Below are 144,179 nucleotides of genomic sequence, written 5' to 3' on the forward strand. Positions count from 1 at the left end.
TTTCCGACAATTTCATACATAGAAAGCTTTTTTTCAAAGCGCTCCTACCCCTGAGGAAGAACCCCGTGGTTCATTTCTCATTAAGGAAAGAGAAAACTTACTCTCTATAACATACTCAGAAGAGAAAAAGGATCTTTTATTCCCAATTTAATGGTTTAATTTTTACTGGCGTCTCCAGCTCAAGCCCTTCCTTTGTCGGCCTTTCTTGTGGAGGAATCCACAACACTGAGGATAAACCTTGAAGCCAAAAGCGTGATATAACAGATCTTTTCCTCTTCTGAATTTAACAGGGTGGGTGAGGATAATTGAGATCATAGTATTCTATTATGATATATACTTTCTGAAACTTTCTTTCTATTCATTAGATAATAATACTAATAAATAATATTTTTTCATGTTGATTTTGCATTATCCACATGTTTTATTTTCATTCTCAAATACCCTTGCTCACTTGACATTTTTATTTCGATGTTTAGAAACATTTCATAGTTCTAGACTTTTATTTTATGTTTTAAAAACTTTATTGGAATTATATTAAATTGGGACAGCAAACATTATTGAATTTTGAGGAGGAAACTGATAAGTGATGATAGTTTCTTATGAAAGAGACTAAAGTGATGATTCTAATGTGATTCATATCTTGCAAGTTTGGGGAAAAATATTAGCCCAAAAATGCTGTTAGTCTCGAAATATTAATTTTGCATTGTTTCACTTTTCATTCGAAAACCCCCAAGATATTATTCTGTCATATCTAATCTGTTACTAACTAACAAAGATCTGATGTAAACACCACACACGGCATCCTTGTAGAGCCTTTTAAATTGCACACATTTTTTGCTGCAGTTCATTTAAACGTTTTTCAGTGTCTCACAAGGCAAGTTAAAAATGACATCAAAAGCTCCAAATCTTGAAATTAAATAACATGGTCAATTTTTGCCGCACGGAAGTCCACTTTGACCACTCACGAATTCATTTAAATGATTTTTTTTTTTTTGGTGTGTGTGTGTGTGTGTGTGTGTGTGACATGTGTACGTACGAACGTAATAAAGATTCTTTCTTCCAAAATGGTTGTTAGATGAATTGAAAGAGAATTTTTTTCATGACGTCTGTACGTACGTATTCATGTATGCATAACTTAGAAACTATTAGTCGTAGAACGTTGAAATTTTGTATATAGGATTATTATAACATCTAGACGTGCACCTCCTTTTTTTATTGCAATCAATAATACCAAACGTACACACACACACACAGAGTCGTAGCTAGGGTTTTCAGCGCCCAGGGACAACTGAAGATTTCGCGCCCCCTTCTGCTTGCAAGGATGGAAAACATTTAATTCTAAAATGTCGTAACATCAGTTTGGCGCCCCTTTGATTCTGAACCCGGTGACAGATGCCCCCTTGCCCCTCTTTAGCTACGCCCCTGCACCCACACATATATAATGAAAGTAGAAAGATAACATGAACTATATATATATTCTCGCCTCCCTGACCTGGCTTTTATTTTCGCAATCGTTGGTCGTAGTCATACATTCCCAATTACAGAAGTGCTTTAACTCATGAAAATATTCATGATTTGCAATGTCAAATTAAAAAAAAAAAAATTCTGAGCAGATAAAGAAATCTATCTTTTAATGCTGTCTCCCTATTCATATACTTATATTTGGGAAAATTTTATACTCGTTATGACAAAAAAAAAAAAAAAAAAAAAAAAAAAAAGATGTTTGACTTCCATACGACAAAAATTGATCGGCATATTTTATTTAAAAATTTGCAGTTTTTGATGTAATTTTCAGCTTGCTTTGAGGGTCTGGTGAATTAATTAGAATAACTCGAGGAAGCAAGTTTAAACACGGTGCAACAAAAATGCAGAAGTATGTTAAATGACAAAAATATTCATATTTTGTCAATGTCAAATTTTAAAAAGAATTAATTTTGGACAAATTATGAAATTAAATTTTAATGTTGTCTTCTGGTTCCTATATTTATATCTGCCAAAGTTTATACTCATTATGAAAAAATAAAAATACAAGAAGTTTGAGTTCCGTAGGACAAAGATTGGCCGAGAAATTTAATTTCAAAATTTGCAATCTTTGATGCCATTTGTAACTTGCCTTCGGGTATCGCTTAATTAAGTTAGAATAATTCGAGGAAATAAGTTTAAATGAAGTGCAGCAAAAATAAGCATAATTTAAACAGTCGTAGAAGGAAGTCGTGGTATCCATATCAAATATTCACTTTTCATAATGACCATAAAACTTTCCCAAATACAATACAGAAACTGGGAGACTGCATTAAAGATTAGATTTTGTTATTTGTCCGTTATTCGTTGTTTTGGTCGCTGCTTCCCCCCATTTCTTTCATCAGAACCGCTAATGACGAAAATGTGAATTTTCCCCGATTACCCCCTTTCCAAAAACTCTTTGTTGAGACAAGGAATGCTATATGATAAATGTCAAATTGCTTTTTACACTTAACAATATGATCGATAAACACATTTGCACATGTATAGGTTAAGTACGAATTAATAAAGAACGTAAAAGAAATTTAGAAATTTAGAAAAGGTAGGAAAATTTTTATGTTACTTTATTAGAGATAATAGTGAAGCACTAAATATTTCAATCGGTGTTATTTCATAATATTATGAGTATAGCTTCATTCATTTAAGAAATGGCCCACCAGCGTTCGAGCGGTAAAATCGCTGAACACTGGCATTTCCGACCTGAGTTCGATCTCAGGCGAAAGGGCTGGCTTCATGGGCGTTTTCGTGGTTTTTTCCACGTACCTGCTTACAAGCCAGCTTACCACGAACCATACGAGCCGGCTTTCCTTAGAAAGTCCTCTACGAAGGCATTTTTCCTTTTAGGCATATAGTGCCAGTGTGTTTTGTCATAATCAACTAAACCAAATCATTTAAGAAATATATCAGTTGATCACTGCTCAGTGTACATTTGCTGTTTGCTTACAAAACACTTTGTAAAGACATTTCCATTATTTTGCTAATAATTCTGGAAGGCTCATAAAATCCGAAATTATTTTACACTAGCTAACAGAGAACTTAAGACTTAAGTCTGCTTAATGCAACAAAAATTTGCTTAACTTGCTTTCATGTCTCTGGGAAACTTAAGTATATGCAGAAATAAATATTAAAATCTATCACGCATATTTGTAAGGATGTAAAGCATACGGTTTTGGTTCACGATAATGATAAATATGCATCATGTTACGACAGTTTTAAAAGATTACAAATAACTATACATATGCTAGACTTCTAACAAAATTTCTGTTACAATATGAATACGCATTTATTATTATATGAGCCGATAAATTCAGTATTCGTTATTTTTAGATTCTAGGTATACGACAAATTTTTTTTTTTTTTTTTTTAATTTTCGTCTTGTTTTTAAAAATTAATTCACTTCCTTTTCTTCAATTTATTATAAAGGAATAGGAGTTTAAAGTTTGATTTATATATAATATAATATAAATTCATCATTCATTAATAATATTATGTATAACAGAAAAATTATTATTAATGTTTCAAAATTTAATTTTTTAAATGATTTGTCTTACATTTGTTGTTTATTTGTTGAATGCGTAACTAAATATTTCAATTGTACACAATAAAGATTATACAGAAAACAATTCAACTAGCATAACAGCTAATTGCGAAAGAAAAATTAGAGTCTTATTGCTCTTAATTCTTAGTACAAGCAGCCATTTTTAAATTGACGTTAAAATAAATTAATTCTATTATCTATTAGAAAATAATTATACTCTGTCATTTATTGACGACTTCTAAGAGGTCACTTTCTGAAAGAGACCCGTATTTCTTGAGAACGTAAACATACTTTGATAATTGAACATCGCTTTTTTAAGATGGCAGAGCAAATGCACAGAGCTCCCAAATCATTCTAAAAGCATAGACGGTCACGTTTAAAAAGGCTGACTACTTCTAATAAAGCATGTATATTAATGTTCATTATACATTTGTCACAATTTTACTTTCTTTCAAAACAGCGATACTATGGTTCAATTGCTTTAGAAATATGTGAAACTAATAAAATGGGCCCTATCTTTTAAAAATCTAATTATATTCAGATACACACCTTTTGAACATGTTTGAAATCCATTATTATAATCAGAATACTTTGTCTACAGAAAATATTGAATCAATATTAGAAATCAAAAGCTAAGATTAAAGTAGTAAGAATCATATCGTCTAACCCATTTTAATTGAAGTAAACAGGTGCTTGCTTTACCGTAAAGTGAACACATGTTTTTCAAACAGCGAATGAAACGAAAAAAGAGCCCAGCAGCGCTCGAGCGGTAAAGCCGCTGAACACTAATAGTTCGGTCCAGGGTTCAATTTCCGGTTAACGGCTGGCTGCACGGGCGTTTTCGTGGTTTTCCGCATGTGTAATTTGCATATGAGCCAGTTTCCTTTAAAAAGTCCTCGACGAAGGCATCCCTCTCCGTAGGCAATAGCCCTAGTATGCTTTGCCGTAACCAAATAAACCCAAACCGAAAACAAAAGGGAATTGGTGGTGGAAGGCAGCGACGAAACATCGTTTTAGAAGAATGGGCTACATAACCAAATTTTTATCCATACTGTGGTAAACAGTACATTATATGCTGATCAAAAGCCTAAATTTAGCTAATGCTCGGCTTAGTTCTTAAATTGCAATTTCAGCTACAGCCCCCAAACAAGACGATGTCTGGTATTTTATTTCATTACTTAGTTATTCATCATTAATTTAAAAATTAATTAAATTTTCTTTGTCTTTAAATTTTTATTTGTCTTTAAATTTTTATTTGTTTTTAAATTTTTATTTGTCTTTAAATTTTTATTGAATAATAATAATAATAATTTAATATTCTAGTTGCTAATTATTTTATTATTGTAATAGTTATTTTATTTATTTATTTATTCATCTTTACTGATGGCCTTCCATAGAGCTCCAACACTTCTAATTTTAAAAAATAAGTCCTGACTGCAACCAAAGATTGCGGTTTTTATTTTCGCCTTACTTGGCTTTTATTTTATTATATATATATATATATGTACTTTACATTTAATTATAGCCCACCAGCGGCCGAGCGGTAAAGTCGCTGAACACTGGTAGTTCGGTCCGAGGTTCGAATCCCGCGAACGGGCTGGCTGCATGGGTGTTTTCGTGGTTTTCCCCATGTGTAACGTGTATACGAGCCAGTTTCCCTCAGAAAGTCCTCCACGAAGGCATCCCTCCCTTTAGGCAGATAGCCCTAGTGTGCTTTGCCATAATTAAAATACACCACACATTTAATTATAAGGACATATATATATATGTACTTTACATTTAATTATAATTTATTTAATATATATATATACATATTTACGTTTGGTAGTATTACCGATTGCAATAAAAAGGAATGTGCACATTTAGATGTTATAACGGTCCCATATACAAAATTTCAACGTTCTACAACTAATCGTTTTTGAGTTATGCGAAATGCATACATAGGTACTTACACATCACGAAAAAATCCCTTTCAGGTATCAACTTAGAGTAAATGGGATTACATTTAACAATCCGTTTTTGGAGGGGAAAAAAAAAAAAGAGTCCTTCATTGTGTTCGTACGTACAGACGTCGCCCAAAAAAATAATTCACATGGATTCCGTAATAGTCAAAAATGGATATTTCCGTTGAAATATGATACCCAAAAGTTTCCTGGATTACAATACTTACTTCCTTTTTATTTCGTACAAGGAAGTAAAGAACCTATATTAACCTACATATTCTTATATAAACAATACCTCAGTACAGTATATAAATATTTCAAATCAATAAAATTTCACCATGATACGCTCAAGAAAAAAAAAATCAATAATCATCTAAATTTCCAAATTACAAACATAATATGCACTATAAATCTTAATGTAAAAAGAAATACAAAATAACGCTTCACGCTATCAAAATTGCTCATCTTTTTAAATATCAACTAAATAATATTTGAACTAAAACACATAATGTAAACAAGAGTTTTCCCGATGCCCAAAAGAATTCAAAATTATCAATGAAAAATACGAGCGCATTGTGACGCAACTGTATCATTCGTATTCGAACAGCAACCGCATCATTCGTATTCGCACGATAACTGCATCATTCGTACTCGAATAAACCGCATCGTACGACAGATGCGAGTAACGAAAAGATGCGAGTAACGAAATGGATTTGTGAGTACCGAATCGGTACTTCGAGTCAACCGATGTACCCGTTACTCAGTAACGAATACATGCGGTTTGCTCCAGCTCTATTGCTTACCCGTTTCAATATGGCGTCAGAGCCACTCAGAGATGAGTTTTTGCTTAGAAATATAACTGTATACAGCAATAAAATAATTAGCATTGTTCATGCCATCTTCAGATTTCTCAAACCGTACATATTGGTATACATTTAAAATTCTCATTAAAGTGAAAAACTGTATATTTATAAAGCAATGATCCAACCAGTATATCCATATGCTTCACCTATTTATAACACCGTAATTAATAAGAACCTAAATAAATTACAGTTTCTACGAAATCAAAGTTTCTGCCTTGCAAAATTCTCCTTAATTATTATAAATATTGGCTATATCATGTGTAATAAAAAGCTCTATAAATATCCCAATATTAAATATACCAAAAACTAACTTCAGCAATATAACAACTTCTAAAATAAAGCAGTTGACTGTGAAAGAGTATTCAATAAAATACTCTTACGAAATTTTGGAGGAAAGTTACAACTTGTGTCATACAGCAATTATTTATTGAAGTTTAATTAAATTACCTTTGCAGCGACTTCTACTTGTTACATTATTTTTCGTAAACATTTCTATGACAGATAGCTGAGTGGTCAGCGCGCTGCTTTCGTGGCGGAGGAATGGAAAGGTGGCGAGTTCGATCCTCACCCGTAGACGGTACATAATTCAGTTAGCTTTTCTCATTTTGAAACGTGTTTCTTATATTTAATCGTGAATCATTATATTCTTATTTTACCTATTATTATTGTTTTCATTTCTTGTTTTATTCATTATTATTATTATTGTTTTTAATTTAGTTTAAAAATGTGCAGTGCAAATAGTTAGAATCCTTATGTAGTAATATATCTGCATCTCTTTATCATATATCATCTATAAATTCTCTCTTTATTTTTACTTTATTGCATATTTTATCATGCACAAAATTTCTCATAAACTGTCCAAAGTTTGAACCTCATTCTAAATTAAAAAATAAATAAAAAGAAAAACAAAAGACCAAGGGAGAGCGAGTTAAAAAAATATGAAGTTGGTTTTATTATATGGTGGATCGTGATAAAGAGAATTAAATTATTTAATTCTCTTTATATACTGTATTCCAAACCAATTTTATAAATCCTAATTTTCATACGATATAGAATCTGCAAGTCTGCCAAACTGGTCGATACTCATGCCTGAAGGAATTAAAAAACAAGTAATATACCCCCCTCAAAAAAAAAAAAAAAAATTAAGTCAATTTCTACTTAGGTCCACAAAGAAAAGTTTAAAAATACAAAAATAAATAAATAAATAAATAAATAAAAATACAAACAGAATTTTTTTAATTAAAAATTAAAAAAAAAAAAATAATATGTGAAAAAGCTGTATTAACATCAAGTGTCATTCAGTACAAGTTTAAAAAATTGTATTTGAACTTGAGTGGATGAATAAAAAGCATTTTATGTACTGAAAATTTGAACAAGATGTAGGGAGAGTGTGAGCTAATAGTAGGAATTTAATAATTCCGGATATTCCTTTCGCAAACAAGGCAGTAAAAAAAAAAAAAAAAAAAAAAAAAAATCTCTTTGAACAGGTCGCTCTAAAGAAATCTTTCGGACTCATTCTTGCCATTTTTTGCGGTTTTGCCTCTGCTTAATAATAGTAAAGTTTCAGCTATAAAAAAAAAAAATCATCTGATTCGGACAACTTGCCGCAAACATACAGAAGAACAGCGAAGTAATAAGATACGGCTCTGTTGACGTTATATTACAGCGTCACGTGATTTTTGCGCAAAATAATTCTATTGGTTAAACGCACTCTTCGCAAGCGTACTCGTTTGGACGCTTTTACGCTGGTAACGTAAAAGCGCGTTAGTCAGCTACGTTTCGAGCGTACTCGTGTGAACGGGCCTTAACCCTTTTCTTGCGTCAACTCCTTTTAAAAGAACGGTTTTCTTCATCGATTGCCTTTTACGTTTCTTTATAATATACAACATGCAGCGCCGGCTCAAGATTATCCGGCGCCCGCCTGCAAAATAGCTGAAGTCGCCCCCCCTTTTTTTTTCTAAATTTTAGTATAGGAGAAGGAAGTTTTGAAGAAAGCATTTGTTGAAATTGAGAATAATTTATTTTTTTGCATTTCAAATATTTACAAATTTTTCTATAATTTCTTCATCTAGGTCTTGACAGATTTCATTTTCAATGGCAATCAAAGCTAAATTTATGAGTCTTTCCTGCGATATACTTGAACGTAAATATGTCTTGATCAATTTTAATTTGGAGAATGATCTTTCGCTACTAGCAACGCTAACAGGAATGCTAAGTAGTATTCTCAGTACGATCTTCAAGTTCGGGAAGCACAAATTATTTGACACAATTACGTTCAAAATATCGAATGGGTCATTCATACCGGCTATAAAAATATCTTTCGAAGCTACTATTTCGTCATAGAGTTCTTCTGCGTTAATATCTTTATTGTCACCACACTGTAACAATTTTTCTAATTTATCACATTTTATTTTCAAATTCGCGTTATCGATTTCTGATAAATTACCCAGGAAACTAAGATTATCGCAGTGATTTTTCATTGCATCAAATCTTTCGTTTAATGATGTCCAAACAGTATCCAAAATTCTAAAAAAGACATTTGCCCTAAACTTCTCTTCTGGAGATTGAGGGGATTCGTCAGCATGTTCTTAATCGAAGTAACTTTTTCCTTCTTCGGACTCAAAATCAGTCCAACAGTTTTAAATTGTGGCTCGCCATCCACTTCTTCACTAAGTTCTTTGGCTTTCTCAATACTTTTGTAATTGATATCACTTCTATATTCTTCAATAAATGTTTTTAAGTTACTTATTGCCTTTAAGGCTAGTGTAACACTCAAACCCTTTTCTTGCAATTGTTTGCTGACAGGATTGATTCTGTTAAGCAAATCGTGCCAAACTATCAAGGAACAAATAAATTTATAATCCTTGATTTTGGTACAGACTTCGTGCTTCATGTTGCACTTCGTTTGAAAAGCATTCATCTTCGGATATTTCAAAGAGAGCATCATAGATTTCTCCTAGTTGATATCTTAAAGGTCCAATAGCTTCAATTTTGCTTTCCCATAGAGTGTTTGAGAGGGGTTTTAAGGTTAAACATGAAATGCTTTTTAAAAGAACTGCCCATCGCTTAGGAGAAGAAGAAAATAAATTGTATAATTCTTGAATTGTCGAAAAAAAAAACTAACTGTATCTGCATTCACTTTTGCTCCATCGTTAATCATTAAATTTAAGCTATGAGCGGCACAAGGAACATAAAACGCACGAGGATTTATTTTTAAGATGTTATTTTGAAGACCCTTTTTCTTCCCTTTCATATTTGCGCAGTTGTCATACCCCTGGCCTCTCATATCATCAAGGGAATGTTCCACATTTTCAACATATCCATTATTGTCTCACATAGCCCGTTACCTGTAGAATCATCAACTTTAATAAAGCCTAAAAATGTTCCTTGATTTCTCCCACTCTATCACCGCAGAGGACAAAACATATGATGGCACTCATCTGTACAGTTTTGCTAATATCGGGAGTACAATCTAAAATTACAGAATAATACTTGGCTTTTCGAAGAGATAGTAAGATTTTCTCTCTTATACTACTGCCAATAATTTGCAGCATTTCATTTTGACTATCTTTGCTTAGATAATGAACTTTGCTGTTGCTACCTTTAGGTCGTAATACTCTTTCTATGTGAAATTCCATAACAGGGTCGAATTTTGCAAACAATTCCACTAATTTTAAGAAATTTCCGTTGTCTTTTTGGTACAGCACATCAGATGAGCCTTGAAAGGCTAAATTCTGGCTGCCAAGAAATTTTGTGATCTAAATCAGTCTCCCTAAGACATTTGACCTTTTTTTTTTTTTTTTTTTTTCATTTCCATACATTTTATGTGTTTGGGAATCAATTGTTGTTTTATTTTTCAAACTTTTCTCAAGCTCTTTCCATTTTAAGAAATTTTTCATATCTGCTCTACTAATATCATGCCTATGCAAGGCTTTAGATACATTTAGCCAATCATTATAGCCTTTTACGAGGCTACTACTGTCAACCGATGCAAACATCTTGCAACAGAAGCAAAAAAACAGAATTTGTACTTATAGAATATAATAGCCATGTACGGGAAACTAATTCTCCGTTTTCCATTTTTCTGTTATAATATGTATCACTAAATTTACGTCCATTATTACTTTTCGGATACATTAAACCTTTCCTTTGAATAGGCCCCCATTTCAGACAAAGTCATTCTCACTTTGTCGCTAAGAGTTGGCCACTTTGTAGGATCATTAAAATCAATATAAAGAAAGGAATTTTCATTTATGCCAATCTCTTCCATCGAATTACCTGGATAATCTCTTTCTAATTTATTTAATTCCATGCTTGGATCATCTTTCCCTTCCTTTGGAGTTTCATCAGTCCTTTCAATAACTTCATCCAATGCAGCTAATGTTCTTTGGCTGGATGATGTCTGTTCTTTTATAATTGATTCTGATGCTGATTCAGTGTGAGCATCATTTACGCCCGAAGAAGTCTTCATCTTCTTTATGAAATGAGACATTGCGTCTGCCTGGTCCTGAAGAGCAGCATCTTTCTCAGCTTTGCGTTTACGATTCTGTGCACCGGATGATTTCTTCTTTGTTTCCATGTTATCAAAATTTCACACTGAAATTTAAAAATTCAATTCTAAATTTTAAATATTTAATATTTCTTTTAAAAATAAGCCATAACATCTGCTAAATATAGAATAAAGATGAAAAGTTAAAAAAAAATGATTCTAATGAAAAAATAAACTTTATGATAACTTCGAGCGGTTGGGAAGTATTAGCATCTTTCTAACAAACGATAAGGAAAAGTTTGACCTTGTGGGATGGGTCAAACTTAATGCTTGCCAAGGACTCTGTGTACAATGACCACCAAACCTCTCTCTCCGAAAACACTAGCTAAGTCTTATCTCAACCCAGTGTTTTTCAACTTTTCAATATACGCGGCCCAATTTTCAGCCATAATTTTCATCGCGCCCTCCCCCATATTATAAAGTGTATGCAATTATAATGTATTTTGAGTATTTTTGGCGCTAAATCTTAATTACTGATTACTTACTACTTAATTAAACTACGACCTTAATTTTAAACTTAAAAATTACCAAGAATACGTAAATTTATTCATATTTGGCAACGTCTATCCTCAGCATTCACAAAACAAGAATCTGTTGCACTTTTATTGCTGTTCTGTCCACCATCCCAGATATACTCGCAGTTTCGCGAGAAGTTCCGAATTGTTCCCGAGAAGTTCCGAATTGTTCCCGAGAAGTTCCGAACATTCTGGAGTATCTGCTTGAATGTCTGTATGTCTACATATCGCTGCGTGGCTAGATGGCGCTGCATGTCGCAAGGATTACCGTTTTCAGAGCCAAGATGCCGTCTCAAGCATGCACAGATGTCACAAAATGTTTCTCTATAGGAAGAAGGAGGAAATTCGATAGCGCCAGTTTTAATTCCAGCCAGTCTCATTCGAGTCTATCCTTCTGTCGCTATCTATTCTACCGTGAATGTTTATGTTATATGTTTTCGTGTTAATTGCAATTCACCGTATTAAAAATTCACGGCGGCAGATTTATGCAGAATTATGGATAGATTTTTAAGCGAGCATTAGACGATAGTCAAGCATCAACAAGTACACAGACGAACGTGGTTCCGAAAATAAAATCAAGAAAATATTCTCAAGAATACTTAAATTTTGGATTTACCAGTACTAAAGTAAATGACGAACAAAAACCATTATGTATCATTTGCTCAAAAATATTGGCAGCAGACAGCATGAAACCTAATAAACTTCAAAGACATTTGGAAACACTTCATAGTGAGTACGTCAACAAACCCAGAGAATTTTTCAAATTAAAATTAAAATCATATGAAAAGCAAAAAACATTTTTTAAAAAAAACTTTGAATGAAAAAGCATTAATCGCTTCTTACAAAGTTTCATATACACTGGTGTGCAAAAATTAAGGACGAGACGGTTTTTTCAATATAACTTTGTACAAAAGCTTTCCAAATCAACACATTTAATACCGTAAGATCCCCAATACGTAAGGACGTAAGTAATGTAAGCAACACTTACTAAAAGAGAAATCAGAGGGATAAAAAGAAGCTTTATTGAAAAAGTAGCATGGAGCGCAATGCGACTGAAGGCCGAAACATCCCTGTGATGGGTGTCCAGGAAGAAACATCCGGTCTTTAATAGATGATATGATCTCCCCTGACTGCTAGGCAGGTTTCTCAACGTCTGCCCATGCTGAGAATGAGGGTGTCAATGAGTTGTTGAGGCATTGCTGCCCATTCGTCTTGCAGCGCCAATCGAAGCTCCGGAATCGTTACTGGTGGTAAGGTACAAGCTGCCAAGCGTCTGCCTAGAAAATCCCATACATGCTCGATGGGATTGAGATCCGGAGATCGTGCCGGCCAATCCATACGTTCAATATCCTCACTCTCTAAGAGCTGTTCGGCAGCTACTGTGCGATGACATGGTGCATTGTCGTCCATGAAAAGGAACTGCGGACCCATAGCGCCTCTAAAAAGACGTACATATGGAAGAAGAATCTCGTTACAATAATGGGTCCCGTTGACTGAACCTGCGTCGAAGATGTGAAGGTCTGTACGACTACCAAGCATGATGCTTCCCCAAACGAGAATACCGCCACCTCCATACCTGTCCCTTTCAATGATGTTCGAGGGATGATTGCGGCTTCCCCGCTCTCTCCAGATGAGTATGCGGTAAGAATCGCTACTCAGACTGAATCTGCTCTCATCTGTAAAGAGTACTCGTCCCCATTCATTGTCTCTCTAATTCCGGTATTCCCGGCACCACAGAGAACGCCTTCTCCGATGGGCAGGCGTTAGAGGTACACACCGTACAGGGCGTCGTGCAAGCAGACCACCACCGTGCAGTCTTCTGGCCACGATAAAACGCGATATCGGTCGTCCAGTCGCCTGTGTCGTGTGTCTAGCGATTTCTCCCGCTGTCTGCCGCCTGTTTCTTCTGGCCTGTAAGGCAATATACCGGTCATCTGCGGGTGTGGTTCCTCGTGGACGGCCACTACTAAACCCCCGGATAGCTGTTCCTGTAGTTTGAAATTGTCTCCAAAGTCGTGAAACGATGCTGTGAGCAATTCCGAACTCTGCAGCCACACTTGTCACACTGCAGCCTTCCTCCAACTTCCCAATGATTCGACCTCGGGTAAAAGCATCCAGATGTCGTCTAACAGATTGATTATTCGCCATTTCTCGCCGAGGCAGCAACTCGGTGTGATTTTAACTGCTATACGGCGTGCAATCTCTTTGCCAGAAATACTGATCTTACACCGACAACATGCTTTATACTACTCAGACACTCCCCCATTACGTCTACCTGCATATCTGCGCATGTGCTACCGTACATCACCTTACTTAATCTCCTGACTGGTCTTTCTGTCCGCTCTGCCTCTTCGTTCAGCTGATATGCTAATTTTTCGACTTCGTCCTTAATTTTTGCACGCCAGTGTAAAATAGCCAGATGTAAAAAGCCTCACACCATTGGTGAAAAGCATATTTTTCCAGCAGCAATTGAGATTATAGAAACTATGTTTGGAGATAATTTTGCAAACCAATTGCAGTCCATACCTCTTTCAAATGATACTGTTGCCCGTTGAATTACTGATATAGCTGAAGATGTACAGTGTCAGCTTTTCTCGAAGTTGCGTGACAAATTATTTTCAATACATTTTGATGAGGCAACAGATAGTAATAAAGACGCTCATTTCATTGCCTATGTTCGATTTTGTGATGATATGCCAATAGTAGAAGAACTACTTTTCTGCAAACCAATAGAACTCAAAGCAACAGCACACGCATTATTTGCTACCTTAAATAATTTTATGAACGAAGCAAATATAGAATGGAAAAATAGCGTCGGAAGATGCACGGATGGTGCTCGTTCAATGTCAGGAAGATTCCAAAGTATACAAGTCTTTGTAAAGCAAAAGTCGCCAGAGCAACTGGACACATTGCATGATCCACAGGGAAGCTCTAGCTTCCAAAAAAAATTAGTCCTGGTCTGAATATTATGTTAACTACCGTTGTAACCGTAATAAATTATATAAAAAATGAGACCCCTGAAATCAAGAATCTTTTCCGTACTTTGTAAAGACATGGGCGGAGCACATTCAGCGTTACTATTTTATTGTGAGGCAAGATGGTTATCACGTGGGAAATTTTAGCAACGTGTTTATGAATTAAGAGATGAAATCGCTATTTGCCTACAAGAGGAAAACAGACCGGAAGCCGAGAATTTTCGCGATGGTTTATTTGTGATGAAATTCAGCTACTTGGTCGACATATTCGAGAAATTAAATAACTTGAATCTTTAACTTCAAGGAGCAAATGCACATATATTGGATGCGAATGATAAAGTTAATGCTTTTTGTAGAAAATTGGAATTGTGGATCAGAAATGTAAAGCAAAAAAACCTAACAATGTGTAAAAATGTGGATGATTGTATTAAAACTTACAAGGCCGAAGAACAACATGTAAAAGTGATTTTTGTAACCATTGAAAATCATTTAGCCATGCTGACAAAGAATTTAAAAATTACTTTCTTGCTGACGACAAACTGATAAAGTTACGAGTGGGTTAGAGATTCATTTCAAAATACTCTCGAAGGGCTCTCGATTGCCGAGGAAGAAACCTTCATAGACTTCACGACAAGTGGAAAAACCAAAAGACAATTTAGTAATAAATCACTCTTTGAATTTTGGGCAGGAGTGAATGATGATTCTAAACTCTGCACTAAAAACAAGGGTATTTCGCATTTTATTACCATTTTCAACATCCTACCTTTGTGAAACTGGATTTTCTGCGGTGGCTTCATTGAAGACAAAATATAGATCTCAGCTAAATATAGAAAAAGAACTGAGAGTGTCTATTTCTAATATTAAACCTTCCCTCGAAAAACTTTGCTCTGCAAGGCAGGCCCAAGGAAGTCACTAAGAATTATTAAAATTGTTTTTAATTTAATAAGTTTCGATTTACTAATTTTTTTAAATTTAGGAATTATGCAAACATTTATGATACGAAGGCATGCTAAGAAGGCGGGAGAAATACCTTATAATGTTTACAAAACAAGTACTCGATTACGTACAGTTATAAGATATGTCTCCTATTTTCCTACGGTGCCTTCGTGGTGTAGTGGATCTGCACGCTGGGCCGGTATTGCAGAGGACCGTGGCTAATTGGCGGTTGCCAATTTTTCATCTCTCCGGCTTTTTCCAATTAAACTAATGTCTCTACACAGTCTTGTGGCTATCGAATTATAGCTCTAATACCAGACAATAATAGAATTAACAGGAATATGTTTAAAATGCTTTTCGGTGTTACATTAAAATCTTCATTTGAAAACCGAACAATGCATAGTCTTCCTATATTTATATTGTTTGATAGTCTGGGAAATTTAAATTACCTTTTATTCTTAAGGAAAATTTCAAACAGATAACCTTGAGGTCAATTTCGACAAATGAGTGGCTGTAATTATCACGTATCTTTACAGCAGATTATAGAGTCGGAAAGAAAACAAAAATTAGTTAGTTTGCTTAAAATGCAGTCTTCTGAGAAAGGCTTATCAGGACTTGTGTTTCTTTTCATGTGTTTCGCAAACATAGTGAGTCCTGACTGGACTGGGAGGTTGACTACAACCTATGTATTTACGAAGTGTAGAACAGAAGACAAGATGAGAAGGGTTAAATTTCCTTTATTAACTACTGAACACAGGTGCTCCCACGCTTTGGGATACAGAGAAGAATAGTAAAAATATAAACTATGAACTGAAATAAAAATAAGAGCTGACTCTGAATAACTCACAGAGATAGTAGATTCAGCTTAAGATCTAGTAACTATGATAACATATTAATACGATTTAGGTATTTCACTTAATGTCCATTTGTGTATTTATTATTAAAAAGCATCTTAGGATCTCGGATTGAATATTGAAAAATCTTTAAGGGAATAAAGAAAAGAAATAGCCCCTTTTTCTTCAATATCATTGCACAGAAAAACATAATTATAAAGCAATATTTTATTATATTAGAATTAACGTGTTGATATTAATTTTGTTAAGAAATACTATATACGTTTTCTAATATTTAAGCAGTATAAATCAGTCTGCTTAATTTAAGCAATATAGATTAATCGGAGAGCCTAAGATACATTTTCTTCTTTTTATTACGAAATGAAAATCATCTTGTGTTGAGCTAATTATACGTGTTATATTTTCATTGATATTAATTGTATAAATTTTATAAATATTTTTCTGTGCATATGTTTCCGTTTAATTTTTCAAATTTTATTGCCATATAAATGTTCAGATACGTTTCAGTTTATTTAATTCTGCTTCGCTAAATTTATAATATCGCTCAAATCTTATTTTATCTTCTGTTTGATAAATCGGTAGAAAAGTATTTAAATATTACGATATAATATAGCAAGTTATTAATCCTAAAATTCAAAATATTAAGTTGTAAAAATTAATTTCACTTGACTTTTGTGTTTGAAATAAAAAGTGACATAAATATGTGTCGATCGCCTTCGCTTGTGGCGTCACAAATCGATGGAGTAGGCCTGTAGATATCTAGTTGTCCTTGGGTGTAGCCCCAGAAGCCAACTTAGTATTAAAAATCTAATAAAGATTCTCAACGTTTTTATGAAAATAACTGAATATAAAACTTCAATTCTTTACTTCGAGCATCTCAGCCAACGTGCCTAGGGTAAGCTTCTCAAGCGGCTTTTTATATGATTTTGTCTTTCTGTACAAAAGCGTGCGCGAACACACCAAGATGCTTAATTGGGGAGTCTAGTCATTAAATAAATTGTATAAATGTTGAGAATTTGGACATAGACTATAAACACCGGCAACCTCCCCCCCCCCCCCGAAATAGAAAATAAACTCTTTATACCAGTGTCCAGATAGCGAAATATCCAGCTATCTGTCCAAAACCGAAATTACCGATATTACAACAGCACCCACATTCATTACAATAACAATAGTTTACTAGTTTATAAAATAATATGATCGTTGATGAAAAATATAACAACCTGGCAACTAGGTACCTCATCGCCTCCGTGCCGTACACTTAGTACACCAGTTAGTGTGTTCCTGTCTGCCTTGAATATCGCTGATTACTTGGACGATGAATATCTATCATAGTGTTTAAGGCGTCTTAGGTTAAGTTTCGCTTTTTATCTTGCTTACATTCTTCTGCATGCTTGGACAACTGAAAACTATACATCAGCGTAAGTTTTTAATAACCATGGAATTTAATACTGTGCTATAACTACTATTTCTTTAACTATAGGTAGATTAAAAATCAATAACCAGGATGAGTAAGAAGGAAACGAAAGGCACATATATTTAAATATGATTGTAGGCAAATGGTAATAAGAATATTACAAAACTTATGTAGTAATTCTTGACTACTTTGTAAAGTTTTTTTGGGGGGGAGGGAAAAAAACACACTGGTCCGCGAAATTTTTTCGTAAATTTTACCGGTCAGCGGACCAAAAAAGGTTGAGAAGCACTGCTCTATAGACTTTTGCGTTTTCGTCCATGCAAATCTTGCCCTCCTCTCCAACTCCTGTGAAGAAAATGAAAAGTTGGTGCCTATGTTCATTCTTACATATGGCAAAATGGCAAATTTTCCCTGATAGAAAGGGCTAATCCGTTCCCCCCTTCCCACCCTCACAGAAATTTTCAAGGAAAAAAAGCCGTATTTCACTGTATGCATTTTAAATAAAAGTATAATAAAAACGATAAAATAAGAATAAATAGAAATTATATTAAGTAAAATAAAATAAGAACGTACTTCATCAAATGGACTTTTCTTTTGCAATGGTAGTAAGGTTGTTGTGCATCGAAAATTTTCTTCGCCAGCCACTCACTGACTCAGTAACGAATGTGCAGATGATACATAACACGTGGCTTTTTCTAGACACATGGAAAATGACCGTTATCTGGTACTAGATGCGCAGAAGGGTCATTGTGAGTAATGAACAACGTCTGCGTATGTAGTCGGTGTAAGTATGGTATTACCTAGGTTTAAACTTGCTCACAGCGTGAATTCCCAACTCGAACTTCTTCGTATGATACTATCCCTGACGATTGACGGATGGGTAACAAGGCATTGATGGATGAGCTGGAGAGGAAAGGTGGGGAGGGGCAACACCTCCTAACGAAATCACCCGATATGCGGTCAGGTCGTAAATTTAGAACCCCTTTTTTCACGGGGGGGGTATGAAAAGGAGAGGATAATCTTGCTCGTGGTCTTGAGAAAATGTGGGGGGTCGTTTAAACATCTAACTTCTCTACATTCAGTTTTTATACAGAGGAAAATACAAATTGAATTCTTCGAATGAATGCAATTTTGTACAATGAAAATGTATTATTGAACTATAAACTGTAAGGCAAATAAAATCTTTTTTTAAAGTAGGAGTAGAAAGACAGATATTTGTTACATCAATGAATTTGTAGTAAATATTGAGTTTTTCATTTCGAATGCTGTGTTCCATGTATGCGAAGTAGCTGAGTATGTGAGAAAATAGTCTTAACCCAAATGGCTTTCAACCTTTTCACGTCTAAGGACTGTTTTTCAATTATATTGTGGTCGCTGCTTTTTGGTTAATTTTCTAATGACATATAAACATTAAATTGTTTTTAATTTGAGACTTATGAATAAAATAACGCAAACTAGACTGCAGAAAATTCTTTAGAATGAAGTTAATACTGAAAAATACATTTATCCTTTATCCAATTTTATTCTACCATAAATCTTTTAAAAAGTGTGGAATTAGCAGTGCACTCGGTGGAAATAAGGATGACATTGTGTTTTAGGAAAGTGGCGACAACCTAAGTGAAAATAACTATGATTTTAGCAACAGTGACGACGAATTTCTGAGATTCTAAGAAACGCTGATGTATTTGCTAATTTTTTAATGCAACAGTTCCGTTTTCCTTGTATAAAGTGTTATCATTAAAATAGGTATTTTAATCCTTTTCTGTCTAAGTATTTTTCCCAAGTTTTAACCTGATAAATCACTGCGCGTCTTACAGGCCAGGAAATTGAGGTATAGTATAAATCGCCCTTCATTTCGTATGAGTGCCGACGATTTCGATGAAAAAGGGTACCTTTTTAAAACGCACTTCTTAACGAAGTAAAGCCGTTTTATGTACAGCATTATGTCTAAAATACCGTCAAATTAAACAGTAAGTTTGACTTTAATGCTTTTGTATGCATATCTTGAATTGATTAATAAATGTAAATTTTTAATTTAAAAAAATGTATAATATTTTATTTAGTTACATGCTAATTATCTGTGTTATTGCTTCGTTTTTGGTATAGATCCCCCCTCCCAGAAAAAAGCGTTTTGCTCCTCGATCGCGAAAATTTTTCGATTTTCCATTACTTAACCAGTGGAATCTCTTACATTTTCTCCCAGTAAAATTACAGCTCTGCGACAACTGAGTGAAATATTTGCAGCTATCTACACATAAATTGAATATTTACTTAAAAATAAAATATTTCCTAATTTTTATATCCCTTTTCTAGTTTTTATGAAATTTCAAAATTTAACGATATCAGTTAATGAAATACTTGCAAGTAATATAATGGTTCTGCGAAATATATTCTTGATTCCAAACCCTTACTGCTAGGCATCAGCCCATCGCTCTTACAATACACTATTAATCCAAAAGGGCAATTTGCTCAGATTATACTCTGTGGTTTAAACCTATAAACGGCGAATCACTTTTCAAATTGTTGCCACCAAATATTATCGCCCTGTATTATATTTAAAGAAATTAAATAATGAAGAGTCTGCATGAATGTATGTATGTTTCTCGCTTACAATAAAACGACTGTACCTAGAGCCATCAAAATTTGAATAACGTAATCTTCCACAGAATATCGCCGTGTGGGAGCCCAAATTTGAAATTTGGAATTTGTTTTATTATCGATTTCATATTTTATAACACTTCAACGAATTTTTGATTAATAAACTCAACGATTTCAAAGCGAGCAATGGCGACACTGTACGAAAAATAAAACATTTTTATCTCTAGCGCGCGATATATATTTCTGCTATACTGATACTGAATGAGACCTAAAAACACTTTTCTTTTAAAATATATCTCCTCTTATGATCCCTGACACAGCCTTTTACTTTCCCCTTCCATCATTAACGTCAATCTCTTGCTGTTGGCCACATTTGCAATGCCACCCTCCTGACACCTTCTGTTAGGAGGTGTTGGGATGGGGCGCGAACTCCCATGGTCCCTGTCCTGTGTAAGCATTCAAGGAACATTTTCTTCTTCCCCGATAAGTGCATATTCTTTCGCATTAAAAAAAAAGAAAAAAAGAAAAAGAAAAAAACCTCTGTGTCGTTCGCTGGTTGGCGCCCGCCTGCAAAGAAGGCCTTGCGGGCCCGCTTCCGCCGGCCCTGACAACATGCAACATAATTATAAAACAAATAAAATGCACATAAATAACTTAGGCTAAGCATATGAAAAGAATGGTTTATTAGATTTATGTTTTATTATTATTATTTTTTTTTTGTATTATTATATTTAGAAATATAAATAAGCTTCCAAAAGAAAAATCACAAATTCTAATTGCAGAAAAGTCAGATTTTAATTAATTGGATGATTGCGCTTGACGTACTAATGAAATTTTATTTAAATATTTGTCATATAACTTAACTTAATTCTTATATCACCTCGTTCAAAAATATTCAACGTGTTTCTTGTTTTCTGCAGTCAATTATTGACTTGATTAAAGCTACTGCCACTTGGTAAGAAGTGAGAAAAGTCAATAATGTTTTTTCGGTAAAACTTTTAGTTCGAGATATTATTTATTATTTAGGATAACTTTTAAATTCCAAAACTTAGAGTAGCTAGATATTTTGAATAAGATTTGGCCCTGAACATTCTCCTTTAATACAATCAACTGTGTACCATAATGTCAAGATCAGATATCTCGCAATTCAGTTATTCTGGATTTTGTTGTGATTCATTAATTTTGTTTTCTTAGTATTTTTTAGTAGTGTCTCCTTTTATTCCCGCTTTAATTTTTTTTATATTGCCCTTGTTGCACAAAAAGTTACTATATTCGAAAAATACTATTGATTTCCCCTTATATTTCTTTTATATGATTTCATCTGTACTATATGAGATAATTTTATATCAGTAAACAATAAATTGACAGTTTTATTAATAATTGTTTTTCTAATCAATGCGAGCTTCATTATGCCGCTTCAGATGAGATGGAACATTTGGCTGTTGACTCCAAATCAAGATTTATAGCAGTGTTTCTCAATCTTTTTGGCTGTATGGTCTATGATACCGCTTTTACCACTGCCAGACAATCATCTCCTCCCTCCTTTCCACAACTCGAAAAATAAATACGCATGAACTTAAATTTAGATCGTTTTTGAATGTGTTTCATACATTAAACAAGAAAAAGGTATAGAAAGTATTGATAAATACCAAAACTTGAATAAAAGACGTTTTTATATTCATCAGCACAAACTAAATAGGTAAATAAAAGACTAAGCGCATTCATCCTCTCAAACTATGAAATTATCCCTAAGAGAGAAATTCTCTCTTCTTCCCCCCCCGGTGGAGAGCCCCTGCTTTATTATCTATTATCGACTCCCAGGGGATCAATACCGATCCCGTTGGGAACTCCTGTTAGAGGCAATCAGAGAATGTTCTAAACGCGCTTTCTTCCTCGGATTCAATTCACGGTGGCGTCGCAAATGTAGTCAAGAGTGGGAGACTGATATATGATGGGCAAATGTGTAATAACAATTTTACGGAATTAAGGAAGCGGAAGCCGTTTACTTTCCGCTAATTAAGGAAGCGGAATTACGGAAGCGGAAGGTAAACGGCTCACTAGCGAAAGAATAGCTGACACGAATATCAAATATGATACCACTTCACACTTTATCTTTGAAAGAAAATTACAGGTTAGGGTATTAGTATATACCAAAGCCACAAGGACAATATGTCTAAGATGAAGGATGCCTCCGAGGAAGATTTTCTAAAAGAAAGTGGCTCGTATTCACGTTATGCATAGGAAAAACCACGAAAATCAACCTTGCAGCCAACGCATTCGGCTAGCATTGAACCCTAACTAGGTCGAAATACCATAGTCTTAACCACTCGAGCTGGTGAGGTAAGAAGACTTAACCATCTGGGAAAGAAAGATTTGTTACACTTACCACCAACTGATCTTAAAATTATTGACCATGTGCTCCCAGAGGGGTCAAATAACAAGGTTCGTCCTGAATATATGAAATAGATTGTGTTAAACTCCCTATGACACGAACTACTGGGAAAATTTACAACCTCCAATAATCGCAGAGGCAACTTTTTGACTGGAGTTTCTCAGAGGAAAATTTTATAAGAATTATTATTTTTAACTCGAATAACGTGTATATCAAATTCATAAATTTTTTCCTTGAAAATTTTTTAAAATTCTTTTTGCCAGTACTCAGCTTTAAGTACTTCAATGATGCTTCATTCCTAGTTACTTTGCCCATTTTTGGTCAATTTACCATAAAGCGCAATTCATAATATTGGAAGCCTGTTACGGAGTTTTCCCCCTTTCATACTTCTAAGTTTTTCAATACAATGGAGTCAATAAGGCAAACATTATGTCATGTAAATGATATTTTATTAGAAGTATTTCGTGTAATAACATTATAGTTCAAAATTTTCTTTTCGAAGTTATTTAAACAAAAAAGTTTTTTTTCATGGCTTTATACGTTTTTATTCTCATTGTTTAAGAGTAGTATGTGTTATATAAAATATAAACTTATGCATTTTATATAAAATTTTGTTTTCTATGAATGAAACTGAAAAAAATATGTAATAATAACCATGACCGACAAGCCAACGACAGTGCTAGACAGAGGCCAAGTGTTTGATTTTAAAGAAAGTCATAATATAAGGAGGACTATTTTATGCCTATGAATTTTATAATATTAAAACGTAAAATTTAAAAGAAAATACACAAACTATTTATCTACGAATGGATTTGATGGCCCTTTAGAAAGCGAAGACTCAGGGCACGGGCTTTGATTGCCTATGTGGAGGTCAGGTCCTATTCCCTTACTATAACTCCAGTACATTTCAGGAACATCCCCGTTACACATAATTAGTGAAATACATAATTAGTAATTCACACATAATTAGGGAATTAGTAAACTTAAAATGTAGTTTTATGCATTTAATCATGATAGACTAAAAATACCTAAGTCTGTATACTGCTTTTTAAGGTCCTGGCTGAACTCAAACATGCTATATTATCGACAAATTTAAACAGATATAAAAACCAGTGTGAGAATCTTCGCCATTTCATCGGATCGGATCTTGACATGCAACGAGAAGATGTGAGGTAAGAAATATTAAGCAGCTTGAGCTGTTATAAATGATCGTGAATTTATATTCTTTTGCACTTTACAGCACTGACTGAATTTAACGAAGTAAGTTTTCGTGCTTTATCTTTCAGTAAACTGCGAATTTATTAGAAAGCGTGATAAAAATATTAACATAGCATTGAAATATATATTTAAAATTATTAAAACAAATTATTCTTGGTTTTAACTATAGTACGAAACTACGGTTTTAACTATAGTATAGTAAAAGTTTCCGAACTATAACCTAAAACTCTCATACATTTATTTCTTCAATAATACACTTGAGTTGGTCAGTTATTTTGCTTGAGGCCCGGTATCGCAGTGGCTAACGCGTCGCGCGGCAGCACTACAGGTTCGGGGCTCGACCCCCAGGCTGGGCAAGATCGACTCCCCACGAGTGGGTCGATAAGTGGTCGATGAGTACTAAATGCGCTTAGGACTAAACACTGGAGGTCCTGCGAAAAGCTGACCAGGGTATGTGCTCATATACCTCAGGGCCTACGGTCTAGAAAGCAGATAAGCAGATATCAGGGCACTGCAGGCCAAGGCTCTCTGAGGGCTGTTTGTGCCGCCGAGTTTAGTCGAATTTTCAGTTTTTTACCTATCTTGCTTAATACAATAACTATCAAACTGCAACAAAAGTTAAGGAGAAATATCTTTTTTGCAATTTATACTGTAAAAAAACATGTCCGGAGTGCTGACTATGATATCACACATGATTCTTTGCCATACATTTTCGCAAATTTTCAGATTCGAATACGTTTCCGGCAAAGAAAAATATCTCTTTGTGAATCACGAAGCATTGACTATTCCTTCTTCCCATTTCTTACTCATTGTGTTTGGTGTTCCGTCATGCACGTAAGAAAGCTTTCAGACGGCAGATTAGCTATCACAATTGCCATTGCCATTTGCATCATTCCACGTCTGTGGAACAGGCCCTAATCCGTAGTCATGGAAGGTAAAACTGAGCATGCACTGAGGATGCGTGTTTATGGAACTTTTACTCGGCGAAATCGTGACGGAATATCAGTTCGTGTTTGCTTCCCGCTGTGATTAATCTGTTCTTATACCAGGTTAGTCTAAAATTGAACAATTAGAATATTTGGAACAAAATTCCTTATATCAGAGTTTCTGTTGAGTAAAAAGGTGTGCAGAGAAGTTCGTTCGTTACTTAGCTATTACGTAAGTTGTGACGGAATGTTTTAGTATGACTATGGTGTTAATTAGCTGCCTGCAAATAGCATTGGCATTTTTGACATGAGGTAACCAATTAAGTTTATTGTCAAATATTATTCAAAAAGACTGTAGCGTTGAAACGACTTTTAGTTTATACTTTTTATCTTTATGCCTACGTTATGTTTTAGGGGACAATAGCGACAACTGTAAAAACTTTTGTTTTGGATAGTGAGGTCCTTAGTTTATGTCTGTTAATCCAAGCAAGTGTTTGCTAATTGAGCCAAGCTAATCTCAGCTTTTCCTTCAATTTCTTAGTGGTATCTTCTATTAATCAGGCTCATTATACTGTCAGCAAACGCTTGGATTCTTTCCTCTCTGGCATCAGGCAGCAATGGCAGCATAAAGTCTGCTATAAGGTTTCACAAGATCCTGCGGACAACTTTTAGCCATAGTTCCAAGGACTATTCCACACATTATCGTACACTGGACTTGTCTGTTACACAGATCTATAGTCTGTGATTCTATAGCTAAGTCTTGGTCACGATGCAAGAGTAGACACACGTGGGATCTGGCCACCACATTGAGCTAAGGACTTCTGTACCTGTGTAGAAATAATAGCAATTTAAAGACCTTTATTTTTATTCTATTATTTTATTTTATTTTTACTCTACTTGTTTCTTTGATCTCTATTTTATGAATAGAGATCAAAGAAACAAGAATCTTTTATTCGAATACCGAGCTGTAACTGAATGGGTGAGATCATAGGAAAGTGGTAACTCATCTCTCACTGAATTTACGGTGGACAAAAGATTTGGTTAGGAGAAACGCACTTTTAAAGAGTCATCGTAAAAACATATCTTCTAAGGCAAATATTCTTTCAGTACTTTCTATAATTCTTTTCCATTATCTGAAATCGTAAATACATATCTTTCTAAGGCAAATTTTCTTCCAGTCCTTTCCATAATTCTTTTCCATTAGGTTAAAGCGTAAAGACATATCCTCTAAGGCAAATACTGTTCCAGTACTTTCCATAATTTTCTTCTGTTATCTCAAAGCGTAATAACTATTTAAGTTATCGTGGACAGTGGCGTAGCTAGGGTGGGGCAAGGGGGGACATCTGTCCCCGGGCGCAGCATTCAGGGGGCGCCAAATTGATGTTATTAAATTTTAGAATGAAATGTTTTCCGTTCTTGGAACAGAGAAAGGGGCGCAACGTCTTCAGTTGTACCCGGGCGCTGAAAACCCTAGCTACGCCTCTGATCGTGGAGCTTTGCAAATGAGGTACTTTGAGGTGCTCATAGACTTCAGACGCAGCTGTCGGATATAGCTGGTCTCGTGCTAATTAATTTGCATTGAAATTCTTCAGTATTAATTATAGTATACATTCCATTCAGTCTACTCTATATTTTGTGATATTATTGAGAATTTTACAACAGAAATGGTACATATAGAATAAACAGTACATGATTGCTACAGAATGAGAATTGTGTGATACATAATTATATAATTCCTACTGCACCTAGTATTTAGAATCGTTGAATGGGAAGTATTGATTTAAATTAATGCAGAAAAAGTAACAGTTTTGGTTTATCATTAAAATCGTTAGATATTTTTAAGAGTTGACATTCGTGAAACTACTTCTACTAATTCGTGAAACTGGATTCCTTAAAATCATCATATTTTTTTTTAATAATAGCTGTATTAGGCTAACAGTGTAAGCGGCCAGCCCTAATTTAAAAAAATGTTCAAAGAAAATTTTAGAATAACTGCTAATGCAATTAAACATTTGTCGGTTAACATCAAAGGAAACATCAATCCATAAAATTGTTAATTCTGTTTTATTACGATAAGTTTAATTTCTGCCAAGTGCAATTTTATAGGGATGCTGTAAAATCAGTGTTGATGATGACTTGCGATTTATGCGCCAACTGGAAGCCATGGCCAGTGCACAAGAACGCTGTTTGGAGTGTGTACAAGGAGTTCTTTAAGCAGGTAAAGAAAATAGTACCAGTCTGACAGTCATTATAAGATTAAATCTTAATATAGTTAATTATTATTAACAAGACACAGTTCATTAAAATGATTCTACATTTAATAATAATTTCAAATAGATTTTAAGTTCTACATTAGCGTGCAGAAATTAACGATCGGGTTTTAATTTTCAGTTTTAATCGAGAACAGCATAAGAAAATCAAAAAAATTAAATAGCCCTGCCTCGCATAGTGAGGGAACATCCAGCAAAATGAATATGCTCACAAATTGAAAAATGTGCCTCATTAAGGACCATACCCACTTTTCGTCTGTTTTGCCTTGCATTTACACCTCATGTAAATGCAAATTCAAAAAATTGTTTATGCATAGACAAAGATAATGAGCAAGTTATTATATTCTATATTATTGTATTACTACTGAAAAACTACAAACTCATTTAAACGCTAAAATTTATGTAAGTCGGATATGGGAGTAAGCCCAGGTCACAAACCAGCACATTCGACGTACCAGTACTTATTCTTTAACGAAATGCCTCTTCGTCATATCCGAATTTGTGGTCAGTTGCACCTTGGTATGGACAAACACGGGGCAAGATTGCTTTACTGCAGTAGACATTGATTAAATTACCAGTCGTTATTAGACGCATCCGTTCAATACAATAAAATTCAAGAATTCATAGAAATTTCAAGAGAGTTTTGAACATCTATTTTTATTGTTTATCCACTATCTTCGTTAAGATAAGTTAGATTTAGTTAAACTTCCCTCACTAATCAAATCCACTTCTCATCTATTCAATTCACTTTTTCACTTGAGACATCCTACTCCCTTCCGTTCCTTAACATCTTCTTAATCACCTGTAGTGTATCTAAAATCATTCCAACTGAGTACCATTAGCTTGCCTTCCATCACACTTCAAATCCTGTCATTTTACTAGATCGATAAATTCTTCATTTTATTCTTTCGTATTCCGTTCACTCAAAGTTTACCGTCCTAGCAATAGTTGCAAATGATAGTGATTTCACAACTTGGAATCATTGAAAAAGAGGTTAAACAATTTTGATTTAAATACAATAAAAAAAAATTCTTCCAAGCGATTAAGGAAATTTATAATATTTCAACGAATATACCTATTTTGACCGCTCTCGAATACATTTAAACGATTTTTTGGGTGATAGCTGTACATACGGCAGAATAAAGGGCTCTTTTTTTTCCAAAATCGATTATAAAATGGATTTAAAATGAATTCAGAAGGGATTTTTTTCGTTCTACTTAAAGATAAACATCAGTTTAAAAGAATTATGCAACGACTTTCTTCCTACGGTCTAGATCAGCGGTTCTCAACCTTTTGACCAACGCGTACCATCTAAACAAAAAATTGAAAACCTTTCGTACCACCACTACAAAGTACTACTACCACCACCACTCTTGAACAAAGTTTAGATCGCATAAATTTACGAGTGTTAGAGAAAATCTCAATCAGGAGGTTGGGATTTTCATTTTTGAATTTAATAGTTAAAAATATTTTGCTTCGTTGCGTACCACCAGTGGTACGCGTACCATCGGTCGAGAACCCCTGGCCTAGACCTATTTCAAGTATAAGTTTTCATATTGCATAAATTTAATGAACTTTTGCATCCTGCATCCTGTGAATATATACAAAATGACTTCACTTGTAAACTTTATAAACTGTAATAACCTTATATAACTGTAATAACCTTATATAACTGTAATAACCCCATGGACGCATCTTTAGTATTATTATTACGGTTCATTATAACATTGTGTTCCTAGTACTTATCATATTTATCTCATTTAAGTTTATCTGTATCTAATTCTGCTTATCCGTTACTTTTGTTACACCAAAACAGATGATGTATTGCGATTTATGTAGTCTAATCTCATTATATCCTAAATCGTAATTATTAATAAATACTGGATGCGAGGCGGACGGTGGGATCACACAATGTACGATAATAGATCCAACCTAGATCCTTTGGAAAGCTTCAGTTGCTCATTTTTTCACTTTCTTTGTAAATTCCTATAAAGCTTGTAATTGTGTTTCCTTCTTCCTTTTTTTAAATATTTAGCAAGGGGATGGCATTACCAGTTGATCCATGGTACATCGCTGGTGTTCCCCATACTTTTACCTCTACCTATATACATATCTCGCATAACTCAAAAACGATTAGACGTAGAGCGTTGAAATTTCGTATATGGGACTGCTATAACATGCACCTCCCTTTTTTTGTTGCAGTTGGCTGCGCCAGTCATATATATCCAGCTTAGTGAACTCTGTTTTTCTACTTTCACGTGTTGGTAAATTATGCACTTTTGCTTTAAAAATGATTAAATTATGTTGTTCTCATGTTCCGGTTAAAATTTTCAATCCTTTAGTTAATCTGCATGGAATAATTGTAGAATTGTTAACTATTTAAAAGTGTAAATGGCGTTAAGTCTAACGTAGCAGCTGCATATGTACACTTGAACTCTTAGTAGTACAAAGAATTAAATCAGTTGGTCCACCAACTTCAGTGTTTTGTAGCACAGTGGGACAGAAAGTTAATTTTAAACTTTTGTGCATCGAAAATGTTGTCTTTCTGTTTGTTGACCGCAATGCTTGTTTTTTCGCAGAAGCTCTAAATTTAATTGCAAAAATTGTTTTTTTAAACTCTTTTTAACTGTATTTAGTGTCTTAGGGTTTTTTTTTTTTTTTTTTTTAGTGTTTTGCAATTTTAGATATTTTGAGTTTTTATGTATTTTTGCCTTGAAGAAAAAAAGTGAGAAATGAATTGATTGAATGAGAACTATATGTCTGATGAAATTCAATGGATGTCCACATCAGCGTTTTTTTCTATCGAATTAGTAACTCCACATATTTTACATTAATTTAAGTTATCTGTTATTTTTCCGCCTACTTGTGGCGTTCCGACAGATACTTTAACTTCTATTCATGAGATGGCGCCACGTGTCAAAATCCAGTTCTTAATCGGAGCAGTAAAGCGACTGGGACTTCTCGTCAGAACGCGACGATAGCATGAACCGTGTTCCAAGCTTGCTTTCTGCAATGTAATTTTTAATTGTAATTTTAGTACTTAATATATTCTTTTGTTACAGCAGATTGTCTACTCTTATTTTCTTTGATTATATCATGCATTCAGTACACGACCACCAAAAGTGGTGACCTTTTGCCTGAGCACGCTGCTGACAGTGGATTTTCAACGACCGTAAGCCACGTGCATCCGAGGCATTCTAAACAACTGACTAAAAATAACAACGAATATGGACATTAAAAGCATGCTACAACGTACCCCTTCAATTATTTCTAGAAGTATTGATATATATTTCTTGTGTTTTTTTCCAAGTCGTGCATATCATCGCAAGGAGCTTCAGCAAATCATCAATGTGATCTGTTCCGTTCCGCTAACTTCGCCAGTCGTGCAATAAATTCTTCGATCATTCAACTTTGTGACAAACGTGCTACAATAGTGATTTTCGCTAAATGTGCTACATCAGTGATTTTTCTGCAACGTGCTACGGCAAAATTCTTCCCTCTGTGTTCGAAAGTAGTGAATTTCTTTCCCATGTGCTACAGAAGTGTTTTCTTTCGATAATGTGCCTTAGCAGTGAAAAGTGGTGATTTTGTGTGTGCGCAATACAAAGTGAACGCATCATTTTTCTCAAATTGGGGTTTCTTTTCTTATGCATTTCGATCAAATATTATTTGTGTGTGTAATCGCTGACCCTGTATTATTTGTGTGTATATTGTTACGTAAATTTTATGCGCAATACAAAGTGAACGCATCATTTTTCTCAAATTGGGGTTTCTTTTCTTATGCATTTCCATCAAATATTATTTGTGTGTGTAATTGCTGACCCTGTATTATTTGTGTGTATATTGTTACGTAAATTTTATCTGCATGGTTAAAATATTTATTGTTCTCATGATAAAATATCAATAGTGTGTCCTCATGCTACGATATTTGTGCTATTAAGTGTTTATTAATTAAAGCGAAAATTATCTATCAGTATGCCCGACGATATTCAACCCGAGCCACAAATCACACCGCCTTTCTGGAAAATAATCCTTCATTGTGGTTCGCTCAGATCGAAGCACAATTTTCTATCGCTCGCATTAGTGAGGATTCTACAAAATTCAACCATGTAGTTGCAGCAATTGAGTCTGATATTCTGAATTCAGTGCATGACTTAATTCTCAAACCACCTGATTGTGATAAATACTCGATATTGAAACAGCGGCTGATTGAAATCTATTCAGAAAGTGAATCTTCAAAAATATGTACTTTACTACAAGGACTTGAACTTAAGAGATCAGCGACCTTCATACTTGCTGTCAAAAATGCGTGATCTGGCAGGAAGCCATTTTAGACTTGTTGAAGTCACTATGACTTTTGCGTCTTCCTAATAACATACAAATAATTCTTGCTGCTTCTAACGAAGATCTAACCCGTTTAGCAGCAATGGCTGACAAAATTAATGAACTTGTTACTCTAGCTTATGTCAGTGCTGCTAATGCTGCACCTTCCAGTTCACCCCTTGAACAACAAGTGGCTGAATTGACCAAAAAAGTATCTGAAGTCTCTACCAGTCTTCATGCTTCACGGAGATACAATCGATCAAATCAGGGCCAACGTAATAATTTTTGTGCCCGAAGCAGGAGTCGATCTCGTCGCAATACTCGAACGCAGTACAAGAGCCTACAAGTGGCATATGTTTTTATCATGAATTTTGGTGCCGAAGCTTGCAAGTGTGCCCCTCCATGCACTTTTGAACAAGCAGGAAACTAAATAGGTGGTCTGCTGGCCTACAGAATGTCCGCCACATCGACAGAATAGTACTGGCTGATCTTTCAACTCAGTTATGTTTTTTAGTAAATACTGGAGCTGACATATCAGTGCTCCCGAGAACTAAAACAAATGCTCACCAACTTAATATACTTGTACTGTATGCAGCCAATGGTACCCAAATTGCAACTTACGGCACCAAACTATTGACACTTGATTTAAACTTGTGCCGGACTTTCAACTGGCCTTTTATTATTGCGGATGTAACTCAAGCATTATTGGTGTTGATTTCTTGACAAATTTTCACCTTCTAATGGATGTCAAGAATAATTGCTTAATTGATGCTACAATGCAGCTGACATCACAGGGCCAAGCTTCTCACATATCAAACATACCTACCAACATAACTGTTGTATCTGTTCATTGGTTATTAGCAAAATTCCCTGACATTTTAAACCCATCTAAACCAGGGCAGCATATTCATCAGCCAGAAGTGTATCATCACATTGAAACACATGGCCCACCTGTACTTTCCAAGCCTTGTCGTCTTTCTCCAGAGATGCTAAAGGCTGCTCGCAAAGAATTTGAATTTATGCTAGCACAGGGAACCATTCGCCCATCTAAAAGTCCCTGGGCCAGTCCACTTCACATGGTGAAAAAGTCTTAATTGTGATTGGTGGCCTTGTGGAGATTATCGTCCACTTAATGCCGTCACAGTCCCTGACAGATATCCAGTCCCACATACCCAAGGCTGTACCCATCTCTTTCATGGAACAAACATATTTTCTACCCTCGATCTTGCCAGAGCATATCAGATCCCAGTGTATGCTGAAGATGTGCCCAAGACTGCAGTGACTACACCATTTGGTCTCTTTAAGTACTTATATATGCCACTTGGCCTTCGCAATGCTGGCCAAACATTTCAGCGTTTCATAAACCAAGTACTGTCTGGCCTTGATTTCTCCATCCCATATTTTGATGATATCCTTGTTGCATCTACAGATGCGGAAGAACATTTTCAATTTTCACTCGCCTTAAAGATCATGGATTAAAACTAAATCCATCCAAATGTGTACTTGGTCAAACCTCAGTTTCATTTCAGTTCATACAGGGCCATAGGAGCAGTGCTTCAAGCCCATACCACTAAAGGACTTTCTTCCCCAATGGCATTCTTCTCCAGAAAACTTACTTCTGCAGAAAGGAAATACAGCACATATGACAGGGAACTACTTGCTGTGTACTGTACTGTTAAATACTTCCGGCACAACTTGGAAGGACACGACTTCATCATTTTCATCGATCACCTTCGCTTCTAGAAAAACTCTGACTCGTGCTCTCCTCGTCAGCTTCGACACCTGGATTTCATCGCCCAGTTTAGTACAGATATCAGATATGTCTGGTACTGATAATTGTGTTGCTGATGCCTTGTCTCGGGTAAACAATATCAACCTCACTACCCCAGATTTTTCTGAAATCGCAAAAGCTCAATTGCATGAGGAGGAACTCAAGAACCTAATCTCAAATCCACAAACCTCCCTTCAGTTACAACTGCTGCACATTGATCCAACGCTTAAAATTTTCTGTGACATAGAGAACAATAGAATACGTCCCTATATTCCTGTCAATTTTAGACGTGAAGTGTTTAATGCCACTTTGGCACATCCTGGAATCCGTGCCACCAAAAAGCTCATCGCAGACAGATTTGTCTGGCCAGCAATGAATCGAGACATCACAGAATGGACTCGTTCATGTATTAGGTGTCAACGGTGTAAAGTATCCCGTCACACTCACAGTCCCATTCAACAATTTAACCTTCCAGCAAGATGCTTTGATCATGTGCACTTAGACTTGGTTGGCCCATTGCCTCCTTCAAATGGTTACACTTACCTCCTCACTTGTATTGATCGGTGCACAAGATGGCCTGAAGCCATTTCTATTGAAAATATATCCGCTGAAACTGTAGCTCGAGCATTCATCCCCCAGTGGCTTTCAAGATTTGGCATGCCTACCACCATCACTACTGACCAAGGTCGACAATTTCAATGTCACTTGTTCGCATCCTTCTTGGCTTCATTCCTCTCTTGGCATTCGCCATATTCGCACAACACCATACCATCCATGGAAATGGGATGGTGGAACGCTTTCACCGATCTCTTAAACAAGGTCTGAAGTGTCACAGTAGCACACACTGGACAGAAGCTTTACCCCTAGTCTTGCTCGGTCTTCGCACAGCATTCAAAGAAGACATTGGTAGTACTTGTGCTGGGGTTTTCTTCCGGAGAGGATCCGTTGGCGGGGAAGCGTATTTATTCGCCAAGCTCGTCAACGGCTAATCGGCCATGAGTTTAGTGGTGTACAGTTAAGTTACAAGATATTTAAAAAGGTGAACCATAATATAATAGCCCAAAAATATTATTATATATATTAAACAAACATATTGCAAGATAATTAAACAGGTGATCCGTGATGTTTAAAGCATATAAATTAGGTTATATTATTATATATATTAAACATATTGCAAGAAAATTAAACAGGTGATCCGTGATGTTTAAAGCATAAATTAGGTTATATTATTATATATATTAAACAAACATATTGCAAGAAAATTAAACAGGTGATCCGTGATATTTAAAGCATATAAATTAAAAAACGTATTAAATGCATCTAAATTTGTGTTAGTCGCAGAAAAATATCAAAAGGTTAAATATGATATTTAAAGCATAAAAATTATGAAGAAACATATTAAACACATATAAATTAGAGTTAGCTGGCAAAAAATAATATCAAACAGTTAAACATGATTTTTAAAGGATAAAAATTGGACTTAACAGGAATAGACATAATATTAATGAGTTAAACATGATAAAGCATATATATAGCAGTATGTCATATATCTTTTGTTAAATTTGTATAGCCCTGAAAAGGGCCCCCCCTTTTTTTTTTCCCAAAAAACTGTTGTAAATGAAATTGTCGGAGATTTTATGTCACTGGAAAGCAATCCTTGATGGCAGCCAGAATTTCTATGAATGGATCCTTATTGTGACTTATTTCACGCCAAAATAAATACTTGAGAAGGTGATCTGCTAGGTTTTCCTTATGAAGACCACTTTTCTGCAGTTTAACTTTCAGAGGTCTCCAGTTGGATTCTATAGACTGAGTATGTGCGCCAGTTGCTGGATTAATAAAATGGGTGGAATGATTTACGGTCTGGTGCACATAATACCCATTGTTGGCTAAAGATGCGTAGGCCCACCATTCATCAGTAATGATTGTGGTTCCCTTAGCCACGTGCTTTGTTATTAGCGGTATCAGGGTCGCCGCAGATCTATTGTTTTCTGGACATATTTCTAGCCGAAAATCTTTCGTTTCTCTTTGAAACATTCCAATTATCCATGTTCCTTCAACGACCCTTCCAACGTTGTACTGTCTTTTGCCTATTTTCGTTTCGTCGATTTCAACCATGTAGCCGACACCGCCAATTTTCGATGAATGCATTGCACGTAGCATTCTGTCAGAAATCATTTGGCTCATTTTGGATACCCGGCTCTTGGCTGAATTTGGCGAGTTTTTGGCCGCCATCTTAGATTTCAGAAATGCGCCGAAAAGCTCATTTCGAAATCCAAGATGGCGGCCAAATATTGTTTTCCGTATCCGAGGGAAGTGGACAGGGAAAACAATTCTGAACTGCCAAAAGGAAAAATTGAACTTACCCTTGTTCATGTTAACATCATGATGCCTGACATTCCCTATTTGTTCAATGTTGTATAACATAGTTAATGTTATATTACTAAGCATGATATGATAACTTACTAATTTTATTTCATTCTAAAGTAATAGAACAAGAAATTTTAATTAACACGTACTTTAACGAGTGAAATGTTTTGCATGAAACGCTATAGGGCAAAGAAGTACTTATGCTCAAACTGTAAACAATCGATTTAAAAGAAAGCTTACTACGTAAAAATTTAACTTGGATGTAATTTTGGCATTCAAATTAATAATGGATTTATATGCCATTTTCTTTACATTTCATAATTCTTTTTTACACATGTATGCAGGTAAGTGTATGATAGTTAAACATGATATATATGGATGAGAAATGTAAAATTAGAACATTTATTAAGCTATTTGTAATGTATGCAAGGGTGTTTGTGCTCCTGGATTTTGAATTTCGATACCTGGAAATTACGGCGATCGTTGTTCAAAAGGAAGTAGGAATAATAGTGAATTATTTATTTTGATCTGGGTAATTTTGTTTGCTTTGAAAGCAGAAAAGGCAAGGTCAGTGTATGTGGTGAAAACATTTCCGTTCTTTCTCCAAAGGATCTGGGTAATTTTGTTTGCTTTGAAAGCAGAAAACACAAGGTCAGTGTGTGTGGTGAAAACTTTTCCTTTCTTTTTTCCAAAGGCAGTGATAATGCGCGAAAAGGGGGAAAAAACTTCTTTTTTGTTCTTTCCTTACTGCAAGTTACGACTCATTCCCCCGGTTCTCGGACATTCTCTTCTGGATTCTTTTCAGCAAGTAGGCGCGGTAGAAAAAAAAGGGAGAGACTTCGTTCGACCAGATGTGCGATTACGTAACTCTGGGTTCAAAGGTCTTATCTCTCCTGGTGTGGCGCCAATAAGTAGAGAAGAGGGATTTTTCGCCGTATTAGCTATTTGTCATTGATCGCTTCTCAACTTTTTTTTTTCTCCGCTGTGTAACATTTTCGTTTCATTTATTGATGCATGTGTAAATTTTTCGTTTCGTTTATTGAAATATTTTTTTATTTATGTACGCAAGAAGTGATATTATACAACTAGAAGAAGGTATCCGGAATGCATTTAGGTGGAATTGGATTGAACGGAGAGATGGTAATGGGGATACCATCGGCACATGGCGCAAGAAAATAAATATTGCTGGACAAGCATATTGTATTTTTTGTAACTCACTGCTGAAGTATGGTGGGGAAGGATTCAAGGCTTTCACAAATCATTCTAAAATTGTGACGCACATAAAATATTCAAAGTACATTAGACATTCAATGACTTTAAGTAATTATGCTAATTAAAAAAATACTGATGACTTACTGGAGACTGATGCTCGGCCATTGGATATAGTGACAAGAAAAGCACGCCAAAAGGTATTAATAACTTCGTTTATTGCCGAGAATTCTCTTTCTTTCAATGTAGTTCCCAATTTAATTGAACTTTGCAAACAGTTGAGCCGCGATCAGATGGCAGTAAACTCGTTGGAAATGTCCAGGACTACTGCATGTTATAAGATGAAATATGGGCTTGCAAAAACTATTAACCCAGCAGAAGGCGCGCACCCAACACTGACGTTGGAGATCGCGCAGGGTGACAGCATCACCCCAAGCAGTTTCATTAGGAAAATGTGTTATATATTTTATAGAAATCATTTTATTATAAGCAATAATTGCAATATTTCATTTAGAAACTATACTTCTGTACTTAAAAAACTTATTTCAATATTTAAGAAAAAAAATCCATTCAAAATAAGTATATACCTAATCAGGAGTCAGAAGCTAACGTACACTTTTGGCAAACATAGGAAGAATGAATTTTACATGAAAAATTATCACATATTTTGCAAGAAATTGTAGTTTTATTGTCTTTGGATCTTGGACACATAGCACGTCGGCCTTTGTCGAGTTTTGTTTTCTTTGATGGGCGTTCTTCTGATACACTAGAAGTCGCATTATCGATGCTTTCACGAACCACTTTAGGAAACATTGACATATTTTTTGTAATCTCTATATAAGGTGCTGTATAAGAGATATAGCCAAATTTTGTAGGAATTTTCTACTATTTCCATATTGTAAGGGAGGGGTCTTTGTTGGAAATAAAGCAACTCGGGTATTTATTGCAGTGACGTTCAACACGGTAAAAGACGACCATCGGCCATCTGTTGGTTTTTCGAGATGTTGAATATAACAATAACATTTCAACTTTATCTACACCACCTTTTGTTGTATTATGAAAGTAAATTATTTCTGGTTTCTTCGTATCATCACTTTTATCAATGGCATCATCGCAATGCATTGTAGATAACAAAACTAAACATTTGATTTTTTAGGCACGTACGATACTATTGTCGCGTTCTTTTAGAACCCAAATATAGATAAATAACCATTCCTAGTTTTTGTTTGGACGAACTTGGTGGGAATTTCAGCCTTGTTTCTGTTCAGGGTTCCTACAATAGTTAACTTCTTTGACAAAAGTTCTTTTGCTAGAGGATAACTCGTATACCAATTATCCATTGTTACATTTCTGCCCAAATAAAGGGGTGCACAGGCATTTTGTAATTTCAAATGAAGAATTTTCAAATCTAAAGGGACCTTCCGACTGTTGTCTTGTGTATATCTCCCATGTTATAGCTGCAGAAAGTTCTTGTATCTACTAAGGCAAATATTTTGATTCCATACTTCGATGGGTTGCTGGGTATATATTGACAAAAGGAACACCGCCCTCGAAATTTCTCTTAATATTTCTTCTCTTATTTACCAATAAGGTACATCTTTTGGCAATTTTCATTGAAATCGGTAAAAAATTCTCTCGCAGCCGCCAGTTTGTCCAAGTTTTTCCGAGCTTCACGATTGGTCACATTGTCTAACCGTAGACACCTGAGAAGAAATTTAAATCTTTTATATGACATTGTGTTCCGTAAAATTGCAATGCCTGTTTCAATTTTCGGTAGCCCACAAATCTTGCGTATTTTTATGTGACGATTTATGCAAGCCTTACAGATGTAAAAGCCCAAAAAGTGCTCTAATTTCCACATCATTTGTCGTAATATTTTTCCAATATAAATATTTGTACACTCTACAATGGATTGTATGATTTTAGCATTGAAAAACAATTCTCAACTTTCTAGAAGCTCCTTTATATTGCGTGCAGTTTCTTTTAATCCTGCTAAATGAGTTATTATAATTTGAGAAGACCTTTTTCACTTTTTGATTTGGTTTTCCATTCTGCCAAACTCTTATTTTTGCTAATAAAATTACTTTTTACTAAATCAGGATTTCCGTCGTCTTCATCATTCTGCTCAAATTCTCTTTCGCTGTTGTGAGAACTGGATATTTCTTTATCTGATTCATTTTTACTATCTTGTTCAACTTCTCCTTCAGAAGACTCAACTTCATCTAATATAGTTCTCAAACGTTCCATCTCTTTCATGTTCACTAAATTTACGTTTGTAAACCATTATCTATCAAATAATCCAACAGAACCACAACGGCAACACTCGAGAGCACGAAGTGAAGCACTAAAGTGAAGCACTAATTTGAAACATAAGCTGTGAATGGTTAAAATTTCGTCTTACCTCTGTCATAGTATTTCATGACATTTTGGATCTGCAGCTGTGAAAGAAAGTTTATTTTAATGAAGGAATAACAAAATATATAAAGAATAGCTCTCACGTCAAAATAAAAGTTGAGAATAACTGAAATACACATTTACCTGTTTCTGTAAAAGATGTGCAACATTTTCATCCTTTTGTTTTCTGGGCTCTGTTTTTTGGTAGAATTCTAAAAGGAAATAAAAAATAACAATTTCATGTAGTGAAAAACAAAAAAGTATTAAATCAAAATTTGTGGACCATCTGAACATTTACACAAATTATAGTAAACAATTTACTGGTATGCTTTTCTTATCATTTATTCTAGTTTTAGAACTTGGTCTGTGTTCCCTTTGAAAAATAAGCACATAGATTATAATGGTACGTAATTTAATATTTAAAGGCAATTTTTGTATGTATATATATGTAAATAAATAAATTATGTCAAAAATAAAGTTATACTTGTTGGTTTTACCCCATTTATCATCATCTTCCTGAATCATCTTGTGGGGCAGATTTCTTTGGAGGCCATGAGGTCCTCAATTGCTTCGCTTTCTGATGTTGGTTCGTCCAACATTTTAAGTTCAAGGCCGACTTTTCCGTGGCCTGGATACACAGCTTTAATGTCCTGTAGAAACTGAGCAAGTCTTCCTCCATCATAAGTAAAGGGCTTCAAGCGGAACCGCCTGTAATAATGTACAGCCATGTACTGCGTGCAAATATCATCTGTTCTCTTGCTCTTTATAGACCTCTTACAAAGTTTGTTTTCACCCTCAAGATCATCGATAGTATTTTTTTTATCATCGGGATCTACGAATACGCCTGTAAATAAAGGATTAATGAATGTTAAGGATGAAAAAAAAAATGTCACTCATTAAAAAAAAGACATATATTTACCTTTCTTGTGATTGGTAGTTTTATGTGTTGCTGCCGGAAATAAATTTTCTATCCTTTTATATTGTGGAGCAGAGTCAGTGTATATGAAGGTGGTTTCTGGGTGAACATGACGTTTAATGTAAGGCCACAAATGCCTTTTGCTTTTTCCTTTAACCTTGAAAAATAATCCTTCTATATCTTCTTGACAGTAGATGCCTAAAACTACGATGGTCATATTTTTGGTTACCCTGCCGCGGTTGTACTTGCGGCGGGTCCAGAATGTTTCATCAATTAATATAGATTTTCCTTGACCACCTAACATTCTGCTATGATGAGAGGCAAAAATTTCGCATACCTCATGACAATATGATAAAAAGTCAACAATAGTCCTCATTTGCAATTACTGGTAATTTTTGCTTTTCTCTCCATAGCTTTAGCTGCTGATTTATGTAGCTGAAACTGTGATCTAGAACAAAGTACACAGTTATGACTAAAGCTTCTCTTATTGCCTTCGAAAAAAGTGTTTTCAATGGGGTTAATCATGCCAGAGCAGTTGTTGTGATTTCTCAGGCTGCAGACCCAACGCCATCCCAGCTTCGATTCCTTTCTCTTGTTGCTTCTCATCGGTGCCTGGCACTTGGGGCAAGGTGGTGCCTCATCCTCTCTGGGAAGAAGTCCAGCATTGGTGGCAAACTCGAGTGCAGCTGCCTCTGTATTAATTAAATGCATGTCAGTAATTAAACAAAAATATTTCAGTGTTACATGCAAAGAAGCCATATCCAAAAAAGTCAGTACAGTGACAGAAATAGTTTAATGAAATTTATTGTTAGAAATTTCAGAAACTAGGCAATTATGCAAGAGTCAAACTATCAGAAATAAAAAAGTTTAATAAAGATGAAAAGTAATAATAAATTTAATTAAACAATATTAGTTCATTATAGGAAGACAGAGAAGTGAAAAGTTAAAACTAGAAAGTACTGTTACAAAAATAAGGAAAATAAAAATAATAGTAATGATATGTATCTATGAAAAGAAAGTATTAAAACAAATTCCAAGTGAAAAATAATATTAAAAAATGTAATGGATGAAAATAGATTAAAAGTAAACTTTGCTTTGGCAAAGTCCAAACCACGTTTTCACGTAAGTACCAAAGTACTGATTTTTTCAGTACCTGACAGACAGACAGCTGCACGGGCTTAACCGCGGCAAAACATGATCGCGAAAAATCTTCTTCTTTAAATTTATTTAAAATATTTTCGAAAAAAAAATATTTTACTTTACAAATAAATGTTTTTCGGTACATATGTTTTTTAAAACAATTTTAAACAGAGATGTAGAAGAATAATAGGTATTGTTATTTTTGTGTGCAGATATGCGTGCGTGATGAACTAAAAAATGATTTTGAAGATTTCGTACCATATTTATCCTCTCAAAAATATGCAACTTGCTCAACTTTTCGATTTTATTATATTAAATAAGGCCTATCGAGTTTTTTTTTAAACCACTGACAATGAAAGCTGTTATGTTCCATTTTTGCGTTTTTATCCCAAAGCGCGTTAGCCCAGAAGGGCTATTAATTTCGTTTTTGCATTTTGCATTGAACTGTTTCTACCGAATATTATCGCTGTGTGTTATATTTAAAGATATTTAATAATGAAGAATCAGCATAAATATATGTATGTTTAACATACATAACATTTATGCAGATACTGTGATAAAACAACAATAGCTACAGCTATGAAATTTTGAATATGTATGTCACCACCCGAATATGGGCATCTGAAAGCTCAAATTTGTAATTTGTTTTATTAACTATTTAACATTTCGTAAAACATTTATGTGTTTTTGATTAAGAAATTCGGACGATTTTTAAGCGAGCGATGGCAACACTGTTCGGCGCAAGACTGTCTATCGGAAATTCTAAAGATATGCTCTTCTTTTAAATGTTTTGTCATATTGCTGCTTAAAAAAGAATATATAATTATTATGCGAAGACCGTATCGTATACTAGGATTTTAATGCAAAATCTTTTTTTTCTTTTCTTTTTAATAAATACCTTGTCATTTTGCAGTAAAATAAAAAAATAGTAATCAATCATCTAGGATAACCATATATAACTATATTTGCTAAAATATCGTTGATTATTCTAATTAAATTTTTAAGTAATTATCTTTATTTTTATGATATTCATATCATTTAATGTTGCTTCTTCCCTCTAAATTTATTTATCATTAGTAAATAATATTTCCAAATTTCAGTAAATTTTCTCTGGCATAATCACCCTCAGGGGGCTCACTTTTGTGAGTACGGGTGTGGCAATCCCGAGGTACCCTAGCCCTTCAGGGGATCATCTTCTTGGTGAGACGGGTGTCACGATCCTGGAGCCCCAGTGATCTATCCTCTTTTCCGTCTCCTCTCCTATTGGCTGGAACTTTTTCCCTTCCCTTCTCCCTTGTGGTTTCTCTCTACGGAGTTTGGGGCTCGTCACGAGAGGCTGGAACAGACCTTCTTTCTAGTTTTCGAGTGGCGAGAAAACTGCCCACGTGTTTGCCGTGTGTGGAGACCCGTGTCGCTGGAAAGGAGGGTCCTGGTAGTTGAGGGGCGAGGTACTGTCCCCAACACACTGCTTTGGCCTCTGCTTCAGCTAAACGGGAGGCACCTTAGTCATCCTCACGGGTGTCAATCGGCTGGTCACAAGTCCTTGTGTCAGTGGCTTCGGGTCAAGCTCTCGGGAGTACCTGCTTTCGGGAAAGCCGACTGTAGGGCTTCAGTTTCGTATAGGTCCGGCTAGCCCTAACACAGGAATCTGTGTTCCCTTGTTGGGCTCCGTGGTGGGCGGGGCCGTCGGACCCGAATCTTTATTCTTTCACTATGGCTTCTTCTCATATCTAGTTAATTAAAGATTTCGACGTCACTCCAGTCACTCAATCTAGTTCTGAAACGTCTACAGCTAAACCAGTCACTCAACCTAGTTCTGAAATGTCTACTGCTAAACCAGTCACTCAACCTAGTTCTGAAACATCTACTGCTAAACCAGTCATTCAACCTATTTCTGAAACGCCTACTGCTAAACCACTCACTCCACCTAGTTCTGAAAAGTCTACTGCAAAGAAATTACGTACAGTTAGAAATGAAAAAAATCATAACAATAGTCTCTGTTTCCTAGTCATCTCTAGTGCTTCTGGCGAAATGCATAAGATGTCTCCTTTCGTAATAAACAAATACATCCAGTCCTGTATTGGTGAGCCGAGAATTATAAAGCGTCTCCGCTCCGGAGACTTGCTTATTGATACAAACTCAGCCACCCAGTCTGCTTCTTTACTTCAGATAACTAAACTTGGGCAAGCGAATGTCACTGTAACACCACATAAGTCACTCAACTATTGTCGGGATGTGATCTCAGAATTCGACCTTCTGTATGTTTCTGAAGAAGAGATCGCTTCTGAGCTCTCCGAACAAAATGTCTGCGGTGTAAGGCAGATCAAGATGCGTAAAGAAGGTAAGTTGATAGACACGAAACACGTGATCCTTACCTTCAACACGCCTGATCTGCCTAAGAATATTAAGGCCGGATATCTAAATATTCCTGTAAGACCTTATATTCCAAACCCAATGCGATGTTTCCAATGCCAGCGTGTCGGCCATTCTAAGACGTCTTGTCGTGGCAACCTCACATGCGCCCGATGCTCACAGATTGGCCACGATTCTGAAAATTGTACCGCTGCGCCTCTGTATAAATTGCAACGGTGAGCACCCAGTATTTTCACGCCTCTGCCCAAAATGGAAATTGGAAAAAGAAGTGCAGACTGCAAAGGTTACGAGGAACATCTCATATGCCGAAGCAAGAAGATTAGTTCAGAGCACACAGCTTCGACCAAATACATCATATGCCAGTGCTGTTAAATCATCTCGTACAGTCGCCACCCAAACATCAATAGGCACACAGACCCTGCCAAATAAAACCCAACCGTCTACATCCAACAAGAAAAAAGAAAATGCAACCCATATAGTACCAAAAGAAAGAAACAGTTATTCAAAGTAAGCCGAAAACTAGTACACATAAAATATCCAATAAAAATAGAAGTCACAGCAATAGCTCTTTTGATGAGATGATTTCTGAATCTGCGGATTCAGACTTAATGGAAGTAGAAGAGGGTCTAGAAGTTCTCAGGCATCTACTTCCACGAAAAACAAAAGAACAGCACAGAAAAAAAAAAACCATTCATAATGGCCACCCTCATGTCATGGAACTGTCGCGGTTTCCACCGAAATTTGCTCGACATCAAAGCCATAATTAATGCTTATCATCCTGTATGCTTCGCAATACAGGAAACAAATCTAAAACCAGAACAACAGGCAAAACTTCCGAGGTTTTCTTTCGTCAGGAAAGATAACATTGAGGGTGAGTGTGCCAGTGGAGGTGTAGGTCTCCTCTCCTCACTGGATTATCCCTCAAATGTACTACCTTTGACGACATCCCTCCAAATTGTCGCTACTCAAATAAATTTTGATATTGTTGTTTCATTTGTTTCTTTGTATTTGCCTCCAAATGAGCACATTGAAATAATCTAATAGAGCAGCTGCCTGAGCCTTTTATCATAATAGGAGATTTTAACGGCCATAGTCCACTCTGGGGAAGTAAAGATACAAATTGCCGAGGAAGACAAATTGAGCAGATGATCGAAGATCATAGCCTTTGTCTCCTGAATAATGGGCAGGATACGTAAATCCATGAGCCTTCAAGGACATTCCACGCTCTCGATCTTGCCATCTGTTCATCATCTCTGTTGCCATTTTGCACTTTTAGTGTCAGAAATTACCTGTACAACAGCGATCATTATCCTATTTTTGTGTCTCTTGCACGAAGAGGAGCAAACCCCATGTCGAGATCCCCTCGATTCATACTGGACAGGGCAGACTGGGAACTCTTCTCTTCCATTGCAGAGCTCACAGATGAAATGGTAGAAGATGCGCATATCGATGACGCTGTTGAAGCTGTTACTAATACTATTATTCAGGCAGCTATGCTTTCGATTCCTAGAACATCAGGAAAAACACTAAAATATTAGAAACCGTGGTGGAATCGCGACTGTCATGAAGCACTGAAAAAACAGAAAAAAGCATGGGGTATTTTTCGTAGATATCCTACCCTGCGAAACCTCATAGCTTTTAAAAGAGCCAAAGCAAATGCACGAAAAGTAAGAAGGCAGAGCCAGAGAGATTCCTGGATTTCATATGTGTCCTCAATAACATCCTCTACGCCTAGTAAGCGGGTTTGGAAAAGAGTTCGAAAAGCATGCGGAATGTATAAAGACCACTCACTTTCCTTTCTGGAAAAAATGGCCGAATGATTATCTCCATAGAAGAAATTGCAAATACAATTGGTGAGACATTTACTGCCATTTCTTCCAGCCGAAATTATTCACCTGCATTTCTTTCTATCAAGCAATGCTCTGAGAAAAATCCCATCGCTTTCAACTCTTCCAACTTTGAGCCGTACAATAGAGACTTTACTATGGTTGAATTAAAGAGAGCTTTGTTGCAGACACATAGGTCTTGTCCGGGTCTGGATGGCGTGTATTATGAAATGCTAAAGCATCTGTCCTATAAGTCACTGAGTGCCCTTCTCACACTTTACAATAGAGTGTAGAAGGAGCGTACATTTCCCAGTGCATGGAGGAGAGCTGTTGTCATTCCTATTGCGAAGCCAGGGAAAGTCTCGAGGAATCCCTCGAACTATCGGCCAATTGCCCTTACCAGCTGTGTTTGCAAACTGTTTGAAAAGATGGTAAACAGCCGCCTAGTCTACTTCTTGGAAAAGAATAATATTATATCGCCTTATCAAAGTGGTTTTCGAAAGGGGAGAACAACCGTAGATAATATGCTCCTCTTAGAGACATCCATTTGAAAAGCTTTTGTAAGAAGAAATCACCTTGTCTCAATTTTCTTCGATATAGAAAAAGCCTATGATAAGGCATGGAGATACGGTATACTTCGGGATCTTCACGAGAGTGGCTTGTGCGGCAACCTACTAATTTTTATTCAGAATTTCTTGAATACTAGAACATTTCAAGTAAGGATTGGCTCTGTTTTGTCTGATGTTTTTGAACAAGAAGAGGGTGTGCCTCAAGGCTGTGTTTCAGCCTAAAAATAAATTCTGTATTAAAACAACTTCCTCCCACCATTTCAGCTTCTTTATATGTTGATGATCTACAAATTAGATGTAGAGGTGTGGATATGAGACATGTAGAGAGACAGCTCCACATCGCTTTGAACAGGATCCAGGAATGGGCAAAAAGACAAGGATTTACATTTTCGAAACAGAAGACTGTGTGCGTGCATTTTTGTAAAAAGGAAGGTCTCCATCCTGAGCCGGAATTATACCTCAATGGGTCTGTAATTCCAGTTGCACCTGAAGTAAAATTTTTAGGGGTGATGTTCGACCGAAAATTGACTTTCCTTCCTCATGTCTTAAACTTGAGAAAAAAGTGTACCAAAGTTCTAAATATCTTAAAAGTCCTGGCGAACACCTCCTGGGGTGCAGAGCGTTGCTCCATGCTTCGCATTTACAGAGCTCTAATTCGCTCTAAACTGGACTACGGCTCAGTTGTTTATGGATCTGCCCGGTCTTCAGTGTTGTTAAAACTAGATCCTGTTCATCATCAGGCTCTGCGGATTTGTTCTGGAGCCTTCAGGACATCACCTGTGCAGAGCCTTTATGTTGACTGTCACGAGCCATCACTCCGTTTGAGGCGTGAGGAGTTAACTCTTTTACAGTATTTTAATATATTCTCTCAACCTGACCATCCTTACAAACTGTGTTTATCTGATGATAGCTGTGACCATTTATTTGAAGCACGTCCATCCTGTGTGCCTTATTTTCCTATAAGAGTTCGTTTGCTCATTGAAGAATTCTCTTTATCTGATATGTCCCCACAAGCAGTACAGAACTTTGAGATCCCACCTTGGGAAAATGCACAAATCCAGCTTCTTGACATTTTCCACAATTACAGAAAAACAACCACAAATGGCATCATATACAGACAAATTTTTGCTGAGGACAGGCATAATTACAGCAGTTATCTTCCCGTATATACAGATGGAACAAAGTCAACTTGTCACGCTGGGATGTCCTGTATAATTGGTGACCACTTGCTAGGGAAGACGTTTACACGACGCCTCCTCGGTCTTAACCACTGAACTGACTGCTATCTATTATGCGCTTTTGTACATCTCAACGCTTTACTATAAATATTTCATTATATATACAGACTCCTACAGTGCACTAAAAGCTTTAGAATCCATTTCAAGCCCCGACAATCCTGTGATAGTGGATGTATTGAAGCTAAATATTAAATTAAGAAGTCGTGGATATGGAATTCTGTACTGCTGGGCCCCTGGACATGCAGGAATAAAGAGCGATGAGCTGGCAGACATCACAGCAAAATCTGCTGTTGAAACGTCTGGCCGCCTCATCCCTTTTAGAGATATCTGTTGTGTCATCAAAGGGAAGATCAGATATAAATGGCAACAATTTTGGGACATTGAGATACATAACAAGTTGAGAAGGGTGAAGGCTAAAATAGAGCATTGGCACACTACTTGCAATCGTAAGGAACAAGTTCTTTTAACTCGCCTTAGAATTGGTCACACTAGAGTAACACATAACTACCTTTTGAAAGCTGAAAACGAGCCTGTTTGTGCAAACTGTGATGTTTGTCTCTCAGTATATCACATTTTAATTGAATGTCCATATTTTAATAGTCTTCGTGAGAAGTATTTTAATAGCTGCGACCTGCCTCTCGACCGTTTAATCGGAAGAGAGGTCAATACCAATTTGTTTGACTACCTGAAAGAAACACGTTTCTATTATTTAATTTGATTTTGTCTTGAGATTTTCTGTTAGAATTTTAATGAATCAGATATTTTAAGATTATATATCTATATTGCATATTTCATTATCAGAATCACAATCAACATTTTCATCCCACCATTTCACTATCTTTTTACTTGCCTCCATTTTAAAAGTGTGCTGTTGCTTTAGATTTTTTCTTTTATACTTTATATGCGAAATACGAATCCTGCGGTTGGCGCATATGGCCTATAGAGCTTTGCGCCATAAATCTACCATCACCACTCTGGCATAATTCTGAAATTAATTCTAGCAGTATCATGACGTCACGAAATTTAATGCACATATTTTTTCCTTGTGTATGCTGCGAAATAAATATAAAATACCTCAATTTAGTAAAAAAATATCATTAAATAGATTCCTGTTTAGCTGCAGAATGTCTTCAAAAAAAGCCTTATTTTATTCCAGATTGGGCAGATTCAAATTTCAATCTTCAGTGGGGAAAACAGCTCCTATTATAATTATATTTGCGTTTTCAAATGTTAAGGTGCCTTTTAAAAATACACCTCACACAAATAAGATTTACCTAAAATCTAATCTAACTTTTAGCATTGCGTTGTGATTTATAAGAACCGAATTAGCCTAATGTTGAACTGGGGATGATCATGAGTAATAATTAAATAAAACGTACAGTTGTTATCCAATGTATATATCTTAAATTAAGTTTCTTAAGCGGAAAAGTAAACAAAATTATCAAACAAAGTGTACCAAGAATAATTAAGAATAAATGTCCTCTGGGATTTATTGAATAATTAAGTGAATTTGCTACACAGTACAAGTAATACCATAATTAATTTACCTCTTAGCACAGCCAACGTGCATTACGCGGATAGACCGGAATTTTCTCGAAACATACCTGGAAAACCTGGAAAAGTTAGGGAATTTCATTTGTAATTAAAGACCACATGAAGGGCAGACGCTTGCACAATGATTTCTCTGTCTTAACATCTCAACTAACTGCGATATATTATAGCCTTTTATACATCTCAAGACTCTGCTACAAAAAGTTTATAATTTATACAGATTCATATAGTGCTCTTAAATCATTAGAAGCTTTTCCTAATACTCAAAATCCAGTAATAGTGGATATTCTCAAAATACATATAAACTTAATAAATCGTGGATATGAAATCCTGTACTGCTGGGTTCCCGGGCATGTGGGAATAAAAGGGAATGAGCTGGCAGATATCGCAGCAAAATTTGCGTTGAACTGTCCAGTCGTCTCATCCCTTTTGCAGAAAAGATCCGAAAAAAATGGCAGCAACTTTGGGATGTTCAGCTTCAAAATAAATGTAAAACCTAGAATTGAGCACTGGGAATTAACCAAAAATCGTAAGGAGGAAGTTCTTTTGACTCGCCTCAGAATTGGTCACACTAGAGTGACACATAGCTACCTTTTAAAAGCTGAAAATGAACCTGTTTGTTTTAACTGTAATGTTTGTTTATCTGTTCGTCATATTTTAATTGAGTGTCCATGTTTTAATAGGCTTCGGCAGAAATATTTTAATAGCTGTGACTTGCCTCCCGACCGTTTAATCGGAAGAGAGGTCAATTGTGGTTTGTTTTATTATTTGAAAGAGACTGGCTTTTATTACCAAATGTAATTTGTTTTGAAGACTGTGTCTTGAATTTTAATATGTGCTTTTAATTTGTTTTTATATGACTTCATGCTCTGGATTTGGTACATTTGTCTACTTGTTTATTTATTGAATTTTAAGTCATGAATTGTAATCATCCCATCTCGTGTTTGGCGCGCTATAACCATCTTTGGTTTTTGCGCCATAAATTCTCACTCACTCACTCAGGGAATTTCATTCTCCTCTTTGAGTGGCAACCCTGCTAGTTACTTCTCTGATTTATAATTTTTGATTTGTGATTGCAAAAAGAGGAACCTTTCCTTTAAGGGTGGGTCGCCTTTTTATTTACTTACGCCCCGATCAAGTAGGAGACACTGAATTTACATACATTAATAATTTATCATTTATTTAATTATCCATTTTAATTCTAAAAATAAAAATGAAAAGCAAAAGGGAAAAACATAAAAAAATAATAATTAATTTTCTTATTATATTTAATTATCTGTTTTAAATGTAATAGAATTCGTCTATTTAAATTAATAATTTATCATTTATTTAATTATCCGTTTTAATTCGCATTTAAATTATTATTTATTTACCTACGCTCCGATCAAGTAGGAGACAAACTTCTCAACTTCTAACCACGAAGTAAAATGGTCACGTGACCTACATCTGTATCTGTATCATAAGCCTGGAAAACTAGTTTTTGGCCCTAAGAAGGGCCTTTACTAGTATATAGTTATTATACCCTTTAAAGGGAAGCCTGTGAAGTTCGTCATCCGTAATCGTCGGAAGATGCGTTCCTTACGCTAGTGACGAGATGATCTGTTTTTGTTGATAATTTGTCGTATGCTGAATTATATAGGCATTATTGATGGTAATATTCCGAAGGAACCAAAATATATACATCCACCATTTGGATGATTTTCTGGCAACTGTATAACATTTACGTCTCTGATTTGCCAAATCTACTCCTCCCATGTGCGTATTATATACTGCGAATGAACGTGGACAAAGAACTTCAATTTTGTCTTTTTCTTCTGTTCACATGACACAGTTAATTTTTTGTATGAGTTGATAGCATAAAAATTTGCTTTTTTCTACCGAAGACGTGCACCACAAATTCTGAAATTTTTCATTTTGAAAAGTCTGACTTTCATTTGGGATTTTCAATTTTAATGTGTTAATTTCAGGTGGCAACTGCTTTCTGTTCGACATAATAGTTCCCCAAGAATAAAATTTGTATTTCAATAAATCAACCATCAGATGAACGCTGGTAAAAAATCAGTCAAAATAGAGTTCATGTCCCTTGCTTGTTAAGGGTTTTATCAAATGTGTAACAACATCGTATCCCAATCCTTTGCCTGACCTCACAATTTTATCTCATTTTCCAGCATACAATTCAAAATTTACAGTGTAACCCAAATGAGATGTGCATAACATCCCAATTTTAAGCCCGCGCTTATCTGGTTTTAAGGCATATACTGCACAATTCCTAAACGCCCTTTGAATTTTACCATAGCTTCATCAACCAAAAGATGTTTATACTGCCTAAAACAATCTGAAAACCGCCCTTTTATCTTAGAAATAACAGGTTCTAATTTTTGCAAAAATTAAAAGTTTTCATCATTTCCCTTTACCTCTTTCTCTCTATCAGAGATATGAAAATAATGTTTAATTTTTAAAAACCTATCTCTGCACATTAATTTCTTTATCACTTCGTTGCCAAGTATAGGATTCTGAGACCAACAATAATTTATTCTAGGCAAACGCATAATGCTCATTATGAAAAAAACAATTATAAAAGCCCAAATCTCATTTACGGAGAGTATAGGCTGCCAGCTTTTATCTTCAATACCACGTTTTTTTTTGCACAAAACTCTTTCGCAGTATTCATCAGGCAGAAGTAATTTTAAATAATCTAAAGCAGTTGGCAAATCATGAGACGGTACAGGTGACGAAGAGAAATGTTCAAATTTTATGTCCTCGTTATTTATGTCATTTCTCCAGTCTGATTCGGAGGTATCATGTGAAGAGTCCAAATTTTCATCGTGTTCTAAATTATAATTGCATTAGATTTCATCCTCTCTGTTATCTATCAACATATGTTTTGAATGCCCATCATCTTCATTATTTATCAATATATGTTCTGAATGTCCATCATCTTCATCAGATTCAGCGTTATCAGATTCGTCTGTTTCTTCAAATAATATTGCATTTATTTCTTCTTGCATTAATATCTTACGTCTTCTGATCATTTTGAGATGAAACTACAGAATACGAGCAAGACGTTTTCACAACGTGAGAAAGGAGTAAAACGAGCGATCTAGACTCGAGTCACCTACCCTGGGAGCGTTGAAGCTAAACAAAGAGGAGCCAACCTGCATTCAAATAAAAGAGCTACTTCAGTCACTTCTAAAGAAATGATTGACATGTCATTTAACAGTTCGCGAAACCAATGAAGCATATACTCCGGGATGGGGGAAAGCATCAAGTAGAAGACGAATGAGGCGGTCGGGCGACCTGCCGATGTCTGAATGGCCGGGCGTTTCAGGTGTCTTCGATGCGAAAGAGTTAAAGAGAGCAACCTAAAACTAACAGATCTGGAAAAAAGGTTAAATTTAACCCAAAGTACTTGTAACGTACCGATGGTACTTGGGGGGGGAGTACTGTGGCCTTCCGACAGATTCCCTCAGGGGGCTCACTTTTGTGAGTACGGGTGTGGCAATCCCGAGGTACCCTAGCCCTTCAGGGGATCATCTTCTTGGTGAGACGGGTGTCACGATCCTGGAGCCCCAGTGATCTATCCTCTTTTCCGTCTCCTCTCCTCTTGGCTGGATCTTTTTCCCTTCCCTTCTCCCTTGTGGTTTCTCTCTACGGAGTTTGGGGCTCGTCACGAGAGACTGGAACAGCCCTTGTCTCTAGTCTTCGAGTGGCGAGAAAACTGCCCACGTGTTTGCCGTGCGTGGAGACCCGTGTCGCTGGAAAGGAGGGTCCTGGTAGTTGAGGGGCGAGGTACTGTCCCCAACACACTGCTTTGGCCTCTGCTTCAGCTAAACGGGAGGCACCTTAGTTGTCCTCACGGGTGTCAATCGGCTGGTCACTAGTCCTTGTGTCAGTGGCTTGGGGTCAAGCTCTCGGGAGTTCCTGCTTTCGGGAAAGCCGACTGTGGGGCTTCAGTTTGCGTATAGGTCCGGCTAGCCCTAACACAGGAATCTGTGTTCCCTTGTTGGGCTCCGTGGTGGGCGGGGCCGTCGGACCCGAATCTTTTCTTATTTCAATATGGCTAATTCCCAAATTTTTCTGATCAAAGACTTCGAAGTCACTCCAGTCTCTCAACCTAGTTCTGAAACGTCTACTACTAAACCAGTCACTCAACCTAGCTCTGAACCACCTACTAATAAACCAATCATTCAACCTAGTTCTGAAAAGTCTACTACTAAACCAGTCACTCAACCTAGTTCTGAAAATTCTGCAAAAAAATTACGGACAGATGCAAATAAAAAAAATCATCACAATAGTCCCCGTTTCCTAGTCATCTCTAGTCCTTCTGGCGAAATGCATAAGATGTCTCCTTTCGTAATAAATAAATACATCCAGTCTTGTATTGGTGAGCCGAGAAACATAAAGCGTCTCCGCTCCGGAGACTTGCTTATTGATACAAACTCAGCCACCCAGTCTGCTTCTTTACTTCAGATTACTAAACTTGGGCAAGCGAATGTCACTGTAACAGCACATAAGACACTGAATTATTGTCGTGGCGTAATATCGGAATTCGACCTTCTGTACGTTCCTGAAGAAGAGATCGCTTCCGAGCTATCCGACCAAAATGTCTGCGGTGCTAGGCGGATCAAGATGCGTAAGGAAGGTAAGTTGATCGATACGAAACACGTGATCCTTACCTTCAACACGCCTGATCTGCCTAAGAATATTAAGGCCGGATATTTAAATTGTCCTGTAAGACCTTATATTCCCAACCCTATGCGATGCTTCCAATGCCAGCGTTTCGGCCATTCTAAGACGTCTTGCCGTGGCAGCCTCACATGCGCCCGATGCTCACAGATTGGCCACGATTCGGAAAATTGTACCGCTGCGCCTTCGTGTATAAATTGCAAGGGTCAGCACCCAGCATTTTCACGCCTCTGCCCAAAATGGAAATCCGAAAAAGAAGTACAGACTCTTAAAGTTACCAGGAACATCTCGTATGCTGAAGCCAGAAAACTAGTTCAAAGCACACAGCTCCAATCAAACAAATCTTATGCCAGTGCAGTTAAAACAACACGTAGCATTGCCACCCAAACATCAATAGGCACGCAGACTAAACCAAATAAAATCCAACCAACCACATCCACCAAGAAAACGGAAAATGCAACTCATTTAATACAAAAAAAAGAAACAGTCATTCAAAGTAAACCTAAAATTGAAAGTCACAAAATAATTAATAAAAATAGAAGTCCCAGCAATAGCTCTTTTGACGAAATGATTTCTGAATCTGCGGATTCAGACACTATGGAAGTAGAGGAGGGTCTAGAATTTCCCAGGCATCTACTTCCACGAAAAACCAAACAAGAGCACAGAAAGAACAAAAACCAGACATAATGGCCACCCTCGTCTCATGGAACTGTCGCGGTTTCCACCGAAATTTGCTCGACATCAAAGCCATAATTAATGCTTATCATCCTGTATGCTTCGCAGTACAGGAAACAAATCTAAAACCAGAACAACAGGCAAAACTTCGGAGGTTTTCCTTCGTCAGGAAAGATAACCTTGCAGGTGAGCGTGCCAGTGGAGGTGTAGGTCTCCTCACCTCACTGGATTATCCCTCAAATGTGCTTTCTTTGACGACATCCCTCCAAGTTGTCGCTACTCAAACAAATTTTGATTTTGTTGTTACAGTCGTTTCTCTGTATTTGCCTCCAAATGAGCATATTGATCAGCAAGATTTAAATGGTCTTTTAGAGCAGCTGCCTGAGCCTTTCATCATAATAGGAGATTTTAACGGCCATAGTCCGCTCTGGGGTAGTAAGGATACTAATTGCCGAGGAAGACAAATTGAGCAGATGATCGAAGATCATAGCCTTTGTCTCCTCAATAATGGGCAAGATACTTACTTCCATGAGCCTTCAAAAACATTCCATGCTCTCGACCTTGCCATCTGTTCACCATCTCTGTTGCCTTTTTGCACTTTTAATGTGGGTAAAGATCTTTACAACAGTGATCATTATCCCATTCTTGTGTCTCTTGCACGAAGAGGAGCAAACCCCATGTCGAGATCCCCTCGATTCATACTGGACAGGGCAGACTGGGAACTCTTCTCTTCCATTGCAGAGCTCACAGATGAAATGGTAGAAGATGCGCATATCGATGACGCTGTTGAAGCTGTTACTAATACTATTATTCAGGCAGCTATGCTTTCGATTCCTAGAACATCAGGAAAACTACTAAAATATTCAAAACCATGGTGGAATCGCGACTGTCATGAAGCACTGAAAAAACAGAAAAAAGCATGGGGTATTTTTCGTAGATATCCTACTCTGCGAAACCTCATAGCCTTTAAAAGAGCCAAAGCAAATGCACGAAAAGTAAGAAGGCAGAGCCAGAGGGATTCCTGGATTTCATATGTGTCGTCAATAACATCCTCCACGCCTAGCAAGCGGGTTTGGGAAAGAGTTCAAAAAGCATGCGGCATATATAAAGACCACTCACTTTCCTTTTTGGAAAAAGATGGCCGAGTGATTAGCTCCATAGAAGAAATTGCGAATACTATTGGTGAGACATTTGCTTCCGTTTCTTCCAGCAGAAACTATACACCTGCATTTCTTTCTATGAAGCAGCACTCTGAAATAAATCCCATCGCATTCAACTCTTCCAAATCTGAGCCTTACAATAGAGACTTTACTATGCTTGAATTAAGGAGTGCTTTATTGCAGACACATAGGTCTTCTCCGGGTCTTGATGGAGTGAATTATGAAATGCTAAAGCATCTGTCCTGTAAGTCACTGAATGCCCTTCTCACACTTTACAATAGAGTGTGGAAGGAGCGTACATTTCCCAGTGCATGGAGGAGAGCTGTTGTCATTCCTATTCCTAAGCCAGGGAAAGATCCAAGGAATCCCTCCAACTATCGGCCAATTGCCCTTACGAGTTGCCTCTGCAAACTGTTTGAAAAGATGGTAAACAGCCGCCTAGTCTACTTCTTGGAAAAGAATGATATTATATCGCCTTATCAGAGTGGTTTTCGAAAGGGAAGAACAACTGTAGATAACATGCTCCTCTTAGAGACATCTATTCGAAAAGCATTTGTAAGAAGAAGCCACCTTGTCTCGATATTCTTCGACATTGAAAAAGCTTATGATAAGGCATGGAGATACGGTATACTCCGGGATCTTCACGAGAGTGGATTGCGCGGCAACCTACCAATTTTCATTCAAAATTTCTTGAACACTAGAACTTTTCAAGTAAGAATTGGCTCTGTTTTTTCGGATGTTTTTGAACAGGAAGAGGGTGTGCCTCAAGGCTGTGTGCTCAGTGTAACCCTGTTTAGTTTAAAAATAAATTCTGTACTAAAAGAACTTCCTCCCACCATCTTGGGATCTCTATATGTTGATGATCTGCAGATTAGCTGTCGAGGAGCAGACATGAGATATGTAGAGAGGCAACTGCAGATGGCTCTGATTAAGATCCAAGAATGGTCAGACAAACAGGGATTTACATTTTCGAAACAGAAAACTGTCTGCGTGCACTTTTGTAGGAAGCGAGGTCTCCATCCTGAACCTGAGTTATACTTGAATGGTACAATTATTCCAGTTGCGCCTGAAGTAAAATTTTTAGGAGTGACGTTCGACCGAAAATTGACTTTCCTTTCTCATGTTTTAAACCTGAGAAAGAAGTGTCTAAAAACACTAAATATTTTAAAAGTGTTGGCGAACACCTCCTGGGGTGCAGAGCGTTGCTCCATGCTTCGCATTTACAGAGCGCTTATCCGCTCTAAACTGGACTATGGCTCAGTTGTTTATGGATCCGCTCGGTCATCTGTTTTGTTAAAACTGGATCCTGTTCACCATCAAGGTCTGCGGATTTGTTCAGGAGCTTTCAGGACTTCTCCTGTGCAGAGCCTATATGTTGACTGTAACGAACCATCACTTTATCTGAGGCGTGAGCAATTGTCCCTTTTGCAATATTTTAATACTCTATCTCAACCTGAACATCCCAATAAGCTGTGCTTACTTGATAATGAGTGTAACACATTATTTGAAACACGTCCATCCTGTGTTCCTACTTTCCCTTTAAGAGTTCGCCCTGTCATTGAGGAACTCTCCCTCTCTGATATGCACCCCCAAGCAGTACAGAATTTTGAAATTCCACCTTGGGAAAATTCACGGATCCAGCTTCTTGATGTTTTTAAACATCACGTAAAGGCGAGCACTAACGAGATCGTTTACAGACAAATTTTCGCTGAGCACAGGCACAAATATAGCAGTTATTATCCGATATACACAGATGGATCAAAGTCAAATGATCATGTGGGGATGGCTTTTGTATTTGAAAATTACATAGAGGGCAGATGCCTGCACCATGCTTTCTCTGTCCTAACATCTGAACTAACTGCAATATATTATGCTCTTTTGTACATCTCAAAGCTCTGCCACAAAAAGTTCATAGTTTACACAGACTCGTATAGTGCTCTTAAATCCTTGGAAGCTTTTCCCAACGCTCAGAATCCTGTGGTAGTGGATGTTCTCAAAATTCATAGAAATTTAATGATACGAGGATATGAAATCCTGTACTGCTGGGTTCCCGGGCATACGGGAATAAAGGGAAACGAGCTTGCAGACATCGCGGCAAAATCTGCTGTCGAACTGTCCAGTCGCCTTATCCCTTTTAGAGACATCTGCTGTGTCATCAAGGGAAAGATACGAAAAAAATGGCAGCAAATTTGGGATGTTCAGCATCACAACAAGTTGAGAAACATCAAACCTAGAATTGAGCATTGGGATTTTGCTGGAAATCGTAAAGAGGACGTTCTTTTGACTCGACTCAGAATTGGTCATACAAGAGTTACACATAGCTATCTTCTTAAAGCTGAAAATGAGCCTGTTTGTTTTAATTGTAATGTTTGTTTATCTGTTCGTCATATTTTAATTGAGTGTCCATGTTTTAATAGTCTTCGCCAGAAATATTTTAATAGCTGTGACTTACCTCTCGACCGTTTAATCGGAAGAGAGGTCAATTCTAATTTATTTTATTATTTAAAAGAGATTGGCTTTTATTACCAAATGTAATTTGTTTTGAAGACTGTGTCTTGAATGTTAATATGTGATTTTAACTTGTTTTTATATGACTTCATCCTCTGGATTTGGTACATTTATCTACTTGTTTTTATTTATTGAATTTTAATGTCATCAATTGTAATCATCTCTCTCATCTTTTGTTTGGCGCGTCATAATCATCTCTGGTTTTTGCGCCATAATCACTCACTCACTCACTCACTCACCCCTTCCGACAGATACTTTAACTTCTATTCATGAGATGGCGCCACGTGTCAAATCCAGTTCTTAATCGGAGCAGTAAAGCAACGTCATTACTCACTCGGACTTCTCGTCAGACAACTGTACGTGACGATAGCATGAACTGTGTTCCAAGCTCTGCGTTGATCTCTGCAGCATAATTTTTAATTGTAATTTTAGTACTTTTTTCGGTCGCTGGCCAAAAATCGAAAGAAAAACGTATGGTAAGCCAAGATAAAGTTTTCTGAAATTTTAAAAACAATATAAGTATTACAATTTAAATATGTTAATGAGGTGAATAAAATAGCGATTTCATTTTCTAAAGTTCCTTGTATTGAGGTTCGAAGTGAGATGTACTGATTCTAAGGAACGAGGCTAAATGCTCATCTGTTAGTCTACTTCTGAAATAATTCTTTCCAAGATTTTATAGTTGAAAACACTTGTTCATATATATAAGATGAAGCAAACACAGCACTGATTTTCTGGGCATGAGATATTAAATTTGGGAAACTTACTTTCGATAATGATTTTTCCCTTGCATATTGACTGTAGTTCAGTGACCGTATTTTAATGTGCCATTTTTTTTTTTTTTGCGAGTCCATTCATCCGATTTGAAACTTGGAAATGAATTAACAAATCGAACTTTCAATTGGTCCTATCGACTTGAATACAGCGAGCCTGAGTAAACGGGAAGTATCTTTCGTAAATATAAAAACCATTATAAGCGCATTTCTAAACAATAATTTTAACTGGGATGGCTGTATTGGCGTTTACGATGTTTTCCCCACGTGTAACGTGCATAAGAGTCAGTTTTGCTTAGAAAGTCCTCCATGAGGCACCCTTACCCTTAGGCAAATAACCGTCAAATGCTTTGCTATAATCAAACAAACCAGACCAAACAATAGATATATAAATAAGTAGCTTAAAAAACTGCTATATTTTATGTATACTTATCAAATAGTATTTAAATATATATAATGATTAAAAGAAAGGAAAAGTCGGAACGTAACTGATTGTATATAATGTAATCCCTATGAAGGCCTTAACAATTCTTTCTCACTTAAAGTCGTAACCCAAAAAGAGAACAAGTAAAATTAAACTTCAGATACGTATACAATACTGAATCTAATACAAAATATAAAAATAAATTATATATGTATGAAACCTAACTAATTATTTATATTGATATTACGTAAATGGTTGTAGGAAAAAATGTCACCCGGGAAAAAGGGAAAGGGAAACGGAAAGAATCTCCCCGGAAAATAAGAAACCAAAAAAAAAAATGTCACCCTTCATTTGCAATGGGAAATATAAGGCATGTTTAGAAAGATTGCCAAACTGAGTGATAAAAGTTTTATCTCGAGTTTTATCTCAACAACCGTAACTTCGGATTACCGGAAACGTGCGAGTAGAAGCAAGAAGATTTGCTAGCTGCTGCTTTCTTCGTTAAGGTTAAAAATAGAGGGGTGTTTAGCGGGGAAAGCTTTCGCGGTGGAAGCCAGCGGGGAAGGCGGTTGTCCAGCTTCGGTCATTGTCAAGTCTTTAGTAATTGCTCTCTTCTCCCACCGCATGTAGTTATAGCCTTAAGCTGTGGTTTAGTGAAACAGTTATTGACGCACAACAGAAAACTAATTCATCCTTAGCTTTGGTATAAGAAACAGTTGTACGAGTAGATGCACTTTCAAGTCATGGTTTGCGATAAGAATAGTACTAAATTTTTTAGCTAATTAATTTTCGCATAATTTTTTTTCTCATTTCATTTTAATTAAAAGTAACGTATCTGCACAGGAAACAATTGTTTAATTTTGCACTTAAGTTCGAAAACAAGAATACCACAGTTATTAAAATTAGGAAGTTTATTTCAAAATTATTAGTCCCTGAGAGACTATTGGTTTCATTTTGCGTCGAATCACTCTGAATGTCCGTTTCACTTTTCAAACTGTTGCCATCAAATATTGTGATAAAACAACGGTACCTAGAGCTATCGAGTTTCGAATGACGTAATCCTACTGCGAATATGGCAACTGGAAGGCTAAATTTGAAATTTGGAATTTGTTTTATTATCGGTTTTATATTTTCTAAAACGTTAACGAATTTTTGATTAACAAACTGAAGAATTTCAAAGCGAGCCATGGCAACGTTGTACAGAAAAAAATTTTTTATTTCCAGCCCGTGAGACTGTGAATCGGAAATTCTAAAAATGTGCTCTATTTAAAATTATTTTGCGATACTGCTTTTGAACTGAATTTTATGGTTTAAGTGCGAAGAACATAATATTTAATAAATAAAGGTAACACACAAAATGTTAAAAAAAGGCTCCTATGGACGTAATTTAAAATCTGAAACCTTTCAGATTTTTTATTTTACTAAAATTTTAAAATCTAATTAAAATGGATCCTATAACCATGTGATCTGGATTTAAACATTTAATACGCAATGAACCCTCTTAGGGCGACCTCTTCCAAAATAATTTCCCAGAGTAGAAATTAACACTTGTACCGAGCATTATCTCTTTAAGACGACCACTTCCACCAAAGACCAAAATAATTAGAAACGTGGATTAGAGAGGATTTAATGCATTTTACAATGCACTAATGCGTAATCTACTCAGAGCCGGACTATCTAGTAGCCCATAAACGATTGGCGACCATCTCCTTAAGACGATCACTTCCAAAAGTGACAGGTATTTCTATAGGTATAAACAAACACTTGCACTGAATATCATCTTTCTAGGGTGGTGATCTTCACAGAATACCAAAAATCAACTAGAAACATGGATGGATTAGGATTATTCAATTATGGCAAAGCGCACGAGGGCTATCTACCTAAAGGGAGGGATGCCTTCGTGGAAAACTTTCTAAGGAAAACTGGCTCGTATACATATAATACATGGAAAAAACCACGAAAGTGCCCATGCAGCCAGCCCGTTCGCGGGATTGGAACCTCAGACCGAACTATCAGTGTTCAGCGTCTTTACCGTTCAGCCGCTGATAGGCTGAAATATGATGGATATCTTAAAAAGGATTTTAACTCATAGTAGTTATATTAATTACAATTACATGTAAAGCTTATGGAAACTTAAAACACGAAAACACCCATGTTGCCAGCCCGTTCGCGGGCTTCGAACCTCGGACCGAACTACCAGTGTTCAGCGATTTTAGCGCTCGGCCGCTGGTAGACCTCGGCCTGGGTTCGATTCCAGGGGAATACATAGTTCTAATTGTCCGTCCCTTCCTAGGAGGCAAAAGTGGTCATACCTATTAGCTGCCTGCATAATAAAGTGACTACTTCTGGCCTTAATAGTGGCCAAGTTGAAGTCGGCTGAGAGCCCAACATTCATATTTAAAAAAAACTTAACAAAAAAATCTGAAAGGTTTCAGGTTTTAAATTACGTCCAAAGGGGCGTTTTTTTAACGTTTTATGTGTTATCTTTATTTATTAAATATCATGTTCTTTGCATTTAAACCATAAAATTCAGTTCAATAGCAATGTCGCAAAATAATTTTAAAATGAGCCTATCTTTAGAAATTCCGATACACAGCTCCGCGCGCTGGAGATAATTTTTTTTTTTTTCTTTCTTATAGTTTTGCGATTCCTTGCTTTTAAATCGTTGAGTTTGTTAATCAAAAATTCGTTAAAGTTTTACAAAACATGAAGTAGATAATAAAACAAATTTCAAATTTGGGCTTCCAGATGCCCATATTGGCAGGAGGATTACGTCATTCAAAATTCGATGGCTCTATGTACCCTTGTTTTATCACAAGGCGAGAAATATACATACATTTATGCAGATTTTTCATTATTTAATTTCTTCAAATATAATGCAGGACATTTGGTGGCAATAGTTTAAAAAGTGATTCGCCGTTTATAGTGATTCAACGCAAAATCGCAAAACGAAAAGAATAGTTCTCTAAGAACAAAGTCTCTTTGGATTTAAAAAAAAGCTAATGATAAACCGTTAAAGTGATAAAAAAGTTTATACTATAAAATATCGGTCTTTTTATAAATTAACTGATGATAAATCGTTAGTATTTAGAAAATTATATTTCATATAACGCATAGATTAATAATAAAGAAATGCATAATATAGTATTATTGCTAGATTCGTTAAACTGTAGTAAAAAATAACAGACTATACTACGCCAATAGCTCTGTTTAAATTTTTACAGCTTGTCAAATTATTAAGCTATTTAGTCCTGCAAACAAGCAGCTTTCGCGTGCTGTCTTTACTGACAATTTGTCATTTATCAACACTTTACTGTGAACAAACTGTTAGCTTCCAGTTAGGGATAGACGAAATTTTGTTTCAAGGACGGCAATCATTGGTATTTAACAGAAGAGAAACATTTGCTCCCCGTGAATTCTTGCCTTCCGGGTGACGTGGGTCGGTTTCCTAGAAGCAAAAGCGGGGGAGAACATACGATTTTCCCGCAGGCAAGTTGGAAAAACCTGCTATCGACATGACCTTGCTCGGCTGCAGCCAGCTCAACGTCTTACCCTTAAAACCTCCTTCAAGAGAACCCGCTATAACTCTGCCTGTTAAATTAGAATTTGGCAGGTTTCCCCAACTCCAATCGGCGACAATATTTGGCAAGATTTTAGAGTTTCTTTTTTTCCGTTCCTTATTTTCCGAGTGACATTTTTTCCATTCCTTATTTTCCGGGCACATTCTTTTCGTTTCTTCTTTTTTCCGGGTGACATTTTTTCCGCACACCTACGTAAATATACGTATGGTAATGAACATTGTATAATAAAAATATTTTTCTTTGATATTTTATACATTGTTCTATATTTGGTTCCATTTATATATACTTATACATAGATATATATAATTTAAGGATTATAGTAGTAGTTAATAGTGCTACATATAAAACCCAAAAGTGCATCAATAATGTATTTTTCAGTATTATTTAACTTCATTTTGAAGAATTTTCTGCAGTCTAGTTTGCGTTATTTTATAAGTCTCAAATAAAAACAATTATTGTTTATATGTCATTAGAAAATTAACCAAAAAGCAGCGACCACAATGTAATTGAAAAACAGTCCTTAGACGTGAAAAGGTTGAAAGCCATTCGGTTATGACTATTATCTCGCATACTCAGCTACTTCGCATACATGGAACATAGCATTCGAAATCAAAAACTCAATATTTACTACAAATTCATTGATGTAACAAATATCTGTCTTTCTACTCCTACTTTAAAAAAAGATTTTATTTACCTTACAGTTTATAGTTCAATAATACATTTTCATTGTACAAAATTGCATTCATTCCAAGAATTCAATTTGTATTTTCCTCTGTATAAAACTGAATGTAGAGAAGTTAGATGTTTAAACAACCCCCACATTTTCTCAAGATCCCGAGCAAGATTGTCCCCTCCTTGTTAGTTCTCCCCCTGAAAAAAGGGATTGTAAATTTACGACCTGACCGCATATGGGGTGATTTCGTTTGTAGAACTGATTTCTTAGTTTAAATTTTGAATGGTTATTGGAAAAGAGCTAATCAGATTGTAGAGTTAATACGATGACACAATGCGGATTTGTTTCCAGGTATCACACATTTTATATTCCAGAAAGGAGACGTAGCCAAATTAAAATTAGGAATTAAATTAAAGTTAGTAGCTTTCTTTCACATATATCTTGCATACATACATATAAACTGCTCGGTTATTCAATAGGAACGCCATGAAGGATGCATCCAAAGAGCATGAAACCTGCATCATGGGTATACCGCGATAGAATATGCAAATCGCCGATTTCAGGGCACACGCACATCATGGGTGACTGCAGTGCTCCTTACAATCCGTATATAAAAAGAGAAAAAATTGGCGTTTTGAATAATGAATTGTTCTCTCGCGAGATTTTTTGCGTGTCAAGCTTCAGCATGTCTCGTAGAAAAACACGAGCATCATTTGAGCATATTTCAAATATGTTCAACGGAGACAGACAGAAACTTTGCATACAGAGATTATGGATCTTCCTTTGAGGAAACTGTTAATCGAGTCGCACATAGCCAAGCAAGAGTCATGTGAATATGGAATCGGTGGATGTGGGAGCAGACAGACAAAAGCAACTGCAACCGCTTCACGGGAAGACAGTAACACGACAAGTGGTGTCTGCACGAACACAATTCGATGTCTTTTACAGTAGAATGGACTGTCCGCTAGACATCCCTTGCTTCACTTCATTTAACTTCTTCGGTAAACTAGCGTTCAGTTGTTATGGGCATCTGGATATGGCCGCATTTAACTTTAAACCACTGAGTTTGCAATAGTGCACTAAATGGGGGAGACAGACATCCCAAAACACAATGTCACTCGAATGGCATGACACTGTGTTTTCGGACGAACCATGCTTCTGGCAGCAATGGTCAGATTGGAGATACCGTTAGAGCCATCATACTGGTCCTGAACTCGCTGTTATGATGTGGCATGTACTGGATGCTACTCCCGCTCCTTCCTAGAACACATTATCGGTACACTTACTACCAATCGTTATATCTCTGAAGTTCTGCAGCTTCTTCTCCTTCCTTACCTTCAGAGCTTGTATGCGACCACATTTCAACTGAACAATGCGCTACCACAAGTTTCTCGCAAAGTTCAAGCTTTCTTCTTAGCCCACTATATGGAATTGTTACTGTAGCCTGCTCGTTCTCCAGATCTATCAGCCATCGAGAATGCCTGGTCAATGACTGGTTAGGCAATCTGCACACGTGAGTACGCTAGAAGAATTTTGCCAACATGTGGAAACAGCATGTGAGAATAACACATCCAAAGCCTTTTTCAGTGCCGTGGTATATTGCAGCAGTCATTGGCAAACATGGAGGCAACACTCATTATTGACATTATTGTAATTTTTTAAATACATTTGGCCTGATATCTCTCGTTCCTTCTTCGTGTTGCATTTTGGGTGGCTAGCAGTGTATTATGGAGTATCACCTGATACCTGAAGTGATCAAAAATAACGCATTTCTTCAATTCCAAGGAACTGATATTATCCCATATCAGTAGTGTTAAAAATCTTATAACATCTTGGATTCTGTTCTTGTTTTCCGATTCTGTAATTATTTTGAAGTAATGAGTTTTTACAAATAACTAATTTAAATAGGAACACTTTTGTTTCCAACAAATAGTTGAATAAAACAAAAACGTTTGCTGGTTGCATTTTGGGCGTTTTATTTCATTTATTTAGAAATGGAAACATTCTTTTGGCGGTCTTGAAACTAAGGTGTGCTTGATATAATCAATGGCGCTTCAGAATCTAAGGAATATTATATTTGCTATGTTTTCTGTCTTTGAATTTACATGTACAAAGAGAAAAAAAAAAAAAAAAAAAAAAAAAAAAAAAATTAAGGTTATTTATCATCTTTGATCATTGTAGTTACAGATCTGCAAAAGTCAACTGTTAAGGGCTGAAAATCAATCCCATTGTAATTCAGATTTTCTTAAATTTTATTCTCTTTGATATGTTAATAATTAGTTTTTTTTTTTTTTTTTTTTTTTCTGAAAGTATTTTTTTTTCTTTAGGGAGACTTAGAAATGGAATTTGATATTGAATCTCCTCCGCACATGATGAGAATGAACGCTGAAGAAATTCCCAAATACCAAGTGCGTCTTTAGCTATCTAATGAAGCACGTACTTTTATATTTATGATTTTACACGAATTAATGTAGACGTAGCAGAATTAATCCAAAGATTTTCCGCTTTTGTGATCGATTCCTATTTTATTGCTTTGCTCTTAATTCGTCTTATTTCTGATTCAAGCAAAATGTGTTTAGATTCTCCACGAAAGAGTGGTAAGTTATTACAGTCTCAGGGGTTTCAGATTACTTCTGCATCGCAACAAAAACGAATAGAGTAACATAGCATTAAAAATTTTTGAAGTTCTCGTCATTTGCGATTCAGTACCTGAAAATTCAGCATGTTCTTGTAACGCCATTTAATTCATGTTCTCTTCATTGTTTCAGCTAATTGGTCTAAATATTAGTAACCTTTGTAATGCTTTGAGCAAATTCCTTTAAGCCTCAAGCAATTAAATGCAAATTGCATTCCACTTTCGAACGTTAACCCATACCCGTTTTCAATGAGTGAGTTGATACTGAACGTGTGGATTAACTCATATTATCCCATATCACTAAAGGATGGGATAATATGAGTTGCCGGTACACTTGATGAGCATGCTTTCCCTATAAGGAATGATAAGGACTATGTGATTAGAACCAAGATATTTTAATCCGCTCTTCCTCCAAGATTTAAAGAATTTTAAACAACCTCTTATCACTGAAAAATTAGAAAAAATGTGGATTGGACTGGATTACAGGATGGACAGCAGAATTTATATTTTTTGAAAAACTTATTAATTTCAAGCCCACTCAACTGGGCGAGAAGAATAAAAATATCAATTGGCTTTTTAAACAATTGGCAGATTATTATTGACAGTAATGTGTTCTCATAATTGTTCTGATTATAGACTAATTCACCGATTTTCATAAAAGTAAATTTTCAGTTGTGAAATTATTTCACAGCTTGTTTATTATACAAGTCAGTTGCCATATTAGCCTACACACACACACACACACACACACAAACACCAAAAAAAAAAAAATGTCTTCACTTCCTCTGAAATACCTCTATCTTCTTCAGCATTAAAAATTACTTAATATTATTTCTCATATTCCTTCATTTCCGAATATATAATTCTTTTCTGCTAATAGAAATGTAGGTTTTGTTAGAATACTTAATTACGTTTGACGTAGTATACATTGAACGTATCAAGTTCATCTATAGGAGACAATCTTACAAACCCACTTCATTTGTGTAAAATATTTCCAAAAGCAAAATCGTTTTAAATCGTGTTTGCGCAAACACTGAGCAACTCATTCGTTCACATTTCTAGTTACTAAATGAATTTTAATCCAAAATTTTCTGAGCGGCAGCTTATGATATAATTTCTTTTCTTCATCAGTTTTATAGTGCATATAGTAATCATTACTGCTTCATCTTTTGAATAACTAATGTGTTGGTTGAATTTTTAATAAACCTGTTGAAAACTATTATTTCTGCAATATACTATAAAAGCTTTTTAGTCAGAAAATATTACTTAAAACAACATATGTGATTTTGACGCTCAAAAAGAATGCAAAACATCCTTGTGATTCTTTTCAATTTCATTTATATGGTCATCCGAATCTAATTTTAATGAGGTTAGCTACAGTATCCCCCACTCCTAACCAAGTATAGTTGACATACGTTTATTATACAAAAGTAGAGGTTTCGGGGATTATCATGAGATGCTGCGACATTGATGTACATATATGTTTTGCTTCCATTACACTTTAGATTTAACAAATAAGAATGTTCCTAAGGTTTTATAAGAGTTCACATAGATAGAATAAGTACTAAAATGTGAAAAGAAACAAATTGCCATGTGAAATTTCATTTCTCAGTTCATATTTTTGCCGTTTTCTGAAAATGTATCTCAATTAAAGCATCAGATATAACAGCAAATTGTTTTTATTTTTAATACGAACAGTATTCTAATCCGGCTTTGTAGAAAAGACGTAGAGTCCACTTGTTTATCTTCGAAGTGACAACTGCATGTGTAGTAAGTTCTCGTAGGAACTACACAGGAGAAAGGTTAAAAATACCCCTTACTCTTCGGAATTTACAATGCTTTAATGTGATGCTAACACACTACGCCTCCCTTGAGCGGCAACTGAAATAACCAGAAACTAAACTGAAATTGGAAGACGTTTTAACAAGTAGTAGAAATCCTGTTACAGGGCTTAGAAAACTCCTGTTACTTAAAACCGCATCGAAAGTAGTGGCAGCAAAGTAAATGCTGTTATGCCACGTAAACCAGCAATAACTCTGGGAGCAGAAGCTCACTCAACAGAGGTGACGGTAATAGCCTAACTCCATCTAACTTTCCTTCTAAAACTCAGTATTTAAACTCATTCTTCAAAAGGTAGAAATTGCATTCCTTCACGCACGCTACCAAATTTAAATATTCTGGATTTGACAATTAGGGGAATGGAGGCTTATAGGAAAGAACGTAAAATTAAATTAACTTGGTTATTTAAAATAAATATGTATCCCTACAAAGATAATATGAAATATATATATATAAGAAATATTACACTGATCATGCATATGTATGTACATATTCGATTCCATTTTTTATAGCACCTTGAAAGTGTAAAAAATAGGGACAAATAAAATGCTTATGTTTTCTTTTATTTTATTACTCGTATTTATTTGTATTATGTTAAAATCACAGCTATGATAATCACAAAATTCACCATCAAAATATTTTTTCAAAATTATTCTCAGTTAAGGCATTTAAAGTGTTTTCGTAATTAGCATATCTAAGAAAGATGTAAAACGATAATGTGATTACTTTGCTAGATTTGCTGCTCGATAATTCTTTCACTTGTGGTTTTAAATTTCTTCATCATTATCAGAAATTTAATCAATTGAAATTAGAGAATTCCAGTGTCTTAGTAATTGACACCACAGTCTTAGTAATTGACAGACATGTCTTAGTAATTGATCTCCCCACAGGCGAGATCCTGTTATTTCAAAGAACGCGATTCATTTCCTTGGAAATGCAGCTAACGCATGCAATAAGAATTTCTAATAGCATTTCATATATGTACGATAGTGTGCAAATTAATTGGGATAAAGTAATGTTTTTTGTAAATTACATACAGTGTACTTGATATGCAATGATAATAGCTTCTAAAATGCGCTCAGGCATTTACTTTACTAGTCTTGTGCATATAGATTTTACTTCCGTATCATGAAATCATACTTTTATAGCATTCCTAGACCTGCACTATTTTGCCGCACAATCTATTTTCCTGAGATATTCCTTAAGAATGTGGTACACGTTTTCGAATGGTTCCAAGTTTGGTGAATTTACAGGCCAATCAAGCACAATAATTTTAATTTCCAACATGAACTTTCTGACAGTTCAGAATTGTGGCATGGAGACAAGTCATGTGTTCTCGAAACCCATGCAAAGGTTTTCGAGAATGGTACGATCCTATATTCTAACATATCTACGTATCCTTGATGAATTAATCATTCCATCAATAGGAATATATTTTCAGTGCCATTTTCAGTGAAAAATTTCCAAAACATTTGTTTTTAAGGTATTTTATGGTTGGATATGTCAGGCCTTATTGATTCATTTTTGCTTTGTCTAACAAAGTTAGATGTTTTAACCATGACCAAATAAATGAGTCTTCTTCGTAAAATAACCATTTTCCAGTCATTTTTTATGGTCCAAGATTTGTATTATTCGGCTCACCATAATCGTTTTTGCTTCATATGACGTGTCAAAAGTTGTTTCTTAATTGGCTTTCATGACTTCTGACTAGCAACGAGAGATGTCTACGACAAACACTTGAAGATCGGCTATCAATACAAATAGATAACAGATTTCTTTGATAATTGTTATTGAATTAACAATGCTACTTCGGAGAAGGATTTGATCAAAATTTGTTGCTTTCCTTTTCCTTCCACACTTTCTCTTCCTTTCTGGAGAAAATGATCCAGTTTTATTCTGTCGCTTCAGAATTCCAGAAACGCTCGATTTTTCAGCATCAAACGTGGAAGCAATATTTCTTGTAGGCATGGATGTATGACTGTTAAATGCGATAATATTTGCTTTATTTGTAGGCAATATATCCACCTTTAGTACACTAAAATGAAAGAATGCAAACATATTTAAAAAATAATCGAAAGCAGACATCCAGACGACATAATAAAAAGTTAAAACTGCTTTGAGGCACCTACTGGTGCCAGTTGGCTACCAACTTAAAATTCTGTTTAAAAAAATCGCTTTTTCACGATTAATTTACACTCTACAGTAATATTTTTCGTTTGCTTACTAACGTGAAAATAAAGCTCATATAGCAGCTCACTATTGTGCTTTTCCTTAATTTTTGCTGGAAGTTAGGTCTGGTGTTTAAATCTATTCCGCTTATTTTTTATTTAACTCATTTCTCTCTACAGTCATTTCTCCCTACAGTCAAATTTCTCAGGGACTATGGTGCATGCAAGTGAAATTAATAATATAAAATTTTTCGCCAGAGGAGTCAAGTGAAATGATTTTTTATAGTAACTACAGCTGGCAAGTCCTGGTTTAGCTTACGTTAATGAGCAAATTTAAACTAGTATTGATGCTGAAGGATTAAATAAAATAGATACCGAACTCCAAAGAGTAATTAGAGCCCACCAGCGGCCGAGCGGTAGAGTAGCTGAACACTGGTAGTTCGGTCCGAGGTTCGAATCCCGCAAACAGTCTGGCTGCATAGGCGTTTTCGTGGTTTTTCCCATGTGTAACGTGTATATGAGCCAGTTTCCCTTAGGAAGTCCTCCATGAAAGCATCGCCTAAGGGAAGGGATGCCCTAGTGTGCTTTGCCGTAACCTCAATAAACCAAACCAAACCAAATTGTAATTAAATTAAGTTTTATTTCAAAAACTGTAATATAACTTTCTGGAAAGACAGCCGTAAATGTTTGAAATCCTTTTGCGTTATTTTTGAAGTAAATATATTTCAGTTGCAATTATGCTTTCTAAAATTGAAAAATGTAGTAGTGTGATTGCACTAGAATTGAAAACATTTGTACGAGAAAGCATTCGTATTTGCTTATGGAAGTGCACACTTCGGGAAAGAATCTTTGCAAGAATTAGCTCGTATTACGTTAGACAGGAGGGAAAATCACTAATGCAGCCGATACGTTTGCTGAGATTTAAACCCTTTTCGATAAAACAGTTTCGGCGGTCTTACTGCTCGAAAACTGTCGGTTAGTTGTAGTTAACAGAATTGTTAACAATTGGATTGTGCACTTTGTGTTTTGCGTTTATTTATATTCAACAATAAAATCTCGATGTTTTTTCTATTAATTAAAGAAACTTTATTTTTATTAAAATCACTAAAATCTATTGCGAATTTCGAAGATCATTTACAGTTTATATTTGTATTAACTTCAAGCCTATTGTAACTTCATTAAAATCACTAAAACTTAGAATTTCGAACATCATTTACAGTTTATATTTGTGTTAACTTCAAGCCTATTTTAACCTCGTTAAAATCACTAAAATCATTATGAAATAATTATTAAAATCACTAAAATTTAATGAGAATTTTGAAGATCATTTACAGTTTATATTTGTGCTAACTTCAAGCCTATTTTAAAATCACTAAAATCATTATTAAATCATTATTAAAATCACTAAAATTTATTGAGAATTTCGAAAATCATTTACAGTTTATATTTGTGCTAACTATTTAAACCTTGTTAGCATAAGAAAACCAGCATCAGAGCTGCATAAAACTTGTTAAAACCTTTGGCATTTTCAATTTCCCTCAGGGGGCTCACTTTTGTGAGTACGGGTGTGGCAATCCCGAGGTACCCTAGCCCTTCAGGGGATCATCTTCTTGGTGAGACGGGTGTCACGATCCTGGAGCCCCAGTGATCTGTCCTCTTTTCCGTCTCCTCTCCTCTTTGCTGGAACTTTTTCCCTTCTCTTCTCCCTCGTGGTTTCTCTCTACGGAGTTTGGGGCTCGTCACGAGAGACTGGAACAGCCCTTGTCTCTAGTTTTCGAGTGGCGAGAAAACAGCCCACGTGTTTGCCGTGCGTGGAGACCCGTGTCGCTGGAAAGGAGGGTCCTGGTAGTTGAGGGGCGAGGTACTGTCCCCAACACACTACTTTGGCCTCTGCTTCAGCTAAACGGGAGGCACCTTAGTCGTCCTCACGGGTGTCAATCGGCTGGTCACTAGTCCTTGTGTCAGTGGCTTGGGGTCAAGCTCTCGGGAGTACCTGCTTTCGGGAAAGCCGACTGTGGGGCTTCAGTTTGCGTATAGGTCCGGCTAGCCCTAACACAGGAATCTGTGTTCCCTTGTTGGGCTCCGTGGTGGGCGGGGCCGTCGGACCCGAATCTTTATTCTTTCACTATGGCTTCTTCTCATATCTACTTAATTAAAGATTTCTAGGTAACTCCTGTCATTCAAACTAGTTCTGAAACGTCTACAGCTAAACCAGTCACTCAACCTAGTTCTGAAACGTATACTGCTAAACCAGTCACTCAACCTAGCTCTGAACCATCTACTAATAAACCAATCATTCAACCTAGCTCTGAAACGTCTACTACTAAACCAGTCACTCAACCTAGTTCTGAAAATTCTGCAAAAAAATTACGGACAGATGCAAATAAAAAAAATCATCACAATAGCCCCCGTTTCCTAGTCATCTCTAGTCCTTCTGGCGAAATGCATAAGATGTCTCCTTTCGTAATAAATAAATACATCCAGTCTTCTATTGGTGAGCCGAGAAACATAAAGCGTCTCCGCTCCGGAGACTTGCTTATTGATACACACTCAGCCACCCCGTCTGCTTCTTTACTTCAGATTACTAAACTTGGGCAAGCGAATGTCACTGTAACACCCCATAAGTCACTGAACTATTGTCGTGGTGTAATCTCAGAATTCGACCTTCTGTATGTTTTTGAAGAAGAGATCGCTTCTGAGTTATCCGAACAAAATGTCTGCGGTGTAAGGCGGATCAAGATGCGTAAAGAAGGTAAGTTGATAGACACGAAACACGTGATCCTTACCTTCAACACGCCTGATCTGCCTAAGAATATTAAGGCCGGATATCTAAATATTCCTGTAAGACCTTATATTCCAAACCCTATGCGATGTTTCCAATGCCAGCGTTTCGGCCATTCTAAGACGTCTTGTCGTGGCAGCCTCACATGCGCCCGATGCTCACAGATTGGCCACGATTCTGATAATTGTACCGCTGCGCCTTTATGTATAAATTGCAAGGGTGACCACCCAGCATTTTCTCGCTTGTGCCCAAAATGGAAATCGGAAAAAGAAATCCAGACTGCAAAAGTTACTAGGAACATCTCTTACGCCGAAGCCAGAATACTAGTCCAGAGCACACAGCTTCGACCAAATTCATCATACGCCAGTGCTGTTAAATCATATCGTACAGTCGCCACCCAAACATCAATAGGCACACAGACCCTACCAAATAAAACCCAACCGTCTACATCCAACAAGAAAAAAGAAAATGCAACTCATATAGTACAAAAGAAAGAAACAATTATTCAAAGTAAGCCGAAAACTGCCACACAAAAAATATCAAATAAAAATAGAAGTCGCAGCAATAGCTCTCTTGATGACATGATTTCTGAATCTGCGGATTCAGACTTTATGGAAGTGGAAGAGGTTCTAGAATTTCCCAGGCATTTACTTCCACGAAAAACAAAAGAACAGCACAGGAAAAACAAAAACCATTCATAATGGCCACCCTCGTGTCATGGAACTGTCGCGGTTTCCACCGAAATTTGCTTGACATCAAATCTATAATAAATGTGTACCATCCTGTGTGCTTCGCAATACAGGAAACAAATCTGAAACCAGAACACCATGCAAAACTTCGGAGGTTTTCTTTCGTCAGGAAGGATAACCTTGCAGGTGAGCGTGCCAGTGGAGGAGTAGGTCTCCTCTCCTCACTGGATTATCCCTCAAATGTACTTCCTTTGACGACATCCCTCCAAGTTGTCGCTACTCAAATAAATTTTGATATTGTTGTTTCATTTGTTTCTTTGTATTTGCCTCCAAATGAGCACATTTATCAGCAAGATTTAAATAATCTAATAGAGCAGCTGCCTGAGCATTTTATTATAATAGGAGATTTTAACGGCCATAGTCCACTCTGTGGTAGCAAAGATACAAATTGCCGAGGAAGACAAATTGAGCAGATGATCGAAGATCACAGCCGTTGTCTCCTAAATAATGGGCAAGATACATACTTCCATGAGCCTTCAAGGACATTCCACGCTCTCGATCTTGCCATCTGTTCACCATCTCTGTTGCCATTTTGCACTTTTAGTGTCGGAAATGACCTGTACAACAGCGATCATTATCCCATTTTTGTGTCTCTTGCACGAAGAGGAGCAAACCCCATGTCGAGATCCCCTCGATTCATACTGGACAGGGCAGACTGGGAACTCTTCTCTTCCATTGCAGAGCTCGCAGATGAAATGGTAGAAGATGCGCATATCGATGACGCTGTTGAAGCTGTTACTAATACTATTATTCAGGCAGCTATGCTCTCCATTCCTAGAACATCAGGAAAACTACTAAAATATTCAAAACCATGGTGGAATCGCGACTGTCATGAAGCACTGAAAAAACAGAAAAAAGCATGGGGTATTTTTCGTAGATATCCTACTCTGCGAAACCTCATAGCTTTTAAAAGATCCAAAGCAAATGCACGGAAAGTAAGAAGGCAGAGCCAGAGGGATTCCTGCATTTCATATGTGTCCTCAATAACATCCTCTACGCCTAGTAAGCGGGTTTGGGAAAGAGTTCGAAAAGCATGCGGAATGTATAAAGACCACTCACTTTCCTTTCTGGAAAAAGATGGCCGAGTGATTAGCTCCATAGAAGAAATTGCAAATACAATTGGTGAGACATTTGCTGCCGTTTCTTCCAGCCGAAATTACTCACCTGCATTTCTTTCTATCAAGCAACGCTCTGAGAAAAATCCCATCGCTTTCAACTCTTCCAACTTTGAGCCGTACAATAGAGACTTTACTATGGTTGAATTAAAGAGAGCTTTGTTGCAGACACATAGGTCTTGTCCGGGTCTGGATGGCGTGTATTATGAAATGCTAAAGCATCTGTCCTATAAGTCACTGAGTGCCCTTCTCACACTTTACAATAGAGTGTGGAAGGAGCGTACATTTCCCAGTGCATGGAGGAGAGCTGTTGTCATTCCTATTGCGAAGCCAGGGAAAGACCCGAGGAATCCCTCGAACTATCGGCCAATTGCCCTTACCAGTTGTGTTTGCAAACTGTTTGAAAAGATGGTAAACAGCCGCCTAGTCTACATCTTGGAAAAGAATAATATTATATCGCCTTATCAGAGCGGTTTTCGACAGGGGAGAACGACCGTAGACAATATGCTTCTATTAGAGACATCTATTCGGAAAGCCTTTGTCAGAAGAAGTCACCTTGTCTCAATATTCTTCGACATTGAGAAAGCTTATGATAAGGCATGGAGATACGGTATACTCCGGGATCTTCACGAGAGTGGCTTGCGCGGCAACCTACCAATTTTCATACAGAATTTCTTGAACGCTAGAACTTTTCAAGTAAGGATTGGCTCTGTTTTTTCGGATGTTTTTCAACAGGAAGAGGGTGTGCCTCAAGGCTGTGTGCTTAGTGTAACGCTGTTCAGTTTAAAAATAAATTCTGTATTAAAAGAACTTCCTCCTACCATCTTGGGATCACTATATGTATATGATTTACAGATTAGCTGTCGAGGAGCAGACATGAGATACATAGAGAGGCAATTGCAGATGGCTCTGAATAAGATCCAAGAATGGTCAGACAAACTGGGATTTACCTTTTCGAAACAGAAAACTGTGTGCGTGCACTTTTGTAGGAAGCGAGGTCTCCATCCTGAACCTGAGTTATATCTAAAAGGTACAATTATTCCAGTTGCGCCCCAAGTGAAATTTTTAGGAGTGACGTTCGACCAGAAATTGACTTTCCTTTCTCATGTTTTAAACCTCAGAAAGAAGTGTCTAAAAACACTAAATATTTTAAAAGTGTTGGCGAACACCTCCTGGGGTGCAGAGCGTTGCTCCATGCTTCGCATTTACAGAGCGCTTATCCGCTCTAGACTGGACTATGGCTCAGTTGTTTATGGATCCGCTCGGTCATCTGTTTTGTTAAAACTGGATCCTGTTCACCATCAAGGTTTGAGGATATGTTCAGGAGCCTTCAGGACTTCTCCTGTCCAGAGCCTGTATGTTGACTGTAATGAACCATCACTTTATCTGTGGCGTGAACAATTGTCCCTTTTGCAATATTTTAATATACTATCCCAACCTGAACATCCCAATAAGCTGTGCTTACTTGATGATGTGAGTAACGCGTTATTTGAAACACGTCCATCTTGTGTTCCTACATTTCTTTTAAGAGTTCGCCCTGTCATTGAGGAACTTTCCCTCTCTGATATGCACCCCCAAGCAGTACAGAATTTTGAAATCCCACCTTGGGAAAATGCACGGATTCAGCTTCTTGATGTTTTTAAGTATCATGTGAAGGCAAGCACTAACGAGATTATTTACAGACAACTCTTCGCTGAGCACAGGAACAAATATAGCAGTTATCTTCCAGTTTATACAGATGGGTCCAAGTCAAAAGATCATGTGGGGATGGCATATGTAATTAAAGACCACATGGAGGGCAGACGCTTGCACAATGCTTTCTCTGTCTTAACATCCGAATTAACTGCGATATATTATAGTCTTTTATACATCTCAAGGCTCTGCTACAAAAAGTTTATAATTTATACAGATTCGTATAGTGCTCTTAAATCAATAGAAGCTTTTCCTAATACTCAAAATCCAGTAATAGTGGATATTCTCAAAATACATATAAACTTAATGAATCGTGGGTATGATATCCTGTACTGCTGGGTTCCCGGGCATGTGGGAATAAAAGGGAATGAGCTGGCAGATATCACAGCAAAATGTGCTGTTGAACTGTCCAGTAGTCTCATCCCTTTTGCAGACATTTGTTGTGTTGTGAAACAAAAGATCCGAAAAAAATGGCAACAACTTTGGGATGTTCAGCTTCAAAATAAATTAAGACATGTAAAACCTAGAATTGAGCACTGGGAATTAACCAAAAATCGTAAGGAGGAAGTTCTTTTGACTCGCCTCAGAATTGGTCACACTAGAGTGACACATAGCTACCTGTTAAAAGCTGAAAATGAACCTGTTTGTTTTAACTGTAATGTTTGTTTATCTGTTCGTCATATTTTAATTGAGTGTCCATGTTTTAATAGTCTTCGCCAGAAATATTTTAATAGCTGTGACTTACCTCTCGACCGTTTAATCGGAAGAGAGGTCAATTCTAATTTATTTTATTATTTAAAAGATATTGGCTTTTATTACCAAATGTAATTTGTTTTGAAGACTGTCTCTTGAATTTTAATATGTGCTTTTAACCTGTGTTTATATGACTTCATCCTCTGGATTTGGTACATTTATCTACTTGTTTTTATTTATTGAATTTTAATGTCATCAATTGTAATCATCTCATCTTTTGTTTGGCGCGTCATAATCATCTCTGGTTTTGCGCCATAATCACTCACTCACTGGCATTTTCAATTAAATCCTTACAAGAACAAAGATGAGTATAAATCTATTACTTTCATCATGAGTAACTCCTTAAATACAAGACTTAGCAGATTTCTTTCACCATTTCCAAATTTAAGGTGGATGTAGTTATGGCTAAATATTTTCATACTTGAGAGTTCATTTTTCATATAAGGATAAAAATGAGCTAAATCTAATATCTTAAATTTTTTTTTGTACAGTGTGCTTTTCTTCAGAATGTTGTCATACCCATCTTTCAATTGGTAACTAAGGTTTTTCCAAATGTCAGAGAAATCGTCGACGCTACTGTGTAAGTTTTTTGCTCTACGTAAAATTACTGTATATCAGAATTTATCTTTAAAATGTTAAAATGTCATTGTATTATTATATCATTAAATATATATACAGAATTAATAAAAATATGCTAAAGCAAAATCTTGCACAAGCTGCATAGATATAATAGTAGGTGCAGATAATTTTAAAAAATCAGTTTAACTCAAATAACATAAAGTTACTATTACAAGGTTCTTAATTAACGAAATGTTATAAAAATGATTCTAAATGCTTCATTATATTATATTTTCTCAACTGTCATATCATCATATTCGTGATATTATCATCATCTTCATTATTTATTATATTCGCTGAAAAATGTACTCGCTCACCAAGCAGTATGTCGCTCAGCAAATACAAGCAATAGCTAATTTGCAGGCAATAGTTGATAGTTAATATTCATTTGAACCAAGTGAAGAACCCGAGTTTAAAAATGTTTATTGCTGTATTTTAGATGAAAAGCCAGTTGAAAATCCTGTGGTTAACTCTTTGTTGCATCATATCCACTCTAGTAGACAAAAGTTTAAATTTGTTTATTCTTCTGTAAATGCCTTAGCAGATTCCATTCCTGTGTTTATTTATTCTATATTATAACTTTCAACTGTTGATCATAGATGGCTGTATAGCATCACTAAGCAAAGCATCGCTATTTGGAAAATGGCCGCTACTTCTGTTTTCAAGTTAGTGCAATTTCTCATAGTAAACATTACATAATATTGCTTACATTTTCTTATACTGCCATTTTTTTTATTCATAATTAGTAATTTTAGACATTTTATCTTAAATGTCAGTTTGAGAAAATTGTGAAGTGGATAGATAAAGATCTAATTAAAAGAGTGAATTGAAACCCAAATATACTACTTATCAAGCCCAAACACCACTGGAAATGTTTATGTTTGGCAAGTAATTTCTCGAACATTTGACATTTGAATCGTACAGGTTATAAAATCGTAGCAAAATTAATTCAATCACAATGGACGAAATGAAGGTATTTTGGAGGATCTGTATGTACATGTCAGTTGTAGTTTTACCATATAGAAGATGGTAATGATCACTGCAAACAAAGCAGGAAATGATTTCAGATGCAATGACCGTAAATCGTTGAAAAGAGATTTGTATGCATGCAGTCCACTGTAGTGAACAAACTGTAGCAATTATTTAAAACGAAATTTGAATAAAATTATTTTTTTTTTATTATTACTAAGGTTATTTTAAGTAGAAAAAATGCAAACATTTTCTTCGTTTCACTTCTCTAGATTATTTGTATGAAACAAAGGGTTAATTCCTCTTTGTTGGGAAGTGTGAGTTTAGATCAAAGCTACTCTTCCTAACCTTTTTTAATTTTTAACTTTTTTTTATTATTATTTTGAGATTAGAATAAATAAAAACTGAAAATCTGAAATTACTAATGCCTCTATAAAGCAGTGAATAGATGGGGGGGGGTCATTTACGTTAAACCAACTTTTATCATATTCTGAAAAAGGTGGCACACTGTTTAGAATGCTAAATAAGAACTGCCATATCTCAGGGCGGTAAAAATCTCAGAAAATGTAACATTTTGGTTTTAATAATATCAAACGGATAGTCATCCTATTTTCCTAAATATTGATTCGAAGCATGTGCCCACCAGCGGCCGAGCGGTAAAGTCGCTGAACACTGGTAGTTCGGTCCGAGGTTCGAATCCCGCGAACGGGCTGGCTGCATGGGTGTTTTTGTGGTTTTCCCCATGTGTAATGTGTATATGAGCCAGTTTCCCTTAGAAAGTCCTCCACGAAGGCATCCCACTCCTTAGGCAGATAGCCCTCGAGGCTTTGCCGTAATTAAATAACCTAACCTGATTCAAAGCATGTACTTTCTATTATTGCCACCAGGACAGTTTAGTAGTTAGGGAAACCTACTGCTGTGCCGAATGGACCGGGTTCGAATCCGGGAGAAAGCATGGATATTTGCAAATGTATAGTGTCTTTGCTGCATGGGAGGCATTTAAATATGTGGCGAGACGAAAGTCTCTCGAGAGGTGGGTTGCAGAGGGAAAGCAGTTATAAATACTCGGACCCGTCCCGCCAGCATAATGGCAAACTGCACATTCAGTTGATCAATGCTAAACGAATTTTGCATACTGCACATGCTCAGTTGGAGCAATTATGACTTTGGTACAATTTTAAAAGAAGAAAAATGCGGTGTTTGGTTGATATTCTGTTATCTGGGCGTAAACAGTTCAAGATTTTAAAACGTGTAGGGTTGTAAGTTGCTTCATTACTTAGAATGCAAATATCAATTGTAACCTACGCAAATTCTCCTTTAAAAATGATTATAAAACAGGTGATTATACTTGTGAGGAATAAAAGCAACTACGTATTTACCATACGTTCGATTCGTATATACTTTAACAAATTAAATAATAAATCCAGTTTAAATTACTGAATTAAAGTCAAAGAAGTTATTATAAATAACTAATATTAAGTATGACGTTTATGAACAAAATAAAGCAAAATGAAATGAAACAGAAGCAAATGCATTAAGCACAAACAAATCTCAGTAGTATTGCATTTGTAAATAGTCGATAAGACCTGCATGACGAACAGGACTGTATAGGGTTGCTTATGCCTCCCTTAGTCACCAGTATTTCCTCCCACGCCAATGGTACACCACTGAGCATGCGCAGCAAGCGAAACTCAACGTGCGGTTTGCCATTACGCGTCCCGCCAAGATGCTGTCCTTCAAAATTGGGGGTGGAACTGACAAAAGTTACTTGTAGAATGTTCAAGGCCATTGCCAACAACAGACGCAGTCTTGCGCTCCTTACAACGATGAATTTCACTGGCTTGTTCTGATGTTACTGTCAGACAAAGGAGATAAGTCACAACAACATCAATGGATTAATAATTTCATATTTTATTAATTGTTCTATAAAATAACTAGTTATTCTACGAATTAATTAACTGAAGATAGGTTTTTTTTTAAAAAAATAATTTAATTTTAACAATTTGGGTTTAAAACAAATTCTTTGCTTTATAAAATAACTGATGATAAATAGTTAGTTTCTCCACAAATACATTTCATATTACGAATAGATTAACTGATAAATAACAAAATAAAAGAGAATATATAATATAATATTGTTTCTAGATTAATTAAACAGAAATAAAAAAATAGCAGACTATACTACACTAATAGTCAACGATGGATTTCGTGGGCTTGTTCTGATATTACTATTAGATAAGTGAGGTAAGTCACAACAACTTCCTATTACCATTTTTTTTTAATAAGGAAGAAATTTCTGTAACTGCCTGAATTTGGGGAAAGTAAATGATTTTAATAGTTTTAAAATAAATACTGAAATTTCATATGTCAGTCTTGAAATAAAAATTCGAATTAATAAAATATTCATTGGGTTTTAATAAATTGAAAACACTAGCCACATATTTGAGGTAGAAATTGAAAGAAACATTTGAAAACAAATTTACTCCTTTAACTTCACTGTAAACACCTTTACAAAAAAATGACTTCTTTTTCTGTGCTTATACAGATTTTATTTCAAGACTTCTGAGAAAAAGTTTGGGAAGCAGCTGCGCAGTAAATGCTGCTAAATGTTTAATGGTTTCGTTTGCAACAAACAGCGTATACAATTAAATTTGTGGCTAATTCTTTTATTTTTTTAATGAAAATATTTATTACGTAGGTTTGTACGAATTTTACAGTAAATTTTAGGATTTCTTATTCTAAAATTTTCTTTATTGAAAATTTTATTCTACGAATCATATAAAAAACTGTACAGTCAAAAGTCGTTAATTCGGACACCCATAATCCGGAATGACCTATAATCCGGACCTCAAAGCTACAAACTTTCTGCGCATGCGTAAGAGACTTTTACGGCTGCGAATATGAATGTGCGCATGTGCGTAATACGTTTACGCTTGTGCTTTTAATGTATAACGGACGGTAAGCTAAAATTATCTAATTCAGTTAGTGTTGCAGTTTGCGTTGTTCCTGAATCTTCGAATTGGATCCGGCTTATTATTTTTTGCAGACTGTTAGAGCAATTTTATAAAAGTAAGCTTGAACTTTCGATTATGTCAAATAGAATTTCCGATATGTATTTACTAATATGTAAAGGATCTACAAAGCAAAAATATGTTTAGAAGTCCATTAAACAAAAAGTGGAATTGCTGCAAAAAATGGATAAAGGCATATCCTTCGTTTCTCAAACCATTCCGAAATCTGTTTATCCATTTCACGCTGCTCTGCGGCTCGGGGGGGGGGGAAACGCCGAAATGCTGCAATGAATTGGAAGTTAATCTGTCAGCACTATCCTTATCTTCAAGGCAGATGTTTTTATTTTCTTTCGCTTATAATTCCTTATTAAATGTACTATTTCATCTCAACGTACTCCGTCTTTGATATGATTTAAATCAAATTCCTCCTCATTATAATTCGCTTCCGATAAAGAAGAAAGTGATACAGAGGTTATTGAAAACGAAAAAATTTCGATTGACAAAAATAGTCGGTATTCTCGACACAGCAATTATAGGACTTGAACAGCGGAACTTTGTAACTGAAGGAGCTATTATGTCTGTTTATAGAATTAAAGGGAAAGTATTATCACATAAAACGAAGCAACTTAAGCAACTTACATTGAAAGAAATGTTTAATACAGTAAACAAATAAATACAGTCAAAAGTCGTTAATCCGGACTCGTCGGGACTTCGGCGATTCCGGATTATCGATTTTTCCGGATTATAGATCATCAGTTTAAATCTCGTAAGATGGCATGCAGAAATTCTAAAATTAAAAATATGAAACCGTAATTTATGAAATAAAGAACAATTATGATCTAAAGGGTATCAAAATTTGCAAAAAGAAAAAGCTTAATATTTATTTGTTTACTTTATTAAACATTTCTTTCAATGTAAGTTGTTTAAGTTTTGCTTCGTTTCATGTGATAATACTTTCTCTTTAATTCTATTAAACAGACATAATTTCTTGTTCAGTTACAAAGTTCTGCTGTTCAAGTCCTATAATTGCTGTGTCGAGAACACCGACTAATTTGTCAATCAAAATTTTTTCGTTTTCAATAACCTCTGTTACTTTTCTTCGCTATCGGAAGCGAATTATAATGACGAGGAACTTGTTTTAAATCATATCAAAGACGGAGCATATCGAGATGAAATACTACATTTGGTAAGGAATTATAAGCCAAATAAAAACATCTGCGCTGAAGATAAGGATTGTGTTGACAAATCAACTTCCAATTCATTACGCGCCCGCCGCGCCGTTCCCCCCCCCCCCGAGCAGCGTGAAATTGATAAACAGATTTCGGATTTCAAAACATACTTTCGCTTTAGATCCTTTACATATTAACAAATATATATCAGAAATTCTATTTGATATAATCGAAAGTTTAAGCTTACTTTTATAAAATTGCTCTTACAGTCTGGAAAAAATAATAACCCGGATCCAATTCGAAAATTAAGGAACAACGCAATCATCAACATTAACTGAAATAGATAATTAGATAATTTTAGCTTATACGTCCATTATACATAAAACGCGCATGCGAAAACGTATTCTGCACTTGCGCACACTCATATGCGCAGTCGGCCCTCAGGGGCTCACTTCTGTGAGTACGGGTGTGGCAATCCCGAGGTACCCTAGCCCTTCAAGGGATCATCTTCTTGATGAGACGGGTGTCACGATCCTGGAGCCCCAGTGATCTATCCTCTTTTCCGTCTCCTCTCCTCTTGGCTGGTACTTTTTCCCTTCCCTTCTCCCTTGTGGTTTCTTTCTACGGAGTTTGGGGCTCGTCACAAGAAACTGGAACAGCCCTTGTCTCTAGTTCTCGAGTGGCGAGAAAACTGCCCACGTGTTTGCCGTGCGTGAAGACCCGTGTCGCTGGAAAGGAGGGTCCTGGTAGTTGAGGGGCGAGGTACTGTCCCCAACACACTGCTTTGGCCTCTGCTTCAGCTAAACGGGAGGCACCTTAGTCGTCCTCACGGGTGTCAATCGGCTGGTCACTAGTCCTTGTGTCAGTGGCTTGGGGTCAAGCTCTCGGGAGTACCTGCTTTCGGGAAAGCCGACTGTGGGGCTTCAGTTTGCGTATAGGTCCGGCTAGCCCTAACACAGGAATCTGTGTTCCCTTGTTGGGCTCCGTGGTGGGCGCGGCCGTCGGACCCGAATCTTTCTTCTCTTCAATATGGCTTCTTCACACATATATTTAATTAAAGATTTCGAGGTCACTCCAGCTACTCAAGTCACTCCAGTCTCTCAACCTAGTTCTGAAACGTCTACTACTAAACCAGTCACTCAACCTAGTTCTGAAACATCTACTAATAAACCAATCATTCAACCTAGTTCTGAAACGTCTACTACTAAACCAGTCACTCAACCTGTCACTCAACCTAGTTCTGAAAATTATGCAAAAAAATTACGGACAGATGCAAATAAAAAAAAATCATCACAATAGTCCCCGTTTCCTAGTCATCTCTAGTCCTTCTGGCGAAATGCATAAGATGTCTCCTTTCGTAATAAATAAATACATCCAGTCTTGTATTGCTGAGCCAAGAAACATAAAGCGTCTCCGCTCCGGAGACTTGCTTATTGATACAAACTCAGCCACCCAGTCTGCTTCTTTACTTCAGATTACTAAACTTGGGCAAGCGAATGTCACTGTAACACCCCATAAGTCACTGAACTATTGTCGTGGTGTAATCTCAGAATTCGACCTTCTGTATGTTTCTGAAGAAGAGATCGCTTCTGAGTTATCCGAACAAAATGTCTGCGGTGTAAGGCGGATCAAGATGCGTAAAGAAGGTAAGTTGATAGACACGAAACACGTGATCCTTACCTTCAACACGCCTGATCTGCCTAAGAATATTAAGGCCGGATATCTAAATATTCCTGTAAGACCTTATATTCCAAACCCTATGCGATGTTTCCAATGCCAGCCTTTCGGCCCGCCTTTCTAAGACGTCTTGTCGTGGCAGCCTCACATGCGCCCGATGCTCACAGATTGGCCACGATTCTGATAATTGTACCGCTGCGCCTTTGTGTATAAATTGCAAGGGTGACCACCCAGCATTTTCTCGCTTGTGCCCAAAATGGAAATCGGAAAAAGAAATCCCGACTACAAAAGTTACTAGGAACATCTCTTACGCCGAAGCCAGAAGACTAGTCCAGAACACACAGCTTCGACCAAATTTATCATACGCCAGTGCTGTTAAATCATATCGTACAGTTGCCACCCAAACATCAATAGGCACACTGACCCTACCAAATAAAACCCAACAGTCTACATCCAACAAGAAAAAAGAAAATGCAACCCATATAGTACAAAAAAGAGAAACAGTTATTCAAAGTAAGCCGAAAACTGCCACACACAAAACATCAAATAAAACTAGAAGTTGCAGCAATAGCTCTCTTGATGACATGATTTCTGAATCTGCGGATTCAGACTTTATGGAAGTGGAAGAGGTTCTGGAAGTTCCCAGGCATCTACTTCCACGAAAAACAAAAGAACAGCACAGGAAAAACAAAAACCATTCATAATGGCCACCCTCGTGTCATGGAACTGTCGCGGTTTCCACCGAAATTTGCTTGACATCAAATCTATAATAATTGCGTATCATCCTGTGTGCTTAGCAATACAGGAAACAAATCTGAAACCAGAACACCATGCAAAACTTAGGAGGTTTTCTATCGTCAGAAAAACCTTGCAGGTGAGCGTGCCAGTGGAGGTGTAGGTCTCCTCTCCTCACTGGATTATCCCTCAAATGTACTTTCGTTGACGACATCCGTCCAAGTTGTTGCTACTCAAATAAATTTTGATATTGTTGTTTCATTTGTTTCTTTGTATTTGCCTCCAAATGAGCACATTTATCAGCAAGATTTAAATAATCTAATAGAGCAGCTGCCTGAGCCTTTTATCATAATAGGCGATTTTAACGGCTCTGGGGTAGTAAAGATACGAATTGCCGAGGAAGACAAATTGAGCAGATGATTGAAGATCATAGCCTTTGTCTCCTAAATAATGGGCAGGATACGTACTTCCATGAGCATTCAAGAACATTCCACGCTCTCGATCTTGCCATCTGTTCACCATCTCTGTTGCCATTTTGCACTTTTAGTGTCGGAAATGACCTGTACAACAGCGATCATTATCCCATTTTTGTGTCTCTTGAAAGAAGAGGAGCAAACCCCGTGTCGAGAGTCCCTCGGTTTATCCTGGACAGGGCAGACTGGGAACTCTTCTCTTCTGTTGCAGAGCTGACAGAGAAAACGGTAGAAGATGTGCATATCGATGACGCTGTTGAAGCTGTTACTAATACTATTATTCAGGCAGCTATGCTTTCGATTCCTAGAACGTCAGGAAAAATACTAAAATATTCGAAACCGTGGTGGAATCGCGACAGTCATGAAGCACTGAAAAAACAGAAAAAAGCATGGGGTATTTTTCGTAGATATCCTACTCTGCGAAACCTCATAGCGACCTCAAACTTAAAAGAGCCAAAGCAAATGCACGAAAGGTAAGAAGGCAGAGCCAGAGGGATTCCTGGATTGCATATGTGTCCTCAATATTATCCTCTACGCCTAGTAAGCGGGTTTGGGAAAGAGTTCAAAAAGCATGCGGAATGTATAAAGACCACTCACTTTCCTTTCTGGAAAAAGATGGCCGAGTGATTAGCTCCATAGAAGAAATTGCAAATACAATTGGTGAGACATTTGCTGCCGTTTCTTCCAGCCGAAATTACTCACCTGCATTTCTTTCTATCAAGCAACGCTCTGAGAAAAATCCCATCGCTTTCAACTCTTCCAACTTTGAGCCGTACAATAGAGACTTTACTATGGTTGAACTAAAGAGAGCTTTGTTGCAGACACATAGGTCTTGTCCGGGTCTGGATGGCGTGTATTATGAAATGCTAAAGCATCTGTCCTATAAGTCACTGAATGCCCTTCTCACTCTTTACAATAGGGTGTGGAAGGAGCGTGCCTTTCCCAGTGCATGGAGGAGAGCTGTTGTCATTCCTATTGCGAAGCCAGGGAAAGATCCAAAGAATCCCTCCAACTATCGGCCAATTGCCCTTACCAGCTGTGTTTGCAAACTGTTTGAAAAGATGGTTAACAGCCGCTTAGTCTACTTCTTGGAAAAGAATGTATATTATATCGCCTTATCAGAGCGGTTTTTGAAAGGGAAGAACAACTGTAGATAACATGCTCCTCTTAGAGACATCTATTCGAAAAGCATTTGTAAAAAGAAGCCACCTTGTCTCGATATTCTTCGACATTGAAAAAGCTTATGATAAGGCATGGAGATACGGTATACTCCGGGATCTTCACGAGAGTGGCTTGCGCGGCAGCCTACCAATTTTCATTCAGAATTTCTTGAACAGTAGAACTTTTCAAGTAAGGAGAGGCTCTGTTTTTTCGGATGTTTTCCAACAGGAAGAGGGTGTGCCTCAAGGCTGTGTGCTTAGTGTAACGCTGTTCAATTTAAAAATAAATTCTGTATTAAAAGAACTTCCTCCTACCATCTTGGGATCACTATATGTATATGATTTACAGATTAGCTGTCGAGGAGCAGACATGAGATACATAGAGAGGCAATTGCAGATGGCTCTGAATAAGATCCAAGAATGGTCAGACAAACTGGGATTTACCTTTTCGAAACAGAAAACTGTGTGCGTGCACTTTTGTAGGAAGCGAGGTCTCCATCCTGAACCTGAGTTATATCTAAAAGGTACAATTATTCCAGTTGCGCCCCAAGTGAAATTTTTAGGAGTGACGTTCGACCAGAAATTGACTTTCCTTTCTCATGTTTTAAACCTCAGAAAGAAGTGTCTAAAAACACTAAATATTTTAAAAGTGTTGGCGAACACCTCCTGGGGTGCAGAGCGTTGCTCCATGTTTCGCATTTACAGAGAGCTTATCCGCTCGAGACTGGACTATGGCTCAGTGGTTTATGGATCCGCTCGCTCATCTGTTTTGTTAAAACTGGATCCTGTTCACCATCAAGGTTTGCGGATTTGTTCAGGAGCTTTCAGGACTTCTCCTGTACAGAGCCCTATACGTTGATTCTAACGAACCATCACTTTATCTGAGGCGTGAGCAATTGTCCCTTTTACAATATTTTAATATACTATCCCAACCTGAACATCCCAATAAGCTGTGCTTACTTGATAATGAATGTAACACTTTATTTGAAACACGTCCATTCTGTGTTCCTACCTTTCCTTTAAGACTTCGCCCTATCATTGAGGAACATTCCCTCTCTGATATGCGCCCCCAAGCAGTACAGAACTTTGAAATCCCACCTTGGGAAAATTCACGGATTCAGCTTCTTGATGTTTTCAAACATCATGTGAAGGCGAGCACTAACGAGATCGTTTACAGAGAACTCTTCGCTGAGCACAGGCACAGATAGCAGTTATTATCCGATATAGCAGTTATTATCCGATATACACAGACGGATGAAAGTCAAATGATCATGTCGGGATGGCTTTTGTATTTAAAAATTACATTGAGGGCAGATGCCTACACCATGCTTGCTCAGTCCTAACATCTGAACTAACTGCAATATATTATGGTCTTTTGTACATCTCAAAGCTCTGCCACAAAAAGTTCATAGTTTACACAGACTCGTATAGTGCTCTTAAATCCTTGGAAGCTTTTCCCAACACTCAGAATCCTGTGGTAGTGGATGTTCTCAAAATTCATATAAATTTAACGATTCGAGGTTATGAAGTCCTGTACTGCTGGGTTCCTGGACATGCTGGAATAAAGAAAAATGAGCTTGCAGATATCGCAGCCAAATCTGCTGTTGAACTGTCCAGTCGCCTTATCCCTTTTAGAGATATCTGCAGTGTCATCAAGGGAAAGGTCCGAAAAAAATGGCAGCAATTTTGGGATGTTCAGCATCACAACAAGTTGAGAAATGTCAAGCCTAGAATTGAGCATTGGGATTTTGTTGGAAATCGTAAAGAGGACGTTCTTTTGACTCGCCTCAGACGTGGTCACACTAGAGTCACACATAACTAGCTGAAAATGAGCCTGTTTGTTTTAATTGTAATGTTTGTTTATCTGTTCGTCATATTTTAATTGAGTGTACATGTTTTAATAGTCTTCGCCAGAAATATTTTAATAGCTGTGACTTATCTCTCGACCGTTTAATCGGAAGAGAGGTCAATTCTAATTTATTTTATTATTTAAAAGAGATATGCTTTTATTACGAAATGTAATTTGTTTTGAAGACTGTGTCTTGAATTTTAATATGTGCTTTTAACTTGTGTTTATATGACTTCATCCTCTGGATTTGGTACATTTATTTACTTGTTTTTATTTATTGAATTTTAATGTCATCAATTGTAATCATCTCATCTTTTGTTTGGCGCTTCATAATCATCTCTGGTTTTTGCGCCATAATCACTCACTCATATGCGCAGTCGTAAAAGGTCTTAAGCGCATGCGTAAACGCCTATGTGCATGTGTCAATGCGGCGCATGCGCAGAAAGTTTTTAGTTTTGATGTCCGGATTATAGATCATTCCGAATTATAGGTGTCCGAATTAACGACTTTTGACTGTATAAAGCTTTTTTTTTTTTTTTTTAATTTTGATATCCTTCAGATCATAATTGTTCTTTATTTCATAAATTACGGTTTCATATTTTTAATTTTATAATTTCTGCATGCCATGTTACCAGATTTAAACTGATGATCTATAATCCGGAAAAATCGATAATCCAGAATTGCCGAAGTCCCGACGAGTCTGGATTAACGACTTTTTTGTATTTCTTTCCATCGGATTCTTCCCAATGAAATTTTTGTAAAGCGACATTTCTAAATTAAGTCGAAACTATTTAAATAAAATTCTGCCAGTTAGATTATTAAAGATTACAAATGGAAATATGTATTTAACACAAAACTTTATGGAAATAAATTGTACATCCTTATTTTCAGAAAGCACAGCGATAATTGTTATGTTATCACTGCATACTTAGCACTGAATTACTAACTTTTCTCAGGACTTTATTTAGATGTAAAGTTTGTACTGATTTTTATGTACCGACCAATTTTTATGAGAGTACCGCTTCCAGCTTTAGTAACAGCAAACGGCTTACATTCTAACTCAAAAGTCCTTTTATCTCTCGTGCACTATTTTATCTTAAAAAAATTCTGCTATTTTGACGTATTGTGAGGATGAATTGCATTACTTTGATATGCTTTACATTGTTTGATTAGCAAGTTTATGGCGCATAAACTCAAAGGTTACCACGCGCCAAACATATTGTCTGACAATACATTTTGTGGAAGTTTTACATTCTAAAATCAGTTAAAATAATGTGGTGATGAGAAATGACTAATGTTACAGTAAAATACAATTTACTTAAATCCAAATTATAAAGCAATGTAATGTAATTAACAGATGAATATGCAAGATGAATCCAGGAATTAAGGGAAAGCTGAGAAATGTTCTCGTAATCACGTGACTGCAAAGAAGCGCGCGAATGAAACTATAGAGGCAATGCGCCTCACTCTAATACCCCTTCTGATCTCGCCCATAACCTTCGGAGCCTCACTTCCATGGTGACTCAGTTGTGAAGAACTACAAGAGCGAGGCCCCGAAAGGGATTCCATAAATTATCTGGTAAGAGCAGGACTTATTCCTGCTGTATACCTGAATATGCATAAAAGCAACTTATAAACAACTGGACCTTTGAGTCGGTGTTCTTAAAACCTGCCCTTGGGGTGGGGATGTATACGTAGAAATAAGGTTTCTTTTATAACCCACAGTTGTTCTTTTTTCTTCGAGAATAGAGGTATTCTGAAATTATTTTTCTCCTATTTAAAGTCATGGTTATTTTCCCTCCTTTACTCTATGGATGGAAAGGTTTATAATTAGATTTGGAATTATGAACAGCGTGACTACATGAATCACCTTTTCACTTCCATTTCACAAAAGTAATGTTTAATTTTTTACTTCCTTTTGTGAAGTAAAAAGGAAGTATTGTAATCGCGAAAAATTTCGGGTATCATATTTCAACTGAAAATATCAATTTTGACCGTTATCGAATGCAATTTAACAATGTTTTTGCATGTCATCTATACGTAAGGACTGAATAAAGGACTTTTCCTCCCCCCAAAAATTATAAAACTGATTTAAAATGAATTCTCAAGAGATTTTGGTTGATCTTTACAATATGGTAACTGGTAGTTTGGCGACATTTTGGAGGCGATAAAGGTTACTACCTGGGACTTTGGTAATAATGTGAGCAGTACTCAGTTCCGATTACGCATTATTTTGCGTGAGGGAAATGAGAGATCATGGCATATGTCATGTGATATTAATGGACGAATTACGGTTCTTTAATCGGAAAAGGGGGGAAATCGGGAAAAAATGTGGAAATTTTTTATTTAGCTTTATTCTGTGTTGTGTGAAACAGTGTTGTTTAATTTTTGGATCCCATGGCCCTAACTAAAGTGAATTCGAAATGGGTATTTAGGCATTGTGATAAAGAGAAGTTTGCTTTTTATTTACCGGAGGAAGTATGGAGGAAAAATTCGCAGAAAAAATCTTTCAATAATTTTATTGAATGAATTAGAAAAGTGTATCCGCCACGTAATCAAGATTCTGAAGAAGATTAGGTAAGTTAGTATTTTTAATTATTTGAGGATATTATTTTTATGCATTGTTCTAAATGTAAGGTGGAAAGGAATTTGGTATTATTGGGAAAATTGTTATTAGCAATGATTTAGTTTAAAGTAATTAGGATTGTAAGGTAATTATTATTAATTTAATGTATGTGCTCATTTATATTTTAAGTAGTGTTTTTGAATTTAATTATATTTTAATGAAATGATAGTTATTTTGTGAATTTTATGTTTGTAGGAATTTGGTATACGTTTAAGTTGAAATAAACGTGCATGGATAAAATTTAAATATTTGATACTAAGTATTTGTAATGCTTGCGGTATGAATTCGTTGGTGACGTGTATAATGTAATAGATGATTTAGAGGTAAAAGTTTTTGGATATTTTATTTATTTTATATGTGGAAATGTTCATATTTGTAAAGGGTAAATACTTTTTCGCGATCAGGTAATTTCATATATGTTCTTTTTACCGGGTTTAAAGATTGAGAAAATTGTCATGTATTTTCGTGAAATTTTTCTAATTTATGAGAAAAAAGCAGTGTACATGGATATAGTGAAGAGTGCACAATGCCATTTTTGTGCAATTCTGGGATGTTTTTTTAAGTAAAAATAAGTCGCCGTGTACATGGTTTATGTTTATGTGTTATTTTGAAAAACGCGTAAGGAGTATGGTATTGTGCACTTTTTCCCAATTTTGCAGTGAATATTTGTCATGATTAAGCAGTTTTGTTTGATAAAATTTCTAGCATAAGTGTAATTCGGCTACTAGATTGTTGGAAGAAGTGTTCAGTAGATAAAAAGAAAAGAAACATGTCTTTACTTCGTGAAGACAAAATGGCGGCGGGGAAAAAAAAATAGAGGGTTGCTGTAGGAGAGTTGGTTGCCAAATTTTCGCCAAAAAATCGCCAAGTTACCATAATGTAAAGATCAACCGAGATTTTTTCCGTGGCGTCTGTACATTTGTATCTCCCATAACTCTTAAACGAGTACCCTCAGAACGTTGAAATTTTGTATATTATAGGACTGCTATAACATGTAGATGTGCACCTCCCAATTTGGTTGTAATCGACGGCAAATATATATCCATTTTGGTTGTAATCGACGGCAAATATATATCGACCATATATATATGGTCCATATATATCAGTTTATTTAATCTTATATGTTTGTGAATTCTGCATTTTTTACTTTAAAAATGATTGATATGTATTTCTGGTTAAGATTTTTATGCCTTTAGTTAACCTGCATGCAATAATTGTGGAATTATCAACAACAGAAAAGTATTTTAAATGCAGCTGAGCCTAACTTTTTATTACCATGACAGCCATGTTTGTTTACATTTGAATCTTAGCAGACTAGTGGATTTGTTGCCAATCTTGAGAAACTAAGCATCACAACAATAAAATAGCGTCTACTTTTATTATTGCGAATTAAATTACGCTTAATTCATTCTTGAATTATCATTTAAGTTATTAGCTTGTTTTTGCGGTGAAACTGTAATTTTAATTGTAAAAATTGTTTTTAATTGTTTTAACTGTACTTGATGTTTTATGTTTTTCTATATATTTGAAATTTTAAAGAAAATATTTTGAATTTTTATGTATTTTTGCCTTGCCGCGAAGTGAGAACTGAATTAATGAGTAGCGCATGAGCATTAGGTAAGCGGCGTTGAATCGTCTGTGAAAAAGTGTTTTTTTTTATTATTATTATTTGCTTTATTTCGTTTATAAATCGTTTTAGATTTATTATAGTATTTGAATAGAACTTGTGGTAATTATGCAGATGATATAATTTTTGTTCACTCTGAGTTATAAAACGAATGAGATGTTAAATGAACTAGAGCCGAAGTGTCGTTATGGTAAATAAATACAATGAACTTCAAAGAGTGCATCTATTCTTATTGTGGTTTATGCGCTATCGAGTAGTAGATTTACTTCAAAAATTCGTTAACTGTTAATTCAATATGTTTAAATGAAATGCAGGAAAATTGCATATAATTTAATCTTCCGTGCAAGGAAGTCATATGGTGTACAGATCAGATCTTTTTAACCAATAGAGTACTGATAGCAGAGATCTTCATAAATGTATAATATAATTTATGCCAAGTCTTATGTATTTTATGAGCTAATGACAAAAAATGAAATCAAAATTTTCCTTTCATCAATGGTCAGTTTTTGTCATGCGAAATAATTTTTCTTCATATTTACCGTCATTGCTGCTTTTTCTCATAGCTCACTCAAATATCCTGGATGATGAAAAGCTTTATGAACAGATTTTAAACCAGCGTCAGGGGAGTTCTATAAGAAACACCCTTCTATTTTTAGTTCTATTTACTAAACTAAAAGTTAACATTTGTTTCCAGTGTAATAGGCTATTTATAAATGAGAGTTTTGTAAAAGAAATTAACGCGAAGCCTTATTTTGTTTTTCAGAGAGAACTTGGAACTATGGAACACTAAAAGTTAACATTTGTTTCCAGTGTAATAGGCTATTTATAAATGAGAGTTTCGTAAAAGAAATTAACGCGAAGCCTTATTTTGTTTTTCAGAGAGAACTTGGAACTATGGAACACGTATTTCTGATTCTTTCCAGTTAGAATAAGCAGACAAGCAAATGGAAATAATGTGAGACTACCTAAGACTTTCAATAAGATAATATTCAATTTCTGTGTCTTCTTCGAATTAAAAATAAAAAAATGAGTCAAAATATTTTTTAATTTTATTTCTGTACCCTGAACCGAGTTCAGGGAACTCGGTATATAGGTATATTCATTCTTCTGAAATAAACCCAAGTGTTCTGTTTGACTGAAAATGCGCGTATTGCTTCATCAACTAACTGATATGAATTAGATGGAAAGTTTTTGCTAAAAATATTTAGTCTGCTGTACAATAAAGACTATTAAACTAGATTGCAAGATTTCTATTTGAGATCTTATTTTGCTTCACTTTACACACATTTTTATAGGCTTAATACTCCTAAGAAGTAAAATATTTCCCTTTGCACAACAAAGTGGTACAACTGGAACATGATTGCGATTGCTGAAGCAGAACGTTCTGTCCACTCGCAAGAAAATATTTCTTACAGTGTTTTTAGAGGAGGAAATGGGGCTCTTGATTACCGCCGAACTGCAATAACTCGAGCTGAGGAAAGCAGAAAAGATTTCAATCAAGCAAGTATTCGAATTAACGACACTTTGGGATTTATTTTTGGAAAACACATGCAGTTCTACGTAGATCTGCATTTAAATATATTTAATAAAAAAATATAATTTCTTCCTGCATCTTGTGGCAATTATATTGTTAAGAAAAGAAACGGTGAAACACAATTAAAAATCAACGAAAATTTTTTATCGTAAATTTTCATTATAAAACTACTGTATATATCTGTTTAAAAATCATTTGCTTCTGATGCAGAATTGATATGAGATATTCATATGAAAGGCATAAAAGAAAGTATTGAAGTACTTTCTTTGCATCTGAGAGTATTAATTTTTCTTTAATCACAGGAACACTACATCGAAAGATTAATGAAAACAGCGTAATTAAAAAGAGTTATCTTTTCATTTTTATTAAATTCCTACTAGTATTATCTCACACGCTCCCTATAGCTTGTTCAAATTTTCCTCAATGGAAAATGTCTGAAGGGAACACCAAACGTTAAATTTAAAAACTGCGCAGAATTACTGTGCAGAACAATTTCATCGAAAAATAGCAATAATAATGCATTACATATAACAAAATTACAATGAAATAAGCAATATCCCTTAATACAAATATTAATTATCCTAATAAATAAATTAACCAACTGCTCGTTGCCTTTTCTCAACAAACCTCCAGTATCCATGAGAAACATTAAATTAAAAATCTGCACAGAATTATTGCCCTCATCTTTTCCAAGTGGGAACATTGCTGATTTTCAACAGTCCAGTATACAATTGAATGAAAAACTGTTGCCAAAACTACATTTCTAAAAAAATGAAACTATTCGAAATGATGCGATAAAATCAAAAAGATAAAATGAAAAAATTTGATTCGAATTTTGAAAAAAATCGCTTCGAGGTGCACTGGCTCTTGTCTAGATGCACCTACATACCAAATTTCGCAGTACCAAACGTACCAAAATTCTATTAGCTTACGCGCAGCACGAATGAAAGACACACAGACTCTTTCTTTTATTATATGTAGCGAAGAGTTATAAGACTTTCAAATAATGACCGTTTATTAGAAATTCTCATGTGCTCAAAAAATTAATTTTATAACAACTTGTAAATAATAGTACATGACTATGATAAATAGGATTGTAATATTTAACAAGAGTGGCAAGAGTAAGACAGACTTTTAAAGATTTTTGAAGTGTATGGAACTCAAGAATTGCAGTTCTACAGAGTTGGATAAAGCGAACGTAATGCCCCATTATGCAGCGAAAATTCTTATGTACAGAATGTTATTATTTTTTATATTATTTCTAACTCGCGATAGACTAAAACTCTCTCGATGCACTCGACGACAAGTGCGGCACTTGACTACTCTTCGCAGCAGATCAAGCATATGTTGCCTTGAGTCGTGTGAAATCAATAGATGGAATATTAATTGAAGAACTGGACTGCTCGAAATTTACTGGAAAGGTTCCTTGCAATAATGAAGCATTACAAAAAATGGATAGAATGAGAAATTATAGACTACTATCAGCTTCATAAATTAGAAACGAAAAAATTTTAATAAAAATGTGACTAAAATAAAATTTTTCTTTGTTGACGTAAGTAGGAATTTATTTATTTATTTATTTTTTATATTAGTTGTTTTAGATATATTTAACATACGTCAAAACAGACTAAAAATACAAAATTTCATGTTGCTAAGTTTCTCTTTAATTAAAAATATAAATGTATTTTGATCCTGAAATATAATTACAGTTTCCTTAAATACTTATAATTACAACAGCACAGATGCTCTGATGATGACTAAATTATCCAGCGAAAACGTAAAATACAAATTACTTCGCATTTAACATTTGTAATAAACCTATATAAAAGAAATTGGGACCATGACATCCATGATTATGAGATAGATAACATTGGACTTGTTGATGAATTAACTCAAAGTAAATAATTTCAATAACAGTTTAATTTATGAATATTTTCATCAAATGAATCACAGAAATCTGACTTTTTGAATAACATTCATTGCACTTAATCTGGCGGAAATATTCATTTCGTCTATCAGAAAATTTCGAATTAATGAATTTGGATTAATTGAACTTCTACTGCTCATCTTATTCTTACGCCTTTTTACTTCCTTGCACGAAGTAAGGGAAGTATTGTAATCATGATAAATTCCGGGTATTATATTTCAACGAAAATATCCATTTTGACCGCAAAGAGATTGGCTTTTATTACCTAATGTAATTTGTTTTCAAGACTGTGTTTTGAATTTTAATATGTGCTTTTAACTTGTGTTTATATGACTTCATCCTCTGGATTTGGTACATTTATCTACTTGTTTTTATTTATTGAATTTTAATGACATCAATTGTAATCGTCCCATCTTGTGTTTGGCGTGTCATAATCATCTCTGTTTTTTGCGCCATAATCACTCACTCACTCACCCATTTTGACAGCAATCCTCTATGCATGACGCTAACCTCTGTGCGTGTGATGTGAAGGTTGAGCCATCCATCCATGTTGCTATTGCCGGTGTGCAGCTAGTAAATGCTGCTTTACCGGCTCCTGATAAGTGGTGGCACCTAAAAACAGTCGTTCTTGTAGGTTGGTGGTGGAACTAAAGGTCAGGAGAGAAGGGGGTGACCCTGCGTCACAGTGTGCGAATCAGACTAATTTGGAGAGCGCGGTGGTGAAAAAGCGTTATCCATTCCTGATAAATGGGCAAAGATTACAGAGAAAATAGGTAGAATAAAGCGTATGAATAAATCAAATAGAATAATATATAAACATAAATACATGCATAAAATAATAATTCTGGGATATATAAGAATACAGCATACATAATAAAATAGAGTTCCTAAAAATAAAACGAAAATTAAATATAATACGTATGTACAACACGATGAAAAGAAATACATGACAAGTAATAATAAACGAATAAAAATGCTGGAATAAATGCATAAATCTGGATTAGAATATAAGGATATAGATGCAAAAATAATATTTACAGATATGTACAAGTAAAATTAAGTTGGAAAATTTTGATCACAGAGGTGGGCCGCCCAGGGTCTCAGATCTCTGTCCTCAGGTAATGCTGTATAGTTGAATACTTGGAAGTAACTCATGAAGGGACAGTTTAGTGCTTTGCTGAAAAATTTATCGTTAGTCTTCAAAATGTAATCCTTAATATAGTCAATTTTTAAGTCATTATGGAGAGTAGCATTGGAAACATAGAATTGCGCGTCTGTGATGAGTCTTAGAAACTTGTTCTGAACAATTTGAATTTTCTTTATATCCTTATATTTGACAGTAGCCCAGGCAGGTGAAGCATAGCAGAGGGTGGGTCTGATGATGGCCGTGTAGATATGCTTTTTACTTTTTAGATTTAGATCAGAGAACTTTCCTAATAGAGGCATGAGATTTTTCATATTACCATAGGCTTTACCTTTAATGATATTGATATGATCGGTCCAGGTGAGTCGATTATTGATGGTAATTCCGAGGTTCTTAGCTTTGTTAACTATAGGAATATTTTTGTCGAAGAGCTTTAAGTCATTGGTAATGATTTGGTGCGTCTTTCTATTGCGGCTTATAATAAGAAGTTGAGATTTTTCAGCGTTAATGACAATTCTCCATTGCTTGCACCAATATTCAATGGAAGGCATGATATTTTGTAATTTTTGAATTGCTGCATTGGGGCTAAGGGATTTTACTGCAAGAGCAGTATCATCCGCATAGCAACCAAGGAATCTATTGATCTCGTTGTCTGGATTAGGAAAGTCGGAAACATAAAATAAGTAAAGAATGGGACCTAAAATAGAGCCTTGGGCCACAGAGGCACGGATGTATTTAAAATCTGAATTTTCTTGGCCGAAGGAGACATAAAATTTTCTATTTTTAATGAAAGAGTAGATTAATTTAGTCATTTCCGGAGAGAAGTTGAGTTTGATCAGCTTGAAAATGAGCCCCTCATGCCAGACGCGGTCAAAAGCTTTGGCCACGTCGAGCATGAGTAGGGCGACTTTCTGGTGATTGTGCAAAGCACTGCCAATAAATTCGATTTACGAACAAGCTGCTTGGTGGTAGATAGAGTTTTCCTAAAACCAAACTGTTCTGAAGGTAGCCTGCTGATGTATTGCTGCATTCTATTAAGAATGATCCTCTCAAAGATCTTGCCAAGTCCGGGCAGTAGGCTGATGGGCCGGTAGCCTTCGGGAGTAGTGGCGTCCTTGCCTGGCTTAGGAATAAGGATGATTTTTGCAATCTTCCATTTCATAGGAAAGTAGGATTTGTCCAGGGAGGCGTTATAGATACTAATAAGCTTAGAGATGGTGCTAAAAGGCAGGTTTTTAATGGTGATGTTATTATTTCATTGTTATGATGTTTTTAATTTTTTATTTTTACCACAGAAAATATTAGTAACAATAATGTTGAAAATTTTGCGTTGTGTTTATTCCGGATTAACCCTTAAAATTCATTTGAGTAAAGACTGGTAAAAATCATGAACACACAAAATAAATTTAACCATTGAATGATCTAGAAAAACTTATTTTATTTAACTATTAATGCAAATTATATATATATCCATTAGTTGAAAAAAAAATCAAAATATATTCAACAAAATTTGTACTATTGTTTTACACATCCAACATTTCTGAGTAATTATTTTTTAACATCCTTGTAATTACTATTAAATTTAATATTGCAAATCTGGTAAAACATACCAAAATAAACTATAAATTTACACTACCCTCCCCGGCAAGAAAAATAATAATAATAAAAAAAAATAAATTTAACAAGTTACACTTTTCACTTCACACAGAATTCATCAATACAAAAAAAAAAAAAAAAAAAAAAAAAAAATTGCTTAATATTGCACTCAATACCATCATTTAAATACTATTATTGCACATAATAATTTTTATTATTTAATTTTTTTTCTTTTGATTAATTAAATATGGTTTAACCGGATAAAGATAAGTACTGACACATTTACACTTCTACAAACAAGTTCGTCCTGAGAGAAGCAAGAATGCTCTAATACAAGCACTATTAACAAATCATCCTCACCAATGAGTAATTCAAAAAAAATTCAATTAAATAATTTCCTGAAGAACTTAATTTTCTTAACCATTAAGTTAAGTTACAATAATTTTAATAAGGTTATAAATCTTTATTCAATTTAATGCTTTTACTTAATTGATACACCAAAGAAGAATGATTTCTATAGAGTTAGGATAAATTTATCAACTACAAAAAATTTAAGGTTCAACAAATTAAGTTAATTCAATCATTTTAACTGCAGAAATCTATAATATTTAACTAACCAAGAATTAACCAAAAAAAAAAAAAAAAAAAAAGAACTTATCTGTTCGCTGAGCAGCAGGAAAGTCAAACAAAAAACAAACAAACAAAAAAAAATATCCATTGAAGCTCATGAGGAATGCTGGCAGCCTGTTGAATGGAAAAAAAAAATGTTCGTCGAATGTATGGAGTCATTACGGTAGCCTAGAAGTTCTAGTAGATTTTACGATGAACAAATGAGGTTCCAATACGGTAAGATAAGTGAAATACAGTTCCGGATGTGGAGACACGAGAAGATTATGATGAACAAATGAGGATCTAAACAGGCCAAATAATTGAATACAGTCCCGGATTTGGAGATACGAGGAGATTAACAGGAACTAATTTTCAAACCAATTCCCGGACGTCTTCAGCGGGAAATGACGAATCAAATTCTAACAGGTTCCAAAAGCAACGGTTGTAAATTAACGCTCCATTTCAGAGTATAGCAACAATCAGATGGTTGAGCTGGGAACACGCATCATTTTTCTAGAAATTTACTTCTGTATATTTTTCTTGAGATACACAAACACACACAACAACAACAAAAAAAAAACTAATGAAAGAATTTCGAATTTTTTGCGAAGACATAGATGCCCATACCTACGGCCCGCGCTCAAAGCGCTTAGCCAAGAGGCCCGTAATGTCTATAGGGGCGAAGCTCCATTTTCTTCGTCGGAGTCAGCTGTCGCCTCGGGCAGCATCAGAAAGCAATTCAAAGGGCAAAAGAAAGTGTCAAAAAGTGTCCTCGTCCCACAAAACAACCCGTTAAAAGGGAGAGCGCCGGACTGCCAAGTTGGCACAACCCACTATTCGCCGAAAGTTAAAATAGTTGCAACAACAGCATACCCTCATGTTATCAAACTCGCCAAATCCACTACTTTGAAACCTCAATGGAAAATCTATGTCGCCAAACCCTCGCCAAATAAACACCACCTGTGACAGGGGAAAATTAGGAATTTCAACAACCCTGCAAGGGGTCCCAACGAAAGAACGCTGAAACTCGCAAAAAGTGACTTTTCAACCAGAAAGAAGGCATTTCATCCCCCCCTAAATCACAAGCAAACGAAGAAAAATCTACTAATTAAAGCTCATAACTGAAATGCAATTAAAGTTAGAAAAACGAAAGTTATGCCAAAGTAAAGAGCTAATTTTTCTGCAACTAATGATATTAAATACTAAGAAATCAAATTAATTTTTGACATGAAAAACTGAGTTTATTACGTGAAAAAATTCACTTATCCATTGTTTGCATGTACAAGATTGAAGACGCAGTTCGCGTAAACTTGGAAAGCCAAAATATATTACACTAGAATTAATAGGCCCAAAAAGAATATAACCAAACTTGTGTAGCTCAAATTTTGAATAATTACAAATTAAAATTTTGATTTTTATGAATCACTTAAATTAAATTCGCTACACAACATCATCGTAACCAGGAGCTTTTCTATTTTTAAGATGCTTGATAATATCAGTGACTTCTTTAGGGTTTGTGAATTCTGTATTAAGTCTTGCAGTGGGGCTATTAATGTAATCTTGTACAAAATACCTGACATCGTACGTGAAAGCAGGATCAGAAGGAGTCTCATTTGGGACAAATTGTTTCTCAAAATGTTCCGCCATCAGGGTAGCTTTATCTTTATTTGTTATGGCAATTTGATCATCTTTTTTGATGGGTTTGCTGCATGTGGGATTATTTCTGAGTCGCTTTGCAAAACTCCAGAATTCATTGCCGGGTTCGTGTAAGCTTTGAATTTTATTCTGCCATTGTTCATTCTTGTAATTATTTATATTCTTCTTAATTAATCTATTAATTTTATTTAATTCGCATTTCATATGAGGGTCCCAAGTAGGTTCCAACGTTTCCTAAGTTTGTTTCTTTCTTTGATGAGAGTTCTGATGCTGTGGGGGAAAATCTCCGGGAATTTGTTGGCAGGGATCTTCTGCGTAGCAAAATTGTAGGCATATTTAATACTATTGGTGAGTGTGTCGATAGCGACTTCAATGTCATACGTAGTTTTGAGGCTGCCTATTTTTGGTGGATTATTTTGAAGAAATTCGTAGAAATGCTTCCAGTCAGTTTTATTGATAAATTTGTCATTAGCAATTTTATTGGTACCAAGGGTGACAATTACTGGAATGTGGTCAGAAGTGAGATCAATGGTGGATTCTATAAAGATAGGAATGGAAGAATTTGTGAGGAGAATGTCCAGAATATCTCCTTCTCTGACATTCTCAGGAAGGTAGGTGTAATTGTCAGGAGCATATAAATATACAGGATGATTTGTAATGAAGTTTTTGAGCGCAGTACCATTACTATTAGTTTGTCTGCAGGCCCAGTCGGTACTCTTGGCATTGAGGTAGCCGGCCAGAAAATTAATACTGTCAGTACAGAGAATGTTCTTGAGGATTTGTTCATCAAGTGGGTTATGCGGTGGGTTATATAATGAGCTGAAGTAGGTAACGCCATAAGAGGGCAGTAAAACAGAAACAGTGAGTAATTGATGGTTGTTTGATCTATCTTCTTTAATAAGGCAGGATTGCAGGCAGCTTTTGACAAAAATTGCAGTCCCTCCACCTCTGTGACTAAGCCTGTGCACCGGTAATACCGGTAATTTGGTATATTCATTCGTTTACTGGGATTTGCATGAGTCTCGGTTATTAAGGCAATATCGATGTCTTTGGTGAGAAGAAAATTTTGAAGCTCCAGAATTTTATGTAGGATATTGTTGGCATTCCAAATCATGATTTGTATGGGCGCTTTAATAAGAGTGTTAAGACCCATTTAAATTAGCGGTAGTATTCTTTTCCTCATTAGTAGTATTAATCTGTTTAATTTGTTGGGTGATTTGCAGGAATCCTGCGCTTTTAATGATGGATACTAGTTCAGCGAGATCTGAAAATATTTTCTTCGCTTCACTGATGGTTTCATTGAAAGTTCCAGATGCCAGGGTTTGTGCATATGATTTACCTTCAATTATGCGTCTTTGAAAAGTTTTTGTTTTTCTTGTTTTGGTTTAGGGAATTTAATGCACCCTTTAAAACTGGAAGTATGATTTTGACCGCAATTGGCACAGAGCAGCGGTTTGTCCTTATTGTTCTTGTCAGGGCAGTCTCGAGATTCATGTGAACCTGCACATCTGACGCATCGAGGTTGGTAATTGCATCCGATTTGAGTGTGGTTAAAGCTCTGACATTTAAAACATTGTAGAGGGCCTTGCCTACCTTTGTACTCTTCTACATTAATTCTTAATCCACATAGGTACTTTGTTTGATAAATTTCCTTAGAGGCTTCAATTTGGGTAATGTTGCTAAAAATAAGGGAAGTTTAGATACTTCACCGTTTCTTCTTTTAGTCATTTGTTTAATTTCCTCGGGTTGGAAGTTAAGTTCTTCAAGCTCTTCTTTAATTTCTTCAGTTTCAGTACTCCTGAGGAGTCCTTTGATAACTATTTTAAGTTTTCTGTCTTGGGGGAGAATGTAGGAGTGATGTTCCACCCCCAGATCTTTAAGTATTTTGACCATTGCCCTGTAGGTGTCAGGATCTGTGGTGGTGATTTTGATTCCATCAGGAATACTATTGCCGATAAATTTAAAGATTTTCTGGTTAAAAATATTCCTGATTTTACTGTACGAGTATTTATTCTCTCTAAGTATGATGGGAGGTAGTTTACTAGATTTGTTTTCCTGATTTTTATTATTAGATTCAGTTGATGGGTTTTTCAAGATTAATAGTAGTTTCTTCCTGATTGATAGTATCCATGAGCGAATTATCCGCTTGCACACTGATGGTTTCAATACAAGATTGTGTGGCGTTGCCGTTAGTTTGTTCTTTAGTGGCATTACTTGTTTCCTGGTTTTTATTTTGTTTTTGTTGGGAAGAATTAGTATGCTTCATGCTTAATTTAAGTTTTTTCGCAGCTAAGTGTGAATTCCGGATTCTAATCGTTTGATCTCCTCTGCGTTTACAAGTGATATCTTCGTTCGAAGATATATCCTTATCGAGGGTGATTTCGTCGTCGGTATTGTTGGGCGAATTATCATGTAGTTTGATAGGGCTGCGGCCTCTATCATTGTCTGAAAGGGAATTGTTATTAGCACATGAATCAAGATTATGGTGTACATTAATTTGCTGTTGGCATTTTTTAAGATTCTCCTCATTGAGGATCTTAATCATACCCAGTGAGCTAATGAGAAATGAATGAAATTTCTCTTCAATAGCAGTGAAAGATCCATTTAATTGTTTGGATTTTTCAAGTTCTCTGATTTGTATATTATAGAATTCAATTAGCTTCTCAATAGTCTGATTCGCATCCATCGTGACGCTTGGAAGTCATAAATCATGCGCCCCAGCAAATGGAAGAGCCTGCGCCCCGGAACCGGACCCGCTCGGCGGCGTCCCGGCAGACGGATGGGCAGGTGGAAATCTATCAGGCCCCTGACTCACTCCTAACTAAGTGAGCTTGGGGGTAACTAGATAAATTAACAACCAAATCAAAATTAAAATTAATAAACGAGTCGCAAAACGCAGTCTAAGATAAGCAATGGCATAAAAGAGTCGCAACAATCATAGGCATAATCCGGCAAGACGCGGTGGCTACTGAGCATTCATTGTGAAAGGAAGTCAGTAAGTCAGAGATCGTAGACAGATAGCGTCAGACAGGGAGATCTTATCAGGCAGATCGATGTCGGATCGGTGGCAGGCACGAGACCAGCACGACGTCTTTACCCTTTGAGATTTCCCGCTCGAAATGATGTACTGAGATATACGAGGGTTGAGCCATAGACCATAGACCATCGCGTTTTTGAGAGGTATGCGACCCGTGAGGGCCTTTACCAATCCATTTTTGTTTCCGTTTAGGAAAAAATCATCTGTTATTAGATACCTGATTAATCAGGGCTGAAGGAATTTTCTCTATGGCTGTACTAAGCAGCTGTTTGTGTAAGATTCTATTTTTCTGTTTAAGTACTTTTCGGCGGATATCTTTTCTGTTTAGAAAATTTTTAGATATTTTTCCTGGGTTAATTCTTCCATAATTCATGAATTTTTTTTTTTTCCCTCCAATCATAAGAGATGGGTACATTTTCTATTTTAGAATACTTTTTTAATATTTATAATGATTCTATGTACATATTTCTTGAGTAATAAGATACATTTAATTTTATGTACAGAAATCTTGATTAAAAAAAGCATTTTTTCTTTTCTGTATTTCTTTTTACAAAATATTTCAGCGATTTTATGTACATTTACTTTTGTTCCTGATGACAGTAATAGTTTTTCTTGATTATATGCAAAAATTTTATTTTATAAGATATATATACTAGTCCTTTGCGTTTTTGGGTTCCGCTGACAGTCGAACCGTTGATCTTAAGGATGCACAGTGGCAGGGGTTTATCCCGCTCGGCTACTGGTCACTTATTAATTTTTCACCATTTACTGTTGTGATGTATAGTTCTTGGTCGTTTAAAGGGCGGAGACACTGTATAATCATATTTTCCTATTTTTTTGAGTACTTCGTAATTGCCGTTATCCAGGTTTTGAAAGAAGTTATGAGAGTGAATGAGGATTTCTGTATTTATCTGATTTATTTTAAGATCTCTGTGTAGGGTGGAGTTCCTTACGAACCATGGTGCATTTGTTATTAATCTTAGAGCTTTATTTTGGATTTTTTGTAGAATCTCTCTGTTGCTTTTTGCGGCGCTTGTCCATGCTGGTGCAGCGTATAATAGGATCGGGCGAATGTTTTGTAGGTAGAGAATTCGTTTGGTGTTAATATTCAGGGGTGAATTCCTTCCTATAAGTGGATAAATAGAGAGTAGTGCTTTGAGTGCTTTTGTTCTCGTTTCTATTATATGGTTTTTAAAGGTTAATTTTTCGTCCAGGAGGACTGACTACAAAGTACTTTGTAGTAGCTTTTCGGGGGATATTGATGTCATCAAATTTTATATCTTGATAAATATGCCTGGATTGGGTCCTTTTGAAGATAACGACTGTGGATTTGGTGGCATTTATTTTTATCTTCCAACCCTTGTACCATGGTGAAAGTTGATTTATTGCGTTTTGCAATTTTTGGGTGGCGTGATCCGGATTCATGGAATTGCAGATAATTGCCGTATCGTCTGCATAACAGGCGATGAAGGCGTCCTTTATTATTGGAATGTCGTTTGTATATAAATTATAAAGTAGTGGGGAGAGATTCGAACCTTGCGGTAGGCCGCTGCTGATTTTCTTGTGGAGAGAATTAAGGTTTTTGATTTTCACTTGAAAGGATCTGTTGTTTAAGAAACTATTTATGAGCGCGATGCTTTTTAGAGGAAAATTGTAGTTGATAAGGAGGCCGTAATGCCAAACCTTATCAAAAGCTTTCTCTATGTCGAGAAATAAAGCTGCTATTGTTTCGTTTTTGTTGAATGATTCACCTATTTTTTCTACAATTCTGGTTATTTGCTGAGTGGTGGAAAATTTTTTCCTGAAGCCAAATTGATGCTCTTGTAGGAGATTTGTTTTTGAGATGAATTCTTCAAGTCTTTGGACGATGATACGTTCAAAAACTTTTCCTAGTGAGGACAGTAATGAAATGGGTCTGTAGTCTGTGGTTGAGTTTCCTGGTTTCTTAATAACTGTAATTATGGCATGTTTTCATTGTGCAGGGAAGTGATTTATTTTCAGACACGCATTTATTATTTTGGTGAGGTACACTATTGCTTTCCTGGGAAGTTCTTTTAACGCTTTGTTGGTAATATTATCATGCAGCTTTTCTTATATTTAGATTTTTGATGATATTTTTGACTTTTAGTGGAGTAATCGGATGGAAGGGAATTTTCGTAATTGTCTGTTGCTTCTATTATATTCTCGGATATCTCTTGGGTCTTGCGCATTTTGTGCGATTTTTCTCCTTGATTTTGTTTTGGATGTTTTTTGGGAGTGTTGCATTAATATTTTGGATGGGATGTTTGCTATTGTCCAGGGTTAGTTGAATTTTTTGCGAGAGGTAATTTATGGCGTTTTCTATTTCCTCTTCGTTATGAGGGGAAAGGTTGGGTTGATGCTATTTTCTATTTCTTGCTTGAATTTAGTCCAGTTTATTTTGCATTTTAAAGGTGGTAATCCTTGTTGAAGGCCGTGAAGGGTGAATTTAATGGGGAGATGGTCTGAATCTAGTGCTGTGTCCACTTGCAGAAAAGGTTGTTGACTTATTTGAGAGGTAATGATTATATCTAGGACGTCGTTGGAGTTTTGATGAATTTTGGAGTAAAAGGTTGATTCTGTTGGAGCAGTGATGATGATATTATTGTTAATGCTGTAATTATAAAGAATGATTCCATCGAGGTTATTATTTTTTGAGTTCCAGGTGGTGTGTTTGGAGTTCACCTTTATGTTGCTGTTAACACTTTTGTGATTTTGCTGTTGAATTATATATGGTGTAAGTGAGAAGAATGATGTTTAATAATAAACCTAAAAAGACAGAAAAAAAAGGGTTAGCAAGTGTGAGAGCTACAGCAAATTGGTAGACTGCGAGCTCAGCAAGAACGTCCCCCGCAATAATTGTGGGGAAACCTAAGCTGGTAATTTTGTCAATGTCTTGAGTGCATAAAATTTTGCCTGGCGGTTTGTATACTGAAACCAGTAGGTAATCTTTATTTCTGCTGGGAAGTATACAGGCGCATGCCCCTATACTGCTGAGGGTCTGTAATTGAAATTTGGTGCTGTTTAAGCTTCTTTTAATGATGATCGCTGTGCCGCCTCCTCAGTTGTGTAGTCTGTCTTCTCTATGGACATCGAAGTTAGCGATTTTAAAGGAATCCTCGGGTTTAAGATGAGTTTCATTTAAGAGAATAACATCCAGATTATGTGTGTTGATGTAGTCTTTTAGTTGGAGTGTTTGCCTTTTGATACCGTTACTATTGAAGAATAAGAATTTAGCATAGTTAATATGTTGCCTATTTCTTTGGGTGATTTGTTGTCTGTAACTATTCATGATTCTTGGCGTGAAAAATCTTTACGGCTTCTAAAGCGATCTTTAATTTATTAACTTGAGTGTTCTTAAATTTGAGGTAGAGATCATGAATTTTTTCGATGAATTCTACAAAATCATCGAAATCTTCGTCTTGGTCTTGAGAGTATTCTTTTATTTGGTGATTTTTATCCTGTGGGGATTCTTTTATGGTGTTATCTTCTTTTTGGCGGATTAATTCTTGCGGTTTTCTGCTTTCGTTATTCTTTGATGCTGCAACGGCAGCGTAAGATAAGGTGCTGTTTTCTGATTGGCTGAGGGTATTGCGAGTTGCAGTGCTCTGAGATTTTGGATTTATTTTTACATTTTCTAAGGGTTTCTTGAGCGTGTTTTCAGTTAAATTACCTGGCCTTTCAGGGCATTCTATACTACACGCTGGGTGAGGCCCTTTGCATAATACACATTGTGCCTGGATTTCCTTTTTTAAGCGTGCCGGGCAGTCGAAGGATTTATGACATCTGACACAGCGGGGTTTGTTGTGGCAAGCTTTTTGCGTGTGCCCATATCGTTGACAATTGAAGCATTGTGTTGGGCCGGGCCGCCGAAGTGAGTCACCATTATTACCAAAGACTATACTTACAACAGGTAAGGACGTTCTAGAAGTTCTAGATGGCCAGTCGTAAGGTAAGCAAAATATGGCAAATCGAAAACGAGAGCGCTTAAAAAATCCAACCTTTGTCCCTAAGGCCTCGTTCAGACGAGGGCGTAAAGGACATAAGTGGTTAAAGCCGAGCTCCGTTGCCAAGGCAACCAGTCACTGCTACGTCACAGAATCTGGTTTAGGGCTCGTGGCACAAGGTTCCAAGGTTTCAACTTTACGCCGAGTTTGGGATAAGCGTCGACCAATCAGAGCGAAGCTAAAACGAAGCGGCTTTCTTAAGACGATTTCGCAGTCACATCGAAGGCGACGTTTTTTTTAATATGGAACACATCGTATCCGAATGAGTTGTAATCGTATGAATCGAATGAGTTGTAACAAAATAATGAGTTGTAATCATATCCGAACGAAATAAAGAGTTGATCTCGCAAGAAATCTACGATGATGACATGCATTTTTTAATGAGTTTTTAATGCATTTTTTAATGAGTTTTTCAATTTATATTGAAAAATATGGATGAAACTCGTAAAGCGAAAGTTAAGCTCAGGATTATGCACGCTGTGTATGATCCTGTAGATGATTGATCCCTTCCAATATTTTTCATTTTATTATGAAAATTCTTTAAAAAAAGCATGCTTGCAAAACTTTTATTTTTTCTGTGTAAATTATTATTATTACTTTCTTTCTGTCTATAATTTTTTAAAATTATTACTGTAATTTTTTTCCTGTTTAATTATTTTTGTATTTAAGAATAAATTTATTAAAAAAGCTGGAAATATTGTATTGGTATTTGCTTCAAATGCTGATTTTCTTTCCAAACAAACTTCATGAATTAATTTTACTAAAACATCAAATCAATATCAAGAATATGCTGTTTTTTTTAACAGTAAAAATATTACTTAAAAAAAAATTATTTTCATTTATTTAAGAATAGTCACAATAGTCAATTCAATGGTGTAAGCTTTATATAAGTAATAAAAGATTAATCTTTTGAGAAAAATGCTCTTATGAATTCCAAGAAAGGAAAGATGTAGTGAAATATCCTTAAAACAGCAGTCAACAGTCTAGACAGTTTTGTCTCCTGTTAAAGTCCAGTTTTGTCTTCTGTTTTTTAATTACGTTCTCCATGAAAGGAATTTACTTTTAATGAAACTAAATAGCACACATAATTCATAACATGAACTATAATTTAATGAATAGTATTTGTTATTATTATCCACTCTTTATTACTATCATTTGAACGGAGTTTTGATCATTAAATTCATGCTATTTCTCTGGTAGAAATTCCTGGATAAGGAATGAATGTTTATAATTTTGATGTATTTGAAGACATGGGTACCTAAAATTTGTCAATGTGAAATTATTTTTGAGATTTGGTCGTAAATAGAAATGACAGCATATTGTGAAATTAAATTCAGGGGTGCGGCTTATACATGCAAATTATTAAAAATAGATGTATACAAACAGCTGGCAAGACAGCAAAATGTATTTAATGATTGAGCATAAAATACATTGTTGGGTGAATGTTTCCTAGTATTGTACTAGTGTTTGCTGGTCATTGTGACCAGTTGTGGGATACTAGTACTAGTGATAATTGATACTGGTACTGCAGCAAACTACTATAGTGATCGACAGGGACAGTGAATGAGGAGTGCTAAGCACACGTTTCACTGTCACAGAAACATGTTCCTTTTGATTGAAAATAATAATAATAATTATAATAATAATAATGTATGGTAAGTACTGTTTTTAGCTTAACTGCTTTCACACCTGCAAAATAGAAAAATATTATATACAGGCTATCTGTTAGTTATCCTCAAGATTTTTTTTTAAAATTATGCATATTTAGAATATCGTACTTCTCCTAAGAGAAATTATATATAAAAATTGAAGAAGGTTTTATGTAGTATATAAATAGGCATGTACATGTTTATAGTATAGAGAGTACTACAGTACAATGCAGAAATATTCCATACTGCTTTGTACAGAAAGATATGTTCCAACCAAGTATTGGTCTTTCAAAAAAATATCTCTAGACCATTTTGTTATTTTTCTTTTTTTTACCTTCTTCCGTTGCCTCTTGGCTAATGAGAAGGGCAGATAAAAGATCATTCTGTTGAGCCGGTAAAACTTTGGCGAGCTGAAAAAGCCATGACACAACGAAAAAAACAAGCAGAGCGAACGCGGGAAATCAATTGAGCGGGAGAACAGCGCGGGAAAGTTGTAGACATTCCACGCACGCGCAAATTTAGCTTCTCTCATCGGCCATGGCTTACACCTCGTTTTCACAGGTGTGAACGGGTCTCCCGTATTTTATGCCCTTATGAATATGCCTCTATGTGCTTTACGCCCACGTCTGAACCCACCTTAAGGGCTCAATGTGAGGGTTGAGCCATATCCATATCCTAAGCCTATTTGATTGGTATTCTGCCCTAAGAAGGGCCTTTACCAATACATAGTTATCTTACCCTGATAAGGGCATCCTATTAAAAACTTATCCATCTAAAGATGGTAATCCTGGTAATAGCATAAGTGGAGCCATCCTTTGGCGGTTGTAGATGAGAAAAATTAATTCGCAATGGCATAAAAAGATGAAATGGCATAATTAGAGGTGGATGAAGACTTGAATTTGTAGAAGCAATTATGAAATGGCATATTTGGCATTGAATGGCATATAGGTGCGCTGGGGCGACTGTGCTTCCCTGATGGAAGTTCGTGGCTGAATGATGTGACTGGGCGGTCGTAGCCTTTTATAAGATGGGTAACATACACTGTGATTGGTCGAAAAACTTTTACACTTCGGAAATATAATTAGTTGTCTCAACAGTAGAGTTCAAAGTTCAATAATAAAAATAAGAGATCTTGATTAAATACGTAAAATAAAATAAGTAAAATAACTGAAGTAAATATATACAATATGTACAGTTACCAATTTCCGTCGTGGAAGATATTTCGTGGTCTTTTGTACTTTTGAATTAGGGTATTATCATAATTATTAAGTTGTTGAATATTTTCGCTGGGATGATTATTGCAGCGGGAGAAGAAGTTATGGCTGTGTTTAAGTATTTCACTATCTAATGGTTTGATGTTTAAGTCTCTATGAATTGCTGAGTTTCTTACGTACCAAGGGGCGTCGATTAAAATTCTTGAGTAGTTTATTTTGCATTCGTTGTAGGGATTGTCGGTTATTTCTTGAGGTGGCTGCCCAGGCCGGCGCAGAGTAGAGAAGAATTGGGCGGATAGCCTGCAGATAGATGATGCGTTTGGTGTTTAGATTTAGCGTTGAGTTTCTTCCGATTAAGGCATAAATAGCCATAAATGCCTGATAGGCTTTGTTCCGGATATTTATAATATGATTACGAAATGTTAGGCGGTAGTCGATGTTTAATGATATTGGTTCTAGGGATGTTTTGTCCTTCAATTTGGATATTTCCTATGTCTTTTCTGATGACCGTTCTTCTGAAATAAATGAGGGCTGATTTGGAGGTATTAATTTTGATTTTCCAGGCTCTGAAGTATTGGGCTATTGTATTTATACGTTCTTGAAGGTTTTTTCTGGTGTGATCCGGATTCATAGATTTACTGAGAAGTGCACCTCCCAGTAGAGCGGTGTTTGCAACACCAGAGTGCCTAGGCCAGAGGCCTTACCCCTTGTAGAATATGTCTGGTATTGAATGCTGTGAATGTTGCATAATTGATGTGCCGGTTATTGTGATTAATATTATTGGAGATATTACTCATAGTTGTGGTTTTCAAATACCCGTATAGCCTCCATGGCCAGTTTTAATTTGGATTGACTTTCCTTAACATTCCTGAATTTAATGTAAATTTGGTAAAGCTCTTGGATGAAGTTTAAAAAATCTTCGAATGATTCGTCTTTATTTATTGTATTATTTTCCGGGTTTTTCTGGGTTTTCATATTATTATCCTTTTCTCTGATGTTAGCTGTGATGCTTGCGTAAGATTGGCTTTCAGTTGTGGGTTTCCTGGTATTTGATTGGTTCGCTGTGGTGGTAGTATTTTGAGTTTTGATCATGGCACTGGGTATTGTAGTTGAGTGTTCCTTAGTAACTCCTTAGTTCTTAGTAACTCGGCTTGTTTGTTGTTAGGGTGTTCGGGGCATTTTAAATCACAGGCTGCGTAAGAGCCTTTGCATAGAACACAGATAGGGGAGATCTTTTTCCCTGCCGGATCATATGCTGCCGGATGAGAAAATGCTAAAGGTTGTTATCCATAGAGAATTTTAAAAAGAAAAGTTCTTTAACATGTTTGATTCATGCAAAAGGATTTAATTGCTGTGCTTTAACCAAAGCGGTTGCATTTGCTACCTATATAAAAGAAAGTGTGCAAGAAAAAGAGCTCATTTGTCATCAGCATGTCTGATCTGAAGGATGTGGATTATCTAAAACTATTAGAAAAAAGTCGAATAAAAGCAGCTGTACTGAAAAAGTGTCCGAATCATCTCATTGAATCAGTTTGTGAGTGTGTTTTAAATCTTCTAAAAGGAAACGTACCCATCACCAAACGGGTCAAAAATCGACTCGCCCCTTTTAAAAGAACTTTAAGAAAACTAGCAGACAAAAAAGTACCTCTTTTTAAGAAAAGACGTCTTTTGGTTCAAAAAGGTGACGGTTTTCTATCTTTCCTGATTCCTGCAGCAGTCAGTGTCTTATCCTCTCTTGTCCATGGAACACAGTAAGAAATTTGCCTTGGTACCGCTGGATCGTATGCACCAGTTTGAAGATGAACATTTGAGTGATTTAGATACCCAAATTCAAAACATCTTAAAAAAGAAAATGGACGATGAAGAAAAATCCAAATTGTACATCCAGGTTCTGAAAAAGTATGTTACATTTCCTCATGTGAACGCTTTTGAAGAACAACCGCCTGAACAACTTTCTGAGAAAGATATAGTAAAAGAAATTATGCAAACAGTTCCTGTGAAGCAGAAAAGAACGGCACAGAAAATAATAGATTTTCTAAAAGAGCATCAGATTTCCTGGACACAGAATAAAGAACTCATTCTGGATGATCGTGTGTTTTCTGGCTCTGACATTGTTCAGTTGATAAACTTTCTGTTGAGAAATAGAACTAAAAAACCTTTTGCCTTTGAACAGTTTAAAAATGTACTGAATGCTAGCAACTTTCCTCAAGACTTTGTCAAAAACAAACATTTAATGAATGTAAAAACTATGTATGCTAGACCTAAAAGAAAACCCTCTTCGCAGCTGCGGCTAAAATTGTAATGACATGTGTAATACTTTGAGATATGAATAAAAGTTAATTTCTGATTATTTGTGTTATGTTTTTCTTTCTAATTAAGCTAACATATAAAATCATTTTTTTTTCTGATTAAACTAATATATACATAATCATAACCATTATTTTCTAAAAAAAATATTTAAAAAAAACTTACCTTTCATGCCATTCTTTGAAAAAAAGAAAAACACCATAATTTTCAAACTTCTGTTTATTTTTTATCTAAATAAGTTTTTACACGCAAATACTGTGCATAACATCTTTTTACATACAAACATTTTTTGTACATACCATACATTTTTACAAAAGTTATTTTCAAAAGCCAAATGGTAAGGTGGTCAAGTCCTGTTGCATCACCCTTTTATCCAACACAATTCTGTACAGTTTTGTTTCCGGTTTATTCACTACCTTTCTTCTTTTTGGTTCTCGGGTGATTTTGCAGGGGTTGTGGAGAGAGATGATCTCACTTCGGTCGAGGCTGCAGACCAGACTTTTAATGGCTTCAAAATTCAGCAACTGGGAATTCCGGAAGTTCAATGAAAATCATCTGACTTTCCAGCAAGTTTTCCCAGTGGCCGTCTGGTATGCGTAGTTTTTCGGTCCTCCTGAAAAAATAAAACATCATGAGAAAAAAAAAGAGATAATAGAAAAAACATTAAACATTTTTGGTACATATTAAATAAGGAACTTTTTAAAGGTGTTTACCTGACACGAAGGTTTTGATAACATCTCCATCCAGTTCGTCGGTAAATTCTCCTAAGAAGTTTCCTAAGGGGGGATCGGTGCAACCATTCGAGGCATAGATGATGAAATCTGTGTTGTGATACAGGACATCTCGACCCAGCTTCTCCATTTCACTATACAGCTTGAGACGAGCCCAAGCTGTTGTGAAGGTCGCTAGGAAAATGTTGCCCGAGGCATCCTGCGGCACAAACTCCTTTGAAGATTCCCAGGAAATGGCAGCCACCTCAGGCGTGGGCAGAAAGACATCTTTGATCTGAAAAATAGAAGAGTCATGAGGTAACAGTTCAAAATAGTTATAAGTTAACAGTTTGAAACACACTAAGCTTATAGATGGATAAAATCGGTAAGGAAACTTACTTTTTTAGTAGGATCCGACAACATCTTATTAAAGTCTGGCAGCGTATGTACGTAGGTCAGTTGCGCTTTGTTGACGTTCATGCCCCATCTGAAACAAAATTTCAACATAAATCACAAAGAATTAAAAATGTTTACAAAAAATTTAAGTCCAAAAGAAATCATATGATTTCTTGAAGAGATTCATTTATTTTTATTAACCAGTTATTTTATTGTTAATAAGCTTTTCTTTCTCGCTTTCCATTTTCCTGCCAGAATGCTAATTTCGAGTGTATTCGAATGAGGTAGAAAGCAGTAGTATTTAAAGGAAGAGGTTTTAGATGGTAGAATCAGAACAAAAAATGTACTTGAAGACCACATCACTAGTTGGTTCCCTTGGGAGCAGGTTATCTGCAGCATTGCATTTTTCTCGCCATTAGCTTGTCACGCCAATTTTAAGTCTGAGATAATTTGTACATTTTCTGTCAGCGTAGCCTTTGGGCTAACTAAAATTTACTTAGTTAAATTAATTTCGTTACTTTTGATTTATGCCGTAAATTCTTTTGATATATGGTGTCTCTCATCTATAAAAGAAAAGTGTAAACTTAAAATATATGAGAAGTGAACATGGGTCTCATGTTGGATAATATGAGACAGTCACAATTTCTGGTATTATTATGTGTAGGACTTTGGGTCCTACAAATAATAAAAGATAATTATTAAAAGCAAACACTGTCACCCAGATGGCACCAATGGGCCCGGGTTCGAATCCCGGAGGCGTAATAACGTTTTGTTGATCAATGTGCATGCTGAATGGTGTACTGTTGGCATGGGACGAAATATTGGTGACTAAGGGAAAGCAAAAGCAACCTTTACACAAGCATGTTTGTGAAGCATGTCTTATTGACCAATGTTTACAATTGCAGCATTACAGAAATTTATTTGTACTTATTGCATTTGCTTGTGTTTCATTTTGGTTTGACAATTATTTCATGCAAAATCAGAAATCTTTCCCTCCCTTCAATGATTATCTGTACATTAGCAATATTTTTTGGGGGGATTTATGCTATTATTGATGATGATGTAATCAATAGAGGAAACCTGAGTTTTGAATCCCATTCTACTCGTATATAATGATGTTCGGATGATAAGGTATCGATTAAACTAGTTTTTAAATACTTCAGTTACATGCCTTAAAATGAATAGATTGTATAATATGAATATTTTGAATGACAGTCTGTTAATAAACAATGACCAAAAAATAATATTCTCATGTCTTAATTCTGTATTCCACATGATGAAATCTACTCCATGCTATGATATTAGCAGCTGCAGCATAGAAAAGCAAAAACTTTGTGATCTTAACTTTGCAAATCATCAGTAACATTTTAAGAAAATTAGAAAAGCTGAAGATGAAATGGGCATGATTAAGACTATTTTAAATTTCTGCATAAACTCACTGTTTTAGTGATTCAGCATTGTAGTGATATTTTAAGTACTACAGAGTTATAAAAAAGCTCATTAAAATGTTACTTTTTTCTTTTTCTACTTGAACTAGTTATATCATCAATTTTATAAATAGCCCTCAAGGGCTCACTTTTGTGAGTACGGGTGTGGCAATCCCGAGGTACCCTAGCCCTTCAGGGGATCATCTTCTTGGTGAGACGGGTGTCACGATCCTGGAGCCCCAGTGATCTGTCCTCTTTTCCGTCTCCTCTCCTCTTTGCTGGAACTTTTTCCCTTCTCTTCTCCCTCGTGGTTTCTCTCTACGGAGTTTGGGGCTCGTCTCGAGAGACTGGAACAGCCCTTGTCTCTAGTCTTCGAGTGGCGAGAAAACAGCCCACGTGTTTGCCGTGCGTGGAGACCCGTGTCGCTGGAAAGGAGGGTCCTGGTAGTTGAGGGGCGAGGTACTGTCCCCAACACACTACTTTGGCCTCTGCTTCAGCTAAACGGGAGGCACCTTAGTCGTCCTCACGGGTGTCAATCGGCTGGTCACTAGTCCTTGTGTCAGTGGCTTGGGGTCAAGCTCTCGGGAGTACCTGCTTTCGGGAAAGCCGACTGTGGGGCTTCAGTTTGCGTATAGGTCCGGCTAGCCCTAACACAGGAATCTGTGTTCCCTTGTTGGGCTCCGTGGTGGGCGGGGCCGTCGGACCCGAATCTTTATTCTTTCACTATGGCTTCTCATATTTACTTAATAAAAGATTTCGAGGTAACTCCAGTCACTCAAGTCAATCCTGTCACTCAAGTCACTCAAATCACTCCTGTCACTCAACCTAGTTCTGAAACTTCTACTCCTAAACCAGTCACTCAACCTAGTTCTGAAACATCTACTGTTAAACCAGTCATTCAACCTATTTCTGACACGTCTACTGCTAAACCACTCACTCAACCACTCACTCAACCTACTTCTGAAAAGTCTACTGCAAAAAAATTACGTACAGATACAAATGAAAAAAATCATAACAATATTCCCCGTTTCCTAGTCATCTCTAGTCCTTCTGGCGAAATGCATAAGATGTCTCCTTTCGTAATAAACAAATACATCCAGTCCTGTATTGGTGAGCCGAGAAATATAAAGCGTCTCCGCTCCGGAGACCTGCTTATTGATACAACCTCAGCCACCCCGTCTGCTTCTTTACTTCAGATAACTAAACTTGGGCAAGCGAATGTGACTGTAACACCACATAAGTCACTCAACTATTGTCGGGGTGTAATCTCAGAATTCGACCTTCTGTATGTTTCTGAAGAAGAGATCGCTTCTGAGCTCTCCGAACAAAATGTCTGCGGTGTAAGGCGGATCAAGATGCGTAAAGAAGGTAAGTTGATAGACACGAAACACGTGATCCTTACCTTCAACACGCCTGATCTGCCTAAGAATATTAAGGCCGGATATCTAAATATTCCTGTAAGACCTTATATTCCAAACCCTATGCGATGTTTCCAATGCCAGCGTTTCGGCCATTCTAAGACGTCTTGTCGTGGCAGCCTTACATGCGCCCGATGCTCACAGATTGGCCACGATTCTGAAAATTGTACGGCTGCGCCTCTTTGTATAAATTGCAAGGGTGAGCACCCAGCATTTTCACGCCTCTGCCCAAAATGGAAATTGGAAAAAGAAGTGCAGACTGCAAAGTTTACGAGGAACATCTCATATGCCGAAGCCAGAAGATTAGTCCAGAGCACACAGCTTCGACCAAATACATCATACGCCAGTGCTGTAAAATCATCTCGTACAGTCGCCACCCAAACATCAATAGGCACACAGACCCTAGCAAATAAAACCCATCCGTCTACATCCAACAAGCAAAAAGAAAATGCAACCCATATAGTACAAAAGAAAGAAACAGTTATTCAAAGTAAGCCCAAAACTTCTACACATAAAATATCCAATAAAAATAGAAGTCACAGCAATAGCTCTTTTGATGAGATGATTTCTGAATCTGCGGATTCAGACTTTATGGAAGTAGAAGAGGGTCTAGAAGTTCCCAGGCATCTACTTCCACGAAAAACAAAAGAACAGCACAGAAAAAACAAAAACCATTCATAATGGCCACCCTCATGTCATGGAACTGTCGCGGTTTCCACCGAAATTTCCTTGACATCAAATCTATAATAAATGTGTATCATCCTGTGTGCTTAGCAATACAGGAAACAAATTTGAAACCTGAACACCATGCAAAACTTCGGAGGTTTTCTTTCGTCAGGAAGGATAACATTGCAGGTGAGCGTGCCAGTGGAGGTGTAGGTCTCCTCTCCTCACTGGATTATCCCTCAAATGTACTTCCTTTGACGACATCCCTCCAAGTTGTCGCTACTCAAATAAATTTTGATATTATTGTTTCATTTGTTTCTTTGTATTTGCCTCCAAATGAGCACATTTATCAGCAAGATTTAAATAATCTAATAGAGCAGCTGCCTGAGCCTTTTATCATAATAGGAGATTTTAACGGCCATAGTCCACTCTGGGGAAGTAAAGATACAAATTGCCGAGGAAGACAAATAGAGCAGATGATCGAAGATCATAGCCTTTGTCTCCGAAATAATGGGCAAGATACGTACTTCCATGAGCCTTCAAGGACATTCCACGCTCTCGATCTTGCCATCTGTTCACCATCTCTATTGCCATTTTGCACTTTTAGTGTCGGAAATGACCTGTACAACAGCGATCATTATCCTATTTTTGTGTCTCTTGCACGAAGAGGAGCAAACCCCGTGTCGAGAGTCCCTCGTTTTATCCTGGACAGGGCAGACTGGGAACTCTTCTCTTCCGTTGCAGAGCTGACAGAGGAAATGGTAGAAGGTGTGCATATCGATGACGCTGTTGAAGCTGTTACTAATACTATTATTCAGGCAGCTATGCTTTCGATTCCTAGAACATCAGGAAAAACACTAAAATATTCGAAACCATGGTGGAATCGCGACTGTCATGAAGCACTGAAAAAACAGAAAAAAGCATGGGGTATTTTTCGTAGATATCCTACTCTGCGAAACCTCATAGCTTTTAAAAGAGCCAAAGCAAATGCACGGAAGGTAAGAAGGCAGAGCCAGAGGGATTCCTGGATTTCATATGTGTCCTCAATAACATCCTCTACGCCTAGTAAGCGGGTTTGGGAAAGAGTTCGAAAAGCATGCGGAATGTACAATGACCACTCACTTTCCTTTCTGGAAAAAGATGGCCGAGTGATTAGCTCCATAGAAGAAATTGCAAATACAATTGGTGAGACATTTGCTGCCGTTTCTTCCAGCCGAAATTACTCACCTGCATTTCTTTCTATCAAGCAACGCTCTGAGAAAAATCCCATCGCTTTCAACTCTTCCAACTTTGAGCCGTACAATAGAGACTTTACTATGGTTGAACTAAAGAGAGCTTTGTTGCAGACACATAGGTCTTGTCCGGATCTGGATGGCGTGTATTATGAAATGCTAAAGCATCTGTCCTGTAAGTCACTGAGTGCCCTTCTCACACTTTACAATAGAGTGTGGAAGGAGCGTACATTTCCCAGTGCATGGAGGAGAGCTATTGTCATTCCTATTGCGAAGCCAGGGAAAGACCCGATGAATCCCTCGAACTATCGGCCAATTGCCCTTACCAGCTGTGTTTGCAAACTGTTTGAAAAGATGGTAAACAGCCGCCTAGTCTACTTCTTGGAAAAGAATGATATTATATCGCCTTATCAGAGTGGTTTTCGAAAGGGAAGAACAACTGTAGATAACATGCTCCTCTTAGAGACATCTATTCGAAAAGCATTTGTAAGAAGAAGCCACCTTGTCTCGATATTCTTCGACATTGAAAAAGCTTATGATAAGGCATGGAGATACGGTATACTCCGGGATCTTCACGAGAGTGGCTTGCGCGGCAACCTACCAATTTTCATTCAAAATTTCTTGAACACTAGAACTTTTCAAGTAAGAATTGGCTCTGTTTTTTCGGATGTTTTTGAACAGGAAGAGGGTGTGCCTCAAGGCTGTGTGCTCAGTGTAACCCTGTTTAGTTTAAAAATAAATTCTGTACTAAAAGAACTTCCTCCCACCATCTTGGGATCTCTATATGTTGATGATCTGCAGATTAGCTGTCGAGGAGGAGACATGAGATATGTAGAGAGGCAACTGCAGATGGCTCTGATTAAGATCCAAGAATGGTCAGACAAACAGGGATTTACATTTTCGAAACAGAAAACTGTCTGCGTGCACTTTTGTAGGAAGCGAGGTCTCCATCCTGAACCTGAGTTATACTTGAATGGTACAATTATTCCAGTTGCGCCTGAAGTAAAATTTTTAGGAGTGACGTTCGACCGAAAATTGACTTTCCTTTCTCATGTTTTAAACCTGAGAAAGAAGTGTCTAAAAACACTAAATATTTTAAAAGTGTTGGCGAACACCTCCTGGGGTGCAGAGCGTTGCTCCATGCTTCGCATTTACAGAGCGCTTATCCGCTCTAAACTTTACTATGGCTCAGTTGTTTATGGATCCGCTCGCTCATCTGTTTTGTTAAAACTGGATCCTGTTCACCATCAAGGTCTGCGGATTTGTTCAGGAGCTTTCAGGACTTCTCCTGTGCAGAGCCTATATGTTGACTGTAACGAACCATCACTTCATCTGAGGCGTGAGCAATTGTCCCTTTTGCAATATTTTAATACTCTATCTCAACCTGAACATCCCAATAAGCTGTGCTTACTTGATAATGAGTGTAACACATTATTTGAAACACGTCCATCCTGTGTTCCTACTTTCCCTTTAAGAGTTCGCCCTGTCATTGAGGAACTCTCCCTCTCTGATATGCACCCCCAAGCAGTACAGAATTTTGAAATTCCACCTTGGGAAAATTCACGGATCCAGCTTCTTGATGTTTTTAAACATCACGTAAAGGCGAGCACTAACGAGATCGTTTACAGACAACTTTTCGCTGAGCACAGGCACAAATATAGCAGTTATTATCCGATATACACAGATGGATCAAAGTCAAATGATCATGTCGGGATGGCTTTTGTATTTGAAAATTACATAGAGGGCAGATGCCTGCACCATGCTTTCTCTGTCCTAACATCTGAACTAACTGCAATATATTATGCTCTTTTGTACATCCCAAAGCTCTGCCACAAAAAGTTCATAGTATACACAGACTCGTATAGTGCTCTTAAATCCTTGGAAGCTTTTCCCAACGCTCAGAATCCTGTGGTAGTGGATGTTCTCAAAATTCATAGAAATTTAATGATACGAGGATATGAAATCCTGTACTGCTGGGTTCCCGGGCATACGGGAATAAAGGGAAACGAGCTTGCAGACATCGCGGCAAAATCTGCTGTCGAACTGTCCAGTCGCCTTATCCCTTTTAGAGACATCTGCTGTGTCATCAAGGGAAAGATACGAAAAAAATGGCAGCAAATTTGGGATGTTCAGCATCACAACAAGTTGAGAAACATCAAACCTAGAATTGAGCATTGGGATTTTGCTGGAAATCGTAAAGAGGACGTTCTTTTGACTCGACTCAGAATTGGTCATACCAGAGTCACACATAGCTATCTTCTTAAAGCTGAAAATGAGCCTGTTTGTTTTAATTGTAATGTTTGTTTATCTGTTCGTCATATTTTAATTGAGTGTCAATGTTTTAATAGTCTTCGCCAGAAATATTTTAATAGCTGTGACTTACCTCTCGACCGTTTAATCGGAAGAGAGGTCAATTCTAATTTATTTTATTATTTAAAAGAGATTGGCTTTTATTACCAAATGTAATTTGTTTTGAAGACTGTGTCTTGAATGTTAATATGTGCTTTTAACTTGTTTTTATATGACTTCATCCTCTGGATTTGGTACATTTATCTACTTGTTTTTATTTATTGAATTTTAATGTCATCAATTGTAATCATCTCATCTTTTGTTTGGCGCGTCATAATCATCTCTGGTTTTTGCGCCATAATCACTCACTCACTCACTCACCCCCTCTGGATTTGGTACATTTATCTACTTGTTTTTATTTATTGAATTTTAATGTCATCAATTGTAATCATCTCATCTTGTGTTTGGCGCGTCATAATCATCTCTGGTTTTTGCGCCATAATCACTCACTCACTCACTCACTCACTGTACTACACAACATCGCTCAGAGTCCTCCAAATCCATTTTGGTTCACTGTCATGTGTTACATATATGCGAGAGTACGAACATGTTAAGGAAATATCATTCTACATATTATAAAGATAATTCAACTTAGAAGCCAATATATAGATATCATCTATTAAAGTTTCTATGTATTTTTCTGACAGATCCTGTATGTGAAGTTGTACTTTTAATTAGTCCCACCTATTAATTAACTTAGGGGTTTTATTGTACGGAATATCTATGAAACTGATAAATTTTCATATCTGTTTATTTGTTTGCTTTTCATATATTTTTTATGTTGCTTTACATGATGTCAATTTAAACATAAGAAAGCAGAGAACAAAAGAAATTCACACTGAAACTAAATTTAAAATTAGTCTGAAGATTACTGATGTAAAATAAATAGTGTCTAATTTATCAAAATCACATAAGAGGGCAAATAAATAATTAGCATATTCAGATATTTATTATAAGCAAAAATTTTATATTCTTAACAGTAAAAATGCACATATTACAATGCAATTACTTTATTACTTGCAACCACCTCAGTAGAACTCAGTAGAATTTTTAAAATGTGTCAAACTCTAGCAACCATGCTCATAACAATCCTTTAATAGGACAATGTCGCCATTTTCGTATACATTCTTTGTGTTGTATTTCAAGTTTCAACATTTTTATGAACAAATTGTGATATTTTTTGCCTTAATTTTAAAATATACTCTTTGGAATTTATCAACAATGGTAAAAACTACAGTGGAAACTCTACAGGAATACAAAATTTCTAAAAGAAAGAAAAAGGAAATGCATTTGGTAGATAGCCGATGCTGCTGAAGTTTGTGTGATGCCGAGTGTCTGAAATTATTTAATTTTTTTTTTCAAGCAAAAACAAACCGCTTGGCGAAAAGAATAGGGCAAAACAATTACAGAAAGATTTGGAGATGAACGGGCTTTATTTCCTTATTTAATAATTAAAATTTATATTTCAAATTCTAAAGTATGTTTTCTTTTTATAATTCGATAATGTTAGCCAACTTATGATAGATATCAATAATTTGGGTATCTATTTAAGAAAAGTTGTGCAAAGCATCAACTGGCACCCAATGAATAATTTTTACCTTTTCATGTGTTAAATCCAAATTGAGCTATATGTAAGTATCATTAATTTTACAGGCAATACACTGTATTCTTTTATATACTGTAATATTTAGTTTGTGCTGAAATTATGTAGTGGCAATTTTACTTAAGAGAGAAATTTTTCAATATTACAAGTTTACATTTTGGTTAATTTTTTTATGTGATAAAAAGCAGCATGTTAAAAGTTGGATTTCTTAAATTTTGTAATAGTACTAAGTATTATATTTTAAATTACTCGATGACTAATCCAGAAATAAATAATTTAATTCTGTATACTCGAAGAAAATCATTTCTGACTGGCATAAAAATCAGATTTTTGAAACAGTAGTAGAAGAATCATTAAAAATACTTAGTTTTAAAACTCGAATGCAATAAAAACAGGTTAGCATGAAATGTCTGAGTAAAAGCTAACTTGTGATCATTATGTATATACAGTCATTTTTATATAAAATAAATGTTACACGATTTCTTAGACCTCTGCTTTTCAAACTCTATCTATTAATCTGAGAATTTGATTATTTCAGTGTAGTATGTTTGTTTTTTGTAACATATACTTTGAACATTTTAATTAAATAATTTTTCTTCAATAATGTGTGCAAATATTTTACTTATAATGAAGAGAAATTAACATTTAAAAAAGGAATTATAAACTGAAAATATTTTGTAAAAGAAGATATTGGAAAAGGAAATTATTGCGATTCATAGAACTTGTAAATAAATAAATGTAATAATTAGTATCATATTGTTCTTATTTATTAAGAATGGATATTAAATTATTGATAATAGAATGGACTTCTAAATGTAAATCACTTATGCGAACAATAATACTAATTCATAACATTCTGATCTTGATTTTAGTACTTAATGTAAAGCATTATTGACAGCTTAGTGGAACTCATATTAAATAGTTATAGTGCAATCTTAGTCCAATGTATTTATTACAAGATAATGAAATTATAGTGTGGATTTTAATTCAAAAGTCTTTTCACATATCTTTAAAAGCCCAATTTTAAACGGTACTTTTCTGTTATCAGGACAGGATTCAGTTCTGATAACAGAATGTATAATGTATGTATCAACGAGTGGTTTGGGTTTCATTTTAGTTTAGTATGGCAAAGTACACTAGGTCTATATGCCTGTGGGAAGGGATGCCTTTGTGGAGGACTTTCTAAAGGAAACTGGCTGGTATACACTTTACAAATGGGAAAAACTACAAAAACGCCCATGAAGCCAAAGAATTTGCCTGGATTCGAATTCAGTGTTCAAAGATTTTACCACTCTGCCACTGGTGGGCCTATAAGTGTGTGTGCATACATACACGTAACATGAATACATACAAAATCTGGTTCCGAAAATAGAATAGTACCTTTTAACTCTATATCTTACAGTTTTGATTAATTTTATGTACTGTCATCAATAATACATCTTATTAGATACATCAATGCATCTTATTATCATTAATTTCTTACTAACAATTCAATTTCAATTGCCATGAGTTGATGCATGACTCGTACATATATAATATATAAGTTGGTTCAATATAAAGATCACAATATAAGTTACATAGCATATTTACAAAAATTATTTATTACTCATACATATAATGTATAAAATCAGGAGTAAATTGTAAAAAATACTTTTAATGAAATTGGAAATAAATGAAAATATAATAATCTACATGTCATTACAATTTTTAAATGCACAAACTTCACACTTAAAAATACATACTGATGTAAGAAAATCAATATTAAATGCTTTTTCTCAAAAAAAAAAAAAAAAAAATTGCCTGTTCAAGACATATTTTATCAAGTGCAACCATCAGTGGAAACCCAGGTAATCAGTCTTTAATACGACAAAATGTAAAATTTGAAATACAACTTTAAGTTATTTTTTTTAATCCATTCAGTTTTGGCTTATGTAAGTTTCACTGTATTTAACTAGATGTAAAGAACTATAAACACACATTCACTTGAAGGTATGTTTCCAGGAAATAAAAGTATACTTGTCGGATTCAATTCAACATTACACCTTAGAACACGTAATGATACCTCATTGTTAGGCATTTTCGATAGTCTTGAAATAGCATAACTGGTAGCATATATTTCTAAATTCAGTTCTTGTTAAATTATGTTAAGCATCATTTAGCATTTGCAGTTTTATAACTAAATTAGGTTTCAGTAGGCAGTGGCATAGCTAGGGTGGAGCAGAGGGGGCGGCATCTGTCCCTAGGCGCAGCATCCAGGGGGCGTCAAATTGATGGTACGAAATTTTAGAATGAAGTGTTTTCCATTCATGGCACACATAAAGGGGCAGAAAATCTTCAGTTGTCCTCGGGCGCTGAAAAATGACGCTACGCCTCTGTCAGTAATTCTATTACTCTAAGCACTTACAGTTATTCACTATTATTTTCTTAACATTTTAACTAAACAATGAGCTTCCTTTCTAAGAATGCATACTGAACAATGAAAATTCCAAATATTGTAGTATATGCTTTACCAGAACTATAATGTCAGTTAATAGTGATTTTTTTAAATTGAATTTGATTAAGATACCTCATTGTTAGGCATTTTCGATAGCCTTGAAATATCATTACTGGTAATATATCTTATTAAATTCAGGTCTTGCTAAATTTTGTTCTTTAGCATTTGCAGTTTTATAGCTAAATTAGATTTCAGTAGGTCTATTACACTAAGCACTTACAATTATTCAGTATTATTTTCTTTACATTTCAGAAAAATAATGAACTTCCTTTCTACGATTCCAAATATGATATATGCTTTACCAGAACCATAATTTGTCAGTTAATAATGATTTAATCTTCATAGATAAGCATATCCAACAGTCTTGAAATATCAGAGCTGGTAGCATATCTTAAATATATTCAGTTCTTATTAAATAACATGTTCATAATTTAACTTCAGTAGTTTCACAGCTAAATTACATTTCAATATGTTCATTAGAGTGGACACACTTTTTCATCTTTTATACTCTTTACGTTCTAATAATGAAATGAAGTTTATTTCTAAGAAAGCATATTGAATCCTGTAAATCATATTGATTTCTTAATCAAAGCACAATTAATGTTGTAAATATTCAAATAGATATATATGAAATTTTCTTGACACACACTATGTCAATAGTTACTGGTGGCAATTTGATTCAAAATATTTACTGCATTAATTACTGACACAAAATAGCACTTGGATTCACTAACTTAACATAACCTTCACTTGGTTTAATTTCCGCAAGTACATTTTATATAGTAGATGATTTAAGTCATTGTCACTTAAAAGTTTCTTATTATCAATATGCAGAATAATTTGTAAACCACACTTTACATTGTATCTTCCAGCCATCAGTAACTTCCATCTGACTAGACCTAATTTTGTATTGGAACAGAAGAATAATCCTTAATATTCGAAACAAACATTAAATCGTTATATACAGATATATACGCATATATATACACTTTTATTCGGAAAAACTAAATGTACATTCAAAAACCGCACTTCGTAACTCCGAACAGTAGAATGTAAACAAACGTCAGAAATATGACGTCACTAATGTGGGTGGAGTTAATGGGACCCTCATCTGGACTGTCATTGGCCAAATTCAAGCCGTTGTCCTAGCAGTGTACATTTTGCTTATATGCTTCCGGGATTGAGCGCCTACTGCAAACCAGCAAAGAACCTCTAGGGGAAAAGAAGGCAAGCTCTTGTAGACACAATGTAAACCAGTTGGCTCGCCCTCAGGCAAATTTCGAATCCAAGTCAGTATGCGGTGAAGCAAATACGCAGGGTGTAGTCGAGGCGGAAAATCGGTCTTACTTTAAACGCTCGTGAAGCAGAAAGCGTAAATCTTTTATTTGATAATTAGCTTTTACTATTTTTTTTTTTTTTTTTGAAAATTTTGCTTTGCAGTATATGATTTATTTTACATCCACTTTTTTCGTTTCATAATTATTCATATTAATACTTAAATATTTCATAAATGGTTACTATTAGTTTAATACTTCGTTTAATTACGGCTTTAAAATATGATTTAATTTTAAATGCCATGTAGTACGTATGTACGCAATTTAATAAATGTAACGTTTGTTATTGCACATGACAGAATTACTGAGATATGGCAAAGCACACAAAGGCTATATATTTAATAGTCTGAAATACATATCAACTGTTAGCAATTTTAAAATAAATAAATGATGCACTCTTCAATACAATTTTATTAAAGATTTTTGCTTATTCAGCTTGAAAGAAATAAAGACAACACATATAAATCAAGATATTAAAAAATTTATTTACACAAAATTTCATACTAAGATACACAATTATCAAATCACTATGACATAATATATAACAAGCAAATGTATGATTTTTCATACAATCGCTGATAAAATCTTTTTCCCTCTTTTGTTTCAAATAAGTTTTCTCTGAGCTAACTTTTAAAGATATATCAATTAACACAGTATAACAATAATTAGATGACATTATTTTCGTGTTTTTTAAGAATAATACATTTTAAAATTTTATTGTAATTTATGTGTTTTATTAGAAATTCTTTTTTCTACTATTTAAACAAAAAATTTGGTAAAATATTCATAAATTTTTGTTTTAGAGATATATAAAATTTTAGATTTATCATACAGAAAAAATAGCAAAGACAAAAAAAGGAGAGAAACCATTAAAGCTATGCTAAGAATGTATACTAACATACATTCTTAGCATAGCTTTAATGGCAGAAACTACAACAATAATATATCTTTTAGAAATCAAATTATTCTGAAATTTAAATACTTAGATCTCACACAGGTCATATTTCTGTAAATTAGTAATTTTCATAAAATAATAAACTCTGTAATACCCAATGTTTAGGAGCACATATTAGAGATTAAGAGATAATAGTTAAAAAATAACTTCTATATAATAACAAACAATCTATGTTAGTTCTTTAAGAAACATTCAATATCTGACTGAAAATTTTAGATTCAGTCAATATTGTTTTGGAAACAATCTGAATTTGTCACTTATGGCTACTAAAAACAGTTTTGAGAGAATGTGAAAATTTTGGGATTATTTTCCATATTAAATTCATTGTTTGCTTTCCCCCCAAAAAAGGAGGGGGTGGCAAATTTGAAAAGAAAATATATTTTACAAAAAGAAAAGCAAACTAAATCATTCTATACCAATGATAATAATGCATGATGTTAAAGCACCATTATTCAATGCTTACAGCAATGCTGCAAATTTTCATAAAAATGTCAATAAATATATCTTTTTAACGTGCTGAATGCAGGAATCTTAAAACTGCACATTTGTAAGAGTATGAGAAAAATCATCAACTGAGGGGTCTGAGCAGTATAATGCATTTCCATTCATCAAATCACAAATAAAAGCATCTACATGGAAAACAATATCTTAATATATTATCCATAAAAAATGGCTTGGTATGCATTTTGTATTAAGATAATTTTCAAATGATTTGCATAACTAGTAAAAGAAGGAAATTTTTATTATAAAATCTCAAATAATGGAATCTTTTTGTATAGAATGAGATACTGTAGCAATAAATTTCCTATTATGCACTTCACAAAGTATTTCATATTGAAAGAAAAAGAAGTAAGATATGTGATAAGATTATTCTTTGTTTACCAATCCTAAAATGTAACTTAAAAACTATCTGAAAACCTCTGCACATTTTTATATTAGTTCAAAGACTTTCCTGTTCATCATGCTTTAGACTTTGTGAGACATACTGCTTAAGATAATTCTAACTTTATAAGGTAATAAGCAAATGGTTATTTATAATTTATTCAGTGATTAATTTAGCAGTTTTAAAAGAACACATGAAGCGGTGTAACAATAATTAAAATACTACATTTCCAAAGAAGACATACAAATATTACTTTCAAATCACTGCATAGTAGGTGCCACTTAATGTGATCATGTTTTTTCATATCTATTTTCATAATATTAGCAGAATAATAACATTAATTTTAAAAAAGCACTTCAGAATGAAAATGGAATTTAACTAATTTAATTAAAAAATATCAAGAACACAAGTATTTTCACAGCATTTTAATTAGAAAATGCAAAAATGTGTTTGTGAACTGCTCATAATGTTCCTGGATATTATTTTACTGCTTCTGTACACGTAATCTTAAAATTAAAAATGCATCTTTTGTTTGAAGACTGCCAGTGTAAAATTAAGCAAAAATGCAACCATTATTTGCCATCAGTGTTTTCAGGATTTTTTTTTGGGGGGGGGTGGCTTCTGAAAAAGAAAGGACTTATGTGTGATTGTTCTTAAAATCAATAGAGTTCCTCATAGGATACGTCAAACTAAAGTTGTTGTTTTTTTAAACCTGATTTTAAATAAATGACTAAAGTTGAAATCAAGGTGTTTGGAAACCTAATCTCACACTTCGCAACATTACCGTGTCACCTGACAATTTTTTAAAATCTATTTTAATCTAATTTGGCAATGTTAAATTTTAAAAATCCATTCTGTATGAATCTGGACATATTAACTAAATGGTTGATCACAATAAACAATATTAACTGAATTGTTGATCACGATAAACAAAGTATTTTCCAAGTTTTCATATACAAATGAGTGAGACTTCACCACATCGATGACAATATCCAATTAATAACATTAACCATGACCACAATAAGCAGCGTCTACTGTATTCTTTTAAGTTACATAATGCACTTTTTTATCTCTCTATACTTTGTATATAGCTATAAATTACATGTCTAAATACGTTGAAAAAAAAACTTGAGAAGAAAATACAGAGCAGGATGCAATGTTAGCAAATACAGCATTCAGAATTTTTTTCACATGTAAATTTAAAAAAAAAAAAATAAACATTGTTATTGTCAAAATTTATTAGCATAACACAGCTCAATGCATAGTGGAACCTCAGGTTACAAATATGTTTCACGATGAACAAATTTCCTAACCAAAAAAAAAGAACTGTCTCGAAAGACAAACATACAAGCTATCAATAAATGAATTTCCTACATGTTTTGAGGTCACTTCTAACAAAAATGAGCAGTTTTAATATTCTCTATTATTCAATTTTCATGGACAAAGCCTTGTAATACATAACTAATGAAACAATGAATTCAATCTAGAAGAAATTATTACCAGAGATTTTGAAGAAGTTGACAGTTAAGGATTTTTCTGTTTCTATATAATGCCTAAATCCTTTGACGCACGGTGGTCGTGCCCTGAAACCACCAATTTTGGAATTTTTTTTTTCTTCTTTTCAAAATTTTTGAATGAAAATTGATTTATTACTGATCTTTTACCAGAGAGTTTTCTCTGACCTCAACACACTTGCTCCCCAAGCTAGTATTGTGATTTTATAAATTATTTCCTGTGGTTTAAATTTAATGTAAATATACTTTGCTATAATAAAAATTGAAATCGCTTAAAGTTTTATTTAAATTAAAAATATTTTCTGAATATTTTGGGATGAAATATGAATAAAATAAGTATGAATGGGAAACGAATGATCCGTACCAAAGCCAAAAAGACCAAGCCCTCCCCATTAACATAAAAAACCACAAACGTCATCTGATGAAAAGAAACTAAATAACACTGGACATATACCAGTGAAATTTAGATCCAGGCAGTGTATACTTTGTAGCACAAGGAAGAAACCTCATAGAAGATACATGTGTGAAACATGGAATGTAAGTCTATGCATGTACCAAAAAGACAAAACATGCTTTGAACAGTGTCACAAATTTTTTTTTTCTTTGAAATTTAACAACAAAAACACATTATTTTTTTAATCCTTATTTTACTGAGTTTTTTTACTCATTTAGCCAAACGTCCTTATTATGTAGGTACTTATATTTTCACTGCTACAGAAAAATTACATAAATGTTTATATTTTAAATTTTTCTGACGATTTACCTTGTAAAATAATGTTAAAAAATTATATATAATGCAATTCTTACATACATTTTTTTTTTTTTAAATTCGTAATTTTCTATTAATTCAGGATATTTGTTAAGTTTGCGGGAGTATAATGGAAAAGTAACCCTTTTTTCTATCAGCAAGATTTATTTCTATTTCATTTTAAAGATTAATAACAATATTTCTTCCCTTTTCATTTCTCATTATCTTGTAATTATATCACCAACTCTTTTTAATACATGTATATTTCTCTACTACTGAACTAGTTTCTTTCTAGTTTAGATTTAATGATTTGCACTGGTTTTTCAATTGTAAACTGGTGCAAATGTTACCAATGCAAAAGTTTAAAATCTGCAATCATCTGAGGCGAAGGAATGAATCAATAATATATTTTACAGAAGTTCCTAAAGGAGAATTAGGTTTGGTTTACAAAGATTTCAGATGACCTCTAGGAACAAACTATATTCGTTAACTGAGGTTTCACTGTACTTACAGACAATTTAGATACTGAAGTTACATTTGAAGATACACACATAAATCCAAATTTCATATATATACATAAATAGAAATTTCATATATATACAGAGAGAGAGAGAATTAAATTACATGAACTTTTGTAAAATTCAACAAATTACATTACATTACAAAAACATTAAAATACAACAAATAGTAATATAGCAAAAATACAAAATCAAAAACTTCTCACACATACTCTTTACATTAATATATTTTTCTTACAAATAATACATATAATATATACAAATAAGACTTTTTAGTGTAATTTAATAATTTCTTTCTTTCCTCTATGTCTGTTTTTCAAGCTGTTATTTATACTTTTCAGCTTATAATATATCATAAGCTGAGCATATGAACTGACAATATATTCCCACATTTTTACTGCATGATAATGGCATGTAAGCCATTCATGATCAATTAGTTTCAGTTGGGATATAATTTTGGATTTCACATCTTTTTGGCTACATATTTTATCAAACAAAGTTACAAATTTTTCACCCATCTCACAAACAGTAAATGTAAACTGTTGTGAGGGGTAACACAATCCATTTTTCACTACATCAAATTCTTTAAAATACAAAAAGTAAGTGTGTTCACCCAAAGATTTATCAACAAGAAGAATATTCTTACATAAAGTGCAAGGAAATTGCTTCAATGCCCTTCCAGCAATATATCCAGCAACATAAGCTGCTGAATTTTGTGAAAATACATCATATGATGTACTTGCAATACAAGCACTAGTATCAGAATTTTCATTTGCTACCAATAAGGGATCATCAAAGTCAATTTCCATATCATTTACATCACTGCCATTTCCAGGCTCAGTGTTATCGATAACTGTCAGCAACTCTGTAGGTATCAAAACTGTATCGTTATCAGGTTCACAGTTTGATAGCTTACTTGTGCTTATGATATTCTGTGCCATTAGTATTCTCATCCTCTGTTGAAAATCATATGCAGTTGGATGGTCATTATTTCCACCTCTGCGTCTAACAACAGAGAAAAAATTTTCCAAGGCATCTTGGGTGAAATGACACATTAATACAAATGGTACATCTTCCAACAGAACTGGAATTAACTGCTGAACTGCTGATAGTGTTAATTTTCAGCCAAATATACTTGGGAAAGATATTTTTTTTTTCTGTTTGAAATGCAATGCCTTTGATGAATTCCTTCCAGGTTTTTAAGTGAATCGATGACTTGGTAACTCCTGCAAGAAAAGGATTAGAGTGCTTAAGTGTTCTACTGTTCAAACTGTCAAATAAAATATTTATGTTTGAACAGAAATCTGCTGTAAGACTAGCCGATGCGGGTAAGCCATTTAGTGCACTAAGGTAACACAGGCCTGAAGCCACAGAATGACTGAAGACCTGAGCTGCTAATTTTACACTCATAGCACTAAGGCAATCCACATTTACATGGCGGTCTGTTAATTTCGGAACACATCTGTGAGGCATTTTACGATCAAATTCCCACAAAGATACAATGTGGTTCCAACTAGCAATTTTGCCACCCTGAAATTTAACATCATACTTTCTAAAATTATTTCGCAAGCACTTCAAAAGGTGAGGCACATCAAAAAGTGTGAATACCTTTTTGTCTTGACATATAATATATGGTCTTTCTTCTGTGACTTTCATAAATTTTTTGTAACAAACTACATTGTTTGCACCACCATCACAAACAACAGCCACAGGTATCAAACCACAATCAAATAATTTTGATAGGGCTTCCATGACCAAAGTACACAACATAAAACCTGGAGTAGTGTGAGAAGAAAAAAAATAGCCAATGACCTGTTTCCACTTTTTACACAGCCCACGGACCATAAAAACAAGACCATGAGTTGCATATTCGGGAAACATTTTTAGTTCAGTGTAGGAACCATAATTTTCAAATCCAACAATGTAATCACTTTTCTTATCATAAGATAAGCTTTGCTTTAAAGTGATTTCATCGAAGGATAAGATGCAATACCTGTCATGGATTTTCAGTTTGCTAGCAACTAATTTTATGGCATTGAGCACAGCAACTGAAAATCCAGGTTCCATTTTTATACCAGATACAGCTTTCAATAATGTAGGCTAGCTGGGCAAATGCAAAAAAGCCTTCAGTGTATTATATGATTTTGGACTACTAAGATAGATCTGAAGGCACAAATTTTTATCCATCAGTGACCATCTTCGTCCGTATTTTGACACATTTGATGCTTTTATTTGTGATTTTATAAAAGTGAAAACTACAGAACTAACTAATGAGCTAATCAGCTGGAGTGCCTTTTCGACTCCAGCTTTGTTTGCTTTCCTTTTTGCTGAATGTTTTCGTTTTAAATATGCTGGCTTATTTCTTAACTGCCTTATTTTTAAAGATTTTGGTGTCTCGGTGATATTATTTAGTTCTATGGAGTGCTGGTGTGAACCAAGTTCTAGACAGCCAGAATCTGTTTGTGAAGTGCCAGAATCTGTTTCTGCCAAAGGACTTTAATTATCATCGATACTGATTGCATGCTGCTGCAATTTCGAGCACAACTTCATAGACAGCTGATGAACATTTACAACTCTGTCGTTTCTGGACAGCTCATCAGCTAGGAAGGAAAAAGAAAATTTATATATATATAACAAGACTAATGCATAATAATTCATAATATAATCATTATCAATTAATTATTTTATGAATATTTCATCTCTAAACAAATAAATATTTAACTAACCTTTAACACGGTTTGACATTTAGTTTTAAGAAAAGAAGTTTTGGTTAATCTTCGGATTATGGTAACTTGGCGATTTTTTGGCGACCAACCCTGCTAGTTGTTTTTTTTTTTTTTTTTTGGACGCCATTTTGTTTTGACAAAGTAAAGGCTTTTTTTTTTCTTTTTCTTTTTCACTACTCAACATTTTTTTCCAACAATTTGCTAGCCGAATTACGCTTATGCTAGAACTTTTATGGAACAAAAGTGCTTAATCATCATGAAGATTAGGTGCGAAATTGGGAGAAAGTGTAGAATCGCCCACTGCTTGAATTGCACATACACGGTATCATCCATGTATACGTCGATCTATTTTGACTTAAAAAAAATCTCAGAATTGCACAAAAATGGCATTACGTACACTCTTGACTTTATCCATTTACACTGCTAAAGTCCTAGCTAGTAAACTTTATCGCCTTACCAAAATGTCGCCAAACTACCAGTTAGCATATTCCAAAGATTAGCCGAAGTTTTAATTTTATTTTTAATTATCGTTAATTTCATTTATCCTGAGTTTGTAAATCTGATTCAAAGCCTAAAATTATACTTTGCGTAAATATATTCTGCTATATCATATTCTAAGAACATTCTGCTATATCCATAAAGGATTTACTAAGGAAAATTTAATGGATTTTAAAAAAGGGTTACTTTACATTCTCTCATACCAAAATTGACTATGTAAGAAACAGCAGAAGAGTCCTTTCATAATAAATAAGTTATATTATTTATGTAAACAAATGAAATTTCTGTGGGAGATTAAACTAAATTATCCTTCAGAAAAAGATTTATCACTCTTTTTAAAGACAGCAGACTACTCTCTTTCTAAGATAACATAGTAAGTTGTTGATCAGTACAATATATAAGAGGTTAAATTTTTAAAAATTTTTGAAATATATAAACTTGAAATTAATGCATACCTGTTTCATCAAATTTTGTTGGTTTAGCACTCGAATGCAAAAAATGCTTCTTAGTTGTGGAATATGCATTGTCTTCAAAATGTGCGGAACAAAGACGACTTCGATATAAAAGAGAAGGTGGCTTCTTTAATATTTCCTTGTCACGTCCAATCAAGTAAATTCTACATGCTTCAAGCCATTGTGCTGATCTATAAAAGTTAAAACAACATGAAATTTACACCTACTTTACACAGGGAATACTAGTTTTAAGCATTCATTTAAAATGTAACTTATTACTGTGCGAAACAAATACATATTTTAGTTTTTCCAGAAATTTGACATGTAGATAACATTTAAGTACTAATTTATGTACAAAAAAATTAATATTTATGCATTTTACTCAAACTAATGTTAAATTTTTAAGCATTCTGCTTATGAAAAAATTCATTTTAGCTGATGCATATATTCAACTAATGCTTCTACGATTTTGTAATATTTACATAAATATTTTATTACTATTGTGTATATAATTAGGCTAAACAGATAAGGCAACATTGAATATCACACAAAGTATGTTAATGAATATAATGTTTTCATTTGAAAAGGAATAATTTTTTTAAATAACAGAAAGTTAAAAAAATTTCTTCATCTGTCATACTGTACTTATTTTCATGCATTTTAAATACTTATAACTTAAAATAAAAATTAAATTTTTACCTCTCTGGATTTTTAGGAAACCGAAAGAATTTTCTTTCAGGAAAATACCAAGAATTGGCATTACACACCACACAACGCACATAAGCCTTTGGTGAAGGATCATTTAACCTAAATGAATTATTATTATAAAGATTTAAATCACATCAGTACAGAATATATAAAAATTGAATATAAAAATAAAATATGGATATTTAATAATTAATTTACAGAATACATTTAAGTTGCAAGGTTGAAATAAAATAAAAAAGAGCCAATGAATATCATGACACCAGAATTATGCAGCTAATTTACTTTAATAATTTTATTTTTAAAACTGGAAAAATTATTAAAAAATTAATTTAAAAAATAATTAAAAATTGGGATAATATTGCAGTTCTTAGTAGCAAAAAAATGATATCTGTGAATAGTTTATTATAAAGATTCTTTGATTATAAATAATGCTCAATGTATAGAATTAGAAAATATCATGAACTAAAAAATTGATACCTGGTTAAACGAAAATAGAAGTTGCAATATACATTACATATAACTGCAGGAAAGATCGGATATGAAGAACTGAAATAATTTTCATTAGCAATCATAGTAAATCATCCATGATTGCTTGATTTTATCCTCGCAATTATATACAAATATACTAATTTTGCGTAAGAAGCTTTGATAGAGATTTTTCGAAATACTTCTGATTTCTTTAACAGTAGGAATTATAATTTTTCAATAAAGTGTTCCAATGAAACTTTTAACTTTTTTAATGCCAACTTAATTAATAATCGTTCATTACATGATATTTGATTACCATCCCATGTTATGGAATGGATTTGAACATAACTCTGGTATTTAAAAAATAATTCTACTATGAAAAGGTATAAGAATTAAATATTTTTACGTACCTTTCACACGCAGGATCACTAGAGCGTGATTCATTATTTTTTTCCATTTCCAAATGTTCAAAATTGCTGAAATCCTCGTGCTTAGCGTTCAATATGGCGCGCTATGACGACTTCTACGATGTTGTTGACAAACTCTCTGGCTCTAGCGCGCATGCGTGAATGAATTTCAGAGAACCTGAATTTACGCCTGTAAAGTTGTCAAAAAAGACACATTTTAGACTCAGTTTTTCTCCGTGGCGTTGCTGTGCAGTCGAAGCTTGACTTCTTCTCACTATAGATTCTTTGCAAACCAGCTCCCCATTCGAGCTTTGGAGTTACTGCGAGCTGGTCGCTTGGTGAAGTGTTCCTGATCGATCGTGCGCGTAAGACAAGCGCCTAGACATTGGGTTTCTCATCTATCCCAGGGCTCCCCACTCTCGGCTGCTCGCCAGACGTCATTTCCGTTTGAGAAGATGTAAATAAGTTGGGAGGGGGGTTGAACCAAAGATAACGTGGTTGTCGTCTTTCTAAGAGCCGTATTATTCCATGCAGCTCCTCTCAAATATCGTGTCTTAAATATCGTGTCCTCTCAAAATATACATTTTTAAATGGTTAATGAAGTAGTGTTTTATACTTCTGTTGTTATAATGTTACCTATAATATTAAGCAGATAAGTTTTTATGAGTAACATTATAATGAAATAATATATTTCAAATGATATTTTTTTTTTTAATATTTACCTTTCGGAAGATGTTAGGTGTTACATCCAATAAATGATTTCAGTAAAATAAAGATTATTATCATTTTATTGGCTCTGTGAGATGACTGAGAAGTTTTATGCACTCCCAGAGTCACCAAAATTAACAAACTGGTGTGGTGTAATCTAAATTCAAATGACTTCAAACTGCATAAAGAAAAATGTCTTTAAAATATAGTTTGGGAAAAATGAATATGTTAACTGTGTTAAGTTGTGAATTCATTAACGCACTTCATGTACTATAACTAGCACTGATAAAGATAAAGTTTTCTTAATATCGATAAACAAAGTACATAAAAACATATTCCTACATATCATTAAAATATTAGTATTTTTCATAAATTCCCGAGAAAATATGCTAATGAATAATAAATACCATGGTCAAGAATTACCTAAACAAACAGCCTTGATACATAAGAAAGGAATATCACCATGTAACACATTGTTCACTTGTGTCAATATCATAGGCATTTTCTTCAGATTCTCCATTGACAAGTTGTATCTGTTAAAATGCCCCTGAGGCAGGAAAACAATCATCTGCTGATGGGACAGGTGCATATTTAAAACATAGAGATTCACAGGATTCATAACGATATCAAACATGTTTTCACAATGCTTGAACCTACACCTTTTTCAACGTAAATATGGAGACACATTTTTCATCACATCAAATGCATACAAAGAGGCTACTAAATTTAGATTCTGTTTCTCCAGGGAAGCTTGTATTTGAGAGAAATATTAAGCTATAAATGTGAAACTCTTATTTAGAGATGCCTTTTTAAATAACGCCTAAGCATTTTAATCGAAGAACATAAAAAATATTGACAGCATCTGTGGTTTTGACAAAATACTAGTCATTAGGGCCAACCTTACTGTATTTTCTGCCCACGAAAGCATACAGAAAGTAAAAATCTGTTAATCACCCTTCACTGAAACCAGAAATAACTGAATAAAGATAGAACATTTCACAAAGAAATCTATAAAAAAACTTCGGTATTTGGCATTCTGTGCAATCACCCTACCTCCACCTCTTAAAAACGCTACTACTCGCCAAAATAGCAAGCTCACGCTACCATATTCCTCACTTTTTCAAAACTGGATTTAAAGGCAACAATATATCAACTGCAATCTCTCTAAAGACTTTTGCTCTAGCAGGTAATTCTAAAAACATTCTTTTTACATTAGAAATAAGTTTGCAATTGTCTGTGAACAATTCATGAAACTTTTCGGCAAGGTGTACAGGGTGTGCATTTTAGATGCAGTATTTTGAGAAACGACCATGTAAATGCCTCACCTTTTTTATACATCTCATCATTCAGGAAAAGAATGGCATAGTCATGTTTACTTCTATTAAGACGAAATAAATTCTATTGATGAAACTTGAGATATACCGAAACTGTTGGTTTCTTTCTACATCTGCTATCAGAAGGAATATATCTGATATTTTAGGGTGTAAGGTTTTAGTTGCAATGTTACATATGAATTTTACCACAGCATTCATTCATGAAAATGAATTGCTGTCCAAAATCACACTTTGGATATCCTAAACTGCACCGATGTAAGCAGTATGTCAATATGTTCTTCTTAAAATAGATTTATAGGGAATTTATCACTTTCAAAATATCTTTTTGCAGATGGACTTTTAACTTTCCAAAATGTCATTCAATTCAAATCATTCATGAACTACTTATGACATGACATGCAGCTGTAAACACTAGTAAATGTTCTGTTGTTTCATTGGCATTACACTTCCTCTTAATTGTATGTTTGTGCTATGCTACAAAATAAAATTTTTGAGCACTAAGTGGTTTTTCTGGTGCTTATGTATCAATAAAAGTGTGTATTCCAAATTCTTTTGAAAAATTGTTCATTTTCCCTATCATTGAAAGCTCTTTCTTAAGCTTGGCAGTATAGCACATAAGGCAAAGCAAAGAAACAAATGAAACTGAGAGAAGAAATTTTGACAGAACCTAGTCATCACTCTGGCATTCATGCTGCTAAGTTCGTCAAGAATAACCTTCTTGAAAAGGAGCATTTCATCCATTTATTTTTTTAAGTAATTTCTAATTATCACACCCCACCACCACCAAAAATTATAAATTTGTTGCCAACTTTGGAGAGAGATGTTTATTTGAGTACTTTTGTGTCTATTTTAATAATGCATCCAGTGCCACCTATTTCTTTTTTTCTACAATACACACATACTCCCTTTTTTTTTTTTTTTTTTTTTTTTTTTTTTTTTTGTGCTACTGTTTGATTTCTTGGACACAGCATTGGAATCAAAATTTTAAAATAAGAAGGTAAAAAAAGAGGTCCATAAAGCCTTTAACCCTTTGATGGGCGGCAGGACGGCTTTTTTTTATCAGTTTTTATCTCCAAGATGACAGCTGCAAAATTCTGTTTAAAATACATACAATAATACCTTTCAGTTTCCTAAATATATAACAGATGGTGGCACTAGTAATTCATAGAAATCATGTAGGAAAAAATTCTTTGCAGGTCTAATTTTGAAGCATTTTTTGTTTTAATTTCTTATGCAATTTAAATCATTTGGACAACTTTTGGTATTAGAATGAATATTTTTTTTCTTGCAGATAAAAAGTATTATTTGAATTCATATATATTAATTAAAAATGGTTGAAATGAAAAGGTGGGACAAATTTGTCCCATCACGCATGTAGGAAATACTGCTACTAGGGGACAGGACTATTGAAAATGTTTTCCGAACATTTGTTCCATTGTGATTTTGTACATTCGGTTTAATATTCTGAAATTTTTTTGGTAGGTTTATGGTTATTTCTAAGGTATCACAAACTATAATAATCATATGAGATATGTTGATTAATTTGACCACTTAAAAATGTCTATATCAGACTGAGAGAAAAAGTGTCAAATGGTGGCACAGAATTTTTTTTCATTTCCTTGATGTTTGTGTAGTTAATTCATTCATATTGTGTAAACAGTTATCCGCAGAGTGAGAACATTTAAAATCTCTAAAATTGTTTAAAATGTGTATAGCTGGAAATTTACTGAATATGAGTTCTATAAAGAGAAAAAAATACCAGAGTCCTGTACATGTAAAGTAATAGTAAAATTAATATAAGTTAATTTTACTAAGACATAGGTCATCAAATGAATTTTCAATATAATGTAATTTTTAAACAATGAAAATTTTAAGAAGAATGTTGCCCCTGAATATTTGTCTTGTTATTTATCATAACTGTGAGAGGAAAATTTTGTACTGATGTCGGAATTAAATTTTTCATTATTTTTCTTCTTTTTGTTTGTTTAAAGGTTCTTTGCTGTACAATTTTTTTATTAGCTGGTATGTTTACAGTTGGAGGTTCAAAGTGTGGTATACTCGTATTTATTGCAGATTTATAAATTTTCTCCATTTTAGTTACTTCATTAGGTGTTGTTATTGAGTTTAGTAAGCTTGTAAATTTATTCTGCAGTGCTATTTTTCTTTCTGCTAATGTCAAAGTTTATGATGTACTTTGCATTAATTCATTTACTATTATCATTTGTGTCGTCTATTATCAATGAAGTCTCATTACAGGAATCATGAACTGTATCTGCTGAACTGTTTTTCTGCATCTGGCATAAATAATGAATATGCTTACACATATTCCACTTAATTGAAGAATCTATACATGTGCACATATATGTGTGTATGCATACATTACATTCAGTACACTTCAATTCACAGTTACCCTCACTGATCACTCTTTGTATGGTATACAAATCTAAATTGCTTTCTGATGAAATAATCCAGCCACTTTCATTTTGTATAATTTGTGATGACAGTGTTAAGCTGGTTTTATATCTGTTTCTCAAGTCTCTAATTTTACTTGTCAATTTTCCTTTATTTGATGTAATGATTCTATCAAACATTTTATCCCTAATAAATTTCATAATTGCACAGCCTTATCAAATCTTTTAACATTTTTTCCATGTAAATAAATATATGTACTTTAATGTTCGATGCATTCTTTCAATATGTATATTTGTATTTAATCCACAATGAACTCTGTGACAATAAGCCCAAGTAGTTGCATCTTTTAAATAATGTGTCGAAAAATAATTAGCAAAATCAAGTGTATCAGGATCAGTTTTCAAGTAATTTAACACAGCTTCTGCTGCAGTATTAAAACTCTGTATACACATTCTTGTAAAGAAGTGCGGAGAACTTGATACTCTTGGGCTTGTTTTTCTCTACCACTGACTTTTTTAAAATTCTTTCGCCATGCACGGTCAACATGCCATGCACAAAAGAGGCGTTTTTCACGTGTGCCCATCTCTGAAACCTATACATTAAAAAAAGAATCAGCCATATCTGACATGAAAACTTTTGGTTGTAATGTGCCAATGCTTTGCTTGATTATTGAGAAGAATATAGACAAAACTGGTTGGTCACTTCGATTCGAAATTAAAAATGCACAAGGAAATCCTTCTCTTAAATTGTTGACAGTTAATAAAACTATAAGCTCAAAGCCATATGCATTCATGCCATGAGTGCCATCTATACATACAGTTAGTCAATGAAGTCTGCATACATCAAGAAAAGTAATATCAAATCCAAATTTATGGTGCGAAAAGAGTAGTTTTTTTTTAAATATTTAGTTTCAATAAGAGACTTTGAAATTATTTAACTGTAATATTTTCATATCTAATAATTTATGCACACTAAATTTTAAAAGATAAGTGGTCAGAAATCAAAGCCAATAAAGTTTACGTACAACGCGAAGGAGGCGGGGTATTTTTTATCTAACTTTTTTAAACTTCAAACTTGAGATTGCAAAGAAGGTTACACTTTCAAGGTCATTGACTTCCGAAGCAAATTTCACGTTGATTGGAAGTTGTTATTTCTATTTTCTTTGACGAAAATGACAACCAATAAAGAAATTCCTTTAGTTACGAGACAACTAATTATCAAATTGAGAGATGAAGATAAAACTCTTTGTTATATTGGTAAAACCATTGGAAAACCATTTTCTAGTGGGCAGAGAATTATTCAAAACTATCTTGACACTGATAGTCTTGCTGTAAAACCAAGATGTGGGAGACCGAAGAAGCTAACGCAGAGGGAGAAAAGAAAAATTCTTTTACGAATTAAACAAAATCCTAAACTTTCTGCTGCAAGCATTGCTAAAGACATTTTTTTAACTAGCAACAAGAAAATTTCTCCTGAAACTGTACGAAAAGTGCTGCAAAAGGCTGATTATCATGGACGCAAACCTAGGTCTAAGCCATACATTTCCGAGACAAATAGAAAGAAAAGAATTGCTTTTGCCAAAACATATTTAAACTCTTTGCAGGACTTCTAGAACAATGTAATTTGGTCAGATGAAAGTAAATTTACAATATTTAAAGTTAATGGCCACCCTATTGTATGGAGAAAACCAGGAACAGAACTGAATCTGAGAAATTTAAATCCAACTGTCAAACATGGAGCTGGCGGTGTAATGGTATGGGGGTGTACGTCGTCGAAAGGAGATGGAAATTTTCACATTATTGATAAAGTCATGGATAAGTATGTTTATCTGGATATTCTGAAGAAAAATCTACGAGACGGTGCCCGAAATTTAAACCTTTCTAATACCTTTATTTTCCAACAAGAAAACGACCCGAAACATAGAGCTAAAATTGTGAAGGAATATCTCCTCTATCACACTCCAAGACAATTGCGTACTCCTCCACAGTCACCAGACCTCAATCCAATCGAACATTTGTGGGCAAAATTGGACAAACGAATTCGAAAACACAATATTACATCGCGAAATGAGCTAATTAGTAAATTGCAGAAAGAATGGGCGAAATTTATGTCGGATGACACTTAAAAACTAGTTCAGTCAATGCCCAGACATCTGCAGGCTGTTTTGAAGAATAAAGGATATCCTACAAAGTATTGAAGTAATGTAAAAAAAAACTTATATTTTACTTTTTTTTTTTTTTTTTTTTGAAAGTGTACGCAGACTTATTGGATGGAATTTCTGAGTTTTTTGAAAAAATTTAAAAAGTATTACACTGATATTATTTACTTTTTATTTAAGCTTACAATTTTAGCTAATAGAAGAAAAATATGCAATGATTAAAAAACATTTTTCTATGCTTTAAATTTTAAATTAAAAAAAACACTTAGTCTGTACACAGACTTTTGTAGCTAACTGTATGCAGTCTGAACTAAATTTTTTTAGCATTTCACTTTGTGATTATTGTCATCATATTTGTCATTATGATGAGAATAAAATCTTCATCGTTAAGGAATGTATGTGTTGGGGATATTACACCTTGTGCCTTATAATATAACATGTATGAAATCTGTGAACTAAGCATTTCATTCACCTACATGTCAACCCTCACATAGTCATTACTATGCTTTAGCCGACCAGCGGTCGAGCAGTAAAGTCGCTG

General features: G+C 35.2%; 3 protein-coding genes across 4 annotated transcripts; 1 reads left to right on the plus strand and 2 right to left on the minus strand.

The window, feature by feature from the left end:
* Positions 1 to 23,273: 23,273 nt before the first annotated feature.
* Positions 23,274 to 94,202, plus strand: LOC146994420 (cAMP and cAMP-inhibited cGMP 3',5'-cyclic phosphodiesterase 10A-like). Of its 2 annotated transcripts, XM_085827314.1 has the most exons (5): positions 23,633 to 23,773; positions 26,852 to 26,963; positions 65,503 to 65,583; positions 77,400 to 77,488; positions 93,702 to 94,174. In XM_085827314.1, the coding sequence occupies exons 1-5, from the start codon at positions 23,754 to 23,756 to the stop codon at positions 93,733 to 93,735; spliced, it is 336 nt and encodes a 111-aa protein (XP_085683440.1). In that variant the 5' UTR covers positions 23,633 to 23,753; the 3' UTR covers positions 93,736 to 94,174. The 2 variants fall into 2 exon arrangements, with proteins under 2 accessions (XP_085683441.1, XP_085683440.1); XM_085827315.1 differs by lacking the exon at positions 77,400 to 77,488 and having other exon boundaries at positions 23,274 to 23,773; positions 93,702 to 94,202.
* A 19,532-nt stretch (positions 94,203 to 113,734) lies between these two features.
* Positions 113,735 to 115,672, minus strand: LOC118180773 (uncharacterized). The gene is made up of 3 exons (XM_035349843.2): positions 114,630 to 115,672; positions 114,234 to 114,525; positions 113,735 to 114,133 (listed from the first exon to the last, which is right to left on the minus strand). The coding sequence occupies exons 1-3, from the start codon at positions 114,735 to 114,737 to the stop codon at positions 114,072 to 114,074; spliced, it is 462 nt and encodes a 153-aa protein (XP_035205734.2). The 5' UTR covers positions 114,738 to 115,672; the 3' UTR covers positions 113,735 to 114,071.
* An 18,578-nt stretch (positions 115,673 to 134,250) lies between these two features.
* Positions 134,251 to 137,322, minus strand: LOC118204671 (uncharacterized). The gene is made up of 4 exons (XM_085827316.1): positions 137,030 to 137,322; positions 136,143 to 136,250; positions 135,447 to 135,634; positions 134,251 to 134,367 (listed from the first exon to the last, which is right to left on the minus strand). The coding sequence occupies exons 1-4, from the start codon at positions 137,074 to 137,076 to the stop codon at positions 134,264 to 134,266; spliced, it is 447 nt and encodes a 148-aa protein (XP_085683442.1). The 5' UTR covers positions 137,077 to 137,322; the 3' UTR covers positions 134,251 to 134,263.
* Between the last annotated feature and the right edge of the window lie 6,857 nt (positions 137,323 to 144,179).

The sequence above is a fragment of the Stegodyphus dumicola genome, chromosome 11, assembly GCF_044657685.1.
Source record: "Stegodyphus dumicola isolate Sdum_Otavi_A_Nest chromosome 11, ASM4465768v1".
NCBI classification, from domain to species: Eukaryota; Metazoa; Arthropoda; class Arachnida; order Araneae; family Eresidae; genus Stegodyphus; species Stegodyphus dumicola.

What these genes read in the sequence shown, in the direction of transcription:
- LOC146994420 (XM_085827314.1), top strand. Translation starts at nt 23,754, where the DNA reads ATGCAACGAGAAGATGTGAG. An exon ending in AAGAAATTCCCAAATACCAA is followed by an intron (nt 65,584 to 77,399) that starts GTGCGTCTTTAG and finishes TTTTTTGTACAG; the next exon opens with TGTGCTTTTCTTCAGAATGT. An exon ending in GAAATCGTCGACGCTACTGT is followed by an intron (nt 77,489 to 93,701) that starts GTAAGTTTTTTG and finishes TTTGTTTTTCAG; the next exon opens with AGAGAACTTGGAACTATGGA.
- LOC118180773 (XM_035349843.2), bottom strand. Translation starts at nt 114,737, where the DNA reads ATGTTGAAATTTTGTTTCAGATGGGGCATGAACGTCAACAAAGCGCAA. An exon ending in TGTCGGATCCTACTAAAAAA is followed by an intron (nt 114,526 to 114,629) that starts GTAAGTTTCCTT and finishes TCTATTTTTCAG; the next exon opens with ATCAAAGATGTCTTTCTGCC. An exon ending in TATCAAAACCTTCGTGTCAG is followed by an intron (nt 114,134 to 114,233) that starts GTAAACACCTTT and finishes TTATTTTTTCAG; the next exon opens with GAGGACCGAAAAACTACGCA.
- LOC118204671 (XM_085827316.1), bottom strand. Translation starts at nt 137,076, where the DNA reads ATGGAAAAAAATAATGAATCACGCTCTAGTGATCCTGCGTGTGAAAG. An exon ending in TTTCCTAAAAATCCAGAGAG is followed by an intron (nt 135,635 to 136,142) that starts GTAAAAATTTAA and finishes TAACTTTTATAG; the next exon opens with ATCAGCACAATGGCTTGAAG. An exon ending in AACAAAATTTGATGAAACAG is followed by an intron (nt 134,368 to 135,446) that starts GTATGCATTAAT and finishes TTTCCTTCCTAG; the next exon opens with CTGATGAGCTGTCCAGAAAC.